The sequence below is a fragment of the Dermochelys coriacea genome, chromosome 10 (assembly GCF_009764565.3).
Source record: "Dermochelys coriacea isolate rDerCor1 chromosome 10, rDerCor1.pri.v4, whole genome shotgun sequence".
Taxonomy (NCBI): Eukaryota; Metazoa; Chordata; order Testudines; family Dermochelyidae; genus Dermochelys; species Dermochelys coriacea.
In genome coordinates, this window is record NC_050077.1 from 60118022 (window position 1) to 60262200 (window position 144179).

General features: G+C 41.0%; 2 protein-coding genes across 11 annotated transcripts; one reads left to right on the top strand and one right to left on the bottom strand.

Annotated features, from left to right (window-relative positions):
* Positions 1-19339: 19339 nt before the first annotated feature.
* On the top strand, positions 19340-50735 carry MNS1 (meiosis specific nuclear structural 1). Of its 4 annotated transcripts, none has more exons than XM_043494500.1 (10): positions 19340-19359; positions 32706-32933; positions 34126-34253; positions 37617-37719; positions 40025-40254; positions 41129-41345; positions 41432-41539; positions 44371-44628; positions 46878-47003; positions 49571-50576. In XM_043494500.1, the coding sequence occupies exons 2-10, from the start codon at positions 32712-32714 to the stop codon at positions 49667-49669; spliced, it is 1491 nt and encodes a 496-aa protein (XP_043350435.1). In that variant the 5' UTR covers positions 19340-19359; positions 32706-32711; the 3' UTR covers positions 49670-50576. The 4 variants fall into 4 exon arrangements, with proteins under 4 accessions (XP_043350435.1, XP_038276033.2, XP_043350436.1 ...); XM_038420105.2 differs by lacking the exon at positions 19340-19359 and adding an exon at positions 32047-32518; XM_038420106.2 differs by lacking the exon at positions 19340-19359 and adding an exon at positions 32127-32341 and having other exon boundaries at positions 49571-50735.
* Positions 50736-51471: 736 nt separating this feature from the next.
* TEX9 (testis expressed 9) lies at positions 51472-94997 on the bottom strand. 7 transcript variants are annotated; one of them, XM_038420112.2, is made up of 13 exons: positions 94649-94731; positions 94549-94564; positions 93920-94011; positions 92224-92287; positions 87419-87495; positions 79435-79483; positions 77818-77900; positions 71699-71877; positions 68427-68509; positions 63996-64169; positions 57269-57403; positions 55353-55487; positions 51472-51966 (listed from the first exon to the last, which is right to left on the bottom strand). In XM_038420112.2, the coding sequence occupies exons 1-13, from the start codon at positions 94714-94716 to the stop codon at positions 51889-51891; spliced, it is 1233 nt and encodes a 410-aa protein (XP_038276040.2). In that variant the 5' UTR covers positions 94717-94731; the 3' UTR covers positions 51472-51888. The 7 variants fall into 7 exon arrangements, with proteins under 7 accessions (XP_038276040.2, XP_038276038.1, XP_043350437.1 ...); XM_038420110.2 differs by having other exon boundaries at positions 94533-94997; XM_043494502.1 differs by lacking the exon at positions 63996-64169 and having other exon boundaries at positions 94533-94730.
* Positions 94998-144179: the final 49182 nt, after the last annotated feature.

The window sequence follows — 144179 nt, forward strand, 5'->3', positions numbered from 1 at the left end:
ATGCGGCGCCTCATGGTCTTGGACACCATCCGATGGTCCAGGGACATCTACGTCGAACACATCACCGGCCACTGACAGTACCAGGACGTGTGAGCCGGTACGACATCGTGCATCAACTATGGGAAAGAGACTGAGAGACTTTTTCCATTGGACCATATGAACTGGAACCATAAACTCACTGAACATTAAATCCCACTAAATGAGGGTAAATCCATCCTCATCATCATATCCATTCATTATATTCCACGCCTGAACATAGCCATTATATGAACAACATACCCCCATATCTCAATGTATGTACTTTGACCCGTTAAACTTTTACCCCCAATCGGGGAGATTGCAGATCATGTATTTCTTACGCCACCCATTCCTAAACCGAATTTTGCACCCCTTGATAATCTGTACCTTATTCTCTGATAACCAGAAACTTTTATGCTTAAACTGTGTACTGTTTTCTTTTTACTTCAACACAGTCTTAATAAAATTGTTAAATCAAGGCATGAGATAATGAGAGCGTGGATGAGAATTTTAGAAAGGCCATATCTTAGAGATGTTATTCAGAAGAATCTGCAAAACTTAGATATAGCCTAGCTGGGAGGACCTAAAGAAAGGTCCGAGTTGAAGATGGCCCTCAAGTTACTGGCCTCAGACATAGGCAAGATGATGGTGGTGTCCACAATGTTGGGGAAAGGAGAAAGCAAGGGAGGGCTTGTGGAGCAAAGATTAGGAGCTCTGTACTAGCCATAGTGGGCTTGAGCCAATGACTAGATGAGTAAATGTCAAAGAGCCAGGCTGAGTTTTTAATTTGGAAGAAGGAGAGAGGTCCAGAGTAGAGAAGTAGATTTCTGAATCTTCGGCATAGATATGGTAGTTGACTTTGTATTTCTGGATGATATTACCCAAAGATAAGATCTAAAGAGAGAGAAGAGAAGAATACCAAGGATAGAGCCCTGAAGAACCCTCCCAGAAAGCTGGAAGAAGGATGAGGAGGATCCTCTAACGGACACTCTGAAGGAATAAGTAGAGAGATAGGAGAAGAACCAGAAAAGGACAGAGTTACAGAAGCCAAGAGTGGACAAGATTTCAAGAAGAACTCTGTCAAAGGAGGCTGACAGATCAAGGAGGATGAGGATGGAATACTGTTTGAGAGATTTGGCAAAGAAGAGGTCATTAGAAACTTCAGTGTGAGTGGTTTCCATTGCATATAAGGGGCAGAAGCTAGTGTGGAGAGGTTTTAGGATGGAATTGGAGGAGAGCAATTCCAGACAGCAATTGTAGGCAGTGAATTAACTGAGTTTAGAGCTGGGGGTCAATAGTTGGAGAGGCAAATGGGGGTCAAGAGTGTTTTTTGCTTTTTTTAAGATGGGAGAGACTAAGGCATGCTTGTTTTGTGAGGGGAAAGTCAGAGAAGAGTGAGAGGTTTAAGGAAAACCAGATTCTGCCAGGTCACTGGTGGTGGTTTGGTAATAGAACTTTTCTGCTAATTTGGCTCATTTCATATGTAGGGCAAACTTCTCTGCAAACACTCTTATCTTACTGAAGGGCTTCTTCCTCTAAAGCAACTGGTACTGATAGGTTAGAGATGGGATATTGTACTAGATGGACAACTGATCTGATCCAGTATACTAATTCCTAGGTTCCAGTACTCATCTGGATGATATCTGAAACCTAAATAAATACATAAATAAATAAAGTGACTTGCTATGGAGAGAATATTGGCTTCCCCAGCCACTCTTTTTGTACATAGAACTCTTATTGATCTGGGCAGAAATCTTGCATGTGAAACAGTTACATAACATACTGAAGAGACTCTCTGTAGGTAAATAAGCGATGGTGTAAGTTTGAGAGGTAAAGTTTACCAGCAGCAGGGAAGACCTAGGCCAGGCTTCAGAGCTAAGTGTCATGAACTTTGTATGTCTAGATAGTTACCATGATGTTTCATTGTTTAAGAGGGAAGCAACTCCCTAGTGAATTTAAAGACTTCTCTTTTCCTGAAAAATCCACAAAGATCATCATCTTGAAATGAATTACTTGGATGAAAAATATTTGTATTCCTGGGATTAAAGTAATGTACAAAGTGATGATCATGTGGCCATTCAAGTGTGTGAATCATGAAGTAAGTTTTCTCTTGTAATGTTTATTTGTATTGTAGGTTATCGTTAACAACAAAACAGACATACAGCATTTATAATCCCAAAATAGATCTAAACTACATAGTGAGTCACCCGTTTCCTACAGTGAGGTGAGCCTAAAACTTGTCACTGATTTTTGCTCCCTCTTAATCTTCCTTTTTATTTTATGCTTCATTAAAGTCAGTCTCTGCTGGACAAACTGTCACTCAGGCTTGGGTTGTCCTGCTGTCTGCTCTCTCCAGAGAGCTCCCTTCATCCTGATAAATGGTCTATTAGCAGAGCCACATGACTGAGAGAGACATGCTCCTGAAACTAAATAGATTACAGGCCTGTTCGTTCCAAACTGTCTCAATAGAAGGTAATAAGCATGATCATTAAAGTGGGCTTTAGAACTAGAGGAGGCTTTTTCCTAAAGACAGGATTAAAACATACTGTTAATTTATAATATGCCACGTAAAAGTAATACAGATTAGTTTTAATAACTGCATGAAGAAAATACATTGAGTTAATTACTATAATGGCACTTAATAATGCAATGGATGCTACAAGATAGTTCAGGTCAGGGACCCTCAAATTTTTTCACAGTGTGTACCACACATGAACACAGAAATTGTCTTGTGCACATATCCCCTCCCATTCAGGATACCTTAATATCCTTGAGCAACTACATCAATTATAGGCATGGAAAAGTGGTAGTTGAAAAATATAGAATTTATTTTTATTGTATTTTTGCCTCTGCAAATAAGGTGGTGGAGCCAGTGTGATGTGACCAACAAACTCACTGCAGACCACCTGCAAACACTCTGTGGCTCACAATTTGGGAACATCCTGATTTAGCTGGCACTCTAGTGGTGTATAGCCTGTAGTCCACAGGTCATTTGGGGCACTTAAAGGCCATTAAGTTAAAAAGAAAATTTGTATTTATTAATTGAAAATGTGCTCCCTGAGCCATGCTCTGTGGGAACTAAACTTAAGTGTTTCAGGCAGCCCTGTTGCTCTAAGGAGGAGTGCTGGGGTACTGCCTCCTACCATTTTACCCAGAGCAGCTCTGGTGTCAGCAAAGAGTGCTCTAAGCAGCTGCTGTCCTTTCCCTGCTGCAGCTCCTATGCTGTTACAATGCTACCTGCCTGCTGCATTACAGAGGAGGGATGAGAGCAGTAGCTCTGGCTGCTCTATTTCCTTCTTCCCTGCCAGGATGTGGGAGCCCCCCGGGAGTGCAGGATAGGCACTGAACTGGCTCTGCCTGACTTTAGGGGAGCATCTAGCAAGGAATAGGTCTCCTCCCAAGCCACACAGCCACCCAAGCTATGCCAAGAGATGAGGAAAAAGAGGAGAATCTGGGAACCAACAACAAGGTACAGCTCCCTGATTCTCTACTTCAGCCCCATAGCTGATTAGAGCCACCTAGGATGCTGCCTTAGAGGTGCAAGAACAGGGAGAGAGGCAGCATAAGAGTGGCCATTCTGGGTTAGACCAATGGTCCATCTAGCCCAGTATCCTGTCTTCCAACAATGGCCAGTGCCAGATGCTTCAGAGGGAAAGAACAGAACAAGGCAGTTAGCAAGAGATCCATCTCCTGTTGTCCAGTCCCAGCTTTTGGCAGTTAGAAGTTTAGGGACACCAGAGCATGGGGTTGCATCCTCAATGATCTTGGCTAATAGCCGTTGATGAACCTATCTTCCATGAAACTTAGGTAATTCTTTTTAAAATCCTCTTATACAACATCCTCTAGCTTTCACAACATCCACTGGCAATGAGTTCCAAAGGTTGACTGTGTGTTATGTGAAGAAGTACTTCCTGATGGTTGTTTTAAATCTGTTGTTATTAATTTAATTTGGTGACCCCTAGTTCTTGTGTTATGTGAAGAGGTAAATAAGACTTTATTTACTTTCTCCACATCGTTCATGATTTTATAGATCTCTATCATATCTCCTTTTAGCTGTCTCTTTTCTAAGATGAACAGTGCCGGTCTTAATAATTTCTCATCGTATGGAAGCTGTTCCATACCCCTAATCATTTTCTTGCCCTTCTCTGTACCTTTTCCAATTCTATGTATCTTTTATGAAATGGGTCCAAAACTGCACACAGTATTCAAAGTATGGGCATACCATGCATTTATATAGTGACATTATGATATGTTTTGTCTTATTATCTGTCCCTTTCTTAACATTGTTAGCTTTTTTGACTGTTACTGCACATTGAGCAGATGTCAAAGAACTATCCACAATGACCCTTTCTTGAGTGGTAACAGCTAGTTTAGAACCCATCATTTTGTATGTATAGTTGGGATTATTTTTTCCATTGTGCATTAGTTTTACTTCAGGGGGAATTCTGTGCCACTGTGCGTGCACAGAATTCATGTCCCCCACAGATTTCTTTGCTTCCCCTGCAGAAAAATGACTTTTGACTGGGAAGTAAAGGGAAGCTGTAAGAGCAGTCGTGTTCCTTCCCAGCAGCTCGGGTGTGTCCTTTCACATGCCCAGAGCAGCTGGCAGATAGGTAAATCACAATGGGAGGAGGCATTAGGGACACCCCAGCCATTGGCTCTTACTCTGTGCCGGGCTCAGCTGCTAGTCTCAGCTGGTCTGGGGGTATGGAGGACTGATCTTCCTCTTTTCCTGCAAGGAGCATCCAGGGCCAGATCAGACCCACCCCCAGAAACCTCCCCTAGCTGCTGGAAGCTCCACCCCTCCGCCCCCTGCTCCCTGCCCCTGTCACTCCTCAGCTGTGGGGGGAAGGGTCATTGTATAGGGAGCTGCTCCCCTGTCAGCCCAACCCCCATACATCTTGGCCCTCCCACACCCTTCCCCCAAGAAAAACCCAACCCCACCAAGCTTCACACCCTGCACCTGGATTCTCCCTACACTCAGACTTTCCCCATTGAGTCCCACCTCCTGCACCCAGACACATCCCGTTCACTGAGCCCCAACCCCCTGCACCCAGATATCCCCCACACTCGAACCCCCACGCCAATAAGCTCTATCTCTCTTCACTTGAACCACCCTGATGAGCCCCCAGACTTCCACACCACTGAGCCCCAACCAGCTACACCCAAAGGCCTACCCACTGAGCCCCAACCAACTTCACGTGGACCCCACACAGAACCCTCTCACCCCACACTTGGATCCCCCTCCACATTTGGATCCTGCTGGGCTGAGCCTGCCTGCCTACACTTGATGGCTGACACAGAGAGGAAAGGCCCTAGGATGTTTCTGGGGCAAGCCCATCCCTTGTGCTGTGTCAGGGTCAGGAGCAGCCTCACTGTGAGGTCTGTGTCCAGGGGTGAGAGACTGCAGGACGGTTTCTCACCTCCATGCAGCCAGTGGCCTGCACTCCCCGCTGCCATGCTGGAGCCTCCACATTTATTCATTGACAAATAAAATTTGCAGAATTTTAAAACATTATGCACAGAATTTTAATTTTCTTAACACAGTTTCTTCAGCAGTATACTTGTGGGTATACATTTACTTTGAGTCTCTGTTATGGTGCTTTTAAAAAGTTTCCATTCAGCTTGCAAGCATTTCACCTTTGTGACTCTTCTCGCCTTTTATGAAATAAGTTCCGTTCTCATGCTGAAAGGCTGGACACTAGAGATCTAAATTCAGCACTTCTGAAGCACTATAGTAGGCATTCTTTACCAGAACTAGAGCACTTTGGCCCAGTCCTGTGACTGGGCACATAGTGGGCATAGTGTTTTCTGCTGTGAAGAGTCATGTTTAACTCAAGGGGATTGCTCAGGACAGTTAGCACTGCGCCCTGCATTACAGATTCAGGATCAAGTCCTAGATGTCAAGGCGTTCGAGAAATCCTATTATTTAAATAAAAAGAAAAGGAGTACTTGTGGCACCTCAGAGACTAACAAATTTATTTGAGCATAAGCATGCAATGCATACATCTGATGAAGTGAGCTGTAGCTCACGAAAGCTTATGCTCAAATAAATTTTAGTCTCTAAGGTGCCACAAGTACTCCTTTTCTTTTTGCGAATACAGACTAACACGGCTGCTACTCTGAAACCTGTTGTTTAAATAGAGATTCATTCACACTCTAGAATCCAGAGTACTGCATACTTTCCAAACGCCATGATCAACGCATTTAAAAATCTTTTTTCAGAGTAGCAGCCGTGTTAGTCTGTATTAGTCTGTATTCTCCTTTTCTTTTTTTAAAAATCTGGTAAACAAAAGGCTGGCTGTAGTGTTGGCTGTACATTTCCAGAAAATTAAATATCTTGGCTCCCTCTAGTGTTGTTTTGGTTTTTGTTGAGGAGAACAAATCTTTCCTTTAGCAGTTTTGATTAGCCCTAGGTTTCGGGGAGAGAAGCATTCTTCACTGCAGCCAAGCCTTGTGCTTTACAGCAAACTGACCTAGCCACTAACTAATTTGCCAAGCTAGGTCCCACCGCAGCTATATGTAAAGTATGGACAGCTCAGAAGTGCTCTTATGCTATTATCTCCTTTCCCTTTAGGGCCTCTTTCCAAAGCTTGTCCTTGAGAAATGTTAAAAGAAAAACATAATGCATGTTTATGTTGATTGAAGTGAGCTGTAGCTCACGAAAGCTTATGCTCTAATAAATTTGTTAGTCTCTAAGGTGCCACAAGTACTCCTTTTCTTTTTGCGAATACAGACTAACACGGCTGCTACTCTGAAACCTGTCATTATTTTTTCTGTCAGCCTCTTTGGTATTGCCTTTCTCTTTTATTACTTGGAAGGGTTGAGCACTAGCTGAGCACCTCCTCAATCCCAGTGGAGCTAGAACTGTGAGTCATGTGGCCTGAGCAGCCTTCTCTTCCAGCAGCCCCATGGCCTTCATGGTCTGAGGAGCTCTGACATTGGCAGCAGTTCCCGTCTGTGAGCTTTTTTGTGGGGATGAGAATGTAACTTGTGAGCATGGGAGATTTGGGTAGGATAACGAAGTAGGGAGTTGGGTGAGGGGCAGGCACCTGTTGGCACCTTCTACTTTGTTGGCTGATTAATGTCCTTTCAAACCTAACACCCACAGCAACCTCACTTGATGTCTTGGGCAGCAGTAGAGGGATTGGAAGAAGCCATATGGTCCTGGCTGCTGGCCTCTTAACCCCATGTGGGACAGAAACCCTGGGAGGGAGGTGCCTTATGTAAAGAGGGGTCCATCACCTGAGGGGAACATGAGGGGTAGTTTACACTGATATACATTTTTAAAGGAATGAATAAAGGTAAGTTGTGGGCTGCTTGGGGAGTCTTTATGGAAGGGAGAAACAAATTAAATAAAATAACTAAAAGTAATGGGCTGAAAACTCACGGTCACTTTTTCCCGGGAATTGGGCGAATGCTAAGGGAGCCCAGGGAATATGGTGTGATAGGGATTTTTTTTAATTAGTAATTAAAAAGTGAAACATTTTAATGATTTAGAACTTCAAACTGTGCACATTGCAAACCCATGTAACCATGTAATACTGTCATCCTTGTTATAATAGAAGTGTAGGTCCTGTCTGCTTTGGAAGACTGTGATGAGTGGACAACTGGTGAAATGACAGTACAAAAGTAAAGAGAGTGAAAGATGAACTATTGAGAGGGGGAAAAGGTTTTTACTCAGATTGTTTAAAACTCTTTGCTAATGTCTATTTGGCTTCAAGGACAGACAAACATTGTGGAGAAAAGACATTTTTGAGATTTACTGCAACATCCCTGTCCTTTTCATGAAGGTGAGACCTCACGCTATAGAAATCCTGAGCCATTCAGGAAGTCATCCAACAAAACGAGAGAAGATCAGACTTAACATTCTTGATACTTTTAAGGTAAGCTATTCAGAGAGCATTCACTTTTCTTTCTGTATTGGGCACTTTCAACCAGCAGTGGGCTTGCCACATTGAATTATAGTACATCTATGTGCTTGGAGATCTATGGATGAAAAATGATCTGTAAGGGGAAGGAATGATTATGTTGTTAGAAAGGGGGCTTGATACGAGATGAGAGGATGCCTGATCCCTTGTAGGTCTGTATTGTGTACATTAAGGTGGTGTAACCAAATTAGCATCAATGCAGGATATCCAATCCCAGTTTAAAATGGAGATTTCACTCTCCTGATAAAGCCTGGTAATATTATTATATTAAAACAAACTTAGTGGTAAATGGATTCCCCCACTGTCCTTTAGCTTTCTCATTTTGTGTATTGATTATCAGTTTTCCATAATTTTTGCTCTTAGTTTTGAAGGAGGTAAGGTTCATCTGTTTCATCCACAAAAATTATATTATAAATGTGTTTGTTTCATTAAGTTTATTCAGTATATATGACCAATGTCACCATTTACTCTCAGGGCATTGGAAAATATCACACTGGAAAACTCTATTGTTTAGATTCTTACTGAAAATGTCATTAATTGCATGTTATCCCACTTCTATATGTTTAAGCACCCTAATTACTGCAGTTATTTACATTTAGAAGGTTACCTTCAAAACCAAAAGGCTAGAAACTTTGTTTTTTTTTAAATGAAAGCTTAAATTTGAAGTACTCAGAAAACTCCTTTGTGATCCTCACTAGGCGTGTGATTAGAGCTGTTCAAAAATGTAAATAACTTGCTATGATTTGTGTTGAAATTTATTAAAATTTCAACCATCTCTAGTTATAACTCCAGGCTGAGAACCCTGGCTCTACAATGTGACAAGAATTAGCTTGCCAGTGGGTGTCACTGTTTTACTGAGGAGTACTTGTGGCACCTTAGAGACTAACAAATTTATTTGAGCATAAGCTTTCATGTGCTAAAACCCACTTCATCGAATGCATGCAGTGGAAAATACAGTAGGAAGATAGACAGATAGATATACACACAGAGAACATGAAAAAATGGGTGTTGCCATACACACTATAACACGAGTGATCAACTAAGGTTAGCTATTATCAGCAGGAGAAAAAAACCTTTTGTGGTGATAATCAGGATGGCCCATTTCCAACAGTTGACAAGAAACTGGTATCTCCCTTGCCTGGAAACTCATGGCCTATTGTATGGCTGCATTATAAATTCCTAAAAATATTAGTTACAAAAGAAATGTCAACACATTTCTGTTTTATCCAGTTTTGCTCTCACTGGCTGAAGTTAAATGTTTCAGTTTTCAGCCAAAACACAATCTGGTATATTCTATGTATTGCCTTAACAGTCACTCTGTCCTGACATACTGCTGCTCTGCTATGAAATTCAGAAATACAAATTTTTAGGCCTTCAAGAAGACTGGTACAGGACAGAGCAGCTCTGTTTTGTCAGGGGTTAGGGAAGAGCCTTTTCCATTAAGTCATTCTTTAGAAATCAGCTGCAATATTAAAAAGAAAAAAAGGGTGAATCTTGCAGTCTAGAGAGTAGTAATTTGTTTTTGTGTAGCTGGCAGTGAACAGTTAGGTGTCAAAAGTAAAATAATAATATAAGAATTAATGTCCAGAGTATGACTTCATTTGAAGGGTCAGAATAAAAGGATTTGGACATTAAGAACAGCCACAATTCACTGTGTAAATGATAAGCAACGAATATTAATTTTTAGCCAATACACATTTGACATAGTGGTTTATGTGCATTTTAAAAAAAAACAACAAAAGATATCAATGAGTATATCCTTATCAAAATATTATGCAAATAATTTATAAACTGTTGCTAAGCTAACATCACATTATCTATGTTGAGTGTGAAAGGTCAATGCCAGGGCAACACAGAATGAAAACCTGCAGCATAGTAAAAGCACATAGAACTGAGCAGATGGTGTGACTGGAAGTCCACATAAAGAATGAATAAGAAGGGCTTGCATGTCAAGCAAATGAAGCTTCTAGAAGCTGTGCTAGGTCATGAAGGGGACAGAGGGCCGCACATCCAGGCATGTGGCTAGCTGCTGCATTTTCAGTTTCAGCTTGGAAAGAAGAAAGGAGGCTATTTCATTTTCTTTATCTTCATATACCTTGAATAAGGGCTGTAATTCTACTCTGAGAGAAACTGGTGCAAAGGAGGACTAGAGACTGAAGCTGATCCAGGCTGCCTGGACAGAGCTGGACCACAAATTCTGATTAAAATAGGATGACTTATCACCCCAAAGATGAACTCAAGCCAAACACCAATGTCCAAACATAACCAACTGGAGAGAGGTACCCCTTGTGACATAAGGGTAAAAGAGGGTTGGAGTCACAATTAAATAGAGACAAGCTGCTTCTAGAACTGTATTCTACAGGGGACACTGGGATACTTTCCAGTAATCAAGGGAACTACAATGTTCAGAATGAGTGAAAAGTGAAAGTCTTCACAAGAGTGAAGACCACCCCAAAGGGATCTCAGAACAAGAAGGAACCTGATGGGTGTCCTTTATCTGAACCACAAGGATATTTTATTTTATTTATTATATTATTGTAGCACAGTGGTTCTCAAAGTTTTGTACTGGTGACCCTTTTCACATAGCAAGCCTCTGAGTGCGACCCCCATTATAAATTAAAAACACTTTTTAATATATTTAACACCATTATAAATGCTGGAGGCAAAGCCGGGTTTAGGGTGGAGGCTGACAGCTTGTGACCCCCCCAGGTAATAACCTCGTGACCTCCTGAGGGGTCCCAACCACCCAGTTTGAGAACCCCTGTTGTAGCACTTAGGAACCCCAGTCATGGACCCAAACCCCATTTTGCTAGGTGTTGTGCAGACACAGAGACCAAATCAGTCAGTACACAGCAAGGAACAGGTAGAAGAGTCCTCAGGTATAAATGAAGTGAAGCAGTGCTGAAGGAATCTTCAGACCAAGAAAAAAAATTGGCCAGGAACCAAGGATACCAGACTAGGAACTTGAGAAAACAGGAGGAAACATCAGACTGGAAAAGAAAAGAAAAAATGGATTTAAATCCTCCTGTTTGTGAAAAGCCTGATATACTGAGTTATTGTGATCTACAATGGTATCTGCATTCTGCAATATATAGCTGTGTAGATTTGAGGAGTGTAAAATACTGTGGAGAAATTAAAGGAGCAGGTAATATTTTGAGAACAACAGTACCAAAGAGGTATACTAATTAAAGGTAAGTTTAGGGGGTGAAAAGCTGACTCCATTAAAGTCAATGACAACCCACTGGGGCCAGGATTTCACCCAGGGTGCACAGGCACTCATTGTTGTGTTAAATATGAGTTATCTGAATGCAAGAAATAGGGAGTGAATCTTAAGATATCTATGAAGTTTATTCAGTGTAAAAAAATAACAGGTTATATATAAAAAGTTCTCTCTTGCACACACCCACACACAGAGCACTTTTCACCAGTAGATTCAAAAGCACTGAACAAAGGTGAGTACGCGTTACTATCCCCATTTTACAGATAGGGAAACTGAGACAAGGAGCAGTGAAGTGGCTTGCTTGAGGTAACATACAGAGAGCCATTGGAAGAGCCAGGAATAGCTCTCCTCACTTAGTCCGGTGCCCTAACCACGCCACCTCCTTATTGTCTGAGTACCTAGAAATTTGCTAGGTGTCTCACAAAAACAAGTGATGGACTGTCTGTGCCCCCTAGAAGCTTTCATCTAAACTAGACTTGATGCCACAAGTGAAGGCCATAAATAGATAATAAGGGGAGGATAGAAGGGGAATGCTGATGTGCATGTCTTGTCAGGTCCATTAAGTGTAGGCAAGATGGCAGACACTTAACATTTAATATATAGCAATTTACATGTTCAAAGTGCTGTATAGACATTAACTGACTAATCTGTACAATACTCCTCTGAGGTAGGTATGGCAAGTATCTCTATCCACACTGAACAAATGAGGAAACTGAGACAGTGAGCTGAAATGACTTGCCCAAGGCCACACAGTGAGTGTTAGTGGCCGAGTCAGAATTAGAATGTAGAAGCGCCTGACTCTCACCCCTTTGGTCATCCCTCTAGTTGCATAGTGCCTATGCACCACACACTGTACAAAATGTAATTATGTCTCTAAAAGGATTCACTGATTAGTTGCTTGGAGATTTATTGAAAGTAGAGTCCTACAAATCTGCAGATATCCGTGGGCCATGTTTGGGGATCAGATATGGATACAAATTTTGTATTCGCACAGGGCTTTAATTGAAAGAATAGAAATTGAAGGGGAGAAGAGAATAGAGACTTATAAATTGTTTTGCTTCTAAGGAAATCCAGGACAAGGAAACTCACCTGTGGTATGTTGAACTGAAACATCTGAATCTGAAAAGAATTCCACAGCAAAGCTTTAAAGTTCCAGTGTGTTAAAGTAAAGATCACAAGTTATATAATTGTCAGCCCATAGAATTTAAATAACTCCCAATCCTGTAGTCAGTCCATGTACAGAATTCCCAGTGTCTTCAGGATCTGCAAGATCAGACCCATTGTTTGTAAAGGAAAAGTGACTTATCTAAGATGCTTCCAGGGAACATTCAATTTTGCAGAAAGAATCTAGAAATCAAATTAATTTATAACATTATCTGAAAACTACAGCTCAGTGCTTAGGCTGTTCATATTGGGGTGCAGGCACAGCCAGCTGTCTTGGTTATAGTCACTTTCCTGGGATTGGCTTGTAAGGCAAACTTTTAAGTATAATGTCATGTTTCAGCAGAATTTCATGATGCAACATGATCGATATCTCCTCAGGCCATTTCTGAGTCAAAACACCATCCCACTGTGGATACATTATAAAAAGAAAAGGAGTACTTGTGGCACCTTAGAGACTAACAAATTTATTAGAGCATAAGCATAATGCATCCGATGAAGTGAGCTGTAGCTCACGAAAGCCTATGCTCTAATAAATTTGTTAGTCTCTAAGGTGCCACAAGTACTCCTTTTCTTTTTGCGAATACAGACTAACACGGCTGCTACTCTGAAACCTAACATTATAAAGTGATGCTGTTTCATAAGAGCTTGTTGAAATTTGGAAAACATATTTCCATTTCATTTTTTCCTCAAAATGTTGAACTTTTTGAAAAGTATGTGACCAGCTCTAAGAACTGGGACATCCCAGAAGTACCAGGATGGATGAAAATACCATCAAGTCAGTGGTCACTTTAACAAACTATTTAGTGCCTCAAAGCAAAAACATATATTGTGGCCTACATTCTGCTGTTGTCCGCTGTCACTGGATTTCAGAATTAATTAAGAGAGGAATTCAGCCCTCTGTAGCTGACTGGGGCAGCCATTTGTTATCTGATTAGAGAAAAGCACATTTATTCATGTGATAGAATCTTCCTTGGTGACTTGATCCTGGCCCTGATTTAGCCGAGAGCTTAAGCATGGGCATAAGCACTTTGCTGAATTTGGACAGACTGAAGCACATGTTTAACTCCCATCTCTCTCCAGCTCTACTCTGGTTAGAGATGCATGACCTTAAAGTTTATCCTGTGACTAAACTTAGATGTGTTTCTCCTCAACCGTCTCCCCATAGAAACTGGCCATGTGATCTCTGTACTGCCCTGCGGAGCAAAGGTACCATGCTGATATGGGATTCTTACTACCTACAACATGAAGCATCAACTGTATGAAAGGGAATTTTCTGAGCGCACCTGGTTAGAATTTTGCATGTCTAAACAGAGTGGTGTCATTCTCCAATATATCAGAAAGGAGTAGAAACTGACCTAGTCCACCTGCATATAAACTGTAAAAATCCCTGGGCCACCAAACTACAAATATTTTACTTTGGTAAAAGCACCAAAAGTTCCTCTGGACACATGGCTTGGAACACCATTGTTGACAGCAATGCACCTGTTCACCCAGTAAAACAGTGAAGAAAACTATGCTTCCGTTCACTGATTTCTTACCTAGATCACACACGAGTGATTAGGGCATTGTTGATGGCTCTCAGAATCTCAGGAACACAAACAGAGAGAAGGCTTTAAAAACGGAATTTTGACTTTTTATAGCCACAGGGGTTAGAAAGAGGGAAATAAAAGGACTGAAGAAAAATTATATACAAAGAAACCATTTCATGCAGATTGGCCATAAGGCAAGATGATAATGCCTGAACATTATGAACTGCAGAAACTCCATGAACACATTATATTTTAAACACTTAATCTGTTTAACAAACTATGTACATTCTTCTGCTAAATAAGATGAATTGGGATTCAAGAAGCAGCACATCCTGACAAATCTCCTCCTAAAGGCATCCATTAATATAAATCAACAGTAGCAATTTTGTTTGATCATTTATTTGCAAGAATCATTAAGGCTTATTAGCATAATTATTCCCTGTGGGACTTCAAGTCACATTAATGAAAAATGGCATTATCAATATTTAAAAGATAAGTGTGTAATGTTCAGAGTACTTAACCAGTACTCTGCAGGTGATGTCCAGCTGTAACAAATTAGATTAGGTTTGGTTTAATGTCTAAATCATAGAAATATCATTTCAATGTAGTTACTTATTTTACATAAGTATTAACATTTTACTTCTTGTACAAGCAATAAGCATAAATGTTATAGTTACCCATTATAATAAATACATGTATGTGGCTTTTCTGAGTTCATATAGGCAACATGTCTGAACACATCAGTCAGTTGGGAAATGAAGATTTCTTACTGGAGAAAGCCCCTTTACTGCTCTACTATCATGCCCTTTTACTTTTTAAAGTTCTGCATGATAACATGAAATCTATAGTGAAACATAAGACGGGATTTCTGTCCATTCCAAGGCAACAGTTCCCTCCCCTGCACACACAAATTAGTCACTGTTTACTATGGTAAGGCCTTGAGTCTAGTCATAGGAACAAATTCAGCTGGATATATGTGCAATTCTGTAGCGGAGTTGCACCAGCTTATACCAGGTTTGAATTTGGCTCATATTCTGGAAGATGAGTGACATTGGAGGGAAAAGGCAGGACAGATGAAATGATGAAGGCATTTGGATAAGATTATCTTGGTCTTGCACATCTTTGGGCCTCAGTTCTGTTCTTGACGTATAAGGGTTGTATCGTTGCTGCCTTGTAAAATCAGCAACTATGTGAGCACAGCAAAAAAAATAAAATAAAATAAAATTCCAACATACAGACTGAAAAAATTCCAACTGATAGACTGTGCCATGTAACTAAATAAGAAATAATGAAAAGTAGATAGATCAAATATAGGAAGAGATGTTGTATGTGAGAATATTGTCACAAATGCACCCTATTCTTAACCATTTGAGAGATGTTGGTCAAACCAGTTATTCATCTGTTTTTAAAATTTCAGGACTAAATGTTATACATACAGGCCCTACTCCCCTTTGGAGGCAGGTGTAGATTCAGTGAGACAAACTTCCACAAATGGTTGCTGTGCCCTAGTAGACATATAAGTACTTATTTTAGAAAAGCTGACACACTGCCTCAAAGAACCTTACATGAACTATTTGTAGCGTGGTACCCATTCTTTATACAGAATGTAAAAGGAAACTTGCAGAAGCTAGATTCAGCAAGTTAGATAATTTTGACTGTAGAATTTGGCCCTGAATACATAGTTTGGTGTATGTCTTTGGGGCAGGGACTGGGTCTTTAAATGTGTTTGCATTCAGTACAACAGAGCCCTGATCCTGACTGAGGCCTGTAGGAACTATGATAGTATGAATATTAAATAATATCAATATTTTATTTCTCCAATCATTTGTGAATGAGGATGCATGAGTATAATTTTGGGGAAGAATTAATCAGGTAAATAATGTCTCTGATGAGGCTAAGATTCTTCATCAGTCAGGCCTAGCTGTGGGCTTGATCCAGTCAAAATTGGTCAGCAGTTGCAGAGGCAATTCACAGTACTTCAGGTTAAAGACTTTTAGAAGCAATGGAATGATGCATCATTAAAAATTCTGCATTGTTGCCAGAGGCTCTTGCATAAAACATCAAGGGACTGTACTAAGCCTGCTCGGGGAATTCTCCGGAGGTCGTAACGCTGTGCAGGGTAACACGTCATTTACCAGACCAGAGTTTTGCTGCTGGGCTGTCCCATGGCTGACTGGCAGGTCCATGCTGAGGCCTATAAGGGAAGGACTTGGCTAATAGCTTTACTTCCACGTCACTTTCAGCTATTGCTGGGAGTGAGGGATTTATATGCTTTTTTAATACGGCCTTTGAATTACCTCTTCCTTCAGTTTAGTGGGAAAACCTACTTTGTAGCTTGGGGATACAATTACAGATTTGTTTATTAAACATCCTGTAGCTACACTCTCAAATTTTATAGGTTTTTCTTCCACTCATTTCTAAGCAATTTTCTTGCTACAACTTGTGCACTTCAATTAAAGTTTCAAGATCTGTACATTCTACACCTGACTCTGGTAGACTAGTATTACCCATGATTTTCCATTTTATGGTTATTAAACAGCTGTAATGTGCCCTTTTCCACTTAGTCATGAATAAAATAGAAAAAAAAAAGGCAGACAGGAAACATCTGCATGTGACACACTCACATTTAAGACTGAAGTTAATTCTATGAGCACAAATTAAATATACCAGGCAACCAGACACCTGAAAATTAAAGTTTTCAGAATTCTGCAATAGTCCATGGCTCCAAGTGCTGTGTCCGCTGTGTTGTGGAGCAGGAACAAATACAGTAATCTGAAATGGGCAGCTTTCCTGACTTCAGGTGATTAGTGCAATATTGTGGGATTTTCAGGAGTGCTCAGCATTGGGTTAACTCTGCTTCTGATGAAGTTTTACCAAGATACAAAGAGAATCCTGAGGCACAAAGTTTGGATATAGATCTGAACTTTCTCAAAATTCTGAGAAGACTGGGTTTGGTATTCTGGTTTTGGCTCATCTCAAATTTAGGGCAAGATTCTGCCATCCTCACTTGTGCTGAGTAGACCCTTACTTTGTGAGTAGTCATGGAATAAAGTACCACTCACTTTAATGGTGTTATAAACATAAGGCAGTCGAGGACCAAGTTTCACAAGTTTCTAGTGAAAGCCTCTCTCCCAGTTTGGGAAATGGGGGTTCACCAAGCTGATGAGGCAAAGTTTATAGGTACAAGGATGAGCCCCACTGGGCACTGTTGACCTGACCTAAAATTAGGAAAACTGGGTTTGAAAATTGGACCCCTGGAATTTGATCACAAAGTCTGGATAGCCAAGATAAAAGATGATCTAATAATTGGTTTGGATTTCTTTGACTAATAACTGTGTGATAAATGCCAGAAAAGGAGTCTTACAAATTTAGCCTGTAGAAATTCTCTTCTCTTTAAAAACATGGCCAAGTGAAGCAAATGATTTGTAGACAATTGGTTTGCAGGGAACAAGTTGTCCTGCCTCCAGGGGCAGAAAGCACAATAACAGCCACATGCTGTGGTAGCTTTCCATCAAAGGAAAGTTGGGGAGTGGTTGAAATCTGTTTTGACACCCATAGTCTTAGGAGAACCTTAGCTGCAAAAGATCTTGAGGATCTGAAGTATGAATGGATTCTTGTTCATTTGCTGAATGTTTCTGACAAGCAGCAAATAGTAACAAAGGGAAATACAGCTGCAAAATGTAAACCAGTGGATTTAGTAAATGCTGGTATAGAAGAAAACTACAAGAGGAAAGAGTCAAGGTGAACTCCAGAGATTTAACTGGATTTGTTTCAGTGCAGTGCTGTACACTTACAGAGGAGCAGCAAAATGGTCTAACAGACTTTCTGGTTAGGAATTAGGACTTGTCCTTCTTATCCAGCAAATATATAGGTTGTACTGCACTAGTCTAACACAAGATTGATACTGGAGGAAACTGATCTGTTGACCAACCACCTCACTGTTTACTCCTACCAAAGATGGAAGAGGCCTTACAGGTCATTGAGGAAATGTATCAGGAAGGCATAATTGATCCTTCAACTAGTCCTTGAGCCTTGCCCATAGTTCTGGTTAAGAAAAAAGATGTCAGCACCAGATTCTGTATAGATTCTAAAAACTAAATGAAGTAACTTTAAAGGTTTCTTATCCATTACCACGATGAAATTATATCCTGGATATTGTAACAGATGCAATCTGGTTTTCTATGTTGGATCTTAAAAGTAGCTATTGGCAGGAGGAAGTGGATCCAAATGACTGGGTAAAGACTGCTTTTGTAATAGGACATGGCTTGTGGCAATTTAAAGTGAAGGCTTATGTGTTATGCCATGCACTTGCCACATTTGAGAGGTTTATGGAGAAGGTACTGCACAAAATGGCTCTCTCAACCTTTGTTATACCTAGATAATATCCTGGTGCATGCTAAAACCTTTGACTATGAACCAATACATTTAAAAGTGGTCTGTGATAAGATGAAGGTTGTCAGTATGAAACTGAGCCCAAAGTGTGAGTTGTTTCAAAAAGAGGTAATTTACCCTGGGCGCCCAATCTGTGCGAGGGGAATTTTCAATGACAAAAAGGAAATTGAGGCAGTGCAGAACTGGGCAGCTCTTTAGACATTCACAGAACTGCAGTTTTGTAGGACTCTGCTCCTACTATAGAAGGCTGATTCATGGGTTTGCCAATATTACAAAACCATTGTGCAGGTTTGGTTGAGAAAGGGATTTAACATTTTCAGAATTGAAAGTGTCTTTTGTGACTGCTGCTGTCTTAGTCTCCCTCTGTTTCAAAACCCTGTTCATATTGGACATGGATGCTAGTGCTTACGATTTGGAAGCAGTACTGATACAAGAACACAAAGAATTTGAGAGGGTGGCAGATTATTACAGCAGAAGTCTAAATTTTCTGGAGAAAAATGGTTGTACTACCTGAAAGAAACTCCTGGCAATGGTTAAATCTGTGGAACATTTTCAGCACTATTTGTATGTGAGAAAGTTTGTGATCAGACAGACAATGAATCCCTGCAATGACCTTTAGATTCAGGTATCCTGTGGAGCTATTGGAGATTTTCAGCAAAAAAATGCTGCAGAAATATTCCTGCCTTCTTTTGAGAGCAATGCATCAGATTACACTGAAGACATGTTCTAAACAGATTTTTTGTGTTTTACTGATCTCTGGGATATCACCAGCCTTTATTGAAAGGCTGAAAATTCCATATAAGATATAGAAGTAAATGCTCTGCTCTTCCCTTATGCCTTCAATTCTTTCAATTTCCACATGATGGGAAAAAGAGAGGCTGCTTTTAAAGATGTGGGGTTAAATTGAGCAGAAATATTTACATAACCAACATATGATAATTTTAACATATGTAGTTGTTAAAAAGAATATGTAATTTTTCCTACTCCATCTTATTTTGTTCCTTGTGCTGTTTCTGTCCAGTGTGGGGAAAAAGCTGGCTTGCAGACTAATTGAAATTATTACTGCAATATCACAAGGGAGCTGGAAAACTCAGTATGTCACTAGGTATTTATTAAAACCACATTTTCTCATCAGAAACAGCTGCATTTTTGTTGAACAAATTGGAAATATTCAGTATTTCTGTTCCTTACAATATGTTTGTCTAGAGTCTGTGACTTCATAAGTTTAAAAAAAAACAAAAAACCATTTCTATATATTGCTATCATGGGACATTATTTTCCCCACTTCCACAGAATAATTAAGGGGTTTTTATTCTGTCTTAGTTCTAAGGATTCTTTTGACAGTGATGTTCCCTTAGCTACTAAATCTGCTGCCCCATCCATCACTGACATCTAGCAAAACAGGCATTAGCTTCTCTGTGACTTATGTAGGTCCTTAGTAGATCAATAACCCTGTTCAGATGTTTGATTCTTCCTTGTTAATTCACATTTATCTCTTCATTCAAAGAAGGTAAATTATCTCATGGAGAAGTTGTGTTATCCCCAATAGTGGTTTACAATGTTGCAAACTCAGGGTGACCCACATATCTTAGCCAGAATACACTTGTCACTGTCGTGCATTAAGATCCTCTTTTAAAACAGCCTGGAAACAAGGTAAGGCTGCAACATTGTGTCAACCCTTCCATTTGATAACCATTTCTTTCCTATGCTCAGTTGTCACTGTCTTTAACTGCTTGAGTAGATATTATTTTCCTTTTTAACACTTGTTTCGTCATATTTTGTCATTGGCAAAAATCTTAATTTCCCCAGCAGTCATCATCATTTGCTAGCTAATGTATTATACTCAAGTGAATTCATCAATAGTGGTGTGGAGAGTGAAAACTGAATAACCTAATATGCTAATTTATCTCTGACTGCTGAGATTTACCTTATTTATAGTTACAGATGTCTCTGCAATTAGCTGTTTGTTACAAACCATTACCATAGTTACATGTTTGTTGTTTTCAGGCTCTGGGAGTGATTAACACTACCTTAGGAAAAAGGAATAAAAAGTAGGTCAGTGACCATGACCCTTAACCAAACAGGCTGCTCCGGGATTTGATGCTAAAAGAAGCCAGAGGTCGCATCTGGTGGTTGCTATGTATTTGGGATTCTTCTTTTAAAATCTATAGTAAAGTAGATTCTGCTGTTTAACTGATATTTCCTTACCTAGGTTTCTAAAAACTTATGTCCATCATTTGGACATAAAGAATAGAGTTAGATCCATTTCCAATTTATGGGAGTTTTGCTCAAATAAGAATCCTGTAACTTTGCACTATATGTTTAAGAAATTGTTTCAATTGGAATTTAAAATATTATTGGAAACATGGAAGATATTCTTAGGTAATTAGTGTAAGCTGATTTTTATAAAACCTACATTGGGGCCGAATTTGACCTGATAATAGTTAAACTTTATGGTTTTCCTTCAGATTTATACAAAATAATTACATAGGTTTTCTCCCCAGGGTAACCTGTGACAGTGTTGAACTTTTTTCCAGTTTGTGACAAGTATTGGGTTGTAACTGCATACATTCCCTCTTCCTCCTCCTAGAGATATATCTGTCCCAGATAAAACATTTCCGTTTACCTTCTGAGCATCTGATAGACTAGTTGAGCTTTTAAAATGTATTGAGAAGGTCAGATTTTAGATAACATACTTTAAAATATTAAATATCACTGTGTACCCCTGTGCTCTGTATTCATTTGTCTAAAAAAATTGAAATGGTTAAGCAGTAAAATTAACTAATTGCTAACTTTGAATTATAAACTTAGAAACAAACGAGTCCTGCGCTTTTAAGAAGTAGGAGACTAAATTCTTCTCTGTAGTTTTATATTATGTCCATCACCACAATGTCTGAGCATCTTGGAGTAGAAAAATCAAGTATGGTGTTGTATCCATGGTATTGTCCTCATTATCTCTCATTCCCATGTTCTGGTGGTGGTGGTTGGAATTTTTAAAACTGATTATTGTTACTTTATCTTAATTATTTTTAATGGTAAACAATTCCATAGCAGGGCAAGAAATTCAATGGGCTGCAACTGGGGGACAGGGTGGTGGTGTACTGAGTGTCACTTAAAGAATTTTGGATTTTTGTAGAATCTGTGTGTGATGTCATAAAGCTATAGAGAATTTTCCAAAAGTATAAAAGCAGGAGAATGAAGAGCTGATTACATAAAGACAATGGAACATGTAATTGATTAAAAATTGTATTCAACAAATGGGTCTTTCAGACTACCTGACCTTTCCATAGTAACTGGAATATCTCATAACTTACCGATTTTATTAACATTTTATATATAGTGTTGTTCCTAGTAGAAAAAGAGACATTGATAACTACAATTTTGAAAGGACCATGGGCACAATTCTGCAAATACAAATTCTGCAGTGAAACTATTAATGGCAGTAAGCATTACACCTAGTGTTAAGTATTTGTAGAATCAGATGCAGATTTTTATATTTGATATATATACTGGCTGTATATGCATTGTACACAGTGTCTGGTAGAAACCACGCTAGGACAATAATTTCCAAATAATATATTCAGACATTGTAGGATCAAACAGATCTTGAGGGAAAACTGAGCAAAGCCTTAAAGTAGCCTACAGTAGATTATTTTCTACAGCTATTGGGGATCTTGGCAACCCAAAGTGGCCCTCAGTCAAAGAGCTGTAAGTACTGGCACCTGAACTATTTATTCTTTCCATCTATTATAAGCATGTCAAAGGTAGCCTTTAGGCACAAGAGAACAACCTCAACACACCAACCTAGAATGAAAACAATTGTTAGGAAAAGAATATTCCATTTCTGGGGCTGTTCTCAAACAGAGATAGTGTAGGGGAAATTGTTGTTTTTGGGGGGTTCTACTACTATGCAATACTTATGACCTATTAAGTAAGAGACAAAAATAAAATGAAGAAACATTAAGTGAATTGTTCTAAATGGTTTGCAGACAGAGAATTATGGAGGAAGTATTTTAAATTGTTGAAAAGATAAGTCATCAGATCAACAAACCATGCCTTTATATATAAATATAGTTTCTAGTGAAGTTAGTACCCATGAAAGATGCTAGATGGACAGCCCTCGAGACTGATGTTTGTTTATCCACAAAGGAAGTGTAGCATGGGCTTCCTCAGACTGCCCAGCCAAAGTACCTTAATCTTAACCTGAAACAACCACCTTTGATTTGAAATAGTAGCTCAAACTCCAAGCTTATTATGAGCCAAGTTCTGTTAATTGACTGTTAATGGGAACCACATATACACCAGACTGGGTCAGAAATGACACTAAACCTTAGGCTTTTTGCCGAGACTATCAAAAGGGGATCGAGGAGAAACCGGTGCCAACTGGGAAGGTGACTTTTGTACTGTGGATGCCTGTTGTCTGTTGAGTCCTACTTCATTTCACATAGAGGATCAGTCCATCAACAGGGCCACCATTAGGGGTAGGCAGCACAGGTAATTTCTTTGGGCAGCAGAGGTAGGAAGAATAGCAAAAGCAAGTACTACTCTTCAACTGAATGTGGACCATCTAGTAAAGACAAAGCAAGAGAAGAAAGCAAGTGCCCATTGCCCTTAAAACTGAGATTAATAGAGTACAGATTGTTGGAGGTGGCCCCAAGGATGGTCTCCCCATGATAGTATATAGTGACTCTTCTCTGCACTCTGCTCCCTGACTCCCAGAGCTCAGAGTAGGCTGGCCTGCCTGGGCTTTGAAGAAACTTTTCTTCATTTTCCATTAAGTTCCTCTAACATAGAATCCCACATCTTGGACTATCTTATTTTTGTTCTACATGACAGCTCTTGACTCCAATATTGCACTACCAAGGTGGTAACTTGTTACTGCTGGTCTCTTGTGACTGTTCTTAGAGACCTGGCCAAATTCATCTCTGGGGTAATGTTGCTCGCTTCAGAGGAGTTATATTAGGGATTAATTTGGAATATTTGAAGCAAGAAATGATGCTACAGATGGTATTACCTGATTTAGGAAAAATTCGTGTTCCCCTTATTAAATTAAAATATTTAATTCAATGGGTAGAGGGAGACAACGGAAGGGAAGCAGAATTCTCCCTTGATGCATGTTATCCATTCAACTCCTGATTCAAAGGCCTCTTTTTAAAAAAAATAATAATAATAATAAATGGGAGAAACTTGACAGATCCATGGGTGAGAGTGTGTATATTTGTTGAATACAGTGCAGAGAGTTTGAAAGACACAGCTCTCATTCATTTCTGAAGTGATCTTTGCTTAACTCTCTCTTTCTCCCTACACAGTATATGGCTAGCACTAATATTATTTCTGGACATACACTTCACTTTAATCCATACATGAGCTGACTGCATAAGATGAAAGGTTACTTTCCTCTCCTTGTGAATCTGTATGTATATTATGTTTGCTGAAACGTACCTGTGGTTTAATATATGTTGTTAAAACTAGGAGGGCATTAAAAGTTAAAGTTTCTGAACACACAGTGCCAGAAGGTGTGGGGATAAAAGAAATCCCTAACTGAAAAATATAAAATAAAAATGTATATTTATTTACTTATTTATTGCATTATAAACTGCTGCAAGTTTGAAATGTATGGGAAATGAGAAAATAATGAGACACCAAGGATTGGCAGCCTTGAAAATATTTTCTTTTAGAGGGTGCTGTTGGATATTTCTCTGATGTGCTGCCCCTCTCAGGAGACTGAGACAACTCAGATGTACTGTAATTCTTCTCAAATACAGTTTAATTTTTATTATAAAAATATTTTAACTTAATTATCTATATTTTTCTTTATATATGTGTGTTTTTCAAAAATAGAAGTGAAACTATCTGAATATGTTGCTTTACCTCAAGACTGGTCTAGCATATGTTTCATGTTATTGCTTTCTCTTTGTATTTTTAGGGTGTAGCTGTTGCAAACCAAGGAGACATTTTCATCATTGTGACAATGCCAGGTTTGAAGGATCACTTCCTGGTTTGGAATTTTATTCCCAGAAGTGAAATCTGACTTTATGGGCAGAGGAGGGAAGGGTGTGTGTGTATGTATGATTTTTGTTGTTTCTTCTGATGCAGCGGCAACTTCCATTGATTTTTTTAATAGGATTTGTGCCTGTTTACTGCTAGGAGGGGGAGAGCAAAAGTGGCTTTGTCATCTTTGAGCTCACCCAAGACCTGGGAAAACTGAGGACCAGTAAAGCCCTCAGTGTAGGTTGCAGCAGCCTTCTTTGCAGGATCCCCTGCCACCAGTGATGAGCTGCCAAAATCTTAACTGGTTCCCTCCTCACCCAACAAGGGGGTCGTGGCCCGCCCCCGCGGGACTCCTGCCCCATCCAACCCCCTGCGTTCCTTGACCCCCCCCCCCCCCCCGGACTCCTGCCCCATCCACCCCCTCCCCTGTCCCGACTGCCCCCCGAACTGGGCAGGAGGGTCTCATTGGCCACCGTAGTGGGTGCCCACCCCACCCCTAAGAGCCAGAGGGACCTGCCAGGGAGCAAGGTGGGGAGACCCAGCAGAGGTTACCTGGGGCAGCTCCCAGGAAGCATCCGATAGGTCTCTCTGTCTCCAAGGAGTTGGGGAACATAGCTGGGGGGGAGCAGCCGCTCCCCCCACTGATCACATCAAAAGTGGCACCTTAGGCGCCGACTCCGTGGGTGCTCCGGGGCTGGAGCACCCACGGGGAAAGCTCCGCACCCAGCCCCAGCTCACCTCCACTCCAGCTCCGCCTCCTCCCCTGAACACGCCACCCCACTCTGCCCCACCCCCACTTCCCCCGAATCAGCTGTTCGCGCAGGAAGCTGGGGAGGGCTGAGAAGCAAGCGGCAGCTTTGCACTCAGGCCCAGGGAGGCGGAGGGGAGCTGGGGCGGGGAGCGGTTCCCCTGTGCGCCTCCCCGGGTTACCTGCTGCGGCGTGGGTGGCCCTCCTCGCGCGCCCACCCCAGCTCCCCTAGGCCTGAGCGCGAAGCCGCCGCTTGCTTCTCAGCCCTCCTAGGCTTCCCGTGCAAACAGCTGATTTGCAGGAAGCCGGGGGGGGGGGGGGTGGAGAAGCAGAGTGAGGCGGTGCATTCAGGGGAGGAAGCGGAGGTGAGGTGAGCTGGGGCCAGGCACGGAGCAGGGTGGGGCCGGGCGGAGAGCTGCCGATGGGTGCTCTGAACCCATCAAATTTTCCCCGTGGGTGCTCCAGCCCTGGAGCACCCACGAGTCAGCGCCTAAGGCGCCACTTTTGGCTGGTTGTTAAATTTAGAAGCCCTTTTAGAAACCGGTTCTAGAAGGGCTTCTAAATTTAACAACTGGTTCTAGCGACCCAGTGCAAACCGGCTCCAGCTCACCACTGCCTGCCTCACCACTGTGAAGACAGAGTATCTGTGAGGAGAGGATTTTGACTGCCCTCCATTCTCTTGGCCATTGCAGGAGAAATGCTGGAACTCAAACATAAAAGGCCATCCTGGTACTACTGCAGAAGTAACATACTCAAACCCAGGAGAGAAGGATGAGGAAGAGAGCATGCTCTCTACTGCTCTGCAGGTTTCAGAGTAGCAGCCGTGTTAGTCTGTATTTGCAAAAAGAAAAGGAGTACTTGTGGCACCTTAGAGACTAACAAATTTATTAGAGCATAAGCTTTCATGAGCTACAGCTCACTTCATCGGATGCATTTCGATGAAGTGAGCTGTAGCTCACGAAAGCTTATGCTTTAATAAATTTGTTAGTCTCTAAGGTGCCACAAGTACTCCTTTTCTTTTTACTGCTCTGCAGTAATCCTTATGGCTAATTAAAAAGCATCTTATCTCTTTCCACCTACATCATTACAGTCAGAGAGATGGTCTCTGCCAGTCCACAGTTCTTCCAATCATTTTGCAGGAACAGGTCTTTCTCATTGATTTACAGGAACAAGGGAAAACTGTAAGAAAAAAAACAGCAAAAATTCCACTGATCTTTGGCTCTTTTGGGAATGGACCTCAAATAATGAATAATTCATTTTGTATTATGGCATTATATAATGTTTAACTTTTAATACACGGTTATAAAATGAACAGAATTTTTCTGGCAAAAATGGTTTTCTCCCTAAACTTCTGCAAGTATTTGCTTTCCATAATGTGTTTTATAAAATAGGCAACTTCTTAATACTTTTTTAAGTTCATTTTTAAATGAGATCCTGAGTCTGTATTGCTTCAGATTGGTTGGTACCCTTTAATTTTTAATGTATTTGCTTTTTAGGTTTTGTATTCGATTATAGAGCAAACTTTACTGACACAATGAGAAATGAATTATAAATTCTGATGGATTTCAAGGGTAATGTGTGCATTGTGAATATTCCTCAACTTTCACCTACCTCATCTGAGATATCCCTTTCACTTGTGTGGAGTTGAGCTCCAGCAAAATTCGTCATGAAGAGGTAGAGAAATTCGCAATTAAATGCCCTCAACTAGACTTTTAAGTTACAAATAAGCTAGGTAAATAGGAAGTGACCTTGGTGCAACTGAAAACAGCAATAATTTAGGAAATAATCTAAAATCTTTTTTCGTAACTACAGTTTTCCCAAGCTCTGTTTGTTCAAGGTTTTGCTTATCAGGAAAGGGGTGCTGTCTCTATCCAAGAGAATTTGTCTGAGAGCAGAGCAGGATGGATTTAAGAACATCTGGTGTAGGAAAAATAGTTCTCTCAACTCCACTGTCTCTTACCTTCAAGACAAATTTAATCAGAAGTGTCACTTTCTGCTCCCCCATAGCTGTTTTGTTCCAGCCATTTATGGCACAACTACTATCTGAGTGCCTCTCTGCTACTCAGCTGTTATATTAGTGGTCTGAAATAGGTTGAAAGAAATGATCTACCTGTTTGTTCTAGTTCTTTGAAGGTTTGGTTACATCTTGAGTATAAATGGGAATATATTGAAGTTCTCTGCCCTTAGGTTGTGTTATTGTGCAAATGTATTAACAGGAATGAACTCTTCTGGTTTTCATTTGCAAATTATTTTGAATATCATTCTATTTTATAAAATACTGTAGAGAATCTCCAGTTTGTGAACCTAAATTAAATTATTTAAGTTAAATTCTTATTTAATTAAACTGTTCTATAGTTTAATGTTGAATATAGGATGGGGATATGGAGAAAGGGAGGGTCTAGATAGAGTTGAATGGAGTTTTGTTTTGTTAATTAATTGATTTAAGGCTGGATTTGTCAAGGGATGAAACTGTTTGAAGTTTGTGTGATCTGTGTATCTAAGTCACTGTTTTTCATTTTGAAAGTCAAGCCCTATTTCAGGAAAATGAAACACATTGCCCCTCCATAGGCCTGTACATCTTCCATGTTCCTCCACGCCATCCAGTCCTTTCTATCCCTCAGGGGGAACACCCCCTACACTTTAGAAACACTGTATTAAGTAAAAAGAAAAGGAGTACTTGTGGCACCTTAGAGAAGTGAGCTGTAGCTCACGAAAGCTTATGCTCAAATAAATTTTAGTCTCTAAGGTGCCACAAGTACTCCTTTTCTTTTTGCGAATACAGACTAACACGGCTGCTACTCTGAAACCTGTATTAAATAGTGACAGGATACACAGAGCTATTGGATGAGCAGGGCCATCCTTAGGCATATGCAGAGCTGCATAGGGAACCAGAAAATTTGGGGCATCTCTGGGTCTTAGTGTCCACCTACCCATCTCTTCCTATCCCTGTTCTGACCTTTCCTGCAGGCTCCTACAGCCATTTAACAGGCATTTGCCAATCCCCAGGTATATACTGTCAGTTTCTGAATTTACTGACAAAAACAGCTGTGCATTACTGTAATATTTACTCAGAACATTAGTCTACAGAACCTTTGTTTAAAATTTGCTTTTAAAATATTTCATTCGTGTGTTGCTGAAGATGATAAAATCACATCTCTAAAAAAAATCCTTGCATAGATTTTTAGATGCACAATCTGAGTATTCATCTTTAGCCTTAAATGCTTGGATCTTCAGACTTATAGTTTTTAAAATAAATCCTTCAAAGGACCACCCTTATCTAAAATACACGTTTTAATTGCAATTACTATAGTGCAAAAAACTTGCTTCCAAAGTCTGTCTTGTCCTTCCTCCCTTCGCCCCCCATGTTGAAGAGAGCCCTTAAAGGGACAACACCCCTTTTCTGCCAGATAGCTGGACAAATGAGTTTCCCTTCCTTTACTTCTATTTGATGAACTAGTTTTAAGAGAACCCTCTTGCAAAATCAGTACCTTAGTAAGATATAAAATCCTTTGTTATGCCTAAAATCTTTGGAAACATATTTTTTAAAGTTGGTGACATTTCATAATGTGTATTGTTATGGAGATCACACAAAGTAAATTAGTGTTCCCTTTTTCTAAAAGCAATGAACATTGTTATGAACATACTAAACCTCTGTGACTGATTAATTTAAAATGCTTTGTTTCAGTGAGTTAAATATGTCGTAATCTGGAATGATTACTTTATGAAGGCTTAAGAGTACATTTAAAATATAAAGTCAGCTTAGAAATACTGATTTAAGAAAATGTAAAACAGAGAGGAACTGCATCCTGAATTCCATATTTATTGTTGTATTCAGCAGAACAGCTGACTTGCCCTTACTGCAAACTTTTTGCAAATAAATCTCTGACAAACTTCAGGGTACATCAAAAAACCCCATGGTATTTCTCCCTCCCACCCCACCCCCCACTGTTCCTCTGATATTCTTGTTAACTGCTGGAATTAGCCTACCTTGCTTGTCACCATGAAAGGTTTTCCTCCTTTCCCCCCCCTGCTGCTGGTGATGGCTTATCTTAAGTGATCACTCTCCTTACAGTGTGTATGATAAACCCATTGTTTCATGTTCTCTGTGTGTGTATATAAATCTCCCCTCTGTTTTTTCCACCAAATGCATCCGATGAAGTGAGCTGTAGCTCACGAAAGCTTATGCTCTAATAAATTTGTTAGTCTCTAAGGTGCCACCGGTACTCCTTTTCTTTTTATCAAAAAACCCGTGACTGACATTTTTTATTCCCAAGTTTAGTGCTTTTAATTAGGTACCTTCTGCATGTCCAGTCTTCACCTTCTGGCATGCAGTGGAAAACATGCTCCATTTTCTTTGGAAAGAAATTGCGGAAGTGTTTTTTTTTCAAATGTCATTTGCTTCATTTGGGTTCAGGGATTTGGCTGGAAGGGAGTAATCAGGGAGGGAGAGGGAAGATAGGAGGGAGACAGCGGGGAGAGGGCAGGGCCTGGGGCAGAGCAGAGGTGGAGTATGGGCAGAGCCACAGGTAGGCTGGGGAGCTAGCCTCCGCAAGCATCTGCTTCACCCACCACCCATGACAGCAGATAAGAGCAGGTTGGCTCCTGCATACCCAGTGCACACTGCAGTCTCCTTAGGCATGGGTCATATTCACAGAGCCTAATGTGTCAGCACCGCGAATTTTGCATGAGGTAAAGGGTACAGGGGTCTCTGTGGGGAATTATGATTATCCGCTGCCGTGAGGCTCAGTATCCTTTGCTGCCTCGGTCCCTCGTCGTCCCTCCCCCAGTCTGTGAGCCTGGGCTGCCATCGGGCATAGGGGCACCAGTTTAATAATACTGTGTAGGGCCCCATAAATCCTAGGACGGCCCTGTGGATGAGTGCCCTTTTTTAAAGCATTTTTATACATCTAAATATACTAATAAGACTGAAAAGACAGGAAACTGGGATGAAGTATTTTCATAAATGAGCCTTCAACTTCCTTTTTTTCACTAGAGTTCATTAAAGATAAAGAGGTACAATCCACTTTTGCTCTCCTCCTTGTCCAAACCACTGTCACATGAGCAGCAGGATATTCTGGGAGTATTGTTTCTTTGGAAACCATTTCCTTACTACCACGTACTGTATTTAGCCTACATGTTTCTGCTTTGTTGTTGTTTTGGTTCTCGGACACACTGCACTATAGCAATGGAGTGTAAAAATGCTTAAAATACAAATAATAATTTTCCTTAATACAATATGATTTTTGAAGTCCTTTTGAGTTGGAACTGTTGTGTCCTAACTCCGACATCTATTTTCCATCTTACAAACTCTCTTCTTTCTGTACTACTTCTGTTCCTTCAACTACACTTCAGCAGATGTAACTAAACTGGGTCTGGGTTAAAAATGGGTATGTTCATTTTTCCTTGTTTACACTACTGCTTCTATCAGTTTATTTGAATTTTGGGAGACATTTCCTCAGTGTAGTAAAGCCTATGAGCTAAATATCTATAATCTGGAAAAAATTGCAGGAAGGAAATGTCGTCATGATGTATCTAAAACCTACTCCCATCTGTATCATGAGACCTCAATGTGATTTTGGGGACTACATGAGAGTTGCATAAATACAGGTTCCATAGGTGCTAAATTCTAAAGATGCTAGAAGATGGATATTTGTAGAAAACCACCCTATGCCCTCACTGAGAAGTACTGGGGCAGGTACTTTTGTGAGGACAGAGCTAAAACATTTTTTGTTGAATTTAGGGCCATGCCTTTACTAGACAGAAAGAGCTGACCTCAGTGGGGATCACCCTGGTAATTGTTGAATAGGAGGCAACTGGATATTCATTGTTACACAACTGGTTGTAAAAATGGAGAGGTCCTTAGTAAAATCTGATGGTTATTTTGAATGTTTATGGCTGCAATTAGCCTCTTTCATGCTCATTAACAGAGCAAAAAGAAAAGGAGTACTTGTGGCCCCTTAGAGACTAACAAATTTATTAGAGCACAAGCTTTTGTGAGCTACAGCTCACTGAGTATGTAGCTCACGAAAGCTTATGCTCTAATAAATTTGTTAGTCTCTAAGGTGCCACAAGTGCTCATTTTCTTTTTGCGCATACAGACTAACACGGCTGCTACTCTGAAACCTGTCATTAACAGAGCAATGTTCCCTCGCTGTCTAGGACAGTGGTGCGGAAACTTTTCCAGTCGTGCTCCTCCCCCCCACCCCTTTTACCATTCACATAATTGGTTGTTGTCCCCCCTTCATTATTTGTAATTTGAAACTGTGTGGGGTTTTTTTTGTATTACCTGTAGTCTGAAACTGGAAGGTGGAGTGGAAACACAGAGATAAGACTAATCATTTGGTTTAGTGTTAGAGCATCTGCCTCATTCTAGAGGTCTTAGGCTGTCCACCATTATTATATATGTTGCCAATTTGTTTTTTTAATATCATTGTTAATCATTAAATGAGTTTTTAAGTTAGTGAGATTCCAAATTAATTTTAAAGGCGTAATAGGCCTACTGTAGGTATGAAAATTGTTTACAATAAACAGGCCTGCTCTTTTATGGGTACGTTTGTTTTTTAAAAGGTTGAAGTTTCTTCACGCCCTCCCCCCCCAGTTTGTGCACCACTGGTCGAGGACCCCGAATGGCTTCTTCTTTCCCACAGGTTTCAGAGTAGCAGCCGTGTTAGTCTGTATTCGCAAAAAGAAAAGGAGTACGTGTGGCACCTTAGAGACTAACAAATTTGTTAGTCTCTAAGGTGCCACACGTACTCCTTTTCTTCTTTCCCACAGCAACACTCCGCCCCACCTGTCTGCAGGAGGACCTGGGACAAGGCCCCGCTCCTACGGCCGCCCTGGCGGGACCAGCCCCCATTTTCTATTCGGTATTTGTAGTGCGGCCAGGCCTAGAGGCTTCATCAAGGCCCGACTCGGCTAGGCTCTGTGGTCAGCCCTTCCCGCGTTTTCTGTAGCGGCCTGTGCAGTGGGGATCAGGCTCCGGCGCGTCGCTGTAGAGATCTGTGGCGCTGGCGAGGTCGCGTGCTCTGGACGATCCTATTGCCCGATGGCCAAGGCCGGAAAGTGCGCTGTCGCTTAGCGACAGCGCATTCTGTCTCTGGAAGGCTGAGCGGCGTTGGGCCGCCCGCTTGTCCAATCGGAGCGCGGATTTCGAACAGGTGGCGCCTGCGCCGGCCCGGAAGCTGGAGCCGTCGCTTGTTACCAGGGCAACGGTTTCGGTTCCCAAACGGCGCGCGGGCGCTACAGGTTTGGGGGAGGGGAGAGGCCGACCCGGGCTCCAGGCCGTAGGGCGCTAAAGTTCGTTAGCGGTTGCTCCTCGCCGGGCGGTCTCTTTGACAGTGGGAGGATGGTGAGTTTGCAGCGACCCGTGTGGAGGAGCGGCGAGGCCCTGGGGCGAGCGGGATGGGAGGGGAGAGCGGCGAGGCCCTGGGCCGAGCGGGATGGGCGGAAGGCTGCCGCCTCATACCGGCTGCATTGTGTGCGTTGCCTGGTCCTACCTCATTCACTCCTGGCGATGGCATTTGAGGTAATTAGGTGTCGTTATAAATATTGTGATAAATCGGAGTGTGCGGTAAGTGAAGGAGAATTTGAACGTGGATTATTCTGTCATGAATCTCCAGAGGGCGCCCTTGGCTCAATTCCTGTCCCTTTGAGCATCCCTACAGCGTTGTGCCTCTGCTCCGTTACAAAATCTTCCTTTTTTCCCCACGCAGGAGTCGATGAGGAGGCCTCCCCAGCTGAATGCTGCCCAGCTGAATCAGAAGAAGATGAGGGAGTCCTATCGCAAAGATCTCCTCCAATTGGCACATGAAAAAAAGGTGGAGAGAATCAGGCAATTGGAGGGGATGTTGGAAGCTGAGGAACGGGTTGATCAGAAGCGACTCACAAGATTGCTGAAAGATGAAGAGTATGAAAGGCAGATGGAGGAAGCTATTCAAAAAGTGAGTACTTATTTGTGTTCCGCTGGTGTCTATCACGTGCTAGTTACTGTTCACACATACACATATGAAGATACAGTTCTGGCTTGGGAAAATTCACAGCCTAAGATGACATGCAACATATAAAGGGTTGGAGTGAAGGATAAAAGATGTGCGTAAAATAATCAATGTCTAAATGTTTCCAAACCTACTATTATTTAGCTAAACTTACAGGCAACATAGCAGAGTGAGTAATTTGCAGGGCTTCTTATAGTTTTCATTGCATTTATAAGTAAGAGTTTCAAAATGGTAACATGGACAAAATAACAGGCTATATGAATATCATAGTGTAATTTTGTTCAGTGAAGACAAAAGATGTATATATGAGCATAGCATTTAGTCTAGAGAAATGTATTCTTTAAAGCTGTACATTATAAATAAATATTGTACACTATAGCCATCCAAAGCGTGTGTATGTATATATTTACAGTTGTACATTAACACAATGTATCATGTTTAACTGTAATAGATTATGTGATCAGAAGCATTATTTAATCTGTTCCAGAGTAATTGCAATGATAGATCCCCAGGAAAGTAAACTATTCCATTTTCAAATGTTTCTTTCTTTTCCAAATGTCCAGATTAATTGGCTTTATTCCTTACCTGTCCCATATTTATAAGAAATTTCTATTATGTTTGCACTGCCCACCTTCAAAACAGTAATCTACTGAATGTTACTATAGGTTTTATGGCATGTCCCTCATCCTCAATATATGTTAATGCACCCATGCCATGCTTTATAACATGCATTATATTTAAATTCGTATGGATCACATTCTAGCACAGTAACAGCACATAGGGAAAGAACATGGTTTGTTAATTGAAAAACAAGTACAGCTTGATGCAAATTGCTGTGGTGGATCAAACCATGATCCATCATCCTGTCCCAGACATTTTCCAGCCCTAGTTATTTCAGAGGAAGAAACCCTGCAAGGAGGCAGTTATGGTGTAACTTGTCCCAAGGGAAAGTTTTCTCCCAGCCTCAACACTTAGAGGTTGGTTTATGCTCCAAAGTGTGAGCATTTATGTCCTTTCCAAATCTTGTTTTTTAATTGACTTTTATAATTGAATATTCTTATTATCAAACTGTTTAAGAGAATGAGTGTATGAAATGTCTGCGGGGGAAACTGTTACAGAAATTATTTGCTCTGATCAGGCAGAAGAAAACAAAAAACTGAAAGAGCTGCAGCTGGAGCAGGAAGAAAGACTGGCAACTGAGTTGGCAAGATTAAACTATGAAAAACTTAAAGATGAAAAAATGAGGCAGCAAATAAGAGAGAACAGGTATTTTTAAACATAGAACAGATACAGTAATCTCATTTTTAATTCATAAATAATATTCCAGTACTGTAAAACTAATTCATGCTGAATTTTGAAAATTGTATTTCAAAACATATTTATATTGAAGTAATGGAATAATTTTCATTTATTATTTTGTTTTGTTTTACAGCTGGGGTTGAGCCCTAATTCAGATGCCACAGGATAGGATGCAGTTAGAGGTGCCCTCAGGCAAGGAATGGAAGTTTAAATAAACTAAGGGCTTGTCTACACGGGCACCTTACAGCTCTGCAAACTTCTAGCCCAGAGGTGTGAAAAAACAGCACCCCCTCCCTCCCGAGCGCTGCAAGTTTCAGCACTGAATTTGCCAGTGTAAATAGTGCATCTTCTTGGAGGTGGGCTTTTTAGAGCGCTTGGGAGAGCTCTCTCTGAGTGCTGTGCCATGACTACACAAGCCATGTTAAAGCACTGCCCTGGCAGCACTTGTGACGCTTCCAGTGAAGACGTGCCCTAAGATTATGTAAATTTTTGTTAGTTTTTGAAAGGGACATGATGCCTGGTTCCTTCTTTTTTTTTAAGACTAATGTATGTATGTTAGATTAGTGTGGGAAGGTGGTTCATTATTGGAGAAATTGTGGAAAGGAGGTGGGTTTTGAGGAGGGATTAAAAGAATAGGAAGATTGCAAAGCATACAAAATTGGGGAGGACATTTCAGACACAGGTGGAAGGGAGAGAAAACAGTTGTGTGTGGGGAGGACACAAAGAGGACAAAGAAGGAAGCAGAATTAGAGACTCAGAGATCCCAAGCAACACAGTGGCAAGAGACGAGATGGAGGCAAGATAGAATTTGGTGGAGTCTAGCAGGCAAGGAGTTTAAATCTAATCTTGAATGAGAAGTCAGTCAGGATAGCAGAGTGACAGACTTTCATTATTTACAATTCTGGTCAATTTGAATAAAGTTTCTATTTCTTTCCCTCTCACTCTCTCTTGTCTATTTTTTCTGACTCTTTCACGGTTGCTACTCTTTGGCCCATTTTAAAAATCTTTTTAAAGTTAATTGCTCCCCCCACTCAAAGAAAGAGGCAAGTGGAGTGTGGGAAGACGTTTGACAACTGACAGTTTTCAATGTTTTCCCATGATCAGTCCTGAAATCTGTCATGCTCTGTTACAGCTATGGAATCATGGAAAATTGCAAGCCCTGACTGTAACATTAACTCCTTATTAACATACTATTGGTGTTAACAGACTAGACAAAATTCTGTGTGTGGTTTCAGCAGTGCCGATTTTTTATAAATTTAAAGCACAGATTTTAAATCATATTAACATCAATTTTTAAAAAGTTAGTAAGAAAGATATTTTTTAAATATCCTGATTTGTTAGAAACTGAAGATTTTTAGGGCCAAATTTTGCCTTCAGACATGAGTATACAAATAAGCACTGACGTCAATAAGAGTTGCACTAGGGGAAGAATTTGTCCGTTAAAATTAGTTTAGTTTTTCTACTCCTTTAACAGAGGGATAAGTTTCCTTTTAAAATGGAATAGCCACATTAGTTTTAGAAACACAATATTTAAATGATTTTTAATTACTCATGTGCTTAAGAATGTTAATATGGTTAAAATAAGAATCAGTTCAAACCTTACTGAACGAATACTTTCCCTCTAATTCAATGATACCTTTCACAAAACCTTGTCCAAGAAAAGTGGTTTTTCTTTTTTGGGGGGGTATGCTTGATAAAATTAAAGACAGAATGACATGGAATACCAGAGCTTGTTGGGTTTTTTTAAGCATTAGTACAATTTCCCAGTTTCAAAAGTGGCAGCTGGTCATGTAGTGCAATGCTTGAATTACATATCTCCAATAATAGTCCAAGCATGCACCATCTTCTGTGTTCACCAGCTCATTTCTAGCCTACAGAATTATGATGAGGAACAATGGCTAGCCATTTCAATGAGGAGGACAGAGCATTAATGATTTTTACAGCTGCTAAATTTTTGTAAATTTTTACATTTTGCTAGTTACAAAATACAATGTAGCAAGTGGATATCATGTCAGTAGATTATTAAATGACATTGACATTGGGGAGATCAGATAGAATTAAAAAGATACTACCAGTTTAAGCAGCAATTTAAAGTCAAGATAAGTAGGAATCCTGGTTAATCCTTGAATACTGTATATTAGTTAGGGAAAGAAGCTTAGTGATTGTTCTGTCAGTGATCACTCTAGCTTCAAGTTGGCCTCTATGAAAAAGGTTTTGGAATAGCCTTTTATAACTTTGCGGTAAACAAAAGACCATTGATACCAGCTCCTCATGCTTTCCATCTGTCTTGTGTGACTGTGGTATCGCTTATCTCTATGGCTCTTCAAATCCTATCTCTCCGAACTCCAGTATGTACAAAAAATCATAACTCCATCCTCAAATAATTTGTCTTCATTTCAAGCTTCACTTTAAATTTGCATTCCATGAGTGCATCCGATGAAGTGAGCTGTAGCTCACGAAAGCTTATGCTCTAATAAATTTGTTAGTCTCTAAGGTGCCACAAGTACTCCTTTTCTTTTTGTGAATACAGACTAACACGGCTGCTACTCTGAAACATTCCATGAGTGAAATCCTGGTCCATCTGAAGTCAGTGGAAATTTTGCCATTGACTTAGATGGGAGCAGGATTTCCCCCATTTTTAAAAATCCTCCACACGGATCTTTTGTCTCTCTTCTTTCCTTTTCATTCCACCATCTAGCATAGGCTTCTTCTCTTTTCTGGAAAAGTCTTAAAGTATTTCTCATCAACTCTCATCTTCTTTTCTATCTTGCCTATGTTTCTTAGACATTCTCTTTCTGTACTATTCTTTTTACATGTGAAACATACCTATTTTAATTATTTTTTCTAATTTTAACTAAATATTTGTAAACTATCATGCACATCTAAACAGGTGCCCAACTGCATGATTTCTTTTTACATTTCTTAGTTGGTTCTTAATTAATGCTGATATCCTTTAATATTTGACACTTAGTACAGTTAAATAATGTGGAAACAGCAATAATAAAGTGAAGCAGCAGTTGCTTTAGTAGCTCACCATCTGCAAACTGTTGTAGGTTGTCATAAATATTGAAAAAAAATGTACAGTTCTCAATTTAGTTTTATCTCAAAATCATTCTATACCTATATTTCAGTTTTAATTTGAGTTCAGCTGCTGGTCCATTTCTGACTTCATGTCCAGTGCTATATCATCTCAGCTCTCCAACACTGTTGATCTGGCCTCTATTTAAGTATTATGTAATGAGCCAAATTTTTTGCACAGTTTACATTCCTGCAACTCAATTAACTTCAATTTTTTTCATTCTCATTGACAAAAAAAAATTGTTTTTGCAGTCTTGAACTTCGAGAATTAGAGAAGAAACTGAAATCTGCTTATATGAATAAGGAAAGGGCTGTCCAGATTGCTGAAAAAGAAGCTATAAGATATGAGAAAATGGTAATTTGTTTTTCTGACTTTCACTAAACAAAGGTCCATTTATTGTGTTAAATAACCTCAGATCCTAGAAGAAAAATAGAATAGTATTAAAGACTTTTGGTCTATTATAATAAAAATGTGAAATGATTTCCTGAAGAAAACTAATTGAATTCTAGTAAAGAGGAATTGTATGTTCAAGTGTCTTAGAAAACTCATAGGCTTAAGTGTGTGATTAAGTGTGTAATTCAGGAAAGGCACTTTTTAAAGCACTTACGTAAGTTCCCCTAAAGTCAATGGGACATAAGTATGTGTTTAAGTGCACTTGTGAATAGGGACACTTTCCTGAATTCAAGTCTTACAAAGCTTTTTTGCCTCTTTGCAGCCTGAGCTGTTGGCTCTTTGCTTGTGGATGTATTCAGGTGACACAGTGCTCTGCATCAGGACAATCTGCAAATTCTTGTATCTCCTGGGGGTTGTAGAGCAGCTCTGGGCTGGCAGTAGTGTATTGGGATTTAACTCAGTCCACATTGCCTGCACACTCCAACTCCATATCTTCAATCAAATTTTCTATTTATTTCCACCCTGCTGGAGTTATTCCAGTCAGTAACTTAATTGCTAGCCTTGTTGGGTGAGGAAATATTGTGACATTGTGGGGAAGAGATTGAATTACCTGCCAGGATTGAGCAGTACCTCCCCCATCCTAGTGGCTAGAAATGAGGAAGGGTTGGGGGGCACTTCTGCCATCTGTTACACAAATGCAGGAAATTCCCTCAGTCTGTCTTCTCCATTAAAATTGTCAGTTAAAATATCCTGGCTGATTCACCCACCCCATGCTAGAATATAAGGGAACACACTTAGCTTGTTAAGTATATTTCCTTATGTTATTCCCAAGAGCCTGATTCCCTTATGAAAGTATGTCTCTGTGTGAAGAAGAGCAGCCCAGATGTAATGCCAACTTTGACATTATGTGGCATTTTCTGATGGTTTGGTATGATGATTCTATGCCTTAAAAAGAGTATTGCTTCCATGAGTGTGCAGCCCAGAAGGCTTACAGAGACTCCCTGGGTCAGAAGTCATGATGTGAATTAGAGATGACTGGAAGAGAGCCCTTTGGTAGGAACTATGCTGTTGACTTTTGATAGCATAAACACTAATGACTAAAAGATTTGTTTATTTTTACATAATGACAGGAGTTATTTTGATTTCTAGACTAGTTACTGTAACAACTAGAATTTAAACCTTTTTGTATATGATAAGTCTTCATTCCTATTTTTCATCGCTGCTAATTAGCCAGCAAGTCAAATATGCAGGCTTGTATTTACTACTGTGTACAAATTCAAAATTGGGTTAATAGGCTGAATAATCATTGTGGTACATGGAAAGTAAGAGACTGATCCAGCTGTCATTGAAATCAGACTGTTTTGTCTTTCACTTAAGTTGGAGCAGGTTCATCCTCCTCATTCTCAGCAACAGCTGAAAATAAGCAACTATGCTGAAAGTGTCTCCCTTAAAGTTAGCCTAATTGTGAAGCTGATTTATCTCAAATGTCATTAGAGTTAAGGGTCTAATAATTTGTTGTAGATCTTATTTTGTTATGAAAGCTAATTAGTTGATAGTATTTGACCATAGCAAAGAAGCTTAGTTTATAGCAACAATCAGAGCAATAGTTAATTAAATTGAATGGTGAAATATAATATCAAATTATTTTAAATGTTTAACAGAATCTTTTCTTTTGCAATATGATACCTTCCCAGAATTAAGCTATAGCAAACAGCAACAGTGCATTTTTACAGTGCGTGGTTAGTGTGGTGATTTTAGAAATACACTGGTGGAAATTTTATTGCTATTAAATGTATATTTAAAGAATTTCAGAAAACAATTGTGGATGCTGTTTATGTGTGTGATAAAGCTGACAAACAGGTAGGCAACTTTGATTATGTCATCATTCTAAATTAGTACCTTTTTCTTTTGATGTATTTTGCTAGAAAGAAAACATTTTTATTAAAGATGGTCTGCAGAGCTAAGCCACCATATTCCAGTGACCTTTCAGAATTCATCAATAGCTAGGCTGTGAAAGGCGTTCTGCATAGCGTTACATACGTATCTTCTTTTAGGTGCTGGGGTAGTATGTGCTCATACCTTACCTGTTAATTCGACACACATTGGTAATTATGTTTGTAGGTCATCTTTCAGGATGAAAATGTTCACTTCATTTTTGTGGTACAATAAGATGCTATAAGATTGCTTGTATATACTTTATAGTTTTTCATTCCAGATTATACTCAAAAGAGAGGAGGGAAAAATCTTACTATGTTTTTAACAACAGAAACGTGATGCTGAAATATCACAAAAGATGAAGGAAGAGCAGGAAAGGGTGATAATGGAAGAGAGTTCTGCAGAACTGAGGCGAAATAAGGAGAAAATACTTTATCAGCAAGAACTGGAGAAACAGCTTGAGGAACAAGAAAAAAAGAAGCAGGATGCTTATGAGGAGTTCCTAAAAGAAAAACTCATGATTGATGAAATCGTAAGGAAGATCTATGAGGAAGACCAAATGTTAGTTGTTTTTGGTTTTGTATTTTTTAGCAGAAAAGTTCATGTGATCACATATAAGATGAACCAATTTGTGTATGTTTATTTCACAAAATGTGGCCCCAATTCAGGAAAGCATCCTTATTCAGGAAAGGTGCTTAAGCACATGCTTTAAATTAAGCACATCCTTAAGTATTTTCCTGAATAGGAATGGATTGAAGCATGTGTTTTTCCTGATTTGGGCATAAGTACTTTTGTCATCCAGGTCAGGTTGTGCTGTTGCTGACCAGTTGTGAAGTCTGCAGCTTATTTCAAGGAGTACTTCCTTGATTTTCTTTACCCCAGAAATGGCTACATAACACAGATTTCAACCTTTCATGGTCGCACATGCCTGCCTGACACAGACACCTCTATCCAGCCAGACTATTGTATGTGGCAGCTTGGTTCTTGGGAATGGCTAGGGGAAGGAGGTTTTATTCTGGGTGGCTGATTTAAGTTAATCAGGAAGACAATTGAGTTTCTGCTGTATGAAACATTTTTGCTCTTAAAGTATGTCTCCTGGAGCTTACAACTCCAAAATAGAGCTCAGCCAGTGATATTAAACTGTGCCACATGACCTGCTCTCTGTTGGCATATGCCTGGGCACAGTGCTAAGTTCTGTAGAGTAGCTATTTATAGCCTTAAACCACCCGAAGAAAGATATTTATGGCGTAGGATCTTCTTTTAGATGGAGTACAATAATAGGCAATTGGGAGGGTCTTTGGGACACTAGGCACCTATTTTTCTTTCCCTAAGGGGATATGTTATTTACAAGGAGTGACATCATATTAATAATAAAAATCAAGGTATAATTTTTAGAAGAATTATTCAGGTATTTACATTTTTATACTTCATATAGGGAAAGACAACTCAAGTTAGAGAAAATGAAAGCAACTCGGAGATACATAGAAGAATTTAAAAAAGAACAGGCTATTTGGAGGAGAAAGAAGCGTGAAGAAATGGAAGCAGAAAATAGGAAAATCATAGAGTTTGCCAACATGCAGCAGCAAAGAGAAGAAGATCGGATGGCTAAAGCTCAAGCGAGTGAGGAAAGAAAACAAAAGCTCCAGAACATGGTATTAGAATAGCAACTAAAACCTTTGAAATCTTATAAAATGTCTGATATGTCATTTAAAAATGTTTCTTACTCATGTTTTAATAGATTGCGCAGAATCTGGAAAGAGAGCAACAGGAGCGTGAAGATCTGGAACAAGTGCGACAAGAGCTATATCTTGAGGAACAAGCTGAGGCAGATAGAAAAAGGGAGATGGTAGGTGTTTGTAAGTGGTTAAAGCAATAAGTATAAAGTATAATATTTTTCCCAGGACCAAATTTTCTTGTTAGATATGCGTCTTCCACTGAAGAGTTCCAGTGGGAGCTGGCACAAGTATCTAATGTGAGAATTTGGCCCTTCATGCAGTGGGCTCCTTTAAGTGGTGTTTTGTGTTACCTTAATAGTTCAGGCACAGATAAACCTGTGTGGATAGGAGGCAAAAGATAATGATGTTGCCATACTTGCAGAAGATTCAGAGACATAGTGGGGCATAGTCTCAAAGACGTACAGAAAAGAATATTTAGTAGTGTATATACTATAATGAAGTATCTTGCAAAGTATTTACAGCACTAGCTAAACTCAGTTAGCCAACTCTGTAATTTAGGTTGTTTTACTCCTTTTGATCACTGGTGCAGGACCAGTGCTTAGAAAAGTTTGATCCTGAAAGAATTTGAACAGCATCCATCAAAGTGGTAGCTCTAGTATTTGTAAAATATCAAACTTAAAAATGTTCTGATTACCATCTTGCATTTTTCTACACCATCAGTTCTGACATGATTTTGGCAGCTGCTATCTTGCAAACAACAAGACTTATATATAGGTTTATGCTTATTGCATTTGAAAGTTGGGTTCCAAGTTTAAGATGGTAACAAGTACTTAAAGCAGTTTGGCTACCTTTAATATGAATTTCCATACTTTCAAGGGTTTTAAGTGTCTTTTGTCTTTAATTATAATGTTGAATTTCTTGACTTTTTAATGGTTTATTTGTTCAGTGCTCTTGTAAGGATTTTATCCTTAAGCTATTGATACATACTCCCAGTCTTAACATCAACTTAGAAGTTATTTGTCTGAACATGTATTAATATTTGATATAGTCCTAATGTGACACTGGGGAGAGCAGAAGGGTGAGCTGACTTTGAAGTCTGCAGAAATGGAGCCTCACTCTTGCTCCCCTCTTGATATGCACAGGAAGAGAATTCCACTGCTGTGGAAATGGAGGTGCAGGGGATAATGGGGAGAGTAAGATGGATGTGGAAGGCAGTACATCTCGGGGCATTCCTTTTTTCCTTTCCTGCAATGCTTCTGTAGGATCACTCCCTGTAGACCTTGGGAAATGCCTGGAGTAATGCTCCATCTTGGTGATACCCCGAGAGCTCTCCAGAGGCATGTCTGCACTCAGCTGGGAGTGAGCCTCCCAGCCTGGGTAAAGAGATTCATGCTGGCTTGGGCTGGAGGACTCACTCCCAGCTACAGTGTAGACATACCCTAGGAAACTTGTGAGCAGGTCTCTTTATCTCTCCCTGAGAGTCTTAGAATGCTCTTCTGGGGCCAACTACCACCCTCCCACCATCCGCCTAGTATAATTCTCCCTCAACAATCCCCCTTTAGAATTGTTCATGGGCTGACATCCCTATTTAAGCTTCAGCGTGGTAGCTGTGTTAGTCTGTATAAGTAAAAAGCAAGTACTCCTCTTTCTATTTAAGCTTGTTTGAATCTGCTAACTCTGAGACTGTTGGTAGTTTGGGGTGATTGTGAGGGACTTCAATGAGTCCGTTGTGATTTTCTGAGGTACCCCAACAAGCATCCTGTTAGTTGAAAAATTGGGGAATTAGGGTGAGATGCATTGGATAAACTTAATTTAAATTGTATCCCCTTCCATTATCAAACTAGGATCGGGGGTGGGGAGTTAGTTTGTAACTGGTGGCCATTGCCTTTTTTAAAAATGTGTTCTTAACTTACGAACAGCTTGTTCAACTGACTTCAGTTCGGGGGGGCGGGAGAAAGAATCTTTTTGCCATTGACAATTCTCTTTGGCAATTGGTTACATTTTGAGGTTTACTTTTGCATGGAAGAGAGCTGGAGACTATTTTTTTAAAAGTTTAGGTCTCAGACATTCTTATGACAGTTTGTTGGAGCTAATGATCCATTCACTTTGAAATGTCAATAACTTGAAAATTCAAGTTTAATCAACTAGACTTCGCACTTGTGCCCTAGATCACAAATTGATGAGTCTGGTGCATGCTTCTAGCTTGTTTTTTTTTTTTTTTTTTTTGGCTACATGGTGGTGCCAAAAAAAAAAAAATCAGATTTTGAGTTCTTAACATAAATTTTTTTAGGATGCCATTCAGGAGTCGCTTGTTCCGTTCACTTCAGATTTTGTAGAAAAATTTTACATTTGCCCCAGACCTAACATACCAGTTTTAGATTCTTTTGTGGATTTAGAGAGGGCATATGACAATACTGGAATTATAATAGAAATACCATTGCAGTCTTGACTATGAAATGTCTACCACTTCTATATAATTTTGAAGTGCACTTATTTATTCTGGAAGACCACAGTTACAATAAATAATCCAAAAGATTGTTCCAGAGAAGATTATCCCAGATGTTGTTTTTAAAATGTCACATGACAAAATAGCAAAATATATCAACTTCTTTGCTTGATCCTCCATTAAGTGATGTTTACTGTAGCTAAATGAGAAGGCATTACAAGGGTCAGCATTTTATGGCACTTATCCTGCACTGTATAGTTACACTATACACTTTTTCCCTAATACCATCTTTGCTGGTTTTAGGAATGACAGCCCCAATAAACAAGTGCAAATCCTAGTGTAAAAATCTTTTTGAAGGATGGGAGAATCTTGTAGGTCCCCCGTAATATACTATTTATTTCAATTCAGATATTTATCTGAGACCCTCCTTATGGGCTTAAGCATAGACTGGTTGATGGTATTTAACTGGATGCAAGGATACAAGGATGTGAGTATGGGTAGATATGGTGCACAGTGTTCGCCGTGTATTAGCATTTTGTTGGCTTTTCTCTATAGGCAGAAATGGAGAAGAGAATTAGGCAGCGTCTAGAGTTAAGGCAAACATATGAAGCACAATTAGCCTTCAAGAAGATAGTACTACAGGCTTTGCAAGAAGAAGAAGAGACCTTCAGACAGAAGATGTTAGCCAAGTTTGCAGAGGATGATCACATTGAACAGATGAATGCTCAGAAACGAAGAATGAAACAGCTTGAGCACAGAAAGGCAGTGGAAAAACTTATTGAAGAGCGTCACAAACAGTTCCTTGCAGACAAAGTAAGAGGATTCTCTTTTTTTTTCTCTCTGGATTTCGATATGAGCTTAAAGCTTATTAAAATTATAAGACAATATTTGCAGCAGTTTGTTAGGATTGCTGCTTTCCTTTCCATATCCTTAATCAAGGAATGGGGAATTCTTTTTGCTTTTTATTTTGCAGGGAGAAAAGTCACCTAATTTTGGCTAAACTTACAATGAATGTATTAATTTAGGCCCTGATCCAGCAAGTAGATCCACTATCCTGGATCTCTAGGTACACAGGGAACTCTGTTGAAGTCAACAGACTCTGCAGGGGTCCATGCTAGCATACATACTTGCCACAGCAGGGGTTTAATGTGGTGTTTTAGGTTACTTATTCAGCATCATTGTAGAAAATATTAATTTAAAAATCGAACATGCTGTTGTCTTAAAATGATGGTTTAGTCCAAAGAATTTATTTTAAAAATTTAAATTACGAAATTCCCTTTTGAGATTTAAGCATCTCTTTCCAAAGGAATCAGAGCACAGGAAAGAAAGCAGATTCATGTTAATGTTCACCTACTAGGCTCACATTCAAAGAAGGGGTATGTAATCAGTCTAGATGTTTTACATACAAAATTAGGAGTAAAAGTATGTGAACTGATTCATTGAATCTTATCTCTATAGCAGAGTAAAATATAAGGGGGAACGTTATTCCTCTAATTTATACTCACATACAGAGTATGAAAATTTTCCATATCTGTTTAAAGTAGATGACATATCACATGTTAATCCAACTAAATAACAGTATATTAGCTTTGGAGTCAAAAAGGACCTTTCTTATCTTGGATATTTTAACATTCTCCTTCCACTTAAAACACATATTCAAATACTTTTAGGTAGGTAGGAAGAGATACAAAATCATTACTAAATGTGAAACATCTGTTTCATATTTAAACTCTCATTACTATAGGAATTAAAACAGTACCAGATTTAATGGCTCTTATCGCAGAAAGTGACAAGCACAAAATCAATCGATTGAAAATGACATTTAAATATGTTGCTCCAGAATCTTAGCACTTTATCATAGTTTTGATTTATCAAAGGCCATTACACTATTTTAAATACTACAGGGTACATGGCCGTGTAGCATACTACAATTTAGACTTTAAACCAATACTGAATGTACATTTCCTTAAAGGAAATTATTAGGAATTAAAGGATTTAATTGACAGATAAATTGCTCACACATTGTATATATGAAACAAATCCAATTACATATCACCTGCAGTAGCTATCTGAGATTCCCTCATCTGAATTTTTTTTAAAATGATACAGTCAAAGGTGCTAAGCAATGTCTAACAAGTTCAATTTTACTTTGAAAGTGATTATGTATAAATGACTTCCTTATTCAGTGGATCTGCTTGAGTGTATTCAGTATCATTTGCTCACTGTATTAACAAAGATGAGTTTCTTGCTTTTTTCACATTAGTACTGTTCTGTTCCTTTTTATACATCAGTAGAATTGTTTACTAAATTTCAAATCAGCTACACCTGTGCAAGCCTGTTAAAGATAATCAGGGTTGTATAGATGTTACTGAGGATTCAGTTTGGCCTGTAGAACCTTTATTACTGATATATTGGAAGGAAAGAACCCTGCCTGACTGCTAGGTTTCAGGTTGAGTCCAGGGTTGGCATTTGGGGAGGAAAAACCTGTAAACTAAGAAGAATTGACCTTTAAATCATTGAGAATTATGAGTGTTGGTTTCAAAGTATAAACTGTACTTTGTGGTAGATTAATGTGTGTAACCCTGTCCATCAGCATGAGAGCATGTCTATTTTCTTTTCCAGTTTCTTTTGCTGGACACTCTTTACCTTGTTTGAAAATACTTTTAGATCACAAGGAATCGTATCTTCACATATTAGTCTTTAAAGAGGGACTTTTGTAAACACGTAAGCAGCAAAGTAACTTAAACTCTTATCTTTCAGAGGCATATAATTTCTCATCTCAGGTTTTCTAACAATTAAAATTATGTATTTAAACAATAATTTGCTCCTTCACAGCCGCCTTCTCCTCCTGTTTAAATGTTGAATTTGTGTTGTTTCCGGAACAATCATAACAAAAAACTTGTTACTTTCTTGCAAGATGATGCAAAAGTTGAACAATTAAAGTGGAAGCCCTTGGTTTGCTCTATTGACAAAGTCCTTCTTTACTAGTTTATATATGTGGTTGAAATTAATTTTCATAAAACAGAAGTAGAAGGGTAATGAAGACATGTTGTGTTCTGTAGGAGCGTGAACTTGAAGAAAGGCAATTGGAAGAGAGAAGACAAGGAAATATTCATGCAATTGTTGAAGAAGAGAGACAGAAACTTCTTAAAGAACATGCAACTAAATTATTGGGGTATCTTCCTAGAGTAAGTGAATTATATTTTCCCCTAATACTTGAAATGTTCATCCCATAAATCTATTTTCTCTTAACTATTTTACTTCAAGGATAATTTCTGTAACTAATTAAATTTTTAAAAAATATATTGTGGCTACATTCCTGCACTCAGTGCAGGCCTGTGTGAGGGGTACACAGAGCAAAAACTCATTTTGGCTTTCTGTAGTTGGGTGGAGGTTGGAGGGGCTGCCCAGTTCTTAGCATAAGCAAAGGCAGCCTGCAGGCTGTGCTAACCGAGTCTGCTTCTCATGATCTTGCTGAGTCCTTGGAAGCAGAGAATTGCGGAAGTGCAGAACATTCAGCCATGTTTCTCCCTCCTCCAACATATCCCCTATGGCAGGAGAAGCAGGGCTGGAGTTGGAGGCTTATACATCAGCTCTATACCAGCCAGAAAGTCCCCCTTAACTTAAGGTATTTCCCAGTCACAATTTCCAATAGTTTTCTGCTGCTGGAAGGTATACAGGGAATGGATCCTAACAGTGAATCTGGCCCGGTCTCTGTGATAACTAGCCCTTTATCTGTGGCAGTGAAATAAATTACTCAGGTATTTAGAGGAACCTCAAACCTCATTCTAGCAGTTTGAAAGTTCAAAAGGTAAGGAGGGACTGCTTCACATTAATGAACTGTGAAATATAGCTGAAAATAAGTATAATTATAATGAGTGTCTTAGACTACACAGGTTTCAGAGTAACAGCTGTGTTAGTCTGTATCCGCAAAAAGAACAGGACTACGCCTGTTCTTTTAGACTACACAGATGATCAGAGAGCTTGCATTCAGAATGAACACAAGACATTTGTAACTACAACAGCGAAGGGGTTAATCAGATACTTGAAGAAAAAGAATTTACAATAATATTTCTAAATATGCAGATACCCTGTTAAATGTGATGCCTAACATTTATTCATTAATTGTATTCTAATTCAGAGCACCCAGGTGTGAATTTGTAAACCTTAGAAGGCTGAATTTCCAAATTCTACCTAACCCTTTGCTAATGTGGTGGCTCTTACAGAGAGGGAATAATTACATCAAGATGTGCCAGATGGGCCTTTTTTTTCATTTGGTTTTTAAATTAATTGACATGAATTTGTGTGTTTCTATTGGTGTTGAAGGCACATCTCCTGTGCGCATTCATTCTTTTCCTTCATTCTTTGGGTTTGTTGGTTTAGCTTTATCTATTGTATTGTTTACGCATGCTGTATACTCCTGAAGTGACAGGTTTCAGAGTAGCAGCGTGTTAGTCTGTATCCGCAAAAAGAACAGGAGTACTTGTGGCACCTTAGAAATTAACAAATTTATTAGAGCATAAGCTTTCGTGGGTTACAGCATCCGAAGAAGTGAGCTGTAGCCCACAAAAGCTTATGCTCTAATAAATTTGTTAGTCTCTAAGGTGCCACAAGTACTCCTGTTCTTTTTATTCCTGAAGTGAGTTATTATGAAAGGAAGAGGTCTTGAAGTTTAACTTTCAGATATTAAGATAAGTGGAATGTTTCTGCCCCCGCCTAAATTCCAGAAATAATTGCAGCAGGGAGTGAGTTTTATTTGCAAGTTGTGCACATAAGGAAATAAAAAAAAATTTAAACTGCATTAAACTGGTAAAATGCAGGTGTAGGTTATAAGTACTATAATATAACACACAATTCTTTCAGCATGGGCACAGGACATTAAAAGATTTTTTTGTTTGTGTTTTTTCAGATCATCTTGCACTAACATAATGGTTCACCATTTGGGATTGCAAATAGTTAAAATGAATTTTTTTGTGTGTAATAACTGATTTTAACAGAACGTAAGTTTGTGGTCAGATGTGGCCTGACCAATGTCTCTTTAATGCAGTTCCTGGATTTTTATAAATCTGGAAGGTTGGTTCTGTGCTGTGGCCCTTACAAGAAACACCCAGTATGTTTACACAGGAAAAGCTGTGTATAGGCTAGCCTACCCAAGCTAAATTGAATCCAGCGCTAGCACAGGTAATCATAATAAAGACAGCACAGGGTAGCCTTCAGTTCTGATAGTACAAGCCTTGCATGGACCCTGGACATCTCGTTTCACTAGCCCATGCTGTGATGTCTTCACAGCTATTGTTACCTCCGTTAGCTGGATTCAAAGTACGCTAGTGCATGCAGAACTTTTGCTATGTACATATCCTCACTTGCATTGGTAATGAGCTCTATCACAAACAAATAATACTTTGCCCTATTATGTGATGGCAGAAGCCATTATCCTTACTGACTTCACATCCCCACTGAGAACTAAAACAATCAGGCAAGATTTTTGTAACTTTTAGCCTCCTTATTAAAGACTCATCTTAACAGCAGTTTAAAATAAAATTCAACCTCCAAATTGTGCTTCTTTACAAAAGGAACAGCCTACTCACTCATTTTTTATTTTCAAATTTCATAATAGTACCACAGGCACTCTACTACAGTGCCTTGCATATACATATCTAAGATACAGTCAAGAATAATTTATGTATTCTTGGGCCAAATATACAGAAGCTAAATAACATGCACAATGTTTAATCCCCTTTCTCTTTAATTGCAGGGAATACTCAAAGATGAAGAGGATGTTAATATGCTTGGTGAAGAGTTTAGGCAGGCTTATCAGAAGAGAAAAGAGGATGTGTATTCAGAAGATAACTGAAATTCCCCATAATTTGTTTTGTTGCATACCACTAGATGTCATCTTATTTCTACATGCTGTTAATGGTGAGAAATTCCTGTTTAATGTTCTGAGAAAGGGTCTCTCTTTAGTACTAACCCCCCACCCACTTCTTCCTTAGGCCACCATTTTAGGTTTTAATATCCTCTTTGATATCTTAGGTGTTGGTTTGGGAACCATGTGTGAACCATGGCAGCCTTGCTGGAGTCAGGTAGGGGTATTCCCCTATTAATACTTCCCATTGTTTCCTCAAGAACCTGTAGTCTCTCAAACAGTAACTGATCTTTGCCATTGTTTCAGTTCCTGTTTTTCCCTGACAGCTTCCTCTGATTTAACTCCTTGTAGTCAGGCAGGCTATTATTAACCAGGCTACTGAATACATATATTTATTTTTTTAAAAAAACCACACAGCTTATTCTGCACAAGCATACTTCCAGCATAACACTAATTGGTAAAAATTTACTTTGTTAATGAGATTGAGACGTATTACTAGATTTAAAGATAGTCCCTTGACAGGACACTGTGGCAGATTTGTGTTAATGTAAAGTTATATTAAGCAAATGTTTAAAAGTTGTTAAACAAAAATGTCACATTACTGACTTTGCTGATCTATGGAAATTTACAGATATCAGCATAGACACAGAGCCATACTTCAGCATGGATTGTATGATTATCTTAAAACTGACACACAAGTCATTTAAAGATGACTGTCCTGCATTTACATTAGATTATTAAAAAATGCCAGTCTAAATTTTGATTTTTGCTGTTTTTCTTCTATATAGTTTGACTCACTTGGAATAAGAAAACAGTACTGTTTAGTTTCACTTTCTAGTTCATATTACCAGAAAATGTTTAAAATAAAAAGCAGTCTACATTTTGGGTCACAGAAGTTTGAGGCTCTGCAAAATCTCTTGTAGGCATTTTTTTAAATCGGAAAAATAAGATGCATGAAAACTTGCGTACATTTGAAAGTGTTCTACTACAGAACAATTAGATGAAATCTATGTCCTCACTTCCATGTCCTAAGTAATAAAGTTTTAAGTGTTTTTCAAGTTTATTGCTACATTTTCAGGAGGAGAAACCACTTAGATTTAATAATGGTTGATGGAAACAGCACAAACTTACTGCGTACCTGTCATTACTCTGAACATACATCGAACAGCTGATTCACCTATAGTTAGTTCGGTCCATTTATTCTTGATTATTGTAATAGGATTATAAAATCATCACGTAGTATCTGTACACCACCTAGCACTATGGGGCCTGCATTCCCGATTGTGCCCTTTAGGTTTGACTGTAATATATATAATACTAAATGAATGATGCTACGAATGATCATTATTTTCATTCAACATATTCAATTTCAAATATTTCAGTACACACATTTGAACTTATTAAATATTGCTGAAAATTGAGAAATTTTTGTTTTTCATTGACACTTTATGCCAATATTTATCACTTTGAAAAATAGAGCTATGGCATCGGATCTCTTGCAATTTTAAACAGTATTCCCACGTTAGTGAACTAATTTTTGTATGCTTTATCAGACATCAAGATTTAATTGCTAAGGCAAGTTATCAACTCTTCTGTAAATCAAGACAACCACCATCCACTAACGTATTTAATGTTCTAACCCAGCTAAGATTGTGAAGATCTACTAAGGAGGGATGAACAACAAACATTGTCCCCAGACCTTTATTTTTACAATAAAATTTATGTCCAAGTTGTAAAATGAATCAAGCATTTTCCTCCCCATTAATGAGGTTTTTGAACTATCACTTCAGTTTTCTGAGATATATAAACATTACCTTTTATTTGGACAGCAGTATTTTTCATCTTATCTCAACTACAGTTTCAAACAATCAGTATGAAAACAGAAAATTGGTAACCAAAACAGATGTGTATACAATGTGTTCTTCTCTCTCTACTGCTTGCCTAACCCATTACAGTCAGTGAGAATATAGAGCATTTAGTCACTTAGCTACATTGTTTGGTGAATAACAACATTTCAAGGTATATTGCAACACAAAACTATTTACAATCAAACATTAAAATGTTTATCCTATTATAACTTTTAAGCTAAAATTAATCCTGATAAAATTTATTACAATTATCTATTTGGACATATGTGGTAAGTATTAACACTTTTAAAACAACATACAATCAGAACTGATTTTCAAACAGAGGCATTGAACACTGCATCAGGAATTTCCCCACTCAAGAGCTTTCATAAACTCTTCTTCAGTAAAAGAAAGCATTTTAGCAGCTTCAATATGCATCTGTAAAAGATTAACATAATTTAGTTAACCAATTAGGGGTATAAAAGAGAAGATGATTTTACATTTGCTATATCATGTTATTTGTAGGCTAGATAGCTTAATGCAAATAGAAGAGGAATATGAAATAGGTTTTGTTTTCTTTTTAAAGAAAAATAGTGATTTCTCTTTTTGTATGTGTTGCACTATTGAAGGAAGCTTTGGCTTTTTCTGTCTTTCATTACAAATTAAGCACTGGTCCTTTCCTTATATGTACTTCTCTACACCTGAGATGCTTTTACAAGAGAATCATTGTCTTCCAAAAACATAACATTCAACTCTGCTCTGTATTTCTAGGAACCTTTTAAATTCATGTTTAAGATAACAATGTTTCTTCTGAGCAGTCTAAAAATACTTATCAGTTAAGACTGCTACAGGAACTATTTAGAACAGAAGAATCTGCTGCTATTCTATCTGTGCGTATCAGTTTTCTTTTTAAAAAAAGCAAGTTACTAAAGCAGACTGCTTTAGAGACAGTTGGAGCCCAATACTGGTTACTAAACAAGATTTAGTGCTGCCTTCATGACTTTTCGAGCTATTGAAGAGGTTCTGTCTGTCTCTGCAGTACTACAATTAACTTAAGATACTGTACTAGGCCGTAAGTATGGTATAATAAAGTATATTACATAAACAACCAAAATCTCAATAGTTTACAGAAATGCTGTCTTCTCATGACCAATAAGTATAGTGACAAACTCCTAGCAGTGTGGTTGAAAGGGGAAAATGGTGGTAAAAACATAAAAATAAGGACCTTGCTTTTTCATGCTCCATACTAACACAACCTACCACTCAAAAGGGCAGCAGATTTTGAAGCCTGTAAAAGCCCCTTAAATGCATATGATTAGAGCAAGTTTTAGATCATATTACAGAGGTTAATATTTTTATCATCCCCACACTTTAAACTTTTTTTTTTAAAAAGGAGAAAATTACAATCTGTCCTAGATTTTAATTTTTTAAGGTTGCAAAATCAATGTCCCATTGAAATTTTTTTTTCCTGCTGGCAGAAAAGTTTTCTTCAGTATAACTGTGTTCTTAGGGTACTAGTCTGATGTGGTAAACATTAAGCACAAGAAGCAGCTGATGTCCATAAGGGATCTGAATTTTTAATATATAAACATATCAATTCAAAACAAAAGACAGCTATAACTCCTGTAATACACCAGATTCCAGCTCTGGAAAGCTGAAGAGATCTTCCACCTGTATTCCTTTTTATAAATAAGGCCTTTTCCAAAATGTTCTCCTAGAATCATAGAATCATAGAATATCAGGGTTGGAAGGGACCCCAGAAGGTCATCTAGTCCAACCCCCTGCTCAAAGCAGGACTAAGTCCCAGTTAAATCATCCCAGCCAGGGCTTTGTCAAGCCTGACCTTAAAAACCTCTAAGGAAGGAGATTCTACCACCTCCCTAGGTAACGCATTCCAGTGTTTCACCACCCTCTTAGTGAAAAAGTTTTTCCTAATATCGAATCTAAACCTCCCCCATTGCAACTTGAGACCATTACTCCTCGTTCTGTCATCTGCTACCATTGAGAACAGTCTAGAGCCATCCTCTTTGAAACCCCCTTTCAGGTAGTTGAAAGCAGCTATCAAATCCCCCCTCATTCTTCTCTTCTGCAGACTAAACAATCCCAGCTCCCTCAGCCTCTCCTCATAAGTCATGTGCTCTAGACCCCTAATCATTTTTGTTGCCCTTCGTTGTACTCTTTCCAATTTATCCACATCCTTCCTGTAGTGTGGGGCCCAAAACTGGACACAGTACTCCAGATGAGGCCTCACCAGTGTCGAATAGAGGGGAACGATCACGTCCCTCGATCTGCTCGCTATGCCCCTACTTATACAACCCAAAATGCCATTGGCCTTCTTGGCAACAAGGGCACACTGCTGACTCATATCCAGCTTCTCGTCCACTGTCACCCCTAGGTCCTTTTCCGCAGAACTGCTGCCGAGCCATTCGGTCCCTAGTCTGTAGCGGTGCATTGGATTCTTCCATCCTAAGTGCAGGACCCTGCACTTATCCTTATTGAACCTCATTAGATTTCTTTTGGCCCAATCCTCCAATTTGTCTAGGTCCTTCTGTATCCTATCCCTCCCCTCCAGCGTATCTACCACTCCTCCCAGTTTAGTATCATCCGCAAATTTGCTGAGAGTGCAATCCACACCATCCTCCAGATCATTTATGAAGATATTGAACAAAACGGGCCCCAGGACCGACCCCTGGGGCACTCCACTTGACACCGGCTGCCAACTTGAACAACTTCCTCTTGAAGCTTGTCCTCTAAATCTAGAGAGATAACCAGAAGTGGCCCTAAGGCAACCATTTTGAATACCAAGCAAGCTGACTGCTGCAGATTGCAACTCCCTTCTTTCCAGATAGTATTTAGCTTCATTTATGTCTTCTCTCTCACTCCTAAGGTGTCAGAGTAGCAGCTGTTAGTCTGTATTCGCAAAAAGAAAAGGAGTACTTGTGGCACCTTAGCGACTAACAAATTTATTAGAGCGTAAGCTTTCGTGAGCTACAGCTCACTTCATCGGATGCACGAAAGCTTACGCTCTAATAAATTTGTTAGTCTCTAAGGTACCACAAGTACTCCTTTTCTTTTTACTCCTAAGGTGGTCGCACCTCCTGACCTGCACACTACTTCCTCCTATTGTACCCATCCAAATTTGGCATACAAATATTGTATGGATGACCCAAACTATCTTTCCCTGTGACAAGTTTATTTTGCATAAGCTTTTTGAAGTTCTTGTCATAGATTAGGAGGTTAAACATAACCAAAGTTATCTATAGAAGACCACACAATTTCTGAAATAGCTCATGTAGGACAGAACATTGTTGCATTAAGGTAACATGTTAGTACTGAAAGGCCATGCTGCTGACATGTCAAAGCTCTATTTTACATAATTCCCAATTTAAGGGGAATTCCCTGCATTGTCAGGACAGCATGAGGAAGCTGCTCCTATCTAAGCTGTATTTGCTTAGTGAATGAAGAGGCCATTGATCTCAGGACTGCCCAATACAGCTTTTAGCAGCACTAAACACATTCCAATTCAGGGACAAAAAGCCAAGACATTAAATTCAAGAGATGATCTGTCCAGTTTTCAGGATTTTTTGGTAAAGGAAAAAGCCAGCAGTGCTACTTGTACCCCATAACAGCAGCAAGCTTAACCACCCAAATTGCCTAAACATACCACTTATTGGAGACTGTGGGAATGCAGATCTGTTAGTTCATATGTTACTGCAGGAAAAATACTGATGGTGATCTTCACAATTAGCATTTGCAACTTGTAGTGTGCAACTTACCAATATATAGAAGTGAATGTTGTTAAGCTTTTAGGTTAACAGACTCACCTTTTGTCTCTTCAGAATATCAATTAACTTTAACTGTTTCTTGAAACCTGTCATTAGCTCTCCTTTTTGCTTCTCCAGTCTCTTGTTTGCTATTTTTAGTTCTTCCAGTTTTTTGTGCTCTTGGTTGGCTAAATCCTAGAGGAGGACAAAAACAACCTGTTATCTGTAGAATAGGCACAAAAGAAAACATACCAGCAATCTGCGATATTTCAGAAGGAGAAAAAGAGAGACATCAAAACTATTCTTTTACTAAAGCTTTTGACTTATACTCTTAAAAAAATAAAACCCCACACCTAGCTGATAACTGTCTTCTGTGCTACTAAGGCAGCAGAATTTATACTGGTACCACAATGTGCATTGCTTCTGTGTGTCTTAGGCATGCATGATCAGTTGTAATCCATACCTATGTCCACATAGGTATTTCTTCTTTCAAGCTGTCAGAGATCTGTTTTGGTGCTCCCTTTCAGCCACCCACTAAACTGCTGTGAGGGGAGTTCAAGCCTCTGGGTCCCTGGATCTTTGATTTAAGCCTCCAATGCCTGAATGGAGTCCGGCCACTGCCCCAATCTTGAGATCTGTAGGCACACTTGGGGAGCAGAGTAGCTGGCACCCCCTTCTGAGAGAAGGAACCCACTGTACAGCTGCCAAGCGCATGGGTGCTCGGGTGACACTTGCTCATACCTAACACCACACCCTCTCCCAGAACTTCCACCTCAAAGGTGTGAAGCTTCTGGTTTATAGTTCAACTCTTTCTCAAGGCTCATCATAATTGTGAAGCATATAAACACACACAATGCTTTGCACAAATCCAACGTATTATTGCTCTTTTACTTAATCATATAAAGCACATAAATACAGATCCTATAAAAAATAAACCCTGCATGCATTTTTCTTCACTAGGTTACTCCTCCCTTATGAGTTGGAGGAGGGGGGCACATTTCCGTCCAGGAAGGCATGGCTTCCCCTGCCTCCCGCTGGTGGCTTCTCACTCATGTCATGGAATCTCACCTTCCCCAGCTTGAGTGACCTTTCTCTCACCTCCCCAGCACTTCCTCTTCCTGGTGTGACTCCCTATTTTATATGCCTCCTTCCAATACCGGCCTTCCTTTTTTTTGTTTCTTGATAACCTTCCACTGCTCCAAAATAACCCTCCCTCAGGGATGCAGTTACTCTCTCATAACTTTTGTGTGGTCAAAGCACTGTCGTTATCCTTAAGTACCTTTCCTCACTCTGGAGTGTACCTGGTGCCTGTCCTATCTGTAATGCTGGACAGACACAGAGGCATTCATGATACAGTTGTTTTTCATAGTAACATTTCATAATTCCATAAGATCAACCAGAATTTGTGTTGGATTTCCAAATAGTTAAACATCTTCCTACCATATGCCAATGTCTGGCAGTCCAGTGCAGTAGAGAGAGAGAGAGACACCCCATAGCTATGTTTTTTCTTGATATAAGACAACATAGCTATTCAAGAGAAATAAACTGCTTTGCAGTTACAGGGTCAAATTTTGTCAACATGAATTATTTAACCTATAAGTGAAATATAGTATTTATCCCCTTCCATCTCTAATCATGTACCGGACTCACGCAGATGTTGTGGGGGAGAGGACGACACAAACTCCAGCACTATGCTTTATATAACCAACATGACATTTTTCAACAAGGGTTGCAATATTCTCTATACAGCTAGAACGCTTGTCCAGATACTCAACTGATTTGTTACAGTATTCTAATTGCCTTTTTCCAGCTTTGGAATTGTCTATGAAAGACAAAATGCCCTCAAAATTCTTATTGCCATCTATGATTTGAGGGTGCTCACTTATTACATGATCAAGCCCTTTGCCGATTTTTAAAGCATTTTTCAACAGGGGGTTATACTTAAATCAGTTTATTTTTTTAAACCACTACTGTACCTTATTGCTTTGCTTCAATTTATTCAGCTCCATTTTATACCTTTCTGCTTCCTCAAGAGCCCTATTTAAGCGAACTTCTGTGGCACTCTGACTGGTAGAAGCCTGCTTTTGTATGCGCTTTAGATTCTCTAGTTCCTAAATAAATTTTAAAAAGTGTGTTAAATAATGGTAAATGAATCAATCCCCCTATAAGCAACACATTTAGAGCAAGGGATACGGCAGAAAGCCTGTTTGATTTTGTTTGGCCCTGCAGTAGAATTGGACTTCACATCTCCTACTTTTATAGTTCTAGAATAGTGCTGCCTCCTCCCTCGCTGCCTCCTCCTCCCCCACAAAATTCTTCTATCTTAATAATAAGACAGGGATCAATGAGACCAGAGGATTGCACCATGGGCCCGTGACATGAATCAATGTTGCAAAACTTAAATCCCCTTGAGACAACTTGGTGTGCTGTCTAGTCTGGAAGACAGATCTAGAACTCTCTCTCCCTTCTGATGCTACTATTTGATAGTGCTGTGAGTAGGGAGAAGGTGAGGGGATGAGGCAAAGGTGGTGATATGTAGAGCAGAGATCTACAGAGAAAAAATAGAGATCAAAGGATGAAACTAACAGACTAAGGCCTGGTCTACACTAGAGGGGCAGATCGATCTAAGTTATGCAACTTCAGCTACGTGAATAACGTAGCTGAAGTTGACATACTTAGACCTACTCACAGCAGTGTCTTCACTGCGGTGAGTCGACTTCTGCCACTCCCCCGTCGACTCTGCCTGCACACCTCTCATGGCAGTGGAGTACAGGAGTCGACAGGAGAGTGCTTGGGGATTGATTTATCGCTTCTATACTAGGTGTGATAAATCAATCCCTGCCGGATTGATCGCTGCCCGCTGATCCAGCAGGTAGTATAGACATACCCTAAAACAAAGCAGAAGGAGACAAGAACATATGGTATCTTAGCAGAAATGGCAACTCTTGTTATTCACATGAAAGATGAAATGTCTCTAAAAAGAAGAGTCAGGTTTTTTAAAGTAATGAGTAGAGGCTAAATCATTTAACCAAAAGATAACATTTAAGACATTGCTCTCTTTTAAGTCTTCTCCCTGAATTTTTGTCTCTTTCTGGGACATTGCCCCACTTTTTCATGCTTCTGATATCAACCCTGCTGAAGCCAAGAGGTTGTGTTTTTTTTTAAATATGTGCCATTTTTGTTAGAAAGCTATCCTTAATGAATCTCTACAGGATGAACGACTTGATTATGTAAATGTCTGAATGACAAATCTGTATAGAAAAGCATTGTGGCAAACTAACACTGGATCATATGGATAGTGCAAGGATCCTGGACTTCTCCAGAGAACAGGAAGATGTGAAATCTAGAAAAAAAAATGTGCGTCTGACTAAACCACCTAGATTCTACTGCTGAATTTCCTTCCCCCAAGTTTTTGGACAAATGGAGTGGCTCTGCTACGCTACATTGTGTCAGTGACCAGGTCATATACAAGACTGAGATAGGATTCACCTTTTTTACCTCTGGAACATACACACATTTTCAGATAGATAACTTGAAAACATATATTCAGGCAGTAAACAAACAACACAGTATGTTCCTCTTCATAGCATCACCATCTCTTCTCTTATGTTAAGATGGCAGAGCTCTGAATAAGGTCTTCACTGCGAATAGAGTATTTCAGAACCTGGCAGCATAAAAGGATACAGGCAGTCCTTGACTTTACGACGTTAGATTTATGACAAACAGCACATACGACGTTTCTGAATTGACACCTTACGATGTTGGTTTAGACTTTGACGCTCAGTTCTGCAATGGCGTGGATTACAATTCTGAGTTACGACGTTTCGACTTCTGATGCAATTTTCAGGAACCAATTCTGTCGTAAGTCGGAGGACTGCCTGCATAGCTTACATACTGTGCAAGTGATATCTGCTAACCTAATCATATAACAAAAGGATGGTTACATGCTCTTTTAATGCTCTGTTTGACATTGACTCCAGAGAGTAATAGGATGCAGTGGGATCTTTGTAGATCTTTCAGTGGGGTTGTATTGTATTTTCATACCTTGTCAGCTAATGCTACAAAAATAAATAGAACTTTATTTTCTAAGTAACCAGGATTTCTGCAAATCCTCCATAAACAATTTTTAACTACTGAATTATGTTTCCCAATTAAGTATCTGGAGAAGGGGGGGAAATTACTGCATCAGGTCTTTTCAGATTTTTTTCTTAAATATGTTTGTTTAGCATAGCCTAATTTAATTTAATTTCCAAAAATCACTGCTCTCCACTGCTCCTCTACAGTTACTTTAACAAGAGTTCAATCTCTGCATTTGCTCCTTACAACTAAGGGTGGCCAAAAATAATGTTGAAAGACAATCAGCTGAGCATGCTCAAAAACCACTAAGGTAAAACGCATAGGGGATACTTGCCAGATAACGGTTTTAAAACTACTCAGCAGCAGAGCAGTTTCAAAAGGGACAACGCAAAGGCCTTAGGTATCAATATTCACAACAGTCAGAACAGAAGTTTTTTGCAGGGAAAACCACAAAAAATTAGATCCAGGAATTTGTCTTATGAGGAGATAATAAAGTTATATTCTCTTCCTACATAACATACATCCCAGAGGTGTTTCTGGCAGAATAAACCTAATTTCTGTATGGCTTAAATGATATTACCAACCATTCAAAGGTTACCTGGATTTTAAAGTAGCTTTTAAAATTAATCTGGACAATCAATGTCAAGTGTCAGCCACAGTACACACGTGAACACGATAAGTTTGGGACATTGAAACAGAGACAAAAACAATAATATATACTTTTTTAGAACTTAAGCTCTTCCCTTGCTCAGGGTGCAGAGAAGATTACAAATTAAAAGAAAAGTTTTACTTTAGAGAAATGAAGCCAAAACACAAAAATAAAACAGAGGTTAAAACTTATGCTATCCCAACCCACATATACAGACTCTCTAGACTCCAAAGATGTCAGTCTTCAATATCTGTAATCAACATATAGTGCAGACTCAGCTTATGATATTCAGCCAGATTTTCCAAAACATAACTACCATTCATCTCTTTAATTAAATATTAATTAGTCTTGAATAATGTACTACAAACTTTGCCAAAGAACAAATAGCTTTCAAAACCAAAAGATCAAGTCAGTAAGAGATTTAACCATTTAAAAACAAGAATGATTTTTTAAATCATGTTTACTGGTAGTTAAAACTAAGTTTATGATTAAAAATATAAATGTTAATTCCCTAGGACAATCATACTTCTAAATTTAAGAGAACTATACTACTAACTAGATAGCTACTTATACAGTATACACATTTTAGATATCTAAAATGTTCAGGCTTTTTTCTTCTCTGCCTCCTCAACCCTGTAGACAACTTATTGCTATTACACATTACTATTTTCCTCCAAAAATGGAATATTCTCATTCCTGACAAAACCAATAGTCAGGATGACTGCACAGCCCATAACTGGTTTTGGTTTGGTTTGGTTTGAAGTACTTACACAAAACAGGTTTTTTTCAAATTCTTCAGTTAGTAGTTTAAAAATGGCAATGCGACATCATTTTATTAAACATATAAGAATAGAACGAAAGCATGTTTAATCATTGCTACAGTGTAGTTTGATATCAAGGACAAGTGGTTTAGGCTCCAAGTTATGTGTTCAGTTTTCATTTAATCATTTTTTTAGATAATATTTTCTAGGTTGTTCAGATATGTTTGATTTTAATATCAACTTCTCCAGCTCTGAATAATTAAAGAAAAAAACACATGCTGCTCTTAGCTTAAGTTCCAAACAAACAAAGCTGTGTATGTGGGCCATCTGGTATAAACAAGCACTTCACAATTTTGCATATGTGGCTTGTATTTGGAGCCAGGTTGGTTTGGTTTTGATTCCTTAAAATCGGAGTGTGATTATTTTAAAGGGGCACAGTCAACTTATCAAAAAATAAAAACAAAGCAAATGCACACATATACACCCTCCACCCACCCACCAACAAAAAAACACCCCTAGGTCAAATGGTGTTTTATTTTAAATCTACTATTGTTAAAACAAAGTTGCTATAACTAAAATAATTAGAGAAATTAAATATTTCCCCTACTTTTTGTTTCCTCCTTTGTGAACTTGACTGCACCCTGCAGTCAGTGTCATCTGCCTCTAGCGATGTTCTACACAAGAATGAGGGGGAAAAGTAAATATAGGAAAATGTGATTGTAAAACCTTAAAACTGTTGGAGGATCCTGGGACAAAATCTAAAACTATTCAATTTTTTTAAAAAATGGGTTGACTGGACACTATCTTTAAATCAAAATGTACAGTATCAGTATAAGCAGAAGTCAGTATATTAACTGCAGACTTGACTGTAAAGCAGAGCTGGTCTTACATAGGGGTGAACTGGATGAAAGCCCAGAGTGCTGTTATAAACGGGGTGCCTCTGGAGCAGGGGTGTCCCTCCCCTGCTGCTCTGCAGCCCTACCACTCTGCCCCCTGCCTTGGAGCTGCCCCTGGCCAACTGCTCCTGGGAGCTTCCCGTTTGTTGTACGGGAGGAAGGAAGGGAGGAGGGTGCTGATGTCAGGGTGTCCCCTGCCTCCCCCTGCCTACGTACCCCATCTCCACAGAGCGGGCGGGGGTGTGTGTGTGTGAGAGAGAGGACAGGGCTCACCAAGAGAAGGAGGGAGCTGCTGGCAGCAGTTGCTGCTGTGTCTGAAAGAGCTTTCCTTCAGACTGGTGAGTGCAGCTCTCTTAAAAGGGCAGCACATGGTCTCTCACACAGTCCCCCAGCTCACACACACTGTCTCTTTCACACTCACCCCCCTCAATACATACTTATATTGTTGTTGTTGTTGGGGTTGGTACTTCCTGCAATGCATGGATGTTCTCTGTAATTTTGTTCTTTCAAAGTGCTGTTATTTTAGTTTTTTGACTAAAATTTTTTGACTAAAATAAAATAGGGTCTGTGCATTTCATAATTTTATTTCTCTCTCATGCTTACATTTAATTTTTTGACTAGTGAATTCTAAAATGCCTAACCTATCCTGGCTGGAGTAATTATCATTACTACTTTTATCATCATATTGTGCTTGGTCATTCATTATTTAAAGTGGTACAATCAAATAATAGTATCTTTCTAGAATGTAACTTTAGCTTGTACTAACCTTAGCAGTGCCAGTTCAAAAAACATTAGCTAAACACATAACTTTAGATACTAGGCAGATGAAGGTTGCTTATTTTCAAATTGTATTTTTAGTTATATCTGTATAATATCTTAAAATTTGCATGAAAATAAATGCAGTTCCAGCTATGATACCAATAGCAATGATGGAGTCAAACATTAGTGAGTCATAGAATATCAGGGTTGGAAGGGACCTCAGGAGGTCATCTAGTCCAACCCCCTGCTCAAAGCAGGACCAATCCCCCATTTTTTGCCCCAGATCCCTAAATGGCCCCCTCAAGGACTGAACTCACAACACTGGGTTTAGCAGGCCAATGCTCAAACCACTGAGGTATCCCTCCCCCGTCACATACATGATCGGTAAATATAAATGCCAAAATAATTAGAAAAATAAATTCCCTTTCTTAATAAAAGAGAAAACATATTTGTTAAAATTATGTTTTTAGTGAAAAACAATTGACTAAAATAGAGTAGGAAATGGCAGTATCACAGATTTTAAGCAGATTTTATTTATTTTTATAGGTTTCAGAGTAGCAGCCGTGTTAGTCTGTATTCGCAAAAAGAAAAGGAGTACTTGTGGCACCTTAGAGGTTTTTTTTTTTTTTTTTTTTTTCCACCAAATGCATCCGATGAAGTGAGCTGTAGCTCACGAAAGCTTATGCTCTAATAAATTTGTTAGTCTCTAAGGTGCCACAAGTACTCCTTTTCTATTTATTTTTATGTATCTCTAATAAAGATAGTGTACAAAGTATCAAACGTGTGTTTCTGATATCCGTGTTAAAGCTCTAGAACTGATACCTCAAGGCGTGGGTTGGGAATATCTTGCTGTATTATCTCCTGATTGTTCTAAATTTACATATAAACTTCAAACGTGGCTTTAACTGGAGTTTGTATATATATATATTTTCTTTATATAAACAATAAGATACAATGCTCCTCTCAACTAATTCCTAAGTTATCAGCTGAAAAAACTTTAGAGTTTTTAGGTGCCTAAGCAGTCCCTGGAATCATGGTTAAGTTTCCTCCCCGCCAAATCTGAAATGGAGCCCTGGGTGAGCCAGGAGCACCATGGGCTCTGGCAAGATGTAAGCGCGTAGCCTTGAGCCACATGCCAAGCATCAGGCACCACAAGCCACAGCAGCAGCACAGAAAGGTGGCAATACACCGTATACCATACCACCCTTAATTCTGCGCTGCTGCTGGTGGTGGCGTTGCCTTGTCTGCCAGTATTAGGCTGCCCTGCCAGTGGTTAATTTGTGCCAGGGCTGAGTGCTAGCCTCTGGCATCTCTTCCAATACAAATTAAACACTGGGGAAGGGAGTGGGGCCCAGAGGTGATGGGAGTTGGGAAGCGCAGGGAGTCCATAGGGGCCAGGAGTGATGGGGGGGGAGGGTGTCAAAATACAAGTTCGCCTAGGGTGCCATTTTCCCGAAGGCCGCCCTACTGTAAAGAAATTCAGATAAAGGATGTACTTGTGCCAATTATATATTTTTTCCTTCAAGTAAGGCTAAGGAAATTAAATGAATGGCTGCATTACCTTTTCTACTGCAGTGAGCTGTTGCTGTAATCCTTCACTTTTCCTGTTAGCTTTCTCTGACAGCATTTTGTACTTTTCAATTTGAAACTGCTGAGTACTGATTGTTCGCTGGAGTCTACCATGTTCTTCCTCAGTTTCTTTAACACGAGAGTTTAAATTCCGATTCTCGTCATCCTGTCAGTCAATAATTCGTAAATTTAGAAATCAATGAATGTTTTAAGAACATGTTAGGATGAGAAAGCGTTTTTCTACATCTTAATATGGAGTCATTAGTTCATGGTTTTTGCAGATATTGTTGTGATCACTGGTGTCTCTTAATTTTTAAAAAGTTTTTAAAACAACATTTCTCGTAAGCAATACCTGATCACTCACAGTGCAGTTCACAATCCAGTTTGGTTAACAAAAAAATAAAAATCTTAAATTTTGCTCTTAGTCAACACTTCAGTAAATGTGAATTTTCTACCAAATTTTGTCTAGTCTTATTTGAACAATATGCCAAATTAGATATATGCTTTAAATAAAACTTCAGTAATTTAAGGTTCAAGGCACGGAAGATCACAGCACAATACTGTGATAGCAATCATTAGTTATAGAACAGAGGTGGGCAAACTACAGCCTGCCCGACCCCTGAGTGCCTGGCTGGGGAGGCTAGCCCCCAGCCCCTCCCCTGCTGTCCCCCCATCCCTGCAGCCACACCGCCACACGGGCAGCGCTCTGGGCTGCGCGTTCCTGCAGCAGCATGGTGAGGGGTTGGGTAAGGGCCAGGGGGTCCCAGGGGGAAGTCAGGGTACAGGGAGCAGGAGATGATTGGATGGGGCAGAGGTTCGGGGGGGGCAGGGGATGGGGAACAGGGGGAGGTTAGACTCGGGGGATCCCGGGGGGCAGTTATGGGTGGGGGTCTCGGGAGGGGGCAGTCAGGGGACAAGGAGTGGGGAGGGGTTGGATGGGTGGGGGGTTCTGAGGGAGGCAGTCAGAGGGCGGGGGCAGGCTGTTTGGGGAGGCACAGCCTTCCCTCCCTGGCCCTCCATACAGTTTCGCACCCCTATGTGGCCCTTGGGCCAAAAAGTTTGCCCACCCACTATAGAATAATGTATATAGTAAAGCCATGCAGATGTTCTACAATCTAAATTCAGAATAGTAACATACTTGTGAGAATGTATATAAATAAATGTTTAAAAAAACTCACTAAGGAGAAAGAAAGGGTGGATACTCTGAATTTTCATCAGAATTACAAAAAAATAACCAGTTCCCAACTTTTAGTGAGATCAATGATTTCTGAGATACAATCACAGCTCATATTCTTGGATACCTCAAGTACCCAAATTCATGTTTATTTTAAAATCAAGTGGTATACAGCAACAGCTGAATTTTCATGTCCTATTTACCAAATTACATCCCTATTTTAAATAATTTTATGATTTAGAAATCAATCATTTTTCCTTTCAGAACATGAAATATCTTGAATATTGTCTTATAAATCAGTGTTAATACAGACAAGTAAAAAGATTTGGAAAAAAAATCAAGTCACATCCAAAAGTTTTTGAGGAGAAAGTTTCTTCAACTTTTAAGAGAATAAAACTGCCCCATATCCCTGAAAACAAAACAAAAACAAAAAAAAACCCACTAACATGAACCTCTTTGGGAGGAAATCGGCCTTTTTCTATATCCCAAAATTCAACAAACAGTAAAAATGATACATGTTAATGATATCCAGTATGCTACTTATACATAGGGTTGTCAGGCATCCAGTTTTCAACCATAATGCCCGGTCGAAAAGGGATCCTGGCGGCTCCGGTCAGCACTGCTGACTGGGCCATTAAAAGTCTGGTTGGCAGCACAGTGGCACTAAGGCAGGCTCCCTGCCTGCCTTAGCACCACACAGCTCATGGAAGTGGCCGGCATGTACCTGCGGACCCTGGGGACGGTGGGGAAGTGCAGGGACACAGGGGTGGCCAGAGAAGCTCTTCATGCTGCCCCCACCTCAAGCGCCAGATCCGCAGCTCCCATTGGCCAGGAACCATGGCCAATGGGAGCTGCAGGGATGGTGCCTGCGGGCACTGGCAGCATGCACCATTCAGAACTGCCTGGCCACACCTCCACCTAGGGGCTGGACATGCCAGCTACTTCCGGGAGCAGCGCGGAGCCAGGGCAGGCAGGGAGTCTGCCTTAGTCCTGCTGTACCGCCTACCAGGACCTGCCTGAGGTAAGCGCCTCCTGGCCAGAGTCCACACCCTGAACTCCCTGCCCAGGATTGGAACCCTCTCCCGCACCCTAACTCTCTCCCAGACCCTGCACCCCCACCCACATCTTGAAGAACAGTAACAGTATTTTTTTCTTTTAGTGGTTGCAGACATGTATTTCACTTGTCTAGTAGGAAGTGGGGCTCCGAGTCTACTGAAATAGTTACTGCAGAACTGCCTTCCCAAAGTTTGTATCTGACTTGATGCCATAGTAATCGCATAATGTTTCTCAAAAGTATGTACAGAAGACCATGTTGCAGTCCTACAAATATTCAATATTGAAACATTGCTGACAAAGGTAATCGATGTAGCCTGAGGCCTTGTTGAATAACCCTATAACATCTGTGGGGGCATGGTCTGAGCTACTTCATAAGCTGTAGTAATGCAGGAAGTTATCCACCTGGCAACTGTCTGCACAGAGGCCACCTGTCCTTCCATCCCATCCACATAAGAGACAAAAAGCCAACTTGATGAATAAATGATTTGGTCTTTTCCTGAAAGAACACTAGGCACCACCTCAGATCTAACATATGAAGCTGCTGTTCATCTGCATTTGAGTGCGGCTTAGGAAAATACAGGAAAATAAATAACCTGGTTAAGGTGAAACTACTCTGGACAAAAACTTTGGATGTAGCCTCAAGAAAACTTTGTCTTAGAAGAACTATGTATGGGAGGCTTTGCCATAAGGGCCTGCATTTCACTGACTCTTCTTGTGGAAGTTACAGCAACAAGAACGACTGTCTTTTAGGAAAAGAGAGACAATGGATCAAGTTGCTAATGGCTCAAACAGAGGACCAATGAGGATGGCCAGAATAGCACTCCTCCAAGAAAAGGAGAAAGAATCTCTCTGAGCATTGGAATGACTCTGATTAGTTTTAATGGAATTCTCCTCCTCAGGGCAACAGGGGAAGGGGACCGGAGTCGTCCTCTCCAAGGAGAAGAATCTGGATCTGGCAGTCTATCAAGGGTCTGCACCCGCTCAGAAGACTGACAGGCCTGGTGATCTGCAAAGGGCCCCAGGGCCAAAACTAGCTTCATGGCATGTTCCATGCAGTGCTATTTTAAACATAAGTCCTGAGCAACCTGAATCCTTTCCTTAAAGAAGCGACAAATGAAGAACTTTTCCTTTACATGCCCCTCTCCTAGACACAGCAAACATTACATATGGAGGATCACTTTGGGGGATAGCCACCCCAAACAAAGGGCAGTCCTTAATTCCTGGTGAGGGCACAGTATCGTGTAACATTATAAAGGGAAGCAAGTCTTACACTAACTACAAGGATACTACGAATTAACTATTTACAGATAATCTCACTGTTGTCATGTAAAATCTGCATGGGAAGCTCCAACACAAGCTGTGGGCAGTGAGAAGGAACGGAGGGGGGTCTAAGTGCCACTGACCTTATATAGACATAGGAGAGGCTGCTACAAGAGCCAAATAATGCAACCACCGCCCTGACAGGTACTGCTAAGCAAAGTTATCCAGTTTCAGTACACTGGGCATGCATGCATCTGAGTGGAATATTTGTCTACAACCAATTGAAGAACCTCAGTTATCACAGCTATCACAGAATTGCACTGGGAGAGAGGAGGTCTCTAAGGTAAACTAGCCCCAAAACCATTTAGGGTTTTGCACCTTCCAACACCTTAAATAGCACCAGAAATGGACAGTCAGTCAGTATATATCACGCAGTACAAGTGTAATATGTTCTCTGTGTTAAAACATTTTATAAGTGGGAAGCTGCATTAACTTTACATTCTTAATTGCCTTAAGGAATAGCTCAAAGTACAAAGTAGTGCAGTAAGTCTAATCTTGAAAGGAAGACAGGACAGTGTTCAGGTTCAGATTTTTGTTTTGTTTTCAGAACAGCCACATTCTGTTTTGAAAACTGCTCCTTGCCTATAAATTGGATCACACAGAATATGATGGTTTAAAACATCATATGCATTTTTTGAAAATTATACTTTTAAATCTTTAGACTAAAGATTAAATATGTATGAAACACAGAAAACAATATTGTAAGCTCTGGGTTCATAAAGAGAAAAAAAAAGCATTATGTAGAACCCTCACTCTCTAATAACTGAAGCTATAGCATCCCACTATGTATCCTAATATAGCCTAATTAATGACAGGGTTAAATGGAAGGGGAACAGATTCAGTCTCTACTGAATAAGAACACTCATTTCTTACCTTTTTACTACATTCACGTACTATACTATCCAGCTCCTCCTGCGTAACATGCAGCTTTGCCTTAAGAAATCTGATCTGGGCTTCTGTGAATTTAAATAGTCACATTTAATACCCTTAACTTATAAATACTTCTATGAAATATGACTGATTGTTATTTGCTTTGATTCAAACTGGATCACGTTAGGAACAAATTGTTGTCAACTGTAGACTTGTTTACAAAATACACCATACATACTTTTTAACACAATTATGCAAAAAACTAATTTCCAAATAAAATTTTCATGCAAGTTGCTTATTCTTAGACCAAATTGTGGATAGCTTTTTTTTTTTAAAGACTTACTAAATTCTGCACACTTAAAATGTAAAAAACTGATAACTGTGGACATGGCATCTCTATGCTGATCCACAGCACAGGTAGAGAGATTGGATAGGAAGTGCCAGCTTCCCCAAAACTGTCATGACAATGTGTCTTAAGGAACCACAACTGAAAGTGAAAAGGTAGTGCAGTCTTCATGCAGATTCAACCCAAAGCCCGTCTACTGTGACTGACTGCCATTAAGGCTATCTACTCTGAGGATGGTATCTGTGATACAGAACTGAACTGGGATCACCAAATCATTTCACATAGGCCAGTGCAATGGCTGTCGGATAGTTACTACTATCAATTTTGGCTGGATTTTAAATAGGCAAATGGCTCTATGTTCCATTACTCTTGATCCATCTAGCTTTCAAGCAGTAAGTGCTGAGGGTTTTTTGTTCAGTTACAGTGAAATTCACCCATCCCCGCTTAAAGCTTGAGTAACTGGTTTTTGTGGAGGTAATTTTGTGGGGGCTGGGTGGATGGAACTGACACCTCAAACCACAGACAAGCCACTATTCTAGCAGAATGGAACAGACCATTACCTCACTATGTTATTTACATGAGATTTTTGGGCCAGTGATAATCCATTTATTGTGAACCCAGTAACCTCTCTCTTGTCTGTCAACAATGATTCCATCTGTACTGGCCTATTTAGAACATTAACTGCTAAATTCTGGTATCTAGGAGACATTCAGGCATGTATTCCAACTGTCTGAGGATGATCTGAGAAGCAGAAATCAGTCCAAGGTCTTTTTCATCCTCCAAATCTGGTTATAGGAAACAGTCTCCAATGCTCAAACAGACAGTTCAATCAATAACTCTCTCAGGCTAAATAACCATGTGGTGTTAGTTCAAGATGCCTTGTTTCCATTGCCAGACACTAAATTAATCCCTTTCTCCATCCTGAATTTATCTAGCAGATGGTTCTAATATTCTCCACAGCACACTTGTATTTTAGCTGAGAACTCAGAGTCACAAAACAAATAATCTGAGAGTTTCACATAGATTCTCCTTGATAGGTATTCCCAAAGTGTCTCATACAAATCACAAAAGGCTGAAGATCAAGCAACTCCTACCTTGAATCCTCTGTCAAGTATTGATTGTTATCACCATGCAATTAGACACCAACACCATAGCATTTTGACAATGTAATAAGCCTCTAACTTCACACTTCCTTTCACACGATGGGACTATGTGACGGGGTGTATCAGGCCCTTTGAGGCCCCCTGTTGGAGGCCTCGTGGTTCTACTACTGCAAAGATGGAGCCTTTAGGCCTGCCTAGAAAAACTGCAGAGAAGTAGCCAATCAGAGCGCAGCAGGCTCAGTTAAAAGTAGCCGTAGGGCCTAAGCACCTCAGTGCCTGGCTGGGACCAGCAGAGCAAGAAAGGGTGCTCTTTTCTGGAGCTCACGTGAGAACCAGAAAATGAGTTCTGGTGGCACTGGTATTTAATGAGAAAGAAGAGGAGTTGAGGAGGAGGAGAGGAGAGAAGAAGAGGAGTCCAGCCCCAAGGTAAGGGTGAAGAGAAAGGGGCTATGTGGGAAGAGGCTCAGGGAATAGCAGCAGTGAAGAAGAGGCAGTGGTATGTGGCTATTGTTTATAGGCTCCCTGGATTGGGACCCAGAGTAGTAAACAAGCTCGGGTTCCCCCACCGGCCACTAGTGAAGTGGCCAAATCCTCAAGAAGGGCACAAGTTTCGTTTACAGGCCCAAGCAAAGGGCTGGAATTTAAAGGGCTCAGGGACAGGGCTGAAGACCTTGATAAGGCCAGACAGACTGTCTGGTGAACTCTTGGTTACCACCCACCCCCAGAAGGGGACTGAAGTTAAGGAGTGACCTGGCTTGAGAGCTGGAACACCAGACAACTGTTGAGGACAGAGAGTCTCCAGGGAGAAAGAACTAGGGGTAGTGCTCCATAACAGGGCAGGGATAGGCTTCAAGCTAGCCCAGAAGGGGCTTAGAACTGCTCAGAGACAGGAGTGTAGACACCAAAAAGGACACAGCGATAGTCCTTGTTGGACCTTTGTCACCCCAGAAGGGATTAGTTCATTTCAGACTGTGCGTGACTTAGTTAGTGAGCCAGCCCTCCGAAGACGTGCCTGCAAAGGTCAACAACTTGCAGGCAGCACCAGGAAAAAGTGCAGAATCACACACAGCTGACAGGAGGTGCCCATGCGAGGTGAGTGCACCCTGTCATAGACTCCACATAAACGATTTCATAACTCTACCAGCTTGTCATACCACAGCCAAAAAGGCAGGTGTGCATCATGCCTTTAGCTTCACTGACAAAATGCTACAATCCCTTCTCATATTCTAGTTATTTCTACGCCCAGTGTAAAAGCACCATTTGGAGTGAAAAAGGATCGAAAGGTTCCTCATTTAAGCATTGTAGCTAAAACATTACTTCATAAGCTACTTACCCAAGATCCACAGCCTGGATCTGATGAAAGGATTTAGCCCTAAAGACAAAGGCTGTGAAAGGATTTTTATCTTATGGAAATACAGCCTTAAAACCAAATCCTGCCCTTGGGTACATATTTGCAACTCCCAATGAAGTTAAAAAAAGTTATGCACTGATCTAAAGTCACAATTTTGTCCAAAATAACTCATATGACCTCCTTCCAAAAGGGGCTGATGCACTGCTAAAGAACAAAGGTAAGCTAGGTTTCCAGTGGAGTGGGGACATCAACCCATTCTTTCCATGTTTATTTGTATGTGATCTGGGAATACAAAAAGAAAAAAGTCCCATCTTGTTCCCCTCACCCACTCTCCAGAGCAGAAATCTGAACATAATTTAAGAGTTATAGAACTTTCTCCTATAATCAATACAGAAATGATAAAATATAGAGTTTTTCAGAAGATCCTAACAGTAAGGAACCAAGGATAAGAAAATGCATAGCTATAGGAACCTACCTGTTCCAATTTCATTTCCTACACTTGGAATAATATCATCATTTAGACTTTCAAGCAAGTCTCCTTCCTCCAGTTTTCCTTCAATTTTGCTAATTGTCTTTGCAAGAGAAAAATCTGTGAAGTCCTCCAGGACGGCAACATCAGCAGCAGCTTGTATATCAATGCTTCTTAGTTTTGCACTAAAATTACAAAATAAGAAATTTCTAGACTGAATTTATGATATTCCAAATAAGCTACAAAAATAGTTAAATGGCAGTCATTTATAATTGTACAAAACCATTTAGCTATCTGCAGTCTGCTATTACCTTCATCTTTTACATTAGTAAAAAAGATATAAATGCCAAATTTGTTCCATTTATGAAAATATATTTCCTACGTTCATATTAGGTTCAAACTGGCAGCAACAAGTATCATCTATTGGCCTTCACGTCCAAGTCACTGCAGAATAAGGATGGGCAAACTTTTTGATCCGAGGGCCACATCTGGGTAGAAGTTGTATGGTGGACCAAGAATGCTCATAAAATTGGGTGCTGGGGTGAGGGCTCCAGCTGGGAGTGCAGGCTCTGGGGTGGGGCCAGATATGAGGAGTTCAGGGTGTGGCAGGGGGCTCCTGAATGGGGCAGGGTGTTGAGGTGCGCGGGTGGGGGTCAGGGCTCTGTCTGGGGGGTGCAGGCTCTGGGGTGGGGCTGGGGATGAGGGGTTGGGAGTGCAGGAAGGTGCTTCAGGCTGGGACCGAGAGGTTTGGAGGGCGGGAGGGGGATGAGGGCTGGGGCAAGGGTGTAGAAAGGGTCAGGGGTGCAGGCTCTGGGCGGCACTTGACTCAAGCAGCTCCCAGAAGCAGCAGCATGTCCCCTCTCCGGCTCTTATGCAAAGGCACTGCCAGACAGCTCTGTGCGCTGCCTTCTCCACAGACACCGCCCCTGCAGCTCTTATTGCCCATGGTTCCCTGCCAGTGGGAGCTGCGGGGGTGGGTGCAGCATGCAGAATCCCTTGGCTGCCCCTATGTGTAGGAGCCAGAGGGGGAGACATGCCACTGTTTCTGGGAGCCGTGCAGAGTGAGGCAAGCCCCCGACCCCGATCCCCAGCTGGAGTGCCGGAGTGGGGCAAGCCCCAGACCCTGCTCTCCAGTGGGATCTCGAGGGTCAGATTAAAACATCTGGAGGGCCAGATGCAGCTCCTTGACCATAGTTTGCCCACCCCTGCTGTAGAAGAAATAAAACCCTTTGAGTCAAATTCTGTGTGACAGCCATATTGTGTGCAGAGAAACTCCCATCTTCTTAGTGACAGGAGGCTGCAATAGCGGCAATTATTTAGCCTGGAAAGGGAAGGCTTTATTAAGATATTTAAAATTATAACTAAAGTGTTTCTTTTGATTAGGATAATTATCTACATTGGTTTTCTGCCTTAGAGACTGTTGATCATTCTCTCCTCTCTTGGCTTCTGCAACGCTGTCCTCTCCTGCTTCCCTTCCGACCTCTTCTCTGGTATCTCTTATGGCCACTCCATGTACTCCCCCTCACAATCAGCTGGCAATGGCATCCTTCAGAATTCTGTTGTACTCATTCACTATTTCTTCTTTGGTGACCTTCATCTGTTCTAAATTCAGATTTCCAAATCCATTTTGCTTGTCCTGATTTCAGCTTCCTGTCCTATTTCACATCTACTATATCAAATTCTCTCACCCCCAAGACTGAGCTGCTAATCTTTTTTATTAATCCTGCTCTGCTCTTCTATTCCTGACAACTCTGCTATCCTCCATCTCAAGTACACCTTGGTGTCATCTTTGACTTCTCACTCTTTCCCCCTCACAGCCAGTGACTCTTGCTGTTTCATCTAATTCTACTGAAGTCCACCCCTCCCTCTGTTATACATATGCTAAAATTTACCATCTCATCCCTTGATTACTGAGATATCCTCCTTACTCTGCTCCCACCTCCATTGTATCAAAAAAGCTATTTGTCCTTCTCCTACGACTTGAAATGTCACCTGTCTCCCTCTGATGGGGTTTACAGACCCCTCACTAAGACTAAAGGAGCAGTATTGGGGTAAGGCCCCGCTCTTCAGCAGCTGCAGAGCATGCTCCAAATGGATGGCCTGCTTAAAAGGAGACTGACAGGCAAGGAGGGGAAAAGTGAAGGAGAGACTGGCTGCAGGCAAGTAGCAAAGCTGTAGCTTCTGGGACAAAGAGATTTATTTACAGTGGAAGAATCTGGACTCTGGGAAAGACGCAACTGGGCAGCGAAGGCCTTACCCCCTTTTTCTTGCCCCTTCTCAAGGAGGAGCAAGTGGACACTAGAACAGGGGTGGGCAAACTTTTTGGCCTGAGGGCAACATCGGTGTTGTGAAACTCTATGGAGAGCCGGGTAGGGAAGGCTGTGCCTCCCCAAATGGCCTGGCCCCAGCCCCCTCAAAACCCCTGACCCATCCAAGCCCCTCTGCTCCTTGTCCCCTGACCGCCCCCTCCCGAGACCCCCTGACCCTAACTGCCCCTCCCGGGACCCCATCCCCGATCCAACCCCCCCTGTTGCCTGTCCCCTGACTGCCCCGACCCCATCCACATCCCTGACCAGCCCCCCGGGCTCCCACGTCTATCTAACCCGCCCCATTCCCTGTCTCCTGACCACTCCCTGGAACCACCTGCCCCTTATCCAACCCCCCTCCCTGCCCCCTTACCATGCCGCTCAGAGCGGCAGGAGCTCGCAACCCCTCCGCCTGGGCAAAGCCAGCCACGCCGCCCGCGCTTCCTGGCAGGAGTGACGGGCCAGAACGTTGGCAGCGCACTGAAGCTGTGGGAGAGAGGGAACAGCAGGGGAGGGGCCAGGGGCTAGCCTCCCCACCCAGGAGGTCAGGGGCCAGGCAGGACAGGCTAGATGTGGCCCGCAGGCTGTAGTTTGCCCACCTCTGCACTAGAAAATGAGCTGGGAACACCCAACAGACAATTTGAATTATTGAGACTGTGAGAGCAATCCGCTGCTGAGAAGGAAGCAAAGCGCCATGACCGTGCTACAAACTGAAGTGAGAACAGGAGGAAAAAGGAGGTGGTCCTGAGGTGATTAGTTTTTTGTACCTGCCAGAGGGAACTGAGATTCTCCTCACTCCTTCGGCTGGGACCTGATGGAGAGGCAGGGCCTGGGGTCCCCAACCCTTCCCCCTCCACCTGACCAGGGCAACCCAGGGAGCACCAGGGGATGGGAGAACTCTAGGTCTTCATATTTCTTGGCAAGGCCATCCCAAGACTCAGACTGTTGAGCCCTGGGCCTGCCCCCTAGGCCTGCTAGCCTCTAGTGGTCCCTACTACACTCCCTTTCTAAGTTTTATACTATATCATCAGCACTTTATAAAGAGATTAGGGCTAGTAGATTAATTTTCTCCCTACCTCCATCAATCAAAACTTCTCACAGTATTAAAGTACCCTAGAAATTTTGCCCCTACCTTTGCCTCTTGTCTGTCATCTTGGTGAATCTTGAGCTCAGATACCACTGTAATGTGCACACTAAAATATGTGGATAGATGCCTTCGGGAACTATGGGCCTTACTCTTCCACTTTTTCAGCTTCAGTGACTCTGAACTGCTGTGCTCAAGCGCATTCATTCTAGGTGCCTCTAGTAGACTGCTTTCCAAACCACAACCAATAGGTAAAGATCTGCTTATTCCTCATTCATTGAGACAAAGTTTAAATCACAGCCTTGACAAGTCCTTTGTTTTAAATTTTTGATAAGCACAGTTTCATTGCTGTGGTGTTAACCATGGCTGCTCATTAAAGATTTCCAGCTGCTTTATAAAAAGAAAAGGAGTACCCGTGGCACCTTAGAGACTAACAAATTTATTAGAGCATAAGCTTTCGTGAGCTACAGCTCACTTCATCGGATGCATTTGGTGGAAAAAGCAGAGGAGAGATTTATATACACACACACACACACACACAGAGAGAGAGAGAGAACATGAAACAATGAGTTTATCATACACACTGTAAGGAGAGTGATCACTTAAGATAAGCCATCACCAGCAGCAGGGGGGGGAAAAGGAGGAAAACCTTTCATGGTGACAAGCAAGGTAGGCTAATTCCAGCAGTTAACAAGAATATCAGAGGAACAGTGGGGGGAGGGGGGAGGGAGAAATACCATGGGGAAATAGTTTTACTTTGTGTAATGACTCATCCATTCCCAGTCTCTATTCAAGCCTAAGTTAATTGTATCCAGTTTGCAAATTAATTCCAATTCAGCAGTCTCTCGTTGGAGTCTGTTTTTGAAGCTTTTTTGTTGAAGTATAGCCACTCTTAGGTCTGTGATCGAGTGACCAGAGAGATTGAAGTGTTCTCCAACTGGTTTTTGAATGTTATAATTCTTGACGTCTGATTTGTGTCCATTCATTCTTTTACGTAGAGACTGTCCAGTTTGGCCAATGTACATGGCAGAAGGGCATTGCTGGCACATGATGGCATATATCACATTGGTAGATGCGCAGGTGAACGAGCCTCTGATAGTGTGGCTGATGTGATTAGGCCCTATGATGGTATCCCCTGAATAGATATGTGAACAGAGTTGGCAACGGGCTTTGTTTCAAGGATAGGTTCCTGGGTTAGTGGTTCTGTTGTGTGGTGTGTGCTTGCTGGTGAGTATTTGCTTCAGATTGGGGGGCTGTCTGTAAGCAAGGACTGGTCTGTCTCCCAAGATCTGTGAGAGTGATGGGTCGTCCTTCAGGATAGGTTGTAGATCCTTGATGATGCGTTGGAGAGGTTTTAGTTGGGGGCTGAAGGCGATGGCTAATGGCGTTCTGTTGTTTTCTTTGTTGGGCCTGTCCTGTAGTAGGTGACTTCTGGGTACTCTTCTGGCTCTGTCAATCTGTTTCTTCACTTCAGCAGGTGGGTATTGTAGTTGTAGGAATGCATGATAGAGATCTTGTAGGTGTTTGTCTCTGTCTGAGGGGTTGGAGCAAATGCGGTTATATCGTAGCGCTTGGCTGTAGACAATGGATCGAGTGGTATGATCTGGATGAAAGCTAGAGGCATGTAGGTAGGAATAGCAGTCAGTAGGTTTCCGATATAGGGTGGTGTTTATGTGACCATCGCTTATTAGCACCCTAGTGTCCAGGAAGTGGATCTCTTGTGTGGACTGGTCCAGGCTGAGGTTGATGGTGGGATGGAAATTGTTGAAATCATGGTGGAATTCCTCAAGAGCTTCTTTTCCATGGGTCCAGATGATGAAGATGTCATCAATGTAGCGCAAATAGAGTAGGGGCATTAGGGGACGAGAGCTGAGGAAGCGTTGTTCTAAGTCAGCCATAAAAATGTTGGCATACTGTGGGGCCATGCGGGTACCCATCGCAGTGCCGCTGATTTGAAGGTATACGTTTGTCCCCAAATGTGAAATAGTTATGGGTGAGGACAAAGTCGCAAAGTTCAGCCACCAGGTTAGCCGTGACAGTATCGGGGATATTGTTCCTGACGGCTTGTAGTCCATCTTTGTGTGGAATGTTGGTGTAGAGGGCTTCTACATCCATAGTGGCTAGGATGGTGTTTTTAGGAAGATCACCAATGGACTGTAGTTTCCTCAGGAAGTCAGTGGTGTCTCGAAGATAGCTGGGAGTGCTGGTAACGAAGGGCCTGAGGAGGGAGTCTACATAGCCAGACAATCCTGCTGTCAGGGTGCTAATGCCTGAGATGATGGGGCGTCCAGGATTTCCAGGTTTATGGATCTTGGGTAGCAGATAGAATACCCCAGGTCGGGGCTCCAGGGGTGTGTCTGTGCGGATTTGTTCTTGTGCTTTTTCAGGGAGTTTCTTGAGCAAATGCTGTAGTTTCTTTTGGTAACTCTCAGTGGAATCAGAGGGTAATGGCTTGTAGAAAGTGGTGTTGGAGAGCTGCCTAGTAGCCTCTTGTTCATACTCCGACCTATTCACGATGACGACAGCACCTCCTTTGTCAGCCTTTTTGATTATGATGTCAGAGTTGTTAGGCGAGCATAGAGCAGATACAGGAATAAGTAAACTGTAAGACATTTCTGACACAAAGTATATTTGTATAGATGTATATCAATATAAAAATCAACTAAAACTATTCTCATTTCATTACCAGAGTATAGATTTTAAATAAATACAAATGCAGTCTACAATTAATGTACCTTGAAGTTGTTCTCTTTCCCTTACTGCCAGAGTGTGGTCTGTTCTGAGCTGTAGACATGGAACCAGATTTCTTATTTGGTTGCTAGGAAAAAAGTTTCAGTAGTCAGGATCATATTTATGATAATAGCCTATGACACTTTTTCTAGCACAACTATTTTTCCATTTTCCTGAGGTCAAACTATGACAGTCAAAAGGAATATTTTAAACAGTCTGATTTTCAGAGCCTGAGATAGCCAAGAAACTAAAACTTTTTTTGTCTAATTTGCAAATGTTTTTACTGCTACTGTATGTGCCGACTTGGTATTTGCATGTACAAGTGACTAAACACCTATTTATTTGCACACTCAAAACTGACTTGCATGTGCAGTCATGAGTATGCACAAATAAGGTACACAACTGTTACTGAGCCATTAATATACAAACACTTCTAATGTACTACAACTAAATAAGCAAGATTATTCAACCTAGACACCAAGTTGAATCCATCATATACTTGGATCATGAGTACAATTCCAAGTTAACACATTGCTGTTGACAGCGTTTACCACCCCTTCTAAATCACCAATGGAATTAGCATATTTTTAGTCTTGCTATATCTTCCTTCTGCAGTAAAGTTACTGATTAACTTTCAGAGCTTACTCCCAAATTAAGATTCTCCAAGAATCAGCTTTCTTTGCTACTGTCTTTCTTAAAGGAAACACTCTGGAAACTTTAGCTGAATCCCTAAGAATGCAATGTAGCTGAAGTTTAAGAGGCTAGTGAGTCTTTGCATTTGTTCCTGGCCTTGCTTATCCATTATTTTCTTCTCATAATATCAGTTATTTTTCACGTTAACTTCTTTAAGAGAACTTTAATTGAAATAATAGTATTGCCATTAACATTACACAGACAAGAGAAGAAATACACAGAAATTTTGTCTAAGAAAAAAAGGCAGTATTATAAAATTTTACGTCACCTTTAATCTAAGGATCTCAAAATGCTACACATACTGAAATAATAGTGCCATTTTACATAGGTGTAAAATATGGCCCAGAAACTAAGCTTGTCTACACTTGAAATGCTACAGCAGCACAGCTGCATCGCTATAGCACTTCAGTGTAGACACTAACTATGCTGAAAGGAGGGGTTCTCCTGTCAACATAGGTAATCCCCCTCCCCGAGAGGCAGTAACTATGGTGAGCTAGCACTGTCTGCACTGGAGGTTAGGTTTCAGAGTAGCAGCCGTGTTAGTCTGTATTCGCAAAAAGAAAAGGAGTACTTGTGGCACCTTAGAGACTAAAAAATTTATTAGAGCATAAGCTTTCGTGAGCTACAGCTCACTTCATCGGATGGTTAGGTCAGCTGAACTATGCTGCTCTGGGGCTGTGGATTTTTCACATCCGAATGGCATAGGTAAGCTGACAATGTTCTAGCGTAGACCAGGCCTAAGTGACTAGTGTAAGGTCACCTAGCAAGTCAGTAGCACAGCAATTTGCAAAAATAGAACCCAGGAGTCTTATCTCCCAGATTTCTCCTTTAAACACCCATAGATTTTCGCCACTCAGTACAGTTTCTAGAATGGTAGACATATCTATCTAGTAACTCCATTAACAAGCAAAATTTGCAGATTTCAGTACCTTAATATGAGAAAGTGTAAGGATTGGCAGTTCAGGAGAAAGCATATCTCTGAAAAAAAAAATAAAACTAAAGTAAATTGTTTTGTAAACTCACAATAAAACAAATACTTAAAGAAAAAATATTCTGAAATGAATTGTGCTTTTTATTCTGCTGGTTCTGACATTTTACACACCACAGACCAAAATAGTAAAAGTGAACATAAGATTGGAGAAAATGTACCAATCACTTTTTTTTACTAAAATTATTTTTCTTTTAATCCAATAAGTACACTTGGTTTGGGAAGTCAGTGTCTTCAATGATAAAGTATAAAAGAAGTTCAAGACTAAGGGCTGATCCATGAAAGAAAGTTTAAATCCTTTACCATGTGGTAGGTTGAGATGAGTTAAGTTCCCAATGCATCTCTGTGGAAACAAATTAAAAAAAACCCTGCAAATAACTTATTTATGTGATTTCTTACCCATTTCTTAAGCCTCCTTCACTGCTGATCATAAAGTGATAGAACTGTAGTCCTGACTGAGCCCACACACGGGACATATATGGGGGAATAAAACCTATCTCACTTACACAGGATGCTCCTGATACGGTACATCTATTTAAAGGTCATTATTTGCACAAATAACAAAAAATATGGTTTCAGAGTAGCAGCCGTGTTAGTCTGTATCTGCAAAAAGAAAAGGAGTACTTGTGACACCTTAGAGACTAACAAATTTATTTGAGCATAAGCTTTTGTGAGCTACAGCTCATTTATGCTATTCTCAGCCTCTACTCAAGTGGTCTGTTAGTAAACAACACTACTAACTAAACAGGGCAGGAGGGTGTGCCATGTGGGGATTGGTGATGGTCATGTGACTTTCAAGATCATATTTTAAAAGTCTGTGACTCAGTGGGCTAGGTAAGGAATGGAGGTATCACCTACAGTTGGCCTTTCTATGATAATAAGCTTGATAAGACGGTCAGGAAAGCTGGTTGAACAGAACTGAAAAAGCCTAGGAGGTGCCTAGGGCCAGGACAGCAAAAGACCCTGAGGATGGTACAATCAGAAGAAAATAACCTGGACAAAATAGCATGGAGGGAAGTTGACCCTTTCACTTAGCAAACTGGGATTTTGGCAAAGATGGGAAAAGCCCCCATCTCCTTCTACAGCCCTCTACCAACAGGGCAAAAGGACTGCTGAGCATAGTAGGGGTATAGAAAAGGAAGTGCAATCCAGCTTGAGTGAAGACATTGTGTGGCCCTGTGAAGATGGACCCTGAGCAACCATGGGAAGAACTAGCTGTTCTGAGGAAGGCCAGAAGATGGTTTTGTGTCCATTAGACTTGTTTTGGCCCCTCCAGAACTGGTGGAGGACTCGCATGTCTTAGCCAAAGGGCTAAATCATATCAGGGATCCAACACTGCTGAGGGTCAGAGGACCACCAAGGGAAGAAAGTGGATGAACCGGAGTAGAGACACTGACGCAGATATCCCCCTTGGCTTCCAACTGGGTAAAATGATCAGATATGAATGGCCATCCACACTGTTTTGCCCTTGCTTCTTTCTTCTGATGATACCCCTTCCTGGACTCCTCCTCTGTCCTGTCCCTAAATCTCTATTCCACCAGCCTTTGACTGTTTTCCCAGCTCTCTTGCTTCCTACTGTGACAAGTCCAACCCTACGCCATTCTTCCATTCCCCATCTTTCCACCGAAGCACAGGCTTTTTGTTGTATAGTCTTAGCTGGTTGTCTGACTCCCTCAGTCAGACAGCTCCAAACAATCCCTCCTGCAGACATTTCCAGTGTTCCTGGTCTTAAATGGACGAAGCCTAAATTATGCTTGGAGACATAGCACCTGCTCTTAAAGATGCTCCCTGACTGTTACAGGCAGAAACAGAGAACCCTGAACTATTTTACCAGATATTGAGAGCTGAAAATTTGGTTACAAATTAAATAGGTTAAAAAGAAGGAGAGTGTGCTGGCCATAAAATACTTTTTTAAAAATTATTTTCAGACACAACATCTGTCACCTATTACTTGGTGTTAAAAACTAGATAAATTTTCTTCCCTCTGCATCTTTTTGCTCCTTTCATTCCACTCTAAACTGGCTGTAACACCTGTACCTGTTAGGGCTGTCAGAGGTGTGCTACCAAATACCATGTTGGACTTAAGCATGTACCAGATTTCTCCCCTGTGACTGACTAAGGTTGCTTGCCTTATACTCTTTCCAGAAATTTCTACATACATGTGCCACTGACTCCAGGTGGCTTCTCCTAAACCAAACTTTCCTAATAGTACATACTCTGTTTAAGAGCACCAAGCTGTGGCTGTTCAAGGACACTTGTCACGCTCAAAAACTACCCATAGATGTTCAAGAAAAAGGCAATATCCAGTAGGTTACTGCTGAGAAGATCTATAACAAAAAAACCCTTGTAAGTTTGCGGCTGCGGGTTGTTTGGTATTTTGTTTTTTGCTTTAAATATATGACTGTTGTGGCAGATAAATGGTCCATGTTGAGATGCATCTATTCTCGTCACAAAAACCATTTATCTTCTACCTGAAGCAATATCAAAACAGAGGAGGGTCATGTCTCATGCTGTACTACTTATTAGTAAAAACATAGTGCAATTGAACAAATGGTAATCAGAGCTGTAGGAACACAGCAGGATTCTGTAAGCAAAAAATTGGAGTCTAATTTACACATTTTAGAAGGAAATAAGAAACTTTATCCCCCTCTCCCCCCCCCCCAAGAAAAGAGAACTTTTCTTATATACAATCTGTTTGCTGTTTAGGAAACCCTCTGTTATACCCAGTTTACTCTACAGGATTTGGTATGCCAGCAAGATCAATGTCAACTACAATAAACTGCAATTTTTAGCAGGATCCTAAACTTTGAGCACTCTGTCTCAGAGTCCAATACTTTTATTCTTGTGGCACAGGAATGTGTCATTACATTAGAACCCTTTTTATAGTGTCTTTCATCAGCAGAGCTGAAAATAAGTCAGATTAATTAAAACCTATACAGTTGTTATTCCCATTTTACAGCCAGAGAAACAGACTCAGAAAGGCTAAAGTGTGGCTAGAAAAGGACTATAAAAAGACTTTTTCTACAACATATCTGAATTATATCTGCTATTTTACTGACAAATCAAAAATTTTACTATTCTTCTTAAATACAGAGAAATGCAGCTTTGGAAAAGGAAAATGGATTCTTTTCTGGGTTAGGAGTCATCTGGTATAGTGTAGAGACACACTAAATGCAAATTTTGAAAAAAGTAAACACTAAGCTTAATATGTAGTATATTTGTTACAAATTATATCTTAAAGCAAAAAAAAATCCACTTTATTTTTCACTACTTATGCATCTTATTTTTTCCATTTATCTCCACATGGCCATTGAAAATCCACTAAATCAGTTTTACTTCCACGTTCTTAGTGCTGCAATATCTGCATTTCAGCCACTGGAGTGGATTATTTAAAAATGACTTTATCAACGTTTTAAACAAGTGAATAGTTTAACTGCAGCCTTATAAAAACTTGTTTTCATAATACTTAAATTTTAGGACAAAGTTAACTGGACTCCCTTAACTTTTTATTTTGAGGTTTAGAAAACACCTTGGTTTGTACAAAGGTTCAGGTCTGTTCTTACCACCTCTACCTTCATTTGGTTACCGCAAATCGACAGAAACAGGTCTCCAGGCTCACCCTACTTTAACAATGGGAACTTCACTCACATTCAAACTTCCCTATTAACAAACACAAAATTGTTACTCTTAATCCAAGAAACTGGAGAGTCCTTCCAAACATGTTTTTTGACTAAGGTTTTTTTTTTGTTTGTTTGTTTGTTTTACAGTTGTGATCTAGCTATCTCAGTGGGCTATTCGTGCTGCTAGTATCAAAATGATTGCAGAATGTGGAGCCTTTTGTGCATGGCAACAGACATCGAGAACAGGGTCTTCCTACCCAGTTTTCCTCCTATTCCCATCCTATTGGCTAGCTACAATCACTGAGGGAAGGGTAGGATTCATGCCCTCCTCCACGGCTGCTGACAAAATACTCCATTACATATTGCTTACAGAAATATTAAAATGCAACACTTCTATTCTTAGGAAAACAAGAGCATCCCTTTCATCAGCATGTGAATTTGTTCCTAACCTCTCTAACTCAGTCTGACCTAAAATTCAATTTGTTTGCTAAAGTGTTCAAATCTATTTAATTTTAAAGGCACTGTGCACATCCCCATATTTGTCTGCCACCCTGGGTGGTTGTTGTATTTTTTTGTTGGTTTGTTTGTTTTTTAAATCCTTAAGAAATGAAAATTGTGCAAGTCATTCGAGATGTGAAATTAAAGCCTGAAAAGGTTCACAAATAAGTACCTAGGCTGGTGGTCACATCAAAATAGCAGCTAATGTTTACAATCGCTTTCCTGCACATAAACATGAGGTGCGCGTGCATGAGTGAATCCTTTGTGTTTGCTAATCCTATTCAAGGCCTATAGTATGCCTAGCTATGCGTGCACACCCAGTCCCCACCCCTGTGCGCCTAGCCATGCCCTGAAGAGGGAAAGCATAAACAAAAGCTGGTCCTTTAGAGTAAACACCATAGTTGCTTTGTTTCTCAATGTAAAATATTAATAACTTGGAGGAAAAGAGACTATGTGATAAAATACTTCAGAATGGTCTTGAGGTAGATTTAAAGAAATGCATCTAGCCTTACTTTAGTGTCCCTTTAACTTAATAAAACATTTGCTTTAAAAAAGCAAGGATTTTTTGCTTCCATATCTTTTTCATTAAACTACTCTGCCCATTATTTAACTGCTTTCCATCCTTAACCTGTTTTTTTTCTCCTGGATTCTATATCTGTCAAAAGACTAAGAATGACCACCATCAGGGGGAAAAAAAACAATACAGAAAACAGCCTCTCTTAAATGCCTAACTGGTGCTGTCTGCCTCCTTTTACCATTTGTTACCATTTTTCAAATTCTAATATGTATTCCTCTTGCCCCCTCCCAAAAGCCATACACACTGAAATAATTTGGTACATAGAAATACACTATGAGTTAAAGACAACCCCTTTTGAAGGGCAATGGATGCTCATCCTAGGATAATCAGTGTGTCCAACTACTTACTTTTCATAACTTTCATCTTCTAATGGCTACCAATGGCTTATAATTTTTTCCCTGCAGTCTGGAGTTTTCTCCTTTTCAGCTAAAAGTTCACTGGACATACAAACAGTGGTTCCCTTAAAAGCTTTTCAATTACTTATGTAATTGACAGGTCAACTGTATCTTACAGATTCCTGGCCAGAGTTCCACCTCTTTCCCCAACCCCTTTTAGGTTGTGTCTAGACTACATACCACTGGCAGCAGCATGTAGAGTACATGTGGCTATGAAAAGCAAGCTGCATCCATGCTGCATTGTGTAGCTAAATGTCAGCGAAACACTTTGGCAGAGGGGAGGCAGTGAGCAAAGCCTTCAGCAGATCTCCACTGCCAGAGTCTTTCAAAGAAGCGGGCAAATGGCTCCAGCAACAGGGAGCTAATGGAGCCTTTTCTCAATGCTCCCCCGTGCCAGAACCTTTCCTTGCTGGGGAAATCTTTTCCTGTAGCCAGGAAAGGCTACAGAAGCAGAGAGGCAATGGGACACTACACTGCTAAAAATAGTAGTGCATGGCTTAGGCAAGCAGAGAACACAGAGGTACGTACTCACACACATACCCACAAACTTCAGGTGTAGCTTTACTCTACTTACCTAAGCCATACCCCACATGCCCAACCAACGTAGCTATGTCAACACAACTCTTAGCATAGACCCAGTTATGCTGGCAAAAAAGAACTTTTACCAGTATAAGCTGCGTCTCCACTATGGGGGGTGGGGGGTTGCCACTATATCTCTATCAGTACCTCTATTCCAGCAAACCCCTTGGGTTATAAACAAGGCCTAAGTGCTTCCCTTATTCACTCTCTGATTTAGAGCTAGGTGGTCATCAGTAGCAATCAAATCAAAAGCTCTGGCAAACTAATTTCCCAATCAGAGCTCAACACTTGAAGCAGTTTGTAGTTTGACACTGCATTTTCATTATAATTTCAAGATCAGCAGCAACATAAACTTTAAATCTAATCAGTTGGGGTAGGTTGACAGACCATCTCCAATACCTCTTCTATCCTGCCACTATTTCCAGTGACACTCCTATGTAACATACAGGTTCACATCTGACTAAATAAACAGCATAGTTAATTGTAAACTCTGGAGTTAGATGGTATACATATATGGAGCCCAAACATATACTGTAGTCAGCCCTCCCCCCCCACTGGGGGGGCTGCCCCAGGCCTCTGTGAGAGGATAGGGCTGTCTTAGGGGGCAGGGGGGAACCACCCCCCAGCACTCACTGGCAGCGCAGCTGGGGCCAGGTCGCTGCACTTTCGTCGCTGGTAAGTGCAGGCCCGACCCTCTGCAGTCCTCATGGAAGGGGTGGAGTGGGGACAGGGCTGGGACAGAGCAGGGATGGGAAGAGGCGGGGCTGGGATGGAGCAGGGGCCCTTGGGAAGAGGCGGTGCAGGGGCTGGAGCAGCACGCAACTGCACAGGGCACCAGGAAATCTGGTGCCCTAATTTCCTGGTGTCCTACACAGCTGCTTACTTGCTTATGGGTAAGGACGGCCCTGCCTGTAGTAGTATATAGTGCCTGCAGTTATAATGTAATGACACACATTCCATGGGATGCCAGCTGGATCTCTCTCTATTTAGGGATCTGGGGTAAGCATTTCCAGTCCTACAGGCTTCTAGACTATGCCTTTGTGGATGTAATTGGCTAAGAACAGACTAAATCTTTACAGTTATGAGTTTCTTTGGAATGTGTTAACTCGAGTTATGTTCTTATACACATCAATCACCATGGTGCCCAGAAGTTTAGCTATAACACTTTCAATGGCACTATGTTGTTTCTTTAGCACCCAAAGAAGAGCATTATATTGCTCAATTATCAGCGTGCTGTCTCTCACTGAAAGTAGCTCCCCTACCCCCATACTTCTAAACTCCAGAGAGTCAGTGGGGGAGTGTGTGAAAGAGCAAAGGAGTGAGAGGGAGCTGCCCTGCAGGAGACTTGAAGCCTAGAACAGGCTTGCTAAATAAGCCAACCAGAGAGACCTGGTGCAGGGAAGGAAGCAGGATATGAAGCAGTTCCAAAGAGAGGGAATGGGACTGACTCTGAGAAGCCACAATGGAGTCAACTTGGGCACGGCAACTGTAAACTGATGAGAGACTGAAGAAACACTTCTTCCTCGCCCAGGCGCCGACAAAAGAGCCATGCCCTGGGACAGATTTTTGGGACTGAGAATTTCCCTTTTTAAGTTTGTTTGAGGATGCCTCTTCCCCAAAGTGAGCCTGAAGAGGCTGTGTGTTAGTGAGACAAGCTTTCATAAAGCTTCTTCGACTCTTTCTTTTAAAAAAACAAACAAACAAAAAAACCCAGCCTCCCCAGATCCTTCCGGGAGGGTAAGTGGTGAGGTCAGGCAGGGAGGAGACAGGTCACTCCTCCCTCACCCTCCTACAGAGGGTATCCTAAAATTCTTTCTAAATCTGGCATCCTGCGTAATGAAACGGCTATTGCTTTTTCACCTTATCAGGCATAGCTTATGTCTGGTCCCTCTTCATCCTCATGGCGATGAGGCACTGCATCCCTGTTTTGCTCTAGATTGAGCCCTCTTTTTGTTCAAATAAAGAACAAAGCAGAAGTCCTTTAGAGGTCACCAATACCGCTACTTAATAAGCCAGAGAGATAGCTGCTGAGCAACCGGACAGAATTAGTCTCTGAAACTTAGTGTTCAAAGACTATGGGCAATATAGGAACCTGACCCTGCAAACTCTGATTTACATCAGTGCTCCTTATTTCTTAAGCAGGCCCATGGAAGTCAAGTGAATTACTTGTGGAAGTCAAGGTTTGCAGAATCAGATCCAAAGACTCCATACCCATTACACACAGCCAATAATATTTTGGAGTTTCAAAGCATTTACCTCAGTTGCTTGTCATCATCTTCACACAATTTAACCTGTGTTGAAACTGGTATTGATAGTATCTCCTGTTGATCTCTCTTTAATAAGGAAAGAAAGTTTTTTCCATTACAGGAAAATACTGTTGGTACCATACAACCAATAATTAGCAAACACCACAAAAATCAAAAGTACTGTAGCTTACCACACTTGAGAGACAGAAACTGAGAGGGTAGTAGGTAGGATAACTTATCTCTCTCAAATCCAGGGAGCAAAGGTTAAGCCTAAAATATCACTGACAGCCTCAAGTGTTCTTCCACTCCAAAACAGGTATTTCGTTTTTGCTCACGTGAAGTCTTTCTACCTATGTTAAAATAACCTGGAAAAACTGTAGGTGTACCCCTGCATCCTATGCACATGTGGTAGAACATACAACAATGCATAGGAGATAAACAAGCTTTCTATTTTCCAGATTATGCAAAAGAAATAACTAGTCTTTCTAATTTAAAATATTTACATTCTCTCAATTCTAGCCAAATAAATAAAATACTGACACATTTTTTAAGATATCAGTTTAGCCACAGACATTCAGAACTTGTAAATCATTTTTCTTTGAAGTTTCTAGAGTGTTAGCTGGAATATTGAGTGCATGAAAAACATCCAAAATCTGCTTCTTTCAAACAAATATTGGGTTCTTCCACACCCACACATGCCAGTACTGTCATGTGGTATTTTCATCCCTTATTTATTTTTATTCTTGCTTTAAGTGTCCTAACTACTGGGCGAAATGATGTTGGTTTTTTTTAAGCAATATGCATAAGTATGAACTAAACACAGAAAAGTTACTAGTCAAAAGTAGGCTTCAGAGTAGCAGCCATGTTAGTCTGTATTTGCAAAAAGAAAAGGAGTACTTGTGGCACCTTAGAGACTAACAAATTTGAGCATAAGCTTTCGTGAACTACAGTTCATTTCATGCCCTGCATGCGATGAAGTGAGCTGTAGCTCACAAAAGCTTACGCTCAAATAAATTTGTTAGTCTCCAAGGTGCCACAAGTACTCCTTTTCTTTTAGTCAAAAGTAGTGTTAGATTACTGAGCCAACACAGCTTCCTTCCACCAAGGAGTTTTCTGTGGACCCTTGCACATCTGATGTTTAGCGCTTGGAAAATGTATGTATCGAAGAGCATGTGGCTAATTTTACAGATTTCTTTGTAAGACATGAGATTTCTGGGACCATGATGCTACTATGATCTCAGTGGGTGGGCTTCCATTTTTGAAGGGGAGAAGGAACGGACTTAAAAGCTTTTTTGAAGGTGATGGATTTGAAGGTTTTCTTGCCCCAAACGACTAGATGATATAGGGACTAAGTTTTCTTTAACTTTTTGGTTCCTCAGAGCCCTCCTGACAGGCAGCTTTTGCAACAACTTCTCCTTTGGGTGAGATGGCTTCACACAAAAAGGAGGCAAGCTTTCACTTGAGCCCTGCAGAACTGTTTGCCTTTGGACTAAAGGCTACACATATGTTCTTAGGATCATTTTGTCTTAAAACATGGAAAACCGATCAATTGATAGCACTCCTAACTCTGATTCTTCTGCCGGATGTGATGGCTTCTAAATGCCACCTTTATAGATATGGAAAACTATGTAATGGTTTAAAAGGATGCTTATTCACACTTCCAGGATTGGATTTAGGTCCCCAGGGGGACCCTGAGCACCAGAGGAGACCTTCTAATTTCTGATGAGGAGTCGTTTGATATCCAGATTCTTGTTGTTAGGAGCATCTTCCAGATAGCTAAATTTAAGACCCAGGAAAAGACTATCTTGGAGAAATTGTACAACACAAGCTATTGTAGTCTGCTTTGGTCTGGTTGAGCTTTACCCACACGGTATTTGATCTTATGCCACATAAGGAAATACATCCAGTTGGCAGATTTCTTTTTTGAAGGAAAAAAAAACAGATAGCACTCTGAATGCCTCGTTCAGCTGCTTCTTTTCAGAAACCAGATAGCTATGCTCAGTTTGTCAGTGTCCAGGTGAGCTACTGGAATAGGTGATAACTAGTGGGTATGAAGATTGGTGATTGCAATAATTGCTGCAGTGGCTTCAAGAACTATGGACTTCTGCATACGACTTTAGCTTTTTCTTTTTGATATGGTTTGCAATACTGTAAGTAATTGAGGGAATATGCCTACTTGCTGTTTGAATAAGCCTGATTTGTTTCTTAAGGTTGAGATTTTATGGTTCTCTTTTGATGCAAACAAGAATATTGTCTGTTGCCAGTCTTCAGTCTGCCTGGTCCAGATCCTGGTGGCTGCCTTATTAAAGGAATACTTTTTGCTTTAAACAAGTTTCTTTGTTATTAACAACACTATTGCTAATTATGCTAAAAGAAAAGGAGTACCGGTGGCACCTTAGAGACTAACAAATTTATTAGAGCATAAGCTTTCGTGAGCTACAGCTTACTTCATCGGATGCATTTGGTGGAAAAAAACAATTTCATGAAGTTGACAGATTTCCACTCTATACGGCTAAATTCAGTGCCTTGCATAATCACAGGTTTCAGAGTAGTAGTTTTTTCCACCAAATGCATCCGATGAAGTGAGCTGTAGCTCACGAAAGCTTATGCTCTAATAAATTTGTTAGTCTCTAAGGTGCCACCGGTACTCCTTTTCTTTTTGCGAATACAGACTAACACGGCTGCTACTCTGAAACAGCTAATTATGCTGTTTACTTTTTGTATTTTTCTCAGCTTGGGCAATGCAAATCAATCAACTCAGTTTCACTTATTTAGAATTAATTTCACTGCTGCAATGGCTAGGTTTCAAACACTGAAACATAATGTTTATTTAAGATGTGGATTTCCCCCTCCCGAAGAATGGTGTGGATATGCTTCTGTTGGTTTGGGGCTGTCAAGCGATTAATCGCACTGTTAAATAATAATAGAATACCATTTATTTAAATATTTTTGGATGTTTTCTACATTTTCAAATATATTGATTTCAGTTGCAACACAAATACAAAGCATACAGTCCTTACTTTATATTTATTTTTGATTACAAGTATTTGCACTGTAAAAAAACAAAAAAATAGTATTTTTCAATTCACCTAATACAAGTACTGTAGTGTAATCTCTTTATCATAAAAGTTGAAGTTACAAATGTAGAATTATGTACAAAAATAACTGCATTCAAAAATAAAACAATGTAAAATTTTAGGGACTACAAGTCTACTCGGTCATACTTCTTATTCAGCCAAATGCTCAGACAAACAAGTTTGTTTACATTTGCCGGAAATAATGCTGCCCACTTCTTGTTTATAGTCACCTGAAAGTGAGAACAGGTGTTCTCATGGCACAGTTGTAGCCGGCGTCACAAGATATTTATGTGGCAGATGCGCTAAAGATTCATATGTCCCTTCATGATTCAACCACCATTCCAAGGGACATGTGTCCATGCTGATGATGGGTTCTGCTCGATAACAATCCAAAGCAGTGTGGACAGACACATGTTCCTTTTCATTATCTGAGTCAGATGCCACCAGCAGAAGGTTGATTTTCTTTTTTGATGGTTCGGGTTCTGTAGTTTCCACATCAGAGTGTTGCTCTTTTAAGACTTCTGAAAGCATGCTCAACACCTCATCCCTGTCAGATTTTGGAAGGCATTTCCGATTCTTAAACCTTGGGTCAAGTGCTGTAGCTATCTTTAGAAATCTCACATTGGTACCTTCTTTGTGTTGCCAAATCTGCAGTGAAAGTGTTCTTAAAATGATTAACATGTGCTAGGTCATCATCCAAGACTGCTATAACATGAAATATATGGCAGAATGCAGGTAAAACAAAGCCTGGGACATACAATTCTCCCCCAAGGAGTTCAGTCATAAATTTAATTAACGCATTTTTTTTAAATGAGCATCGTCAGCATGGAAGAACATCCTCTGGAATGGTGGCCGAAGCACGAAGGGGCATACAAATGTTTAGCTTATCTAGCATGTAAGTAGCTTGCAATGCTGTCTACAAAAGTTCCATGCAAATGCCTGTTCTCACTTTCTGATGATACTGTAAATAAGAAGAGGACAACATGAACTCCTGAAATAAAACTTGTTTGTCTTAGCAATTGGCTGAACAAGAAGTAGGACTGAGTGGACTTGTAGGCTTTGAAGTTTTACATGTTTTGTTTTTGAGTGCAGTTATGTCACCAAAAAAAAAAAAAAATCTACATTTGTAAGTTGCACTACAGTACTTGTATGAGGTGAATTGAAAAATACCATTTCTTTTGTTTACAAATATTTGCACTGTAAAAATGATAATAAAAAATATACATTTTGGTTTCAATTACAACAGATACAATATATGAAAATGTAGAAAAATATCCAAAATATTTAATAAATTTCAATTGGTATTCTATTATTTAACAGTGTGATTAAAACTGCAATTAATAGCAATTAATTTTTTTGAGTTAATCACATAAGTTAACTGTGATTAATCAACAACCCTAGTTTGGGGTTGTTTTTGTTTTTAAAAAAGTAAATTTGGGCCAAATTCAAGTATCCCTTCAGTTTTGCTTTGCTGTAGCTTGGAAACATTTTAAGCAATCACAAAAGCACTCCAGCTCCTGCAGACTCAGAAGCTAGCACTGCAACAGTTCATATTCAACTTGTACTAAAAAGGATTTTTTTAAATAAAAAACCTCAAGTTCCGCAGAAATAGATGACTTATGTCCAACTTGCCCATGAAAGCTTCCTACCTCCCACAACCAGATAATTTTTTCAAGAATTGACACTTTGTGCATGTGAACTACGTTTGCATTATGTAGTATAGTCTAAATTTACTCACTATTACTTCTTCAGCCTGACGCACCAACTCTGCTGTTTTTGCCTCTAATTCTGCATTCAGTCGCCTGAGACAATAAGATAGCTTTGTCATTAAGTTTACGCAAAGAGTTTAAAGGAAACACATTTTAAATGGAATCTCTGCAGTCTGGCAGTACACAAGCATTGAATAATCATTCATGTCTACAAAGTAGAATGAAATACTTGTAAGTTCCTTTACAGTGGGAAGTAGTAACATCTTACCTATTTCTGTTGTTAACAGACTGATGTCATATAAGCAGTCTGCCTTTTAGATGTATATGTATTTTAATTCCCTAAACCCCACCCAGGGTAATACTTTCCTACAATAAAAGTAAAATAGCTGATTATTTTTTAAGTTAAATTTATTTCACTTTTACACATCTGAAGGAAAAAAGCTTTTGCAGTGCTTTTATTCCAGTCAGTTGTCCTCCGCCCCTTAAAAAAAAGAAACACACAATGCAAAATTTCTATTCCATTGTGCTGCTAGATTTTCCTTTTAGAATAAGACTAATAATTACATTAATTGTTGAAGCAGAGTGAAAAAGCTATTCAAGTTGCAACCCAAGGCCAGAAGATACAACACAAGCATGTATTAGAACAAATTTGTACAACCAAAATGCGTGGAGAAGGTATCTCTGCTTTTTCAGAAACCACTTTTTATTATAACTTATGTCACTCAACACTTATAAACATTTTTTATTAAAATCTACATAGGTAGAGCTGATAGCAAGCATGGAAAATGACGCTGGCATTCTGTGGAAAAAGTATTATGTGATTATATAATTGAAGACTGTATCATTATGCATATTCACAAGGGGGAGAAAGGGTGAATTAAGGTTTCATGGGCTTAGTTTTAACATTTCCTAACTTTTGAGTGCTTCACTTTTGCAACCTTAACATTATTTTAATGTAGAGAGGGTTTTTGTTTATGTAATATAAAGTTGTCTTACCAGATGTATCATCACATATCCCTAACAGATAATAGGGAGAGAGAGAGCAGACACCTAGGAGGGAAGTTTATTGAAAATTGTTACTAATTTTTTTAATCTAAGAGGTTTCTAGCAGAAGGGTAGAAACCTCTTAATTTTTTTAATTTTAACAACCATTTTTAGCTTTTTTAAACAAAGTTTTGAACACTTTAAAGGAACTTTCATATTCTAAAGTCATCTCATCTTCTTCCTGAAGGTGAGTTCAAGATGCAGCTTTAAAAAAAGGGGGGGGGATTAAAACTCCTAAACTAACCTATCTACACTGAGGCCTAGTACAGTGAAAATGTTTAACCTGTAGCCTTTAGTGTAAGGTGCCAATAGAGGCGGGGGGAGGGGGGGGAGGGAAAGTGTCAGAGCACTAGTTAGCAAGAATTGTCATTTCTGCCATAACTGGATATCCTGATGAAAAGGATACTCTTAATACTTCTGGCCATAACTGTTTGGTAAGGTCCGTTGGGCCTGTGGATTTAGGTAGCTCCGAATAGAATGTGGGTCTGTTAAGAGCCAGAGAGGCCAACAACAAAGAAAAACCATGCTGGGGCCCCTCTAAAACCCAGCAACCATCCTAACAGCGCTGGAGCATTTGCTTTGTCCAATTTGATCAATCCCATTCTGAACATAGTATTTTAGGGATATCAAAATAGGGTCAAGGGAGCATCTCTCCTCCTTGCCTCACAGTTCTGTCCTTACTTGTACTCCTCCTCCTTAGCCAGGAAGTCTCCATGCATCAAAGTCTTCTTTGGCATTGCAGGATGGGGCAGGATCCTGTGGGATTTCCGCATCTGTGGAGAGCAGGACAGGAGGGTGAGGCACCCCTCCTTAGCACACTGGATCACACCTCACCCCCCGCTTAGTGGGGGCATTTAGCTCAGGGCACTGTTCTAGGTAACAAGCCCTCCTCCCCCCCGATACCTTCCCCACCCGTCTGACTCCTAATCTGCCCAGACCCACCCCCCAAAACCCCAATCGACTCCCCAGACATCTGAACCCCTAAGCACCCAGACACCCCGCCACAACCCTGATCGACCTCCCCTCCCCCAGGTCTGGTCCCCAATTACCCCAGGTCTCCCCCGGGCCTGATCCCCTAGGCCGCCCAGACACAACGCGGGTCTGAACCCTGAACCCGATCAACCCCCGCGCCTCCTCTTCATCTGGGCACCGCCGGTGAGACCCCCGCCCAACAACCGCGTTCACCCAGCCCCTCCGGGATGGGCCCCACCACAGCTTCCCCGCCCCCGGGATCGGGACCAGCCTGAGGAGCCTCCCACAGCAGCCAGCAGCCCACATTTCCCTCACGCCTCACCCCAGCTGAACCGCACCCCGCGCCTCGCCGGACTCCGCTCCCGCCTTCCGCCGCCATTTTGTCCCTGCTGAGGGGCCGCTGAGTAGCGTCGCTCTCACTAGGCAACCGGACCCAGCCTGTTAAATCGTCGCTTGCCGGGGCCTGGCCGGTCCACATCGCAGGAGGGCGAGTCTGTGCAGCCCATCCCCACGCCGTGGGGCTGGTCCCTGGCGCCTACCGGAGGAGGAGAAGTTAATTCTTGGGTGCCCCACGTCCCCCGTGGAGGAGCGTGGTTCCTGGCTCTGCTCCTTAGGGGGACAGTGGGGTGCCCTTGTGACCCCACCCGTGAGCTCAACTGCCGACGGGGGCAGCCTGGCTGGTGTTGTCTTTCCCCTTTCCCAGCTGCTAGGCGTGGAGGCCAGAATACAGTCTGGTGGCAGCTCTCACTGCCCCTCCTAGCAACCCCCCCTCCAGAGCACAGCCCCCGGGGGGACACGAATAGCCCCTGAGGCGATTCCGGCCCAGCATGCTTCCAGTCCGGTTGTCAGGATGTGACCAGCATCCAAATGCAATGGGGGGGGGGGTCAGGTGATAAAATGAACGGAATTTAGGGGGGAAAGTGATGGTTTGTCCCTTGCCAACGGGTAGTGATTTGTAGGCATCACGGCAAGGACGGGTGTTAAGGAGGCTAGGATGAATTTAGAAATGTTGACAAGTGTGTGAGGCAATTAAGGTTGCCATGAGTGGCAGAGCAAAGGCGCAGGGGTCGATGGTTTGAAAAGTTAAGAATTGATGTGGCCAGGCTAAATGGCGAAGAACCTTAAAGACAAAGCGAAGGGGCTTGTGTTTGGTGCTATGAAGGAGAGAGAACTAGCAGAGAGACTCAAAGAGGATGAGAATGAAGTAAAGGCCCCTCGACAAAGCCATGAAGAGCTCACTCAAGACCTTAGTGCTGTTTTGGTGCTGGATATGTGATTAGAATGAACAACATTTGTAATGAAAATCAGGCACGTCTGGCTTGGGTAGTGCATGGTTTCAGTGGGAGTCATGAAAGTGCTCTTAGGCCTATGCTACAGACTTCTGCACCGTAGCTACATCAGTCAGGTGTGAAGAAGTGTGATCCATGACTGACATAGCTGTGCCATCAAAAGATGCTAGTATAGATGCAGTTATAATGTCTGTTGTACACATAGGGGTTGGTTTTACTAAACCAAAGTGCACTTTGCCAGCATAACTGTGTCCACACTAGGAGCTCTTGCCAGTATAATATACTGTATTCCTATACCTGTAATTTTATAGTATTGTATAGATATAGCCATATACTTTTTCTAAAAGCTGGAGGCAAGATAGGAGTGTGGGGTAATGCCTATTGTGTCCCCTCCCCCATCCTGACATTTGAAGGATGTGAACTACAGTAAATGGTGAAATGGACAAAAACTTTTTGTGTCCTCTGCCCTTGCTACTGTTTTCTCCTATTTCTAGTCCCTCTACTCTATTCTGTACTAGTTTCTGAAAGTTCTGCTCAGTTATTTATCACAGCTTTTCCACTCCTACCTTGTTTTCTGCTTTGCTCCTCTGTCATCTTCCTCTACGTGGGGTTTCTGTTCTCAGTTCTGTTCTATACTTTTCTCTTTTTTCCTACATTGTCCTCTGCTTTGTTTTTGAATTTCCCCATTTTTTCTACCTCTTTCTCTGTCTTTCTCACCCATGCACTGATTGTGAAGGAGACACACAGGTAAAATCAATCACTCACTTGTTCATTCTTCCTTTCACATATCATTCATTCTCCCACTCACACACTCATTCATTGAGACTCTTCCTTTTAGTCACTCAAGTTTTCACTTTCATACACACTTCCATTGAGCTGTGAGGAGGAGCCAGAAAAGCAAGAGATTGGGGAACACCCAACCTGAGGGTGGGGGTCAGGTAGAGGAGAAGCTGCAAGGGATGCAGATTTTGGTGAAAGAGTAGCTTCCACCACAATGAAGAGCTGAGGACTAAGTAGATCAAGAGCTGCCAGTGGGTAGTTTGGAGAGGGGCATGTGGAGAGGAATGGGGTAGAGGTTTGAGGGCCATGGGGAAAATTAGCTGGTAGAGGGTGGTGCTGAGTGGATAAAGTTCTGGGGGAAAGTTTGGGAAGGAGCCTTTGGAGTGAAGGACTATTACTCCTGATGGAATTCTGCACCAAAAAATTAAAAATTCTGCACATAAAATTTTGAAGTTCTGTAAAATTCTGCTTACTTTATTTGTCTAAATAACACAATATAATCACCCCAGTTTCAATTATTTTGGTAATTTATTTCAAAATATCTGGCAGCAAGTATGTCTGGATATACAGACAAAAAAGATTCAGGATATGATTTTTGACAAATTGATTCCTTACTAGGCATATTAATCATTTAAACTACAATACAGAAACATATTTCCCACACCCCTCAGAAGCAAAGGTTTGGGGTAGTCAGGGGTAATGGAGAAGCTGAGGGAGAAAGAAGTAATTGCTGGGAAGGATCCTGGGAGTGAATCTTGGGGGTTGTGGGGTGTCGGTGGGGGAAGTATGGAACAGGTTTTTTCTTGGGGGAAGGAATTATTATGGAATTGGGGAGGCTCCCTCATGCAGACTCTGGCTGACCCCTAGACTCTACTATTCAGTCAGGCACATCTGCCTCTGTCATAGAATCATAGAAGATTAGGGTTGGAAGTGACCTCAGGAAGTCATCTAGTCCAACCCCCTGCTCAAAGCAGGACCAATTAAATCATCCCAGCCAAGGCTTTCTCAATCCTTAAAAACCTCTAATGATGGAGATTCCACCACTTTCCTAGGTAACTCACTCCAGTGCTTCACCACCCTCCTAGTGAAATAGTTTTTCCTAATATCCAACCTAGATCTCCCCACTACAACTTGAGACCATTATTCCTTGTTCTGTCACCTGCCACCACTAAGAACAACCTAGCTCCATTCTCTTTGGAACCCCCCTTCAGATAGCTGAAGGCTGCTATCAAATCCCTCCTCACTCTTCTCTTCTGCAGAATAAATAAGCTTCAGTTCCCTCAGCCTCTCCTCATAAGTCATGTGTCCCAGCCCGCAATCATTTTTGTTGCTCTCCACTGGTCTCTCTCCAATTTGTCCACATCCTTTCAGTCGTGAGGGGCACAAAACTGGATGCAATACTCCAGATGTGGCCTCACCAGTGCCGAATAGAGGGAAATAATCACTTCCCTCGATCTGCTGGCAGTGCTCCTACTAATGCAGCCCAATATGCTGTTAGCCTTCTTGGCAACAAGGGCACACTGTTGTCTTGTAGCCAGCTTCTTGGCCACTGTAATCCCCAGGTCCTTTTCTGCAGAACTGCTGCTTAATCAGTTGGTCCCCAGCCTATAGTAGTGCCTGGGATTCTTCTGTCCTAAGTGCAGGACTCTGCACTTGTCCTTGTTGAACCTCATCAGATTTATAGTACGTACTATATGAAGAGATTAGAGTCCTTGGTGCTTTATCCTTTAGTGACTGATAATGAGCAAAAATGGGTAATTATTCTATTCAATCATAAATGATTTTTAAGAAAATATTTTCTTGCGGTTCCTTTTGTTTAGAGCCCTTGGGACAGAATACCTTTCAATAAATGAAATATATATAGTGCTGTAGATTCTACATTCTTTTTGTACTCTAAATAAATCATGCTGTGGACCTTATAAGGATTTGTTCAGTAATATCTCGGGCTGGCTTAGAATTCAGCCACCAATGTTTTGAGATAATGTGATAGGATGAAAGTGTTTAAATAAATATTTATAAGTGAACTTTAATGGTATTTGTCTGAAGACATGTAGAAAACAGAAATAGGAGATTGTGTTAAATTCTTGATCCCGTATACCATTAAGGCTTATCACTTTAATATGACCTGAAATGACCTTAACAGTTGTGGTTGAGTGAGTCTATAATACATAGTTGGTAACTGGGTAGAAAACAGGCTTACATTAAAGCCAACCGCCAATAGCAAGATACACAGGAAGCTAAGCAATTCATCCCAATATTTATCTTCATGAAAGAAGCATTTAAAATAATAGACCTTGCCAGCTCAAGACTTACCTAACATTTGTTAGCAGACTCCCATTTTCCATTCAAGAATTTAAAAAAACCCAACCAGCTCAAATATCAAACAGTTGAAATATTTGTGTATTTAAAAAGGAATTGTTACTTTAAATCAAAGTGCTATATATTCTAGAGCAGGGATGGGCAAACTACAGTCCATGGGCCAGATTCAATCCCTCAGGGATTTGGATCCAGCCCACAGGATTGCAGCAGGCCCCGCACTGCTCTCAGAAGTGGCCGGCACCATATCCCAGAGGGGCAGAGGGCTCCGTGTGTTGTCCTGTGCCCCCCCTTACCCCAGGAGCCACGCAGGGATGTGGTGCCAGCCGTGTCCCAGAGCGGCGCCGCATGGGGCAAGGGCGGGCAGGCAGGCAGGGAGCCTGCCCTGGCCCCGGTGTGTGCTGCTGCCACCCCGGAGCCGCTTTAGGTAAGTGGCGCTGGGCCGGAGCCCGAATCCCTCCTGCACCCCGCACCCCAACTTCCTGCCCTAAGCCCCCTGCCTGCACCTCCCACTCCTCCTGCACCCCAACTCCCTGCCCTAAGCACCCTGCCTGCACCTCACACCCCTGCTGAACCCCAACTCCCTGCCCTGAGTCCCCTGCTGCACCCTGCATCCCAACCCCCTGACCTGAGCTCCTTGCTGCACCCTGCACCACAACCTCCTGCCCTGAGCCCCCTGTTGCACCCAAACCCCCTGCCCTGAGCTCCCTCCCACAGTCTGCACCCCTCCTGCACCCCAACCCACTTCCTTGAGCCCCCTCATGCACCCTGCACCCCTCCTGTGCCCCAGTCCCTTGCCCTGAGCCCATTCCTGCACACCGCACCCCCTCCCACACCCCGCACTCCCTCCCGTACCCCAACCCCCTGCCCCAGCCCTGCATACAATTTCTCCACCTAGATGTGGCCCTTGGCCCAAAAAGTTTGCCCACCCCTGTTCTAGAGTTTGTTTTAAGCCATAAAAATAGATATGGATTTCAAATAGCTCCAAATCTGTGAATGTTCTGATCCTGGGTTTTGGTTTGGGTCCATCTCTACAATCTTCCTTCCATTAGTTTATCCCATAGTCATTACTTTGCAGTTTCTGTATGTTCTGATTATTGTTTTGTCTCTCTTGCTAGAGAGAAGAACCTCAAATTAAATGGCTCTAACAAAAAGGAATAAGTTCCAAATTGTATCGTTTCCATCATGTGTTCTGTTCTTCCAGAGAAGGAAAATGTAATTATATATGTAAAGGACAACAAAAATGACTACAACCAATATAGCCAACGGGATATTCTGGTCAGAAAAGTGTGCAAACAGGACATGGTATTATTATAGTTTTCTGTAGAAGACACCTGAGTGTAAGCATACATTTTTCTCTGATTCCTCTGAAAAACGTATATTGGTGACATGTTATGATGCTTATTTTCCTGTTCCTTTTGCAGGCATGGTATTTGGATGATTTCTCCACAGAGATATGCAGAGCCCGAGATTCACATATTAAGTCAGTCTTCATACATTTTTAAAAACTAATTTGTTTTTTAATATATTTTCTACTAGCAGAATGTCCATCAGATGTGAAAGCCATATGCAGTGGACAGAGTTTTGGCTTTTCAGTTTGAAGTGTGGTTCTTCTCTGAAAAGTAATTGTAAAGATAATATAGAACACCAGAATACTTAATGAATTCTAGTGACTTCCTAAGTAAATATATGCAGTTAAAAGTGGTAAAACTCAGCCTAGAATCTGAAAATCAAACTGGGTTCCTTCTGACCTGTCTATTACCAATCACTAAAGATGGAACTAACCTAATGCTTTGATTCAGCAAAACATTTAAATATGAAATTTAAATACTTAACTTTCAGCACTTTATGCACCCTCTACAGTGTATAGCTCTTGCTATGCTGTGTAAATGTTTCCCTCATCCACTTTTTGCACCCATGCCACCTTTTCAGCCAGAGACTATCCTTCACTTAGCCTCTCTTGAGAGGACAGCAACACCTAGCCTTAGAAGAAGGAAGGTTGCTCTTTATTCCCTTCATTGACAGTAATAATTAAAAATTGTCTTACACCCGGTCCACATTTTCAGAAACTGGAAAGACATTTCTGTCGTAGTGGAGGAACTCCAGTATATAAGTGTGGTTTATATTTAATACCCCCAAGAAAATTCATGGTGATGTTTTTTGTCTGTGTTTTACTATAGCAAGGAACAAAGTGATCACTTATGTCTGTGTTTTTGCAGTTGAAAACATGTATGCAGCACCACAAATTTACCCAACTCTTTACATACTGACACATTCCCTGCCCCTAAGAACTTGTAAACTAAGGCCCCAATTCAGGAAAGCATCTCTATTCAGGACAGCACTTAGGCAGATACTTAACTTGTAGTTAATGTTACTTAAGCACATGCTTAAAGTTAAGCACCTTAATTAGAATCCTAGATCCACCGCTCTGTCATATACGGCTATTATAACCACCCTATCATTATTGAAAAGCCTTCTTAAAGAGACTTCTTTTGTTAAGATTTCCACAGTGATCTATCAATGCAGTGATGTTCATGTTTAACAAGAGAAGTGTATGTAGTTCTATGCATTTGCCACTACAATTACAGGTCATTCCCATGTAATTTTAAGATGTTTATTTTTGTGGTTTGTTGGCTATTTGTACCATCACACTTGTTCACTAGAGGTCTAGTTCATTAGCTAAAGAAATAATATGTGTAGCTTATTGTGGAAAAAAATACATTTGACTCATAAGCAACATTAATAATGTATGTACACTTGTTATTTTCAGCTCATAATTTTTGATCCCAGAAGTGTAACAGTAAATTAGATGAATTATCAACATCTGATTCAATACCTACAGATACAGCTATTTCACATGGTGTAGGATAAATTGGACTATGTTTGAAATTCTGGTAATAAATTAACAACATTCCTGGGACTAACGTAGGGCTTGAGCCCAACAGTTCTTATGCAGGCAAAATTCGTTGTTGACATCTAGAGCTTAGTAAGGAACTCAGGATTCAGTGGACAGAATGTTTTCCATGTTCTCCATTTGAAGTGCGATATTTAGTTGTCCAGTTTCTTACAGAACTGGATATACTCAGTGGCCAGTATTTCAGGAAGGAAACAAGAGTTGAATATACATGTATAGTAGTTATCTGTTTGGATTAGAAATTATAAATTATTCAAACTGTGATGGTGTTTTATGGCAAACACCAATAAGGGGTAAACTAGCACATTCAATGTATATTTACTCAAAATGAATACACTACAAGAGAATCCTGAGATCAGGATACATTTTCAAAATTGCACGTACACTTCTTCTGCACATGCTTGTACCCATTATGTTCAAGCAACAAGAGCATGAACGAACTTTGCAGCAGAAACTAAGGGGATTACTTTAACATAAATGGCCCATGATAAGCAAATAAATTCATACTTTACGGTAAAACTCATCATATAAGTGAAAAGTATGTCTTCCGACTCTTAAATGAAAGATCATATTAAGGATTACATATTGCCTTGAATCTGCAGTGGAATTAATGAAGTCAGTGAGAGTTGTATGGGTATGGAGACGATTTAGCCTTTACCAATACCTGTGCTCCCCTGGCATCTGAAGCAGTATAGAGCATGGAGAGAAACAATAAAGGAAGAGATAGTTGGCTACATGGCCTCAGAGGCGTTTCCAACTTGTTCAGTGGGACAGTTACAGTGAAGCCATGACTTAGCGCTGAGCTTCTCACTCACAAGCTCTCCTGTCTGTGCTCCACATCCCTCTCCTTCCCTCCCAGGAGCCCTCTGCTCTATGTTGAGGAAGGAGAGGCTACAGGGACTGTTTCCCCCTGTAGTATCTCCTACAGTGGAGAAGAGAATGGAATCTTGTAATGAATATAAAGGGGATTCTTTATTGAGGCAAATCAACAGAGACGGAACATGCCATTCTCGCTGGTATTCTAACTCTCTAACAGTTTGTGTTGCACAGTGTACTCACATCCGGTCTCCTAAATCTTGGCTTGGTCTAAGCAGTCAAGGAAGAGACTTCTCTATACTACATCCCTCACTTCTCCCAAGGCCCTCTCTAAGAGCAAAAGATTTGCACACTCAAAGAGGGTGTGCATGGTGGTAGTGAAGGGGAACGCAATGCACATGCTACTCTACAGCAGGTTAAAGGGACGCTCGGAAGTATAGTAGAGTAGAGACAGGCCTGCTAATACAACTTTGCAGATCATAGCAAGGAATTTAGAGCCAGAGTCTCAAAAGGTATTTAGACCTCTAACTCTCATTAATTTCAATGGGCCATAGTGCCATAAAACATTTATTTATATGTCAAATTGCTAAAAAGAGTACCTATTAGGGTTGCCAACTTTCTATATGCAGAAAACCAAACACTCTTGCCCCACCCCTTTTCCAAGGCCATGCCTCTTCTCACTCCATTCCCCTCCCTCCATCACTCGCTCTCCTACACCCTCATTCACTCGCTCATTTTCACCAGGCTGGGTAAGGGGGTTGGGATACGGGGGGAGTGGTGGTAAGGGCTCCAGCTGTGGGAGCCTGGGGTGGGGCTGGAGATGAGGGGTTTGGGGTTCAGGAGAGGACTCCAGGCTGGGGGTGCGAGCTCCAGGGTGGGGCCAGAAATGAAGGGTTCATGGTGTAGGAGGGGGATCCAGGATGGGCAGAGGGTTGAGATGCGGAGGGGTGGGATGAGGGCACCAGTTTGTAGGTATGGGCTCTGGGGTGGGAGGTGCGGGCTCTGGAGTGGGGACAAAAATGAGGGGTTCAGGGGAGAGGGAGAGGGATCCTGGCAGGTGCAGGGGGTTGGGGTGCAGAGGGGGTGAGGGCTCTGGCTGAGGGTGTGGGCTCTGGGGTGGTCCCAGGGTTTGGGGTGTAGGAGGGGGCTCTGGGCTGGGTCCAGGGTGCGGGAGGGGTTTCAGGGTGCAGGCGCTTACCTCAGGCGGCTCCTGGGAAGCAGCGACTTCTCCCTCCAGCTCCTAGGAAGCAGTGACATCTCACGCCAGCCCCTAAGCAGAGGTGCGACCACGTGGCTCTCCACGCTGCCGGTGCCTGCAGGCACTACCCCCTCAGCTCCCATTGGCCATGGTTCCTGGTCAATAGGAGTAGCTGGGCTGATGCTGGGAGCGGGGGCAGCATGCTGAGCCCCCGTGGTCATCCCTCTGCCTAGGAGCCACAGGGAGATGCCGTCAGCTTCCAGGGAGTCACACGGAGCTGGGTAGGGAGCCTGCCCACACCACCAATCGGACTTTTAATGGCCCGGTCAGCGGTGCTGATCCCCCGGATCCAGGGTCCCTTTTCGACCGGGCATTCTGATAAAACACCGGGCACTTTGCAACCCTAGTACCTATCCTCATGTTCTAGGTGCTGTTGGCATAACTTGAGGTATTTGTAAGAGCAGCAGTAGAATTTTAGGTAGACCACCAGTAAGCCAGCCCACCCCTGAATAATTTATCCACCCTTCATTTTCCCCTCTTTTTTCCATTTCCAGTTTCCTAGAGGATTAAAGATGAGCTTTGCATCATGCCCAAGACTGAGTAGTTATGTAAGTGAAACTTCATCTTTAGCATCTTTCCCAAAAAGTCAAAATAAATATGTTAAAAAATATTTGGAAATAATTACCTCATTTTTATTTAGGAAAAAAAGTTGCTGCATCCAGTAGATTTCATGCTCCCACCATGTTGAGCTTTTAGTGGAAATTAACTTTCATGCTAAACAGCCCAAGACCATTAATGCTGAACTCATGTCTGAAGACTCAAACTAATTATGGTAAAATATTTGAGGTATATGTGCAATGATGGGGGAAAATACTCTAATAATATTAACCCATTGTACAGTATATTTAAACATTTGTGAAGTGATGGGATCTAGACAACGGGTAGTGTGACAGGGTCTGGCCAGAATGGCTATAGGAGAGTAATAGAAGGCAGCTATATTAGCCCCAGTCTAAGTAGGTCCCTTTTCCCTGCGTAAGGTAACAGGGAAGGTTCCAGAACAATCAGGAACCTTCTGAAGACAATTAAGACAGGCTGATTAGAACGCCTGCAGCCAATCAAGAAGCTGCTAGACTCAATTAAGGCAGGCTAATCAGGGCACCTGGATTTTAAAAAGGAGCTCCCTTCAGTTTGTGGTGTGTGTGTGAGGAGCTGGGAGCAAGAGGCACTAGGAGCTGAGAGTGAGAACGCTGACTGTTGGAGGGCTGAGGTGTACAAGCATTATCAGACACCAGGAGAAAGGTCCTATGGTGAGGATAAAGAAGGTGTTGGGAGGAGGCCATGGGGAAGTAGCTCAGGGAGTTGTAGCTGTCGCACAGCTGTTCCAGGAGGCACCCTAGACAGCTGCATTCCACAGGGACCTGGGCTGGAACCCGGAGTAGAGGGTGAGCCTGGGTTCCTCCCAAATCCTGGTCAGACACTGGAGGAGTCTGTGGGTTCAAAAACACGGCCAAGCTGAGGGCTGCCTTGAAGCTCCAAGGCGAGCAAATCCGCCAATAAGAACAAGACCCACCAAGGTAGAGGAGGAACTTTGTCACAGTAGATATTAAATCAATAATCTAAACATTGAAGGAATTCTCCAGACAGCTGCTAGATTTTTTCTCCTAATCAGTAATAATCATCTTGTGGTGTTTGAAAGCATGTAAACTGGTATCATTGAAGATGAACGTATCCTTCGGGAGGACTAGAGTTTACTTCACGGCCCTTTTCCTAGTGCTAAAAAGAACTTCCATAGAAAAGTACATGGAAACGCAAAATTCAGTCACTGAGGATTTTGAGCAAGGATTGCACAGGTCAGCCCACACTTCCACCCCCACACTCCAATCCAAAAAGAACAAAAGGAATTAACCTAATTCTTAAGGCCAACTTTAAAAAGATAAGAAAAATAATAATCACAGTAATAGCTACAACTTAATTTCTACAGCATACCATGGCTATTTTATAATCCACATAAATTATCTTCACAGTAATACATATACATAAAGAAAACAAATTCAATCTAAATAGGTCAATCTCCACAGAAACATTATGAGAAGAAACTCAGAGTTCCCAAAAGCTTATGTTGAGTTCACCTGAGTCTTAGTTACAGTCTTTGATCACCCAATTCTATACAATCTGCTGAGTCAAAAGCACTGCTACAACATCTTCCCTCCACTGACTTGTAGAAATCTACATCTTGAATCCATGCAGACTCTGCCTCCTTCTCTGCTGAAATCATTCAGTTTAAGGGTATGGGTAAAAAAGCCCTTTACAAGAAAAATACAAAACTGAGAATAGCAAAATATAACTCTTTCCCCATCATCCTATTCATATAAGATGAGAATTGGTAAATCATACTGGTTAAGATAATTTTACTAAAACAGTTTGTCTAAAATCAAGCAACATTCCAAGTATACAGTTAAAATGAAATAAATTAGTTTTCCCTCACAATTTCCCATGTCTATAATAAACACTGTCAGGGCTCCCCTGTTGGAGGGTTAACAATGTCACTACTCTGCTGCAAAATACTTCAGAGTTAAGGGAAACAGCCTATTTTCTGCTCCTGGGCTCAGCTTCTCCCAGTCCAAACAGGGCAACAAACCTTTTGCAAAACAGCTGCCCTAACTACTTGCCCTCATAGAGTCTGAATCCAGCAACAGGAAACCTGTTGAGCATACCCCAAACTATCGCACCCAATTCCAGAAACTTCTGAGTGTGGATAGCTAATTGTGCATCTGCCTAGCAACAATGAACCAGACCCAAGTCTTCCCCGCCCCCAGCCCCAATAGATCTCATAAAGAGATATCTCGCTCTTATGCATATGGGTTAGCATCTATTTTGTGCTGGTATTTTTCATATAACAATGTCTCCTAAAATATTAAGAAAATCAAATAATAATAGGTATTCATTTTTTTGTAAAACAGCTGCCTGCTGTTTGTGTAATACAATCTGCAAGATCTCTTTAGTCCTTTAGGTACAATGTACTAAAATGGTTCACCATCAGTATATCCCACTGTCTTATATTTGTTGTTGTGTAGAATATGTGATCGATGTTAGCTACTTTTGCGACAAGTTTTGTTTTTGTAAAAATACAGTACACATATATGTGCAGTATAGCAATGGTTCTCAAAGCCGGTTCGCTGCTTGTTCAGGGAAAGCCCCGGCGGGCCAGACCAGTTTGTTTACCTGCCGCGTCCGCAGGTTCGGCCGATCGCAGCTCCCACTTTACAGTATATATGGGTAAAAGTGTGATTAAAACTAAACCGGCCAAAGCACTTATTTTGTTCTCCAAAGCATTTTGGAGAACAACATTAGTGGGGGGATGGGCAAGATCCCCTAATAAGTTTCTTCCATCTCTAATTTCTATAGTTCTGTTATTATATGGATTTTTGTAATTGTTTGAATGAAATATTTGTACAGTTTTACAATAACTATGTAGACATGCAGTATATCTAGTTTCCAGGTTTTCTTATTTTTCATAAATTGTCAATATACATATATAACTGTAATATACTAAAAATCATAACAGTTTGCTTTATTTTTCTCTGGTTTCAGAGTAGCAGCCGTGTTAGTCTGTATTCTCAAAAAGAAAAGGAGTACTTGTGGCACCTTAGAGACTAACAAATTTATTAGAGCATAAGCTTTCGTGAGCTACAGCTCACTTCATCAGATGCATCCGATGAAGTGAGCTGTAGCTCACGAAAGCTTATGCTCTAATAAATTTGTTAGTCTCTAAGGTGCCACAAGTACTCCTTTTCTTTTTTATTTTTCTCTGTTTTTGTTTCACTATCTGAGCTTACTTATTTCAGTGTCATCCTTTCTAACCTAATCCAAACAATAACCTTGGTTCAACAATTTAAACATATTGAATCCCACAACCAGAGTAGTTTTCCCTAGTAATACTCTGATTACAGCAGCTTTTATGTCTGCACAGAGAAGGACCTTAAACATTAAATCTCATCAGCACTAAAAAATAAGTGGTGAGCATCAGTCACATTTTCTTGAAATACCACAAGTCTTCCTTGAGGCATAATCCTTTAATCTCAGGATTTTGGGCACTTCTGTTCTGATTACTAAGGATCAGAAGGTTTGGAAAATACTCTTCAGATCACTTCTAAAAGTGGCCATTGTAATATTATCAGGTTATTGTGAAAACTGAATGGTTATCAGCAGTGGTGAGCTGGAGCCGGTTCACACCAGTTGGCGCAAACCGGTTGTTAAATTTGAAAGCCTGAGCTCTCGGCTGGGGAGGCTCCCTGAGAATCCCTTTTTAATTTTTACTCACCCAGTGGCGCTCCGGGTCTTCGGCGGCACTTCGGCGGCAGCTCCTTCACTTGCTGCCGGTCTTTGGCAGCACTTCGATGGTGGGTCCTTCAGTGCCGCCGAAGACCCGGAGCGACTGAAGGAATCGTTCTTCAGCTTTTGGCAGCTAATCAGTGGTTATCAGTTGTTCTGATGTCTGGTAGTCTTAGAAAATTAGAAGGGGAAAGTAACATATCAGAATTACAACCCACTTCAGTGCAAATAAAAACATTGTCATGTATGTTCCTATAATACTGTGGTTATGGATTTCAAAATAGGGCAATGTCAAAGTGAGGGGATCTCCTTTATAAAGATGAAAATCTCCTCCCAAATATATGAAGCATGTAATGTTTTTATAGCTTAGATTACACTTGAGTTGCTGTTTTGATTTATGCCATTATATTTCCAGTCTATCACCAAAATTATAAAGTGATACTTAACTTTATTAAAAGTAGGAATCTCCCTATACCAACTTATGTCTGAATAATATTTCAGAAATGGACACTACCGGGGATATATCTTTTTAAAAGCAAAATTAAGCCTGTCATTTTGGGTGCATAATCACTAATCAGACTGTTTGACAGCCAGTTTTCTCTTTTGGAATATGTAATCCCCCGTAGTTCCATTTGTTATAAAGTGGTTCAGGTATATGAGTAGATGGCTTCCCCATCCTGCTCCAAGCATAGTCCACACCAGTTGTAACAAGTCAAAACCTGTCCCCTTTCTGGGCACCCACAAATAAAGCAATACAAAATCCAGGCCCAGCCTTTTCTCCTAGACTCGGCTATTAGAGGTCTCCTGAGAACTACTTAGCCCACACCCTAGATCTTTTTTATAGAGAGAGAGTCTCTCCCACATCCCTTAAATCAAGGTGGGTTAATGATCCACCTACAACAGCAAGCCAGCAAAATCCACTTGACAGTATCCACCAGGATCCTTTCCTACTAATAAGATGGAATTGTCAAGCAAACTCTGTCAGCCTCTTACAAGGCTCTACCATTATAACATGAGCCCAGACATAAAATTTGCAATGTTGATTTATCCACAGTTTTCCTCCTCCCCCTCCTCCCCCACATCCTTAGTTATTGGCTCATATTTATCTTCATAATCAATACAGATAGCAATTAGAAAACTGGTCATGTACTCAGTTCCAAAAACACCCCTGAAGTCTAAAAGGAAAGAGCCAAAAAACCTTGAGGTCCTATTCATCAATATTTTACTTGCACAGGTATATCATCATTTGTATGCAATTCTTCCTTGCTTCTAGAAGAGCGTGTTTTATACATGCTATTTATCAAATAGATTATCTGAAAAACACACTTTTATACTGTGTGGGATTTGCCGCAGTGTATATATTTCGCTGTTTATCGCCAACACCAACATAGATCTGAACATTTACCATCTACTGGATCTACTGGCATATTTTGTTCATTTTTCCCTCATTACAAAGTAGGATATATATTGGTCCTGAATTATTACCCTACAGATGATATAGAATAGCAAAACTGAACAAACTAACATCACAGAACAAACACAAACAGGTTCTTAACTTTTTTATTTTATTTTGAAAGATGCTGGTTTGATAGCGCTGGAGACTGAAGCCCTCAATATAGCCATAACACAGATACAACATTGGCTTTTTCACACATTATGCATCATGTGCTCCTCAATGAGAGATTTAGCCAATCTCTAGCCATGAGGGGACAATTCAGTCTGCGTCATCCATTTGGTCTTTGGCCTTCTTGCTAAAGGCTGATCTATATTAGGAAACTTGCCCTGGTGTAAAAATACAAACTTGAAATCAACATACATGCATACACACATCTGTGCAAACCATTAATATAAATGCACTGGAACTGCTAGTGCATTAAGCTAAATTGTCAATTTATACCAGTTTAAGTGCATCTTTATTAAGGGGTTGCACCAAAGTAACTAGGTTGATTTTAATCTATTAAGTTACTCCACTGCAAGTTTTCTAACGTAGACCAGGCCTCAGACTGGTAACAAAGGTGATCTCAGTTGTTATGTGTTTTTGTGGATGATGTGAACACCTTTCCACTGGGAACAAGACTGCCAGAGACCAAACTTATCTCACATATTATAGGCTGCTGAACAGTTCATAGTGAACAAAAAATTGGATAGCTTCTAAAAATAAATGACCTAATTTTTAAATATGCTGCACACTCACAAATACACTTAAAGTCAGTGAGAGCCATGGGTCAACCACACCTATGAAAATCAATCCCCTCATCTATGAAAATCAGCTACTGCCCTTCTAGTAACTCAGCAGCTATCTTAAACCAACTACAGCAGATAACAAAAGATGAGCTGAATAGCCTTTTTGAAAAATAAATAACATTTAAGATCTCAAATAATTGCAAAAAAAGTGTAGCTATCAAAATATTAAATAGTTGAATTTTTAATTGAAAATCCACTTCCTTCTGCCTTATTGCTCTTCTCTCCACACTCACCCCCAAGCTGAACTCCTTGCATCAGTTGTTGTGGGACAAACAGTGGACCAGTGTATTGGCAGGTGGTAAACTCTACAGTCATTTTTAAGGTAGTGTCAGACAATTTATGTAACAGTGCTTTTAAATAAAACTTGTGAGTTATAAGGCCCTAAACCTTTGGTTAACAAAGTGTGGAGAACATAAAAACATCTACTGTGAAACATAAATAAATCAGTTTTTATGCTTTTGGCCATCCTGAAATTCCCAAAAGTTTAAATTGAAAGTGGAGGTTGTACTTAATTTCCCACATCCTCTGCAAAAAAAAAATCTGATGATAATAAATGTATTCATGGAGAGAGTGAGAGAGAGAGAGAGAGAGATGGAGGTATTCTGTTTATTTAGAGTTAAACAGTTCCGTATGATGTCTTCAACCAAAATATTACAAGATCTTGTTACTGCATGAGAAGCAGAAAGTGAAATGCAGAGACAAAAGTAAAGGAGTACTTGTGGCACCTTAGAGACTAACAAATTTATTAGAGCATAAGCTTTCGTGAGCTACAGCTCACTTCATCACGAAAGCTTATGCTCTAATAAATTTGTTAGTCTCTAAGGTGCCACAAGTACTCCTTTTCTTTTTGCGAATACAGACTAACACGGCTGCTACTATGAAACCTGTCAGAGACAAAAGTGAATGTTCATTATCAAAGTGAAGTTCACTACTTGAGTATTGTGAAAAGCACATTAGGTTCACTAAAATTTCTTCTCTGTTTAATAATTTAAAGAGTCACAACTAAGGAAATATACAGAAAAGTTTACATATCCCTTTAAATGTGAAAATAAACATATTAAACAATTGCACTATAGTTGCTCTGGTTTATAAAAATATTTTGTAATGTTTCACTTGATTCATATTGTATATTTAATTTACAATCTTTATTAATGCAAAATTGAGGTTGAGACTCACAGCAAAGAAACTCTGGGCTGAGGCTGTCATAAAGCCCTTAATTCCTCCTCACTACATCTAGGAAATAGAGCTCAGACCTTTATGGTGTGATGTGTGATCACCCACTCACCTATCTTCCCCGAAAGACCATAAGAACAGCTAAATCAAATGTGATATTTAGCAGTCTGAGTGCAGCCTTAAGTTACAAACATGCACTGAAACAAAATAACTGAAAAATCAGAATTGGTACTGTGCAACCAGAAAAGATGCTACATTCACTGTAGAAATTGTTCTTGAATTTTATTTGCTTAGCTCTGACTGTTAAATGTTTTATTGTATTTAACCACAATTAATACACCTGAGACTTGCTGTTTAGTGTCCATCTTGCTGAAAAGTTACATAATATGTGTTACATTGGCCATGGAGTGCCTCCTGAATTAATTGTAATTTAATAAACAAAAGAGTAACTTATAGTTTGAAAATGTAATTACATTAAATCAATATTAAACACAGTAAAAGTACTTTAAACATCTCTGTCTTAAAACATAATCCTTGGTAGAGGTCTGTAGAATACTCAGATAATATCAAATATAGGCATTTTGCTCACAAACATTTCTGTTTTCCTGTCCCCTGCTGCACTATGATTTTGTTTTACCATTATCAGATATCCAGCATGTGACGACATTCAGTATAGGGAAGATTCTTGTAAAGTTATGTTTGTGGAGGATTAAAAAGTTAATTGCATTGGAAAACTCAGTGTTCTTTTTATCTTTGAAGTCAATATAGAATGGGCAATTGTAGTCTGAATGGGGGAAACTACCTCCATTCAGTATCAGGTTTATAATGGCTCCATGGCACCGGGCCCACACTCAAAAAGGCTCATACCGGTGCCTGGACGTGGCCCCACCCCTGCTCTGCTTCTTCCCCTGTGGCCCCATCCCCACTCCACTTCTTCCCCTGAGGCCCCACCCACCGCTCTCTCCTCTCTGTCTCCCCCACCCACTGCTCACTCCTCTCAACCCCCTCCAAACCCCATAGCTTGTCCTTAAAGCAGGAAAGAAATGATGGGGCCATGGCCCCTCAGTCGCCCCTGTTCCAGCTCCCGTGTTGCCAGGAATTTGGTTTTTGACTGGAAACCATAAAAAAGAGGACCAGATAGTGTCCAGTCAGCAGGACACTAAGAGTCGAGTTATAGGAGTAACTGCAATCAGCCTCCCCACCAGGTGGGAAGAGCTGGAGGAGCTGCAGCTCGGCTGGCAAGAGATATTGGCTCCCAAGGAATCAGCTACGGTCGTGAGGTACCGGCTCTGCGCTGCCCCGGGAAGATCCTATCCGCACCCCCACAACTTGCTGTGTTTATTTCCAGTCTGTCTTGCTCCAGGGACTGGCGCATGCAGCCCCCTGCTAGCCCAACCCTGGGCTCCCGCACAGCTCTGCCAGTGCCTCTCATTCCTGACTTGCAGCGCCCTGCTAGTCCAGTCCTGTCCCTCCCCCAGCTCTGCTGGTGCCCCTCACTCATGACCCACATCCCCCTGCCAGCCCAGTCCTGGGCTATCCCCCAGAAACTAAGGAATAGTGATAGATGAAGGCAAAAAAACCCACAACACCCTCTTCAATATAATGAGATGAGCATTAGACATTACTTTTTTATCGTTACTGGAAGTTGTACAATTTTATCTTGTGCAGATATTGAAATCTCAAGGATTTTAATTCTAATCCTGCTCTGGTATATTTGTTTTATAATTTTACTATTATGTACAGTTTGTTACCATGTCCAGACATCTTTGAATTTTGGATGCCAAAGAAATTAAACACTACTCTTTTTTATCAGATTAAGACATTTAGTAATAAATGTAATTAAGGTCTGGCTTTAGAAAGTGCCATGCACTGAGCGGTCAATAATTATACGGGGTTATGAAGGACCAAACTAGGCTCATTTATGGGGAAAAGTTTCATGCATGTTTGTGCCTGCATTTCTTGGAAGTGGATAGTTGGTCCACGTGACCAACTTTGCTTGTTTGTCAGAAAGGAAGTATATGGACATATAAAGGCAAAGGATACAATTACTTCACTCACTTTGCTTAAACCCGGGGGGGGGGGAGCGGGAAGAGGAGGGAGAGCAGTGAGTGGCAGGGCCATGGGACGAAGATGGGAGGCAGAAGTGGGGTCTCAGGGGGTCTCAAGGGAAAGAGGCAGGATGCAACGCCTGCTGTAGTGTCCCATGGATAGGGCCCTACCAAATTCACGGCCCATTTTGGTCAATTTCACATCATAGGATTTTAAAAATAATAAATTTCATGATTTCAGCTATTTAAATCTGAAATTTTACGGTGCTATAATTGTAGGGGTTCTGGACCAAAAAGGAGGAGGGAGGGTTTGCAAGGTTATTGTAGGGAGGGTTGTGGTACTGCTACCCTTACTTCTACATTGTTGCTGGTGACAGCACTGTCTTCAGAACTGGGCAGCTGAAGAGCAATGGCTGCTGGCCGGGATCCCAACTCCGAAGGCAGAGCCGCCGCCAGCAGCAGCAAAGAAGTAAGGATGGCATGGTATGGTATTGAAATCTGAATAGTATAGAGTAAAAGCACACAAAAGACCAGATTTCATGGAGGGAGACCAGATTTCACAGTCCGTGACGTATTTTTCATGGCCATGAAATTGATAGGGCATAACCCCTGGGGGCCCACAAATATGTTTGGTGCTGGGCCCACAAAAAGTTAATCCAGCCTGCCTCTAATGAGGAGATGATAGTTCATTTTACATTCCGCCTTTACACTGTTTGACATTAACAAGGCTGCAAATTAATGCTAGTTAGTGCCATTTATGATTGTATTTTTTGTTATGTGCTTGTTGTCCAAGAGGAACTGAAATGAAATCACCATTTCAGACAACCATAATAAAGAGCCACCAAAGGATAACTAGTAAGTGGGCTAGGGTTTGAGCGCTGAACTTTTTATGGAATATTTGAATTCATGCCAATAAAGATGTACAAATCTACCTCTATGACAGCAACAACTGTGGATATTCCTGTAAAAATATCCCAGGCCTACACAAAAACAAGCACCAGCTATGTATAAAATGTGAGCCCTTGCTACTCTCTCTGCAAGATGCTTTCCATGTGAATTGCTTTACAAAGATTTGAGTAAGGAATCTGATTTTTGTTGAAAGATTCATAGTGTAACCGAGATCCTAATTCAGCAAGATACTTAAGCACATGCTTAAAGCACATGAGTAATTTAATTGTACTGATGATATGCTTAAAGTTAAGCTTGTGCTTAGGTGCTTTGCTGAATCTGGCTTGATTTTATTTAATTTCCTTTTTGGCAAAATACTACTCCAGCTTCTGAGATTTTGCTCATGCTAGCCATGACATACCTTTGTTTCTAAAAAGGAGTTGCTAGTTGGTTTTTCTTTTTTCCCTTAAGATTGTTTCTTTTGCAGAGGGAATAATTTAAATTATTTAAATTATCTACAGACAAGAAGGGATGCAATGGAGTAGATTCCATAAGTAATAAATAGCGAGAGAAAACATTTTTGGCATTCCTATGAGTAATACGAAACATCACATTAGTTTAATCCGTATCTATGCTATACTGTTAGAGGTTGACAAGTTCTTCTTTCCTCATGCTAATTCCTTGGAGTTTTCATATGACATTTTTACTCCCAAAAGTATCCATGCTTTACACCAGTAATGAGGTATCAGGCCACACTGCCTCCCCTGTGCTCTTTTGAATTGATTTACTTTTTTAAATGTTAGTTTTTATACTGCTGCCCTAATATTAAATGGAATAATTTATAAGAAATGCTGAGATTCTTCAGATAATTCAACACCCCCCTTAATTCTAAAGTTATCCAGACAGGAAGATGGAAATATCTGGGATGTGTTAGGAATGAAACCAGAGCACCTGTCATAGCAGGTGTGCCATTGGGCAGCTGGAGGGACGCACAAAAGGGACACACTGAAAAAATGCCTGCATCAAAAGTACTCAGAGAGGGAAAACTTATGGGATTTAACACAAAGGACATGCAAAGAGAATAGACAGGGATGAGTGAGCCTTGTTTTACCCTGTGCAATGTCTGACAGCACAGAAAGGACTTAGATTCAGAATTCTCCCCTATTTTGTAACTTCTCCCTTATCTCCCATAAGTGAGTTTGAGTCATGAAATTGGAAAGCATTGCAAAAATGAAATAAGGGACCCCGAAACTCCACCCTATTTAGCTAGTGAACAAACACTCATTCATCTCCCTTATGTGATTTTCCAGCTTTTCCATTCTGCATATCATTTTGTCAGAGCCTTTCTTTGGGCCTGATCCTGCAAGGTCAGGAACAGTATCCCTGATAATGTCACGGCTAACCTGGTGGCTGAACTTTGTGACTTTGTTCTCACCCATAACTATTTCACATTTGGGGACAATGTATACCTTCAAGTCAGCGGCACTGCGATGGGTACCCGCATGGCCCCACAGTATGCCAACATTTTTATGGCTGACTTAGAACAACGCTTCCTCAGCTCTTGTCTCCTAATGCCCCTACTCTACTTGCGCTACTTTGATGACATCTTCATCATCTGGACCCATGGAAAAGAAGCCCTTGAGGAATTCCACCATGATTTCAACAATTTCCATCCCACCATCAACCTCAGCCTGGACCAGTCCACACAAGAGATCCACTTCCTGGTCACTACGGTGCTAATAAGCGATGGTCACATAAACACCATCCTATATCGGAAACCTACTGACCGCTATTCTTACCTACATGCCTCTAGCTTTCATCCAGATCATACCACACGATCCATTGTCTACAGCCAAGCTCTACGATATAACCGCATTTGCTCCAACCCCTCAGACAGAGACAAACACCTACAAGTTCTCTATCATGCATTCCTACAACTACAATAGTCACCTGCTGAAGTGAAGAAACAGATTGACAGAGTCAGAAGAGCTCCCAGAAGTCACCTACTACAGGACAGGCCCAACAAAGAAAATAACAGAACGCCACTAGCCATCACCTTCAGCCCCCAACTAAAACCTCTCCAACGCATCATCAAGGATCTAAAACCTATCCGACCCATCGCTCTCACAGATCTTGGGAGACAGGCCAGTCCTTGCTTACAGGCAGCCCCCCAATCTGAAGCAAATACTCACCAGCAACCACACACCACACAACAGAACCACTAACCCAGGAACCTATCCTTGCAACAAAGCCCGTTGCCAACTCTGTCCACATATCTATTCAGGGGACACCATCAGAGGGCCTAATCACATCAGCCACACTATCAGAGGCTCGTTCACCTGCGCATCTACCAATGTGATATATGCCATCATGTGCCAGCAATGCCCCTCTGCCATGTACATTGGTCAAACTGGACAGTCTCTACGTAAAAGAATAAATGGACACAAATCAGACGTCAAGAATTATAACATTCAAAAACCAAAAAGAAAAGGAGTACCCATGGCACCTTAGAGACTAACAAATTTATTAGAGCATAAGCTTTCGTGAGCTACAGCTCACTTCATCGGATGCATTTGGTGGAAAAAGCAGAGGAGAGATTTATATACACACACACACACACAGAGAGAGAGAGAACATGAAACAATGAGTTTATCATACACACTGTAAGGAGAGTGATCACTTAAGATAAGCCATCACCAGCAGCAGGGGGGGGAAAAGGAGGAAAACCTTTCATGGTGACAAGCAAGGTAGGCTAATTCCAGCAGTTAACAAGAATATCAGAGGAACAGTGGGGGGAGGGGGGAGGGAGAAATACCATGGGGAAATAGTTTTACTTTGTGTAATGACTCATCCATTCCCAGTCTCTATTCAAGCCTAAGTTAATTGTATCCAGTTTGCAAATTAATTCCAATTCAGCAGTCTCTCGTTGGAGTCTGTTTTTGAAGCTTTTTTGTTGAAGTATAGCCACTCTCAGGTCTGTAATCGAGTGACCAGAGAGATTGAAGTGTTCTCCAACTGGTTTTTGAATGTTATAATTCTTGACGTCTGATTTGTGTCCATTCATTCTTTTACGTAGAGACTGTCCAGTTTGGCCAATGTACATGGCAGAGGGGCATTGCTGGCACATGATGGCATATATCACATTGGTAGATGCGCAGGTGAACGAGCCTCTGATAGTGTGGCTGATGTGATTAGGCCCTATGATGGTATCCCCTGAATAGATATGTGAACAGAGTTGGCAACGGGCTTTGTTGCAAGGATAGGTTCCTGGGTTAGTGGTTCTGTTGTGTGGTGTGTGGTTGCTGGTGAGTATTTGCTTCAGATTGGGGGGCTGTCTGTAAGCAAGGACTGGTCTGTCTCCCAAGATCTGTGAGAGTGATGGGTCATCCTTCAGGATAGGTTGTAGATCCTTGATGATGCGTTGGAGAGGTTTTAGTTGGGGGCTGAAGGCGATGGCTAATGGCGTTCTGTTGTTTTCTTTGTTGGGCCTGTCCTGTAGTAGGTGACTTCTGGGTACTCTTCTGGCTCTGTCAATCTGTTTCTTCACTTCAGCAGGTGGGTATTGTAGTTGTAGGAATGCATGATAGAGATCTTGTAGGTGTTTGTCTCTGTCTGAGGGGTTGGAGCAAATGCGGTTATATCGTAGCGCTTGGCTGTAGACAATGGATCGAGTGGTATGATCTGGATGAAAGCTAGAGGCATGTAGGTAGGAATAGCGGTCAGTAGGTTTCCGATATAGGGTGGTGTTTATGTGACCATCGCTTATTAGCACCGTAGTGTCCAGGAAGTGGATCTCTTGTGTGGACTGGTCCAGGCTGAGGTTGATGGTGGGATGGAAATTGTTGAAATCATGGTGGAATTCCTCAAGAGCTTCTTTTCCATGGGTCCAGATGATGAAGATGTCATCAATGTAGCGCAAATAGAGTAGGGGCATTAGGGGACGAGAGCTGAGGAAGCGTTGTTCTAAGTCAGCCATAAAAATGTTGGCATACTGTGGGGCCATGCGGGTACCCATCGCAGTGCCGCTGATTTGAAGGTATACGTTTGTCCCCAAATGTGAAATAGTTATGGGTGAGGACAAAGTCGCAAAGTTCAGCCACCAGGTTAGCCGTGACAGTATCGGGGATATTGTTCCTGACGGCTTGTAGTCCATCTTTGTGTGGAATGTTGGTGTAGAGGGCTTCTACATCCATAGTGGCTAGGATGGTGTTTTTAGGAAGATCACCAATGGACTGTAGTTTCCTCAGGAAGTCAGTGGTGTCTCGAAGATAGCTGGGAGTGCTGGTAACGAAGGGCCTGAGGAGGGAGTCTACATAGCCAGACAATCCTGCTGTCAGGGTGCCAATGCCTGAGACCCATTGTTTCATGTTCTCTGTGTGTGTGTGTGTGTGTATATAAATCTCTCCTCTGCTTTTTCCACCAAATGCATCTGATGAAGTGAGCTGTAGCTCACGAAAGCTTATGCTCTAATAAATTTGTTAGTCTCTAAGGTGCCACGGGTACTCCTTTTCTTTTTGCGAATACAGACTAACACGGCTGCTACTCTGAAACCTATTCAAAAACCAGTTGGAGAACACTTCAATCTCTGTGGTCACTCGATTACAGACCTGAGAGTGGCTATTCTTCAACTAAAAAACTTCAAAAACAGACTCCAACGAGAGACTGCTGAATTGGAATTAATTTGCAAACTGGATACAATTAACTTAGGCTTGAATAGAGACTGGGAATGGATGAGTCATTACACAAAGTAAAACTATTTCCCCATGTTATTTCTCCCCGCCACCCCACCCCTCACTGTTCCTCAGATATTCTTGTTAACTGCTGGAAATAGCCTACCTTGCTTGTCACCATGAAAGGTTTTCCTCCTTTCCCCCCCCTGCTGCTGGTGATGGCTTATCTTAAGTGATCACTCTCCTTACAGTGTGTATGATAAACCCATTGTTTCATGTTCTCTGTGTGTGTATATCAATCTCCCCTCTGTATTTTCCACCAAATGCATCCGATGAAGTGAGCTGTAGCTCACGAAAGCTTATGCTCAAAGAAATTTGTTAGTCTCTAAGGTGCCACAAGTACTCCTTTTCTTTTTGCGAATACAGACTAACACTGCTGCTACTCTGAAACCTGCAAGGTCAAGTTCTCTCAAAACCTATTGCAGGAGGCATCAACATACAACATGACTGGTCTCATGAACCCACCTCTCCTCCCAAACCTTTACTACTTTTTTCTCTATAGCCTTGATTTCACTAGCTTTTAATCCCTAAAATTTCCTACCATCACTATCCCTGCTGGCAACTGTGTTGCTAGTGTACAAAAGGTTCAGGCAGCTACCAGCATTTTAAGGAGTGTGTTATCTAAGACCTACCATGAGAAGGGTAAGAAAATATGGTGATTAAAATGCCAATAACTGTCTAAGTTGTGTCCATGCTAGCACTCCCATCTACTACAGTAGAGGTAAACTAGCAGTAGCAACGTGGAAAGGGAAAGGGAAAAAGTCAAAGTTTCTTTCTACAGAACACCACAAAAGGCTTTCTCTACACTAGTGGTCTGTAATCATAGCTTGAGAACCACTTTTTTAGAAAAAATACAAGTAAAAATCTCCCATGACATCTGTTTATACATGGCTCAATTTTTTTCATTAAAAAGCAGTGTTTCTGCATCCATTTGCCACTTGTTTTCTGCTACAAACTTCTTATAATGTTAGGCACATCTAAACACTTTGGTTGAGGCTGAGGTGCCCAAAGCTTGTGCATTGGCAACTTGCCAGGAGCCTGAAGGTCATCCTTAATTTGCATGTAGACTTACATATGGTATTTACATTAAAAAATAAGACCTCATGATCCTGATATCAGCCTGATATCCTACATCTTTCTTCCTGATGAACACAAAGTGCTTTATAGCTGAATTCACCAACAATTTTTTTAAAAAAGGGAATAAATGTAGTGACCAAATAGATTGCCCAGTAATGGAAGTAATTCCTTTATCAACACCACTTACTCAATAATTTTAAAAGAAAAATAAACTAACAACAAAAGAAATGTATGCTAGTAAGTAACAACAATGCACTGGCAGAGAAGGTACACATAAACAATGATACACTTGTTAATATCACCTCTTTAAAATTCACTCAGTTTCTACTGTACCCTTCATTTTCTCTTTTTGCCTTTTTAGTCACAGCTCACACATCTGTGAATCATTCCAGGGGAAAGTTTGAGAGATGCTGTGTGTCAGGTCAGTCCAGGTTTATTCACTGTACATCCTTAGAAAGCCAGAAAAAATGGTGTGTAAATAAAGGGGGGAGGGGAAGAAGAACATTTAATGGGACAGTCAGAGTTAATCTTTTATGGAACTATCACCTGTAATATGTTTTTCTGATTACAAAAAAAAAACTACAGTGATTTTTCTTTAATTCAGTAACACTAATAAAGCAGCCAATTAATGCTGTTGTCTGTGTGTATTGTAAACAACGACACACAAACAAAGCCCTCGTTGCTTTTCTGGTACTAACAGAGCTATTCAAGCCAAAACATATTCCTCAGCAGAGCAACAACAAAATAAATGACAACATTAATTCAATCCAGAATGCTTGATACATTGAGAGGAATTGTTTACCCAGGGTGTAAAGAAATCTGTTGGGGGTGGGTTTTATTATGATCTGCATAGTAATCCATCTTCCTGTACTATCTTGTTTCATGTTTGTGAGTAAAACATATACAGTAATTTAGCATTCAGATAATCCCACAACTATAATCCAGACAGATTTAGCTCAAATTTCTCCAGGATTTCTATTATCTAGATTTAGCTGTGTGTTGTTGACTGGATATTTTAAATTGCTGCAAATGCTTTTTTCTGCAATAAACAACATATTTTGATGCTCTGATAATTGAAGCTGTGGATTCTTCTTGGCATTAACCACATGTAAAACTGTAGTTTTGCGGGGGCAGTGATTGCACAGCTGGAGCATAGTTTTAATGGATTCCAGTTATTTGACTGTACAACACACAATAGTATAGTGCCTATAGCTAAGTGAATGTAATATCTAGTTCTACAGTAACACCTGAGGAGAATTTGAAGACTGTTTACCTCCATTACATGTAATATATCTGAAAGAGAAGTTAAACTACTTAACTAGTTCATATTAATTAGAGCTTTTATTATTGTCAGCAAATACCCTTTGCTCCAACAAGCCCCTTGAATGCAATTCCCAACCTCCCTCTCCGTGTAATTTCTAGAAGAATGGGAATTTTCTGTATGAAATGAAGTTGCAGCAAGTCCTAGGACGCTGTGCACCAGGCATGTTGGGAGACCCTTTGTCATATGTTAAAATTAACGGCAAATGTATTCCTGGTGAGAAAGAGGGAGGCAGTGGGGAGCCCAGAAGTGGACCACTCTGCAGGGGAAGATGTGGCATCAAGAGTTCAGGATTACTCAACTGGCTGCTGGTTTTACTGCTTGTAGGTTCTTTCTAATACAACAGGCCATGGATCTCCATAGTCTTGAATCCACAAGCATTTTCATAAAATTTCTCTTTAGAGTAGCACCAACTGTGGTAGCTATGGTGTAACAGGGTCCAGATATTGTGGTAGAAATGTTGGTGACTGGTCCATACTAGCACTCCCACACTTGTTACCATTTGTGGAGCTGCAGCAGTCAGAGACATTACGGGGAAAAGCGTGTTGGAGACCAGGCCAAAAAGCTGTTTCTGTGCTGGGGAATTTCATCATTGCAGCTTGCGCCAGAGTGACTGAGCCAATGCAAACTGTGACAGGGTCAACTCGAATAGTGGAGGGTCCAATGCTAGATAAGGTGAAATACTGCTACAGGTACCCACTGAAAATTAGGAAATTTTGCAAATTAGCAAGTGAATGAATAAACAGATTTTCAGGAATCCTCTCTTTTTTTGAAAATTGTAGATTTTTATGATTTCACAAGTAAATGTACTATAGAATATTCTGTAGGAATAATGAGTTCTACTAGTATGGGATCTCACTACAAGGATCTGCTATTCATATCTTTCCTGAGAAGTCGAACAACATCACTATTTTTGTGTGAATTATAATATGTATAATTTCCCAAGATTCTGATATAAACACAAAATATTAACTAATTGTTGTCCTTTTTAAAAGGCATCTGAATTTCTTGAAGACAACAAGAAATACACTTAGAAATGAATAGTCTAAACATTGATCATGTCTGAGGTGTCTGCTACCTTATCACTCTAGTGTCAGAAGTGGTTATTCACCTAGAAAACGTAGTTTTCACTACCTTTATAATACTGTCAAAATTCCTATTAGGTGTTTATCCACCTGTTTATCTCTTGTTCAGTCTCAGCCCAAAATTAATCTTTTTGGAGAATTTGAAAAAAGGCAGTTCAGCTGTGTCTGGGTTTGCAAGCATGGCGGAAAAAATCCCATGGTTTCTTTTTCAGTTTATCCTTTTAAAACTCAAAAATAGCTTGGGCTTATACCATTAAATTTGCCTTTTAGTCCTGAACTACAGAAAACCATGGGATTTTTGCCTTTGAACTCAAAGTGGCTATCAAGATTTACACTAGAGTAAATAAAAGCTGAATTTGGTCCGATGCTTTCAATTATTTCACCAGCTGACAAAGGGTTTAGTGACACTAGCTAAGCCGAGATGTGAAAATTAGGTGTTAATGTTTCAGGGCCTGCAACTGCTACAACTCTCTTCTTTAAGAGATTACTGTTGTTTTATGTGTTGGGTTTTTTTAGATACTTTTCCATGGCTAGCAGCTATGACAATGTTTCTATTCAGAAACCCGCAAGCATCCCGTATGTGGCAGTCACTTTTGGTTTCATACTGTTCTGAACTATCCTGCATGATGGTTTGGTTTCAGATGCTGCAGCAGTTATGTGCTTGCCCTGAAGAAACTAGAACCTGACTTATCGCCTTGGTCTGTCACCCATATTAAAGCCACATGCCCACTTCCATTGCCCGCCCCTCCCCCAATAAGAAGATAATATTTTAATGCTAATAGAATTAAGTTAGTAATAAGTATTTGAAGTTTTGAAGCTGAGTTTGACCTACAGTCATGTTGAGATCAGAAAAAGATTTGGGGGTCATAGTGAATAATCTGTTAAATACTAACTCCCAAAAGAGCTAATGCGATCCTGGAATGAATAAACAGGGGAATCTTGAATAGGAGAAAGATTATTTTATTGCTGTATTTGGCACTGCTGTGATTGCTGCTGGAAAACTGTGCCCAGTTCTGCTGCTCACAATTCAGGAAGGATGTTAATAAACTGGAGAGGATTCAGGGAAGATCCACAAGAATGATTGAAGGATCAGAACACATGACTTGGTAGACTGAACTTGAGTCTATTTAGCTTGCCAAAGAGAAGGTTAAGAGGTGACTTGCTTACATTCTGTAAGTACCTACATAGGGAACAAATATTTAATAATGGGCTCTTTAATCTAGCAGAGAAAGGTATAACATGATCCAATGGCTGGAAGTTGAAGCTAGACAAATTTAAACTGGAAATAAGGCATACATTTTTAACATTGAGAGTAATTAACCATTGGAACAATTTACTTCGGGTCATGGTGGATTCTCCATCACTGAACATTTTTAAATCAAGATTGGATGTTTTTCTAAAAGATCTGCTCTAGGAATTATTTTGATGGCCTGTGCTATACAGGAGCTCAGACTAGATGATCAGAGTAGTCCCTTTGGGCCTTAGATGTTATGAAAATGGGATTGCAGTGTAACTCAGTATCACATGCTTGAAATACAACCCAATAGCCATCCTTATTTCACTCCTCTTCTTCCACCCACCCCTATTTCTGGTGCAAGCTGTATGGAACAGAACATAGTGCTATTGATTTAAATTGCAGTGATGGGTATTTAGGACCTATTAAGATCACACCGTTGCTCTGCTCCTTTCCAATGGGATTTCCTTAGAGTCTATTTAAAAAGGTGTCCTCAAAGGAACAAAGATTAGTTTATAATAAAAGAGATTAAAAACTGGATCTGATTTAATTGTGTCATAAGCAGAGATGTACTATTTTTTTAAAATAAATGTATGAAGCAGTTTAAAAATGTTTCTCTTTTATTTGTGGTTTACTTTTGTTTGCATAACAAAATGCACACAATAAACATCTGTTTCAGTCCATAAACCTTTGCTTATGTCCACACATGCTTACTCAGTTGGCTAACTACTTGGTCTGCCTGCCATTCTGTTCCGATCTCCCATCCAACAACATCTATCAGAGGTTTCAGCGTGATTCCTCTGCCTTTTCCCTGACCCCTGTTTTGACTTTCAAAAAAGTAGTAATGTAATAACCTCTTTGACATATAGTATGTAAGATCACCTGCCTAAACACTGAGGGTAAAGTCCTGGCCCTATTGAACTCAATGGCAAAACTTTCATTGACTTCAATGGGGCCATGATTTCACCCTCAGGGTATTAGTTGCGCTAGGAATGGGTTGATGTTATCAAAGCGAAACCACCAGCTGAAACAGAGAATAGCCATGTGGTGGGATGGGGGGAGGTGTGTGCTGCACATCCACCCGAAAACCGCAGCCCCTCCTTTTAAATGTGAAACCCAACTGGCATTGCTTGCTATGGGAAAGGATGGCACTGCAGTTTGAAACCATTCCCACATGTTATGAAGGCGGAAGAAGCCAACCCTGTGTACCAAAAGGCTTACCATAGCTGCCTGATACCGAATTCTGTTGCCCAGCCGTGTGTGATGTGTCACCATACCAGCAGGCGCTCAATATAAAAGGCAAAATGCGACCTTGTACCTAAAGCTCATGTGCCACGTGCTGTGAATTGCTTGATTCACTGTGAAAGAGTCTCCCTTTTGTTCTCAGAAATGTATCATCTTAAATTTTACTCTCCCTTTTTATCTCCCCCCAGGTGCAAATGTTTCTATGCTCCCCCTATCATCTCCATCCCTGAGGCCAGATTAAAAAGTGAAAAAAACGCACTCGCAATGACATGTTTTCCGAGCTCATGCAGTCCTCCCGCACTGATAGGGCACAGCTTAATGCATGGAGGCATTTAGTGGCAGAGGCCAGGAAAGCATTAAGTGAGAGCAAAGAGCAGAGGCAGGAGGTGATGCTGAGGCTAATGGGGCAGGAAACGGTCATGATGAAGCATCTTTTGGAGCTGCAGGAAAGCCAACAAGAGCACAGATCCCCCGCTGCATCCATTGTATAACCACCTGCCCTCCTCCCCAAGTTCCATATCCTCCTCACCCAAACGCCCAAGAACGCGGGGCAGTGAGACTCCAGGCACCCAGCCACTCCAGAGGATGGCCCAAGCAACAGAAGGCTGTCATTCAAACAGTTTTGATTTGTAGTGTGGCTACAATAAGCAATGTGGCCTTGTCCTTCCCTCCTCCAGTACCCCACCCCACCCGAGCTACCTTGTCAGTTATCTCACTTTTTTTTTAATTAATAAAGAAAGAATGCATGGTTTCAAAACAATAGTTACTTTATTTCCTTTGCCAGCTGTGATCAAAGGAGGGACAGTGATTGGCTTACAGAGAATTAAAATCAACAAAGGGGGTGAGTTTGCAGCAAGGAGAAACACACACAGCTGTCATACTGTAGCCTGGCCAGTCATGAAACTGGTTTTCAAAGCCTCTTTGACACGCAGTGCACCTAGTTGTGCTATTCTAATCGCCCTGGTATCTGGCTGCTCAAAATCAGCTGCCAGACGATTTGCCTCAACCTCCCACCCCGCCATAAATGTCTCCCCCTTACTCTCAAAAATATTATGGAGCACACAGCAAGCAGTAATAACAATGGGAATGTTGGGTGTGCTGAGGTCTAACCTAATCAGCAAACAGTGCCAGCGAGCTTTTAAACATCCAAAGGCACATTCTACCACCATTTTGCACTAGCTCAGCCTATAGTTGAACTGCTCCTTACTACTGTCCAGGCTGCCTGTGTACGGCTTCATGAGCCATGGGAGCAAGGGGTAGGCTGGGTCCCCGAGGATAACTATTGGCATTTCAACATCCCCAACGGTAATTTTCTGGTCTGGGAAGTAAGTCCCTTCTTGCAACTGCTCGAACATCCCTGAGTTCCTAAAGATGCGAGCGTAATGCACCTTTCCCAGCCATCCCACGTTGATGTCGGTGAAACGTTCCTTGTGCTCCACCAATGCTTGCAGCACCATTGAGAAGTACCCCTTGTGGTTTATATACTGGTTGGCAAGGTGGTCCGGTGCCAAGATAGTGATATGTGTTCCGTCTATCACCCACCACAGTTAGGGAAACCCATTGCAGCAAAGCCATCCACTATTTCCCAAAGTCACTACCCTTGATAACAGAACATCACTGATTGCATTGGCTACTTGGATCACAGCAGCCCCCACAGCAGACTTGCCCACTCCAAATTGATTCCTGACTGATTGGTAGCCGCCAGGCATTGCAAGCTTCCACAGGGCTATCGCCACTTGCTTCTTAATTGTCAGGGCAGCTCTCATCTTGGTATTCCTGCGCTTCAGGGCAGGGGAAAGCAACTCACAAAGTTCAAGGAAAGTGGCCCTACACATGTGAAAGTTTTGCAGCCACTGGGAATCGTCCCATGCCTGCAACTATGCAATCCCACCAGTCTGCACTATGCGGTCCCACCAGTTTGTGCTTGTTTGCCAGGCCCAGAATCGGCGTTCTACTGTATCAACCTGTCCCACTGCCACCAAAATGTCCCAATTGCCACATCCCGTGCTTTCAGGAACGTCTGTGTCCATGTCCTCCTCACAATCTCCCTCGGGCTGGCAGCTCCTAGCTAGGCTCTGCACATAATGCAGGATAACGCGTGAGGTGTTTACAGTGCTCACAACAGCAGCAGTGGGCTGAGCGGGCTCCATGCTTGCCGTGGTATGGTGTCTGCACAGGTAACCCAGGAAAAAAGGCACGAAACGATTGTCTGCCCTTACTTTCACAGATGGAGGGAGGGAGAGAGAGAGGGGTGACTGACAACATGTACCCAAAACAACCCTCGACAATGTTTTTGCCCCATCAGGCATTGGGAGCTTAACCCAGAATTCTAATAGATAGCGGGAACTGTGGGATAGCTACCCACAGTGCACCGCTCCATAAGTCGATGCTAGCCACGGTATTGAGGACACACTCCGCCGACTTAATGCACTTAGTGGGGACATACACAATCGACTGTATAAAATTGATCTCTAAAAATCGACTTATATAAAATCGACCTAATTTCATAGTGTAGACATACCATAAAAGTGTTTTTAGAAGACTGAATAGGCACAGCTTGGCTTGGGTGCTCATTATGTTAATAAAAGTGCTGTGCCTTATCTCCAGCCAAGCTGCCTCCTGAGTGTATGCTGAATATGGCTGACATTAGAGAAGGGGACCATGTCCTCCAAAGTAATGTTTCTCTTGGCAAATTGGCCTTAAAAACCTTGGGTTTTTAAATAGTCCAAGACAGCTATAATAAGATTTCTAAATTGTAGTTCAGCTAGGGTTTGGGAATTTTGATTTTTTTTTATTAAAAAAATACTTAAAGAAAACAAACACAATGTGAAATTTTTCATAGAAATATTTTCTGACCAGCTCTGTCCAGGGATTAAAATAAGAGCTAAGACCAGAAGGAGAGCTTCCATTCCTCATTCTCTTCCTGACTTTGGAGGAAACCTACTTTGGTTGTTAAAGTATGAACCCACCAGGTAGGGGATTCTGAAGTGGGAGCAACTGGAAAAGCTGATGCCTGGCTGAGCTTTTTTTGAGGCTCCAACATTTCCTGCCAGTGAGTGAGCAGTGTCAGCATTTGACAGGGTAAGAGGAGGTACCCCAGGAGGGAGTTTCCTGCCTTCTCTCTTCTCTGAAGAAAGATCTGTCCTTCCAGTTGGTTCTCTATCACTACCAGGGAGAGAGGGGAAGAAGGAGACCCTGAACTAGGGCTCAGATGCTAGTGATGGGTGCTGTAAAAACCTGACTTGAACAAGATAGACACCATGAGATCTCTGTCCTGTTTGGAGAACAACTGATAAATAATGCAGAGATTTTTACACAATATATTTTTGGAAATGTCTTTAAATCTTGGCAATGTCATGTGCTTTTTCAGAACTTTCCAGGGGAAACCCTCACACAGAACCACACTTTTATTAATATTCTCCCTCTTGTTAGAAGATGGAATGGGGAGAAGCAGGATCGTGCCTCTCTCCAGCTTTGTATTATGCACCCAAATGATGTTTTTTTGTTTCTTTGGCTGAGGGCTGGCTTGGGGACATGAACTCCTTTTGGATTTCTCTTTGTGTCCCCATTCTCTTTCTTTTGTTGCAGCACATCATCACAAAATTCAAAAATTCAAAATGATCTGGACAAACTGGAGAAATGGTCTGAAATAAATGAAAGGATGAAATTCAATAAGGACAAATGCAAAGTACTCCACTGAGGAAGGAACAATCAGTTGCACACATACAAAATGGGAAATGACTGCTTAGGAAGGAGTACTGCAGAAAGGGATCTGGGGGTCATAATGGACCACAAGCTAAATATGAGTCAACAGTGTAACACTTGCAAAAAAAGCAAACATCATTCTGGGATGTATTAGCAGGAGTGTTGTAAGCAAGACACGAGAAGAATTCTTCTGCTCTACTCCGTGCTGATTAGGTCTCATCTGGAGTATTGTGTCCAGTTCTAGGCACCACATTTCAGGAAGGATGTGGACAAACTGGAGAAAGTCCAGAGAAGAGCAACAAAAATTATTAAAGGTCTAGAAAACATGACCTATGAGGGAAGACTGAAAAAAGTGGATTTGTTTAGTTTGGAAAAGAGAAGACTGAGAGGGGACAAGATAACAGTTTTCAAGTACGTAAAAGGTTGTTACAAGGAGGAGGGAGAAAAATTGTTCTTCTTAACCTCTGAGGATAGGACAAGAAGCAATGGGCTTAAATTGCAGCAAGGGAGGTGTAGGTTGGATATTAGGAAAAACTTCCTAAATGTCAGAGTTCTTAAGCACTGGAATAAATTGCCTAGGGAGGCTGTGGAATCTCCATCATTGGAGATTTTTAAAAGCAGGTTAGACAAACACCTGTCAGGGATGATCTAGATAATACTTAGTCCTGCCATGAGTGCAAGTGTCTGCACTAGATGACCTCTTGAGGTCCCTATGATGCTATGAAGATGATGCAATTCATATCAGGATATAACATTGACCCCATGATTACAGTCACCAAAACTGGTGAGCTCCCCATCTATCTTTATCTACTCTAATCACTGGCCCCACACAACTCTAATAATGCCTAGTGTAATCCTCATGTCTGTAGAATGGATTGGAATGATATTTCTCACTGTAATATATTAAAACCCCACAAAAATTGCCTTGAAATGTATAACTATTGAGAACAAACTTAGTATTATCTTTAACTCTTCTGAGATGGTTTAATGCATCAAATTCTTCTACCATGTCATTGTTTTTATTACAAAAACAATAAGCTGCTATAGTAAAGCTCATTTCAAAACATATCTCACAGAGCAAAAGCCAGTATCCATTATGCTCCAGCATGTTCTTTCCTATATTCAGAACACATCTTCATCGTAAACTGATATCTGTTATTCTCTTATCTGAATTTTATATGTAATATTTAATGAAAAAACAATTCAGTTGAAAATGCACTAGGCACAAAATGATGAAGAACATAAGGTGGTGACTGAGTGTAGAGATTGATGTGGAGACCTAGAACCTTGCCAGCCACCTGGAAGGATGGTATTGTGATCTCACTTTACAAGGGCAATGGACTGCGCAGTGAATATAAGAGCTACAGGCTGATCACCTTGTTGTTCACGACAGGGAAGGTGTTTGTGCAAGTCCGGGAGGCACATTTGGAGCTCCTGCTATATCGGAAGCGTCACTCCCAACAGTCAAGTTTTACAAAGCACAAGTTCACATTAGACGCCATTTTGTCCCTTTGCTTGTTGGTGGAGATACACCATGAATTTACGAAGCCTCTGCACATGGCATATGTTGATCTTAAGGCTGCGTTTGATTCAGTTGACTCAGTCATGCTATGTAAGTCCTTAAAGGGCATAGGTGTCCCAATCACTCTGCTGGATTTGATTTGTGAGCTGCATAATGGAACCACTGCCCGTGGACATCTTGAGAATCAGATGTCGGCACCTTTTACATCAGTATGGTGGTGTCAGGCAGGGTTGTGTCTTAGCCCCTGCATTTTTTTGTCAGGCAATGGATTTCATAATGCAGCATTCCCTCAGGTCCCTAGGCATTAAGATCAGTGATCTCTCACTCTCAGACCTTGACAATGCTGAGGATGTTGCTCTTTTAGTACAGAGCCCCAACCGGTTTCAGGAGACACTCCAACAAATGTAGGAGGAGTCGGCTAAGGTTGCAAAGACAAAGCTGCAAAATCTGGGACCAGGTCCACCTGTGACTCCAATCTCTTTGAATAATGAAACTGTCAAAGCAGTCTCCAGCTTTTGCTATTTGGGTTCTATACTCACCAGTTCCTCCAACTCTCACATGGAGGTTCTCCATCGGATTGGCATTGCAGCATCAGCCATGGGTCATTTACAAAGTAGGTGGAATCAACATCATCTCAGCATGACAACCAAGTTCAGGATTGATTCGAGCTGTATCCTCTCCATACTGTTGTACGGTTGTGACACATGGACGCTATGTTGCTCAGACTGGGCAAAGCTAGAGGCTTTTCACACAAAATGCCAATGTTGTATATTGGGCATAAAGTGGAATGACTTCATTTATAATGAAGATGTTTACTGGGGCCATTGTCCGCAGATGGCGTCAACATTTTTTGGACATGTCATGAAAATGCCACAAGACATTCCAGTGAACAGCATTCTCGGGGTGGCTTGTAACATCCTGGATAAAATTCCACCAACCAAGGGGTGGAAGCAGCCCAGAGGCAGACCTATGACGTGGGTTCATTGCATCTCTTCCAGTGTTGGACTCTTGGGCTGCACAGGAATGGACCAAATGGCGAACAATTGCTATGGCCGACAGTTTGGCTAAGCATTGAAGAAGAGAATAAGAGGCCTCAGTATAGGATAGCAGCCAGCTTGTTGGCTCTGTTATATTGTAACTTCCAGTCACTTTCGTATTGATTAGTGGGATTTGTTATAAACCATGAATTTCTCAGATAAAGGCCATCATCCTGCTCTTGTTGAAGCTGATGGGAGCTTTGGAAGTGACTTCAATAGGATCAGCATGTCAGTGAAGGCCAACTTCCCACAACTGTCATCTGGATATATCCCCATTACCTTGGATTTTTTCTTGGAAGCCTAATTTTGGCTTTGAACTGGATCCAGTGCCTAGATGGGATGAGGGCAAGACTTCAGCCCCATGGATAATGAACCACATCAAACAGGCTAAGCAATCATAGAATCATAGGACTGGAAGGGACCTTGAGAAGTCATCTAGTCCAGTCCTCAATGGTCCTGTGCCCTCAGTCTAGCAGACAGGAGAGATACTCCATCCTGAGCCTCCCTTTCCTTCTGCTGATTTATTCATGACCATGAAGCACTCAACTCCTGCATGTCTGGAAAATAGAGCACCAAGTTCAGGACTTGAATTCAGATCCTCTGTGTGGTAGCAGAAAGCAACAGCAATGAGCAGGCCCAGATTTGATGCATTTTACTCTGATAAGATGTAAGTAATGTTCATTCTTCTCTGAACTCTGTGTTAGGGGAAATTCCTACTAAGCTTGCAAACGAGACATACTAAACATAAATTGTGTCTGAATTTAAACTCAGTAAATAGAAATCTTGAGTTCAGCTAGAACCAAACTAAGAACAAATGAGGCTGAATCCTGAGGTCCTTTCCATCTGTGATTCTGCAATGCCACATTCATGTTGAGTAGCACCTTTCTAAGGTATCTAAGACTAAGATACTGTTCAGGTGTGATTAAGGATGGCAGAATTGCACCCTCAATTTTTACTTCATCCTTAAGTCTTGAGTAAAAATTAGTAAGGACACCAAAGGAAATCAGAGTGAGTCAGCTCTTAAAAACCCCTTCATTTTACTGTGAACTGTTCCTTTAAGTTGAGCCAGAAGTTGCTGGATTTTATTGGTGTGTGAAATGATTCTGATAGATTTGTGTGACTATAAACCATGATAATGAAACCATGTAAATGTCTAGCCAGATGGTAATGTTTTTAAAGAACTTTAAAATCCTGAACAACAAAATGGACTACAGATGTATATTATTTTATTTTAAATTTTCAGTCACCAGAATGGATTCATGAAATACATACATTTTGATTGGAGACACTCTTTTTCAGTCAGGCTTTATATCAGTTCAATACAAACAAAATGTTGACAATGTTTCTCAATATTAGCAAAATTGTAACTAAGGTATCAGTTACTAATATCAATCAGGGCTCAGTCCTGCATTTCTTGCACACCCAAAATTCCCACTGAGTTTAATGGCAGTTTGGGGTCAACAAAATGCAGGACTTAATGATCTCTGATTTTAGGTGCCTCCACTTTTGGATGACCAACTTAAAACATCTTGGGCCTGCTTTTCAGAAGTGCTGAGCACCCACAGTTCCAGTTTAAGTCAGTGGGAGCTGCAGATGCTCAGGACCTCAGCAAATAAGGCCAATGTGTCTCAGGCTGAGCACCTCAAAGCAACGGTAGGAATCAAATCATAACAAGAAAAGGATTTTTAACACAACAGTCTACATCAGTGGTTCTCCCTATTTACCATTGTGGGCCACATATGCAGCACTCTATGTGTTATGTGGGCCGCATCCACACAATATTTATACTACTTGTATGGCCCTTAGGATATCACGTGGGCCACAGCTGTGTGCTGATTGGGCAGCAAGTGGGCTGCAGGTTGAGATCCACTGGTCTACATGAATCAGTCCAGGGGTGAAAGTAACTTAAAGGATTTACCAGTACGCTGGAGTCCTGAGTGGGGGCGTGGCCTCAGCCAGAAGAGGCATGGCCTCAACCGGAAGAGGCGATTTAAAGGCCCTGGGGATCTGGCTGGGAGCCCATGGGCCTTTAAATCACCCTGCTGCAGAGGCGTCCGGGAGCCCCGGGCCCTTTAAAGTGCCGCCCAAGCCCCGCTGCCGGAGCTCCGGAGGTGATTTAAAGGGCCCGGGGCTCCCCGCAGTGGCAGGAGCACCGGGCCCTTTAAATCACAGGCGGGGAAGCTGGTCCGGTCTGGCATGGCGTACTGGCTCTTGCCGGTACGCTGGACCGGACCGGCTTACTTTCACCTCTGAACCTGTCTTACCTAAAACCTAGTTTAACCAAACACCCCCACTCCTGTTTCTGGAGAACAATCTGAAGCAGGTCCGTTGAGAGAAATGTGGGGCCTGGCACATCAAATTTGTTGCAGCTCCCCTCCCCCCCCCCACCATTTCACTTTATTTACACAAATGTTACAGACCTTGTCTGCAGCCTCTGCCCCCACCCCTTGCACAAAGGACACCTCCTGCTTATAAACAATCTTGGTCATGAGCTTCCACTGTAAAAACCCATGCTCCAGTCAGGCTGGGTTCACATGCACAAGACACTTGTTTCATAGGGGTATGATGAATATGTAGAAAGCCACAAGTCTATGGGAACTGTCTGGAACACTCGTCCTATGTTAGCTGCTCAGAAGGTGATATACAACCGCTCCTCCTATCCAGCCTTTTTATTAATAACAAACAGGATATGTGTATACCAAATCAAATGGCTTTCAACACAGGACATAAAGTATGATCAGTACAAAATGGGAGTTCTGGTCAACAGTCCAGGTTACAATCACAAATGATACAGCACTAAATGAAATTCACAACTTGACACAGACATATTCCCAACACTATCACAATCAGTCAAGCCTGATACTGTAGCTGTTCTATGCATGGGGCCCAATCCAACTCTTACTGGAATCAATGAGATAGTCTTTCCATTAGAGCATAAGCTTTCGTGAGCTACAGCTCACTTCATCGGATGCATTCGGATGTCTTTCCATTGACTTTAATGTGAATTTAAATGGGTCTGCACCATTGGGCGCACAGTCTGCAACTGGTATGTAATCTAGCTGTTGGAGCACTAGCATATGACCAGAAAACATGTAGCTAGCGATGGCAGGAAATACAAAGCTCTTCAGTATGTTAATATAAATACCACTTAAACTTAAAGATTGTGTTACTTATCAACAGCTCTACTTTGGAGACTGGAAATCCGCCGTGTCCATGGGTAGATTTGGGAGGGGTTATGTCTCAAAAGGCACAATCCCTTTGGAACAGCCTGGCAGGGAGGAGAAACTTGCACCCTTGCCCATACCTTAGGAGGCTGCAGTGAGAAATGCTCCTCTATCTGCCCCAGGTAAGAGTGGAGGGGAGTATCTTGCGTCCCTGAGGAAGCAGTCCTTGTACCTCTCCAGGCATAAGGCCTATGATTGTGCTTGCATTTTTCCAGGGGCTGCAATGTTGGGGACAGGCTTCTTGCCCTCCACACCCCATTCTATACCTGCATTAAGGCCAGGCACAATCGAGCCCTATATGTTGCTATTTTCTAAGATGAGCCTTATGTTATACTGTAAGTTACTCTTTCAGAGCTAGATTATATCCATACATTTATTATGTGCCAGACTGCTATCTACATGTACAAACAGATGGTATTTATTCTATATTAATACTGGATGCTGGGATCACCCCCTGCCCATTTATATATCCTGAACATCTATCCTTAGTATAACAAATGTAGACATAACGATTCATTTTGCTTTGACAGCTGACAGCTGCATTTTAGCATAATGCAGGATAGGTGGCATGGATTTGATCATAAAAGTACTGTATTGTTTATGCTGAATCTTATTTTCAGCATCATTGAAATGTAGGACAGGAAGGGACCTTGATAGGTCATCTAGTCCAGTCGCCTGTACTGAGGAAGAACTAAGTATTATCTAGACCATTCCTGACAGGTGTTTGTCTAATCTATTCTTAAAAACCTACAACCTCACAATCTCCCTAGGTAATTTCTTCAAGTGCTTAACTACACTTCAGTTAGGAACTTTTTTTTTGGTATAATTCTTTTTTTAAAACTATATATGCGTATTTTTTTCATTAATGTAAATACTGAAAACACACAACCTTGGCCTCTTCTAGATCTTTACATATCTAAGTCTGATAGACCCTCTTCATCAGCAGAGTTAACAGGTAAAGGTCCACAAAACTTAAGCCTCATTTGCAAAGTTGTTAACTTTACTGACAAAACATCTTATATTTAAGATGGCAAAGATATAATTGAGAATCTCATCTGTTTAAGAACTGGACTATAAGTAATGGGAAAGCACGGATGTCTCCAGGATTTTATTGTTCATAGGAACCAGTTAAAAATTTCCGAAGGGTATCCATGCTCTTTTCTATGGTGTCTTTATGTTCGAACATCTCTCCCTCACAACTAGAGCCATGTAGAGGTGGCTAAGGAAAAAAGCAAAGGTACCACCATGGACAGTCAAACCCCATAGATTAAAGGGATATTTCCCAGGAAACTAGGCCAACAACTAGACCAATTTTAAAAGACAGAGCAATCTGTTCTTTATAAATATTATTCACACTTCACTGAATCTCTCTTTTATACGATCTAAAAATCATACAATAATAGTAACATTTACAATTGTCCCACCACCATATCAGTTTTTCCCTGGATATTGTAAGTTTCAGGTATCCTAGAGTAAAGGCTATTTCATTTTTCTTCCTCATTGATACCAACAAAGAAAAATAATGTTTAAAATAATTAACTGGATGAAGGGGTCTAATTAGAACTAGAACATTGATATGCTAAAGACTGGACTTTCTCCCACACTAGGAGAATGGTAAAGACTCTATACACCCAACTGGAAATCAAAATGAGCTCCACTGGCTTCAGACAAGTCTTGCTATTCCTTAAGGATTTCAGCCACAAGGAAGTCTAGTTTCTTTAATGTAAAGATCAGGATTGGAAAGAATCATGTTGCTCAGTTATGTTGTTTGAAATCTGGCTGTAAAAATCTATTTACTTTGTGTTGGACTTTAGCCAAAGGAAGCCTGGTTTTAGCAGATGGTCATGGAGTAGAAGCCAGACATTGCCTGCTGTGGACTGACAAGGCATCTATAGAGCCATTCGTGCAAGCAGCCAGCAAACAGGGCTGTTGTAATCAACAAACCTGCATCTAAGGTGCAGTGGGCTTTTGGGAGGGCTGTTCTGAAGAGTCAGTCATGTGAAGCAGCAAGCAGGCTGTGTGGGCAAGGGGGTCCTCAGAAGCACACTGACCAGAGGAAGTACACTGTGAAGGACTGGTGTGTGTGTGTGTGTGTGAGAGAGAGAGAGAGAGCAAGAGTGAGAGAGAGAGAGAGAGTTATAAAGGTGAATGAGAGGAAGGGAGAGGAGCTGAAGAGCTGGCCAAGAAGGGCTAGACCTGTGAAAAGAGATGGTTACAGAATGGTAATGGTGCTGAATGATTGGTTTGATCTTAGCTGTTCCTGACATGCCATTTCACTGGTGCCCTGGGGATAAAGGGCTTCCATATAGGGACAGTACAAACAATTCTGAGGCCTGACAAGACACTGTTGTGTTACAAAAGTCATGCTTTTGAGACACAAAACAAGAAAAACACAAACATGCAGGTAGTGTTTTTCTTTCCATCCACTCTGGGAACAACCTCTTTGAGAACAGGTATCTTGAAAAATGTATTCTATTGCCTGCTCGCAAGAGTAGACATCACGGGCCAAGTGCTGCCATTGACAGCCCATTTATGTATCAGAGGGAACACAAGGAAATTTCTCATGAGACTCCAGGAACTGGAAGGCCTCCAAGATGCCTTCAAGCAGTGTAAGATTAAGGATACATCCCATTCATCTGTGTATCCAACTCCTGGCTTTCAGGGGTCTGTGGGTCCAACAGAATTTAAATCCACAGATCCAGATTGCAGGTTCCTACCACTGGGGAATAGTAGAGCTGGGAGGCACAGAATTTGGGGATGCAAGTAAGAGTGGGACTGGCCCTAGCATCCCTCTGCTGCTGCTAGTTTGATTTTAGTATGTTACCATGTTGTGCACTGAGGCCTGATTTGAGGTGTCTCATCATGCCATGCTAAATTGCAACACAGTTGGAAACAAAGGACACAGCATATTGAGCTCACCAGAAAATCACAATGTGAAGATGTCCACCCCTTTATTTGAAGAGATAAAAAGTCATCTGCCTCCCTCTGGGCACTACTAACAATGTGTTAGAACCCCTTCTTCACACCTCTCCTTGCAGGCCCTTGCCAGTCCACTGCTCAGGCTTAGGAAGGGGGCAGGGGAAAGAAGGAAAAGACTGAGCTGCCATGAACGATACCTGTGTTTGTTTCTCCATCTCAGGCTCTGATTCTGCAAGGCGCTCTAAACCGGCAGGCCTCTGCACAAGCATGAAGCACCACTGAAGGAAACAAGGCTTTGTGCTGGGCTCTGATCACAGGGAGCTCATTGCTGGACTAGTGCTTCATCTTCCACCAACATGGGCATAAACAGGAAATATTAAACAATACGGAAAACAGAGAGACACCTCTCATGGTAAACCCTGATTCACTCCAATATCAGCATCAGCTTGTAGTATCTGCTCCATTCTTCCAGTGACTATCTATCCTAAGGCTTGTACAAGGACAGGTTCGGAATATGTCCTCATGATCCACTCTGCACTTTTAGGAACTATTTTATTATAGTAGTTAATATCCTTTCCCTCTATTACCTTCTTTTGGCTGTGAAGACAAGTAAGTAGAGCTCTAAGAACACTATACCTAGAAGTTTCTCAGATGGCACAGTCAAGCCAAGTTCAAATTATACAGTGCAAGAGATTTATTGTGCAGTAGTGCTGAGAGACAGCCTACAGAATTAAAGGGTTTAAAGCTAATTGCAACACCCTAGAACCTAGTCAGGTCTGGTGAAGCTTATCTAAACTTATCTTCTTTACAGAAATTACATGATCTATGAGTTTCTCTGAGAGGATTAAAGCTTCCTATCTACCTACTGCCTAGGTCCCATGGCAGGCTAACACTAGGCTTGAATAAGCCTGGTTCTTTGCTGCCTTGCCCCTGGTAACAGTCATTTACAGCTGTGCAAAGTGAGTGTAAAATTCTGATTTGGTAGCATCTTACACCCACTTCTCACAAGTATAAATGACTATACAAGTTGCAAAAGGCAGCAAACAATCAAGGCCAGAAAGTATGGTGTCTTGAGAACATTTTTCATAACTATATAGAGCAGAGGTGGCCAACCTGTGGCTCCGGAGCCCCATGTGGCTCTTCAGAAGTTAATATGCGGATCCTGGTATAGACACTGACTCTGGGGCTGGAGCTACAGGCATCAACTTTCCAATGTGCCAGGGGGTGCTCACTGCTCAAACCCGGGCTCTGCCACAGGCCCTGCCCCCACTCCACCCCTTCCCGCCCCCTCTCCTGACGTGCCCTTGCTCCTTCCCCTCTCTCCCAGAGCCTCCTGCATGCCACGAAACAGCTGATCGGGAGGTGCGGGGAGGGAGGGCTGCCGGTAGGTGGGAGGCGCTGGGAGGGAGTTGGGGGGAAGCTAATGGGGGGCTGCTGACATATTACTGTGGCGCTTTGGCAATGTACGTTGGTAAATTCTGGCTCCTTCTCAGGCTCAGGTTGGCCACCCTGTTATAGAGTGATGGAAAACACTTCTTTACTAGAGAGAAGAGATGGGACCGGATCCATCACTGGAAGGTCCATGTTAACCTCATTAGACCTTTTTAGTATGTTCAAGGTTGACTACCAACTGCCAGGTCAGGTAGCAATGCCACGTCCCCCCCTTCCCCCCCGTTCTGGAGAAGGGAACCAGAGAAGGGGAGTATTGGTCATACAGGAATGATATGAGCCATTAGAATTCAAGTAGTCCCATGACACTAATTGATCTGAGTGTCCCCTGTTTTTTTCCAATTCTTGTCATGTGAGCCTGAAAGTTTTCCAGGTAAGCCAAACCTTTTAATCATTCCAGGCCTTATTGAAAACATAAGTACTGATATATTAATTACAATTGGTCAGGTTAATTATCAACTATTGCATCCCATTTTCTTGAGTGCTTCATGTGAATGATAACAATTAAACAAAGAGATCTGGATGGGAAATGCCCTGGGGATAATGCTGGTATGCATGAAGAGAGTCATCCCCAGATGGAAACACTAAAAGGGGACCAATACTGAGTTAACTGAAGCAGTATTTAAAGCTTTTTGAAGGGGCTTTCTCTCGACAGATTTGAAAGCCAAGTTTCTAGACAGCCCTTGTCTTGTTCCTGGTCTGGGGATAAGAGAGCAAAATGTCTTTATTTGTAAGCCTTGTGTCCACACAAGTCCTTCTTTGGCCCTGCACAAGAGGAGAGACCACAGTTCTCTCTGTGGTCACAACGAATGTAGAGATACTCTCACATCACTCTGTGTTATCTGTCTAATTGTAACAAGGACCGGGATAATTTTTTCCTTGAAAGCATCAGATGGTGTGTTCCCCAATTTAACTGTCAGAGGCCATTCAGATTAGAAGGAAAAAACAAGGAAATCACAAAATGGTGTTAAGGCACAGGGGAGAAAATCCTGGAAAATAGGTTAGTAGTCTTTAAACACCATAATATTTGTGTGGTTTGTGTGGTATTTGAACTACAGAAAAGGGGGGAGGGGAAGAACATAATCTGAGGCTTTTGGAATCAACCAGGCAATGCTGTGGGGTAGCTCTTACCCACCATCTAGAGCGCTCAGTGGAGGCTTCTCACAGACAGCTGGTCCTCTCTTCCCTCCAAAAGATTTCTGACTTCCTGCTCCTTCCTCACTACCTTTGAAGTTCACCCACTAGTGCGGACAGCTGTCCTGTCCTACAGGATTTCAGCACCTGACTAAAGACTATAAGGCTTTGTCTACAATGAGGTTTTTAGCACCTGTCCAGCTACACTCAGGTGTATACTGGTACTGCACAGCTACATTAGGAAAGTGCATTGCTTTAGCTACACCAGTGCAGAGAACCCCAGTGTAGACAAGGCCTAAATCAAGCCGTTGCCTTCTTCAAAGCAGGCATTAGTTTTCATCTCAGAACACTTGGGAGAATGGCTGAATTACAGTGAAAGAAATCAAGTTTGTCAGTTCTTTATTTCATTTGTAACTCATAATATTACAAAATGTAAGATTAAAATAATAAGTACGGAGTGGAAAAGTTTAACACCCCATATTCCTATGGGACTACTCACATGCTTAAAGTTAAGCGCATGCATAAGTGTTTGCAGGACTGGGACCTAAAATTGGACAGTTTGGTTCTAACCAGTGAACCCCTCTGAGGTTACTTGGTTTGAAATATATTTCTACATTTTTTTATACAGTGCATACCAGAAGCCTTGGTATATGCATCAGACAAGGAAAGTAGATTCCTTTAAGTATAAAAACTGTGAAAGATAGTTATAGCCTTCCTCAAGTAGATGTTGCCAGGAGTCACTTACACCTGGGCAAAGTGCATATAAAAAGCTGTTATTCTGCTATGGTTAGTGTTTTACACTCATTTTGCACAAATGTAAATGACTACAGAAGATGAAAGGCAGTGAGAAATCAAGCCCAGTGTCTTTGTCATGTATTAGTCAGCATGACTGATCCTTATTTACAAGTTTCTACTTCTTCTTCCACATAAGTAGAATTATTCCTAATTTGCACTGGCATAACTGAGAGCAAAATTTGGCCTTTTGCTCTGTAATTTTGTACAGCATGGGTCCTCCTGAAACATATTTGCAATTTAAATATTCACCAGCAATTGTATTTCCTGGATTAACATTTTCAGACCTGAACTTGATATTACTTTGGCACATAAATAAATATAGCCTTATTTTTCAAAGGTGTTGAGTATGTGCAGTTTTCACTTATTACAAAGAAATTATGGGTGATCACCACCTCTGAAAATCAGGCTACTAATTTCAGTGTCTCAATATGAATTTAGATGCCTGGCTCTAGGCAACCAAGTTCTAAAATAGTGGTCCTGCTGCACACCACTCTTGAACAGAAGAACACTCTTCAACCCTCTGAGCTAGCATGATGTATAAATGTGGTGTTTACTGCTTATCTTTTGATTTCTGCTTTCCTATGGTCTGAAGGGTTTACAGCAGGTAAATACTGTTACTTGCTGGTTTCCCATCCTGCAACAGGAGTGCATTTAAAGTACTATTCCAGAACCACAAGCTTCTTCAGTCTTTCAGATACTGCTTATTCATTCGTTTGAGCCATCAACACGTAGGCCTACATTAGACTACTGTATTACTGAGTATCCCGTGATTTACTTCTAAGTTCTGCTGTGTGCTTATTGAGTGTTTCCTGATGTCTCATAAAAATAGTTTGTTGAATCAGTTCACAACTGCTGCATCTTGCTCAGACAGTCTGGAAAAGGCCTACGGTACCACACCCCAGAGTAACATTGCCAATCCAATTGCTCACATGATTTCCTTTACAAATGGCCTGATCCTGCAAGGTGCTGGACATCCTCAACTACCAATGGCTTCAGTAAGAGTTGAGGATGCCCAGGACCTCTCAGGATTAGGTTGAAAAAGAAAAAAAGAAAAAGAACTTTATTTTCTCATTTTTGGAAAGACTGAACAGGAATTGTCTTTTACTATGTTTATAGAATGCCCAGAACAATGGAACTGTGATAGGGTTTACTGTAATGGGTTGCTGGGAGCTCAGTCAGCATTGGTACCTGAAGCTGGTGTGTCAGGCTTTGAGAAAGGAGCTAAAAAGGGAGAGCCCAATTTAGTTGGTGCCTGGCTGTGTGGGAGAGCAGACCTTGAACTCTTATTGTGGGAAAGATGGTTGGTTGCGCCAAAAATCAGGGAAGATTGCTGTGCATCAAGGCCTCTTTGAGGTAAGGGAAGAGTTTGTTTCTTTTGGACTTTGGGTACCCTGGAAGGGATGGAATTGTTACATGACTTAGATGCAGGGCCAAGTCACCTCAGCCTGGAAGGTGATAGAGAGTGGGGAGAGCACCGTCAGAGCAGGAGTGAAATAGAGGCAGAGCCGCTTTTGTCCTATGCCATACTGTAAGGGGATATGCAGAGAGGGCATGGGCCACAGGGCCCTGCTCTCTGTTTGGGCCTCTTAGGCATTAACACTGTACATTAACTATATATTAACGCTATACATTAACACATAATCATTATAATCACTATACATTAACATATAATCATTAACACTAACAGTCGCTTTACATTGTCAAAACTTTCTTCACAGTGAACGAGGCTAAAAACATACTACAGAAAGACAAGAAAAGGTGAGTTTAATCCTGAGATGCAAGAGTGCAGCCATGAGCTTTTAGGCCACACACACCTGTTCTGTGAATTAAATATGGTCTGAGTGCCCAGCCCAATTCCAAGTCCTATACTATCCACTCTGAAAATAAATAAAACTGTGATGCCGGGGAGGGGAGTGCTACCTGGTTACAACACAGTGGTCCCCTAACACAATTTATATATATTTAGGTCTTGTGTTGTAAATGGGACTAACACAAGATATAATCATGTTCCTGGAGCATACTAAAGCCTTGAACTTAACCAAAGCTTGGAAATATAGTTAGAAGAGGGCCTGTTGCCACCTAACTTTACACTGAGCCATGTTTTAACTATATAGTGGAAACATAATGTTATACCTGAGCCCCCCGAGCGTGATAGCTTTTACAGAATATTTGGGACCGAGTTCCATTTTTGTTGCTGGATGTCTTCTTTTGGCCGAGTGATGCTAATATGTGTGCAGGCATATGAGGTTACAGTATAATGACTGGAGCAGTACCAGAGGGAATTAAATTCACAAGGGATGAATATTGCCCATGTTTTCTGCCCTCCAAAAATAACATTTACATTTTTCATAGTATTTGAGTTGCCAGAAACAGACTTGCTCTGTATGTTTTGGTTTAGACTGAAAGTAATATTACCATTTTTTAAAATAATGTTGAAATAGAGCTTGGATTTTTTCCAGTTTACTATGGCAGACCATAATCCTGCAAATGCTTATGGGTTCATACTTACCTCTACCACTGTGAGTAGTCCCATCAGTTTCAGGGGGACTGCTCAAGGTGGTAAAGCTAAATGCATACATGAATGTTTTAAGGACTGAGACCCTAGTAAGGTAAATTCTGACCATTCAGGTTTTATATGCTCATTTGATCATACATGGGTCACATTCTGCTCTCAGGTATGTGCAAGCACTTTCATTATCAAAATGAAAATTGCTACAAAGCTAGAAAATTTTGCTAGGTACATGCACCTTGGTCTTACAAATACTGCAACATTTCAAGCATGTTAATATTATCTTGCTGAAAAAAGGCTTGTCACTTAGGGACTTTCAACGTAGCACTTTTAGGATTAAGCAAATGATCTTTTTGTTTAACTGCTCCTGTTTGCAGGAGCTACTTACATTCTTCTTTCCCTTTCCTGAATTCCTTTTGGAGGCTGTCCCTTTAAAAATTTTCAATTCCAGACTAAAAAAAGAACAGTTTTGTTTTGTTTTTTTAAATAAAAGGCAAGAATGAGAGAACTTAGCTTCTCTAATTTTGAACAGAATATTTTATAAGGTAAACAAAACTGATGCATAGGAGCAGAGGAAGTATGAAAGAGAGAGGGAGGAGCTATTTTTTTAAAAGTCTTCTTTGGTTGGTAATGCAGTAGGTTATAAATGTTCATCTCCAAAAGCTAGCGGACGGGGTTAGGGGGCAGGGAGAGAGAGAGAGAGAGAGAAAGAGACACACACAGAGAGTGTCTGTGTGTGGTGAATATAAAATTTTACAAAAAAGAAAACGAGTACTTGTGGCACCTTAGAGACTAACAAATTTATTTGAGCATAAGCTTTTGTGAGCTACAGCTCACTTCATCGGATGCACGAAAGTTTATGCTCAAATAAATTTGTTAGTCTCTAAGGTGCCACAAATACTCCTTTTCTTTTTTGCGAATACAGACTAACACGGCTGCTACTCTGAAACCTATAAAATTTTAGTCCCTCTTCTTTAGGCCCCCA

Excerpts from the sequence above, each read along its gene's own strand:
- MNS1 (XM_038420105.2), top strand. The coding sequence starts at position 32,339 with ATGGTGAGTTTGCAGCGACCCGTGTGGAGGAGCGGCGAGGCCCTGGGG. Across the intron at positions 41,346-41,431 it reads AACAAAAGCTCCAGAACATG|ATTGCGCAGAATCTGGAAAG; the intron begins GTATTAGAATAG and ends ATGTTTTAATAG. Across the intron at positions 44,629-46,877 it reads AACAGTTCCTTGCAGACAAA|GAGCGTGAACTTGAAGAAAG; the intron begins GTAAGAGGATTC and ends TGTGTTCTGTAG.
- TEX9 (XM_038420110.2), bottom strand. The coding sequence starts at position 94,688 with ATGTGGACCGGCCAGGCCCCGGCAAGCGACGATTTAACAGGCTGGGTC. Across the intron at positions 79,484-87,418 it reads GATGATGACAAGCAACTGAG|AGATATGCTTTCTCCTGAAC; the intron begins GTAAATGCTTTG and ends TTTTTTTTTCAG. Across the intron at positions 57,404-63,995 it reads AGCTCACTGCAGTAGAAAAG|GAACTAGAGAATCTAAAGCG; the intron begins GTAATGCAGCCA and ends AAATTTATTTAG.